General features: G+C 42.7%; 4 protein-coding genes, 1 non-coding gene and 1 pseudogene across 7 annotated transcripts; 2 read left to right on the top strand and 4 right to left on the bottom strand.

The window, feature by feature from the left end:
• Nucleotides 1–12,310: 12,310 nt before the first annotated feature.
• On the top strand, nucleotides 12,311–37,862 carry DOC2B (double C2 domain beta). The gene is made up of 9 exons (XM_032457500.1): nucleotides 12,311–13,036; nucleotides 20,560–20,639; nucleotides 23,496–23,570; nucleotides 26,115–26,224; nucleotides 26,378–26,504; nucleotides 29,195–29,352; nucleotides 33,353–33,434; nucleotides 34,031–34,127; nucleotides 34,596–37,862. Exons 1-9 carry the CDS (start codon nucleotides 12,658–12,660, stop codon nucleotides 34,730–34,732), a joined length of 1,245 nt encoding a protein of 414 aa, XP_032313391.1. The 5' UTR covers nucleotides 12,311–12,657; the 3' UTR covers nucleotides 34,733–37,862.
• Nucleotides 37,863–43,348: 5,486 nt separating this feature from the next.
• On the bottom strand, nucleotides 43,349–51,502 carry LOC102511006 (HIG1 domain family member 1A, mitochondrial-like). Its single transcript, XM_032498628.1, is given in 3 exon segments — nucleotides 43,349–43,996; nucleotides 43,999–44,188; nucleotides 51,452–51,502. Coding segments are annotated over 3 exon segments (345 nt in total). The 3' UTR covers nucleotides 43,349–43,892.
• A 1,451-nt stretch (nucleotides 51,503–52,953) lies between these two features.
• Nucleotides 52,954–89,796, bottom strand: YWHAE (tyrosine 3-monooxygenase/tryptophan 5-monooxygenase activation protein epsilon). Of its 2 annotated transcripts, XM_032457499.1 has the most exons (7): nucleotides 89,618–89,796; nucleotides 63,645–63,844; nucleotides 61,123–61,229; nucleotides 60,244–60,450; nucleotides 58,372–58,508; nucleotides 55,502–55,548; nucleotides 52,954–53,911 (listed from the first exon to the last, which is right to left on the bottom strand). In XM_032457499.1, the coding sequence occupies exons 1-6, from the start codon at nucleotides 89,679–89,681 to the stop codon at nucleotides 55,541–55,543; spliced, it is 723 nt and encodes a 240-aa protein (XP_032313390.1). In that variant the 5' UTR covers nucleotides 89,682–89,796; the 3' UTR covers nucleotides 52,954–53,911; nucleotides 55,502–55,540. The 2 variants fall into 2 exon arrangements, with proteins under 2 accessions (XP_032313390.1, XP_006185046.1); XM_006184984.3 differs by lacking the exon at nucleotides 55,502–55,548 and having other exon boundaries at nucleotides 89,618–89,795.
• Nucleotides 89,797–91,507: 1,711 nt separating this feature from the next.
• On the top strand, nucleotides 91,508–92,011 carry LOC102511226 (annotated as a pseudogene).
• A 10,805-nt stretch (nucleotides 92,012–102,816) lies between these two features.
• CRK (CRK proto-oncogene, adaptor protein) lies at nucleotides 102,817–131,256 on the bottom strand. Of its 2 annotated transcripts, none has more exons than XM_032457497.1 (3): nucleotides 130,856–131,256; nucleotides 121,994–122,529; nucleotides 102,817–112,260 (listed from the first exon to the last, which is right to left on the bottom strand). In XM_032457497.1, exons 1-3 carry the CDS (start codon nucleotides 131,094–131,096, stop codon nucleotides 112,123–112,125), a joined length of 915 nt encoding a protein of 304 aa, XP_032313388.1. In that variant the 5' UTR covers nucleotides 131,097–131,256; the 3' UTR covers nucleotides 102,817–112,122. The 2 variants fall into 2 exon arrangements, with proteins under 2 accessions (XP_032313388.1, XP_032313389.1); XM_032457498.1 differs by having other exon boundaries at nucleotides 122,164–122,529.
• LOC116656863 lies at nucleotides 120,058–120,163 on the bottom strand. Its single transcript, XR_004311870.1, has one exon. It is a non-coding gene; the product is annotated as a U6 spliceosomal RNA (small nuclear RNA).
• Nucleotides 131,257–136,202: the final 4,946 nt, after the last annotated feature.

Here is a 136,202-nt window from a genome sequence, read left to right as displayed (position 1 = left end):
CTTGCAGGTTTCTGTAGGTTCATGTGAGTCCCGGGACAGGAATGATCTTTAGGGACAGGAAGCATCTAGGCCAATGAGCAGAGACAGTGATTCAACTCCTGGCAACGCAGGAGTCGGGCTGGCCCTGTGGCTCCAGCAGCTCCGTGAAGTCCCTAGAGATCATGCCCAGCTCTGTTTCCCTGGAGCTGAGACTTTATTTAGCAAAGTCCCTCGCTGGCACCGGGACTGGAGGGGGATGGGGGAAAGCTGACCCAGCCCCCCTAGCAGGGAGGGGCCCCGCTCCTGATGGAGCATTTCCCAGGCCTGGACCCTGACAGAGGGGCCACCAAGGGACCCAGCAAGGCTGAACCCCCGACTCCCACCATACACACACACACACACACACACACACGCACACGCACACACGCACACAGCCATTCTCTTCATTCTTAGCACAAGGGACCCCTGAACAGTGACTCTGGTCAGGCGAGTGCGTGTGCCACTGAAAGAATTTAGAAGTTGGTTCTGACATCTCTCTCCCTTTCTGCCCAGCCTCCCCCTCCTTTCTCTCTCTCTTTTGCCCTTTTCTGTAATGAAGAGAAAAACAGCAGAGGGGACCAGAAAAGGGGGCCTGGGAGTCACACAGACCTGGGACGAAGACCCAGCTCTGCTGGTTCCCATCCCAGGGATGCCGAGCAAGTCGCTTGGCCCCTCTGAGCCACAGTGTCTCATCCATAGGATGAACGTGTTCTTGGGACATAGCTCGCAGCAGGCAAAATGCACGGATTCCGAGCAGCTGGGGAGCGGGACTGCTCTGCAGGCTCAGAGGTCAAGCGGCTGGGTTCCCGGTCTTCCATCCATTTCTAGCAGAGGGACCTTGGGCTGTTTCTCACCCTCTCTGAACTCACCTTACAGAGGTGCTCCAAGGGTTAAATGAGTGATGTGCATAAAGCTCTTAGAACCCATGGCACATAGTAGGGGCTTTATAGGGGGCAGTTGTCAAAATGTGTATCAAAAAAGCACTTAGAGAAACAGAGAAAACAACATTTAGACTTTTTTTGGAGGGATGTAAATGTTCTAAAAATTGGACTGTGCTGATGGTTGCAAAACTGTAAATTTTCTAAAAACCATTAAATCGTACACTTGAAACAGTTGAATTTTATGATGTATAAATTATACCTCAATAAAGATGTTTTTTGGGTAAAACATTTAGAGTCAGATGAAAAAGCAAGTTGCAGAATTATACATGCAGTATTGCTGCCTCTTGTGAAAAGTTTTAAACTAAATAAAACCGTATTTCTCTAATACAAGTACACATAGTAAAAATATCAAACAGAGCCTGGAATGGTATAGTGATGCCTGCTGGGTGGATGGGACTCAGGAAGGGAAATTTTTATCTGTAATTTTTTATTGTATTTATATACTTAAAGGACCAGGAAATCTAGACACTAGTCTAGGCAAAAAATCAAAGTATATAAAGGCAGGGGACACGTAGAATGAGAGAGACCCAGCATGGGTGGCTGAAGGATGGGGTGTGGTAACTTCCTATTTTGTGACCTCTGTGATGAAGTACTGGTGATTATGCTGGTGTTTGCTTTATAACTAGTCATTACACTGTGCATCTGCATTTTAGGCAATTTTCTATGTTAGAGTTCACATTTTTTTTAAGTTAAAACCTCTTTTTAAAAAAGATGAAAATTTTGGTGGATAGTGTTTTGGGGTTTGCTAAGTCAGCCTTTATACACTTGGGTATTGAAATTCAATATAATTAAAACAAAATAACCTGCCTTGCAGGATGGGGTGAAAGTTGTATAAGGTAATTGTCGCATACTGAAGTGCCTGGGGGACAGCCAGGGGGAGATGGCCCTAGGGTCCCCTTGACTGTCCCCAGTCCCCACAGGAGCAGCTGGGCTGAAGCGGCCCCTCCACCTGCCCACCAGGCTCCCAGACGTCTAGAGCACCAGGCAGACATTTGGTGGCAGAGCCTCAGACAAGCCCTCTGATTTACCAGGCTCTCCACGTCCCTGGCTGACAGATGACCCTCCGTTTCCCCCCCCTTCCCCCTCTAGATGCTGCTGTCTCCAAGGCCACAGCCTTCCCAGGGCGGGAGCTTGTGCGGGCAGGGAGGAGCCGGCCGGGCAGGCTGGCGAGGCCTCTGCGGGCCTTCCCTCCCTCCTTCCACCCAGCTGCCCTGCCTGTAACCCCAAGGTTCTCCCCAACAGCCTCAGCTGGTGCTGGTCGTCCCAGCTGCCAATATGCTCGATTCTCTCCTTCCACCATGGTGGATCAAGTGCTCGCCAGCCATGGGCTAGGCACTGTGCCAGGTTCCTGCCTCCAAGGAGCTGTCAGACAATAAACAAGAAACAGGACCTGAACACAGCTGCTTTGTTTGTGTTGTCAGGCCTCTTAGGAGATGGCTTTGAGCTGAGATCTAAAAGGTGAGAATAAGCCTCCATCAGATAATGTGGTGCAAGGATATTTTGGAGCAGTTACTGGTTAGTGCAAAGGCCCTGAGGCAGACCCAGGCTTATATCTGCTGGCCCGGACAGGGGAGGGTAGGATGAAGGAAAGGAAATGGATTCCTTTTCAGGACTAAGTACCTTCTGACAAAGCCCTGTGGGAAGAGGTCAAAGTACAATCACCACCAGCGCAACCAGGGCCCAGGACGCAGTCCCAGGAAAATCCCACTGACCTAACTGTCCTGAGCTGAAGCCTATGCCCAAAGGATCCCAAATGGCAGGAGAGGGTAGACCTACCCTCCTTGTCCCCCAGACAGATGCAGACACAGACCCACGAGCCCTAGCCCAGCCTCAGAGTTACTGAGCGACCTTGGGCAGGGCAGGTCACCTCTCTGGGCTTAGGTTTCCATGTTAACAAAGACTGGCCATGCTTGTGGAAGGCTGCCTGCTGTCCAGCTTCAGAACTCTAGGAGCAGGGGTGGTCCCCAGCCCCACTCTGGGCCTGCAGGCTGGGCTCCTGGCGGGGAATCCTGGGACTCTTCCCTGGGTGTTGGAGGCATACCAACTTTGAAAGCTACAAAGGCAGAGCAGTTCCTCCAGAAACTTGAACAAAATTCACAGAAAATGAGATAAGTGCTCTAACGTGGCCAGGGGGAAGGGGGGCGGGCATCGTGGGAGGAATGCCCAGCCTCAGCAAGGAACAACACCTGAGCAGGGGTCAAGGGCAGCACGGGTGTGTGCCTTTGGGTCAAGGGGAGGTAGGGGAGGTGAGGGCAGCAGGCAGAGGTGTAGCGGCCAGGCTGGGCCGATGGGTGTGTCTGTGCATCAGGCTGGCGTTGGGAGGGGAGGCTGGATGAGCTGTGAGGACCTGTCACTGTCCTGGAGTCTTGAACTCTAAATTCAGATGCAGTAAATCACTCCACACATTTGCCCAGAAGGCAGGGGGAGCCCATGGGTGGGAGCCTCCAGGGAGAGTGTGAGTGTCAGCAGGGCCGTCAGGCTTCCCTCCTTGCCCCAGAGGGCCCTGCTTCATACCCCGAGCTCAGCCAGGTCCACCACCAGCTGTCCTGCCTGGACCTCTTCCTCCCTCCTCCACCCCCTTTAATGACCTGACTCCCTCACCTCCACAATGCAGGACTGAGGCTGAGTCTCTGCCTCCTGTGCTGGCCAGCCAGTCTCTGAGGACCCAGAGCTGAGGACACAGACCCAGCCGTGGGGCAGGGGAGGGGGACTGCCATGGATTCGGACGCTGGGCTCTTCAAGGAGGGAGGGAGGTGAGCCCTAAGGCTTGGCCCTGAAGGAGTGTTGTCCCCTAGGCCACTGCCCGGTGAGGAAGGCGCTGGTCCAGAGCTGGCAGACGCTGTGAGAATGCTAGGCAAACCTCACCATGCTCGGCCCCCACCCCCAACACACCTGCCCAGAGCTGTGTTCTGTCACCCTCAGCTTCAGCGTGGGGCAAACTTGGCCTGGTGATGGGGGTTGGGGAAACAGTAATGTCACAGCCCTGGAGGTGACAGGGCTGAACACATCAGCATACAGATTCAGGAGCCAAACTGCCTGGGCTCAAGTGTTAGTTTTGCCTCTTTCCAGTTATGAGACCCCGGGCAATTGACTTAACCTCGTTTACTTAATGAAAACTATTTATTGTAATAATTATATGTTGATTTCAATGTATAATAGAGAAATATAACTAGCACATGAATTCCCTTCACAGATATTATGGGTAAGACAAAGCTAACTTGAGTATTTAAAGCATTCTTTAATGCAAGCTGATTTATAGTAAATAATAATGCCGGTCCCGGATGAGAAGCTGGTTTATGAGTGATGGAGGTTGGGGAATGCCAGGTTAGGGGGTCTCGCCTGCTTGGCAGTGCTTTGGGCTTTCGCTGGGGGCCTGGGACCACCCGAGGGCTTGGGCAGGTGGAGATGCAGGGACTAGCAGGCGGGAGAGTGGTCAGCAGCAAAGGGGAGCCTGAAGGATGCTGCTCTGCCCCCTGGACCAGTACCCCCTGCTCTGGCATCTGATCCCCCTGCCTGCACTGCAGACGTGATTTAGGAAGTAGCACGGCCACAGGGCACAGCAGGGCCCAGGGTGTGGCCATGGGAAGTGGTGGCTGAAATGAAGCCATTGGAAAGGCGGTTGCCAGTCGAGGAGTACTAGACCAGGGCTGTCGTGTTGGTGGGCAAAGGCGTCAGGGGCCATGAGAATGACGTGGAGGGGATGGTGGGTGTGTTGGTGGGGGCAGGAGCACAGCAGGTTGGTAAAGCCTCAAAGGGATATGGGGGAACTCCACCCGAAGGGATAGGGAGGGCCAGGGTGAGCAAGATGGTGGGAGAGGCCCAGGTCTTCGGATGTCTTATTTACATAGAAGCAGGGATCTGTCAGGCACAGGGACAGGGCTGAGAGGGAAGCAGCTGTGGAAGGAAGCATGGGGGTTGGGGAACCTCAGAGGTGCGTGGAGCACCCAGGCCACCACGTTGATGGGACCAGAGTCTTGGTGGGGAAGTAGGAAGTGCTTGGCCAAGGATGTGGCCTCAGGAGCTGGCACCTCTGCCTTCTGGGGGACTCTGGAAGTCACAGCTCCCCTATGGCAGAGATCCCTGCCTGCTGGACCCAGGTCCTGGCTCCCAGCTCCCACCAACCCCACTGTGGAGCCAGGATTAGGACTTGTCTCAGGGGCCAGAGATTCAGAGAGTGACAAATCATCATTATTTTTAAATGTTTTCATTGTAGAATAATCTTTTCCTTCTTTTTTGTTGTGGTTAGAAATCCACAACATAAAATTTACCATTTTAACCATTGCTAAGTACATGATTCAGTGGGTTAAGTACATCCACAGTGTTGCGCCCCCATCACCACCATCCATTCCCAGACCTTTCTCATCATCCCAGGGAGAAACTGTCCTCAGTAAATGATAAACCCCCATCCCTCCTCCCCAAGCCTCTGGTAATCTCTAATCTACTCTGTCTCTATGAATTTGCCTATTCTAGGCTTGGTTTTAATGGGTAATACATGTATGTAGTATAAGTACACAGAACAGAACAATTTCCCTATCCCCCAGTTCCTTTCACAGATGAAGCTTTATCAGTTTCCTATTTATTTTTCCAGAGGTATCTTATGCATACTTAAAAATATACATGTGTATATATCCTTTTATTTATATACAAAGGAAACACACTGTTTCATGCCTCTTCCTTTTTTATTAAACAGTGTATCTGCAATGAAAAGATTTTTAGTGCATCAGAATATCAGTGTACCTTCCATGTCAGTGCACTCAGAGCTGCCTTGTCCTTTTTAATGGCTACGTAATAATATTCCACTGTAAAGGTGAATCATAGGGTATTTAACCTATACCTTATTAATAGAAACGCTTCAATTTTCAATTTGCTACATTTATCCATTGCCAGTGTGTACCCACCCTTAGTGAGAAAAAAATGCAACAGCACCTTGTTAGCAAGAAGAACAAATTAAACACAGTGAGATGCCCTTTCATACAAATCAGACCAGCAAAAATTCAAAAGTCAGATGACACCAAGTGTTAATGGGGAAGTGGAGGAACTGGAACTCTCAGACATAGCTGGTGGGAATGGATGTAGTCATAACCACATAGAGGGAGAATTTTGAAATTATCTGGTCAAGCTAAAGATACATATGTCCTTCAGCCCAGCAATTCCCTGTCCAGGAAGTTGCAAAGAAACTCTCCCATGTGGACCAGGAGACAGGGCTATCCATGGCAACAGGTTTATAACCAAAGAGTGGGAATCGACCTAAATGGCCAACAATAGGGCAAAGGAGAAATAAATTGTGGTGTAGTCACAGAGTGGAATATTATACAGCAATGAAAACAAATGAACCATAGCTATGTGCATCAGCAGGAATAAATCTCATAAACAATGGTAAGTGGAAAAATCAGTTGAATGAGGGTATGTACAGTCTGATACCATTTATATGAAGTTTTAAAACATGCAAAACAGTACCATATATTGTTTATGAATGCATACATATTTAGTAATGTAAAAATGAATGCATGGAGTAATAATTAACAAATTCAAGGCAGTGATTGCCCCTGGGGGACAGCAGTACAATAGAGGAGGAATATCAGGGGATTTCAAATGCATCTGTAATTTTTTAAATTGTGCTGAAATATATATAACATAAAATTTGTCATTTTTAAAGTTTGCCATTTTAATCATTTTAATGTGTACCATTCAGTGGCATTAATTACATTCACAATATTGTGGAACTATCACCACTATCTATTTCTGAAATTTTTCATCACCCCAAGCAGAAACTCTGTACCCATTAAGCTCCTCACTCTCCTTGCCCCAGACCCTGGTAACTTCTTTTTTTTTTTTTTAGCTTTTAATTTAGTTTAATTTTTTAACATTTTTTGATTGAGTTATAGTCATTTTACAATGTTGTGTCAAATTCCAGTGTAGAGCACGATTTTTCAATTATACATGAACATACATATATTGTCACTTTTTTTTTTTCACTGTGACCTGGTAACTTCTAACCTAGTTTCTATCTCTATAAATTTGCCTATTCTAGACATTTCATATAAGGAAAGTCATCCAATATTTTGCATCTGTCTTATTTACTTAACATGTTTTCAAAATCCATCCAGGTTGTAGCATAGATCAGAACTGCATTCCTTTTTAGGACTGAGTAATTGTCCCACTGTATAAACATGCCACATATTTTTCTCCATTCATCTGTTGATGGACATATGGGTCTTTTCCCTTTTGGCTGTTGTGAATAATGCTGCAATGAACGTCAGTGTAGGGGTTCTGTTTGAGTCCCTGCTTTCAGTTCTTTGAGGTTTATACCTAAGAGTGGAATTGCTGGGTTGTATGGTAATTCCATGTTTAGCTTTTTGAGAAATCAGTACTGTTTTGCTTTTAGGCTGGCTGGTGGGTACGGGCAGTCTTTCTATTATATTCTAGACCTTTTCTGTATGGCTGAAATATTTTATACATTTAAAAAGTAGAGTGAGTTAAAATTGGAAGCCACCATTTGCATCATTACTATCTTCTGAATGGCACCATAATTCAAAGCTGTTTGAGGGAACATTTGTGGCTGTTGGCTCTGAGTTTCAAAATTGCCAGTTAGAGCTCCTGCCCATTCTAGCCCATTCATAATGCTGAAATGCTCACCCATTCTAGAAGACACTGGAGCAAAACCCTGGGCTCCAGCATTCCTCAGGCTGCTTGGGGTGGGAGGAGGGGGCACTGCCTCATCCATGCTGTCACCTAAGCCTCAGGCTACCCCCCATCCCCCACCCTACCCCTGTCCTCCTGCAGGTTATTTCTGGAGCCTCCCCTAAGGATTCAGCATTATCCCTCCCTGGCATCTGATCTCCCGCCAGAGGCAGCCTGATCCTGGGCTAAGCCCCTCTTGGCAGGTGAGCCTCTCACCTCGGCCTCTTTCCAATCTGGCAGCCCAGACCACAGCCTGGGTTGGGAGGGACAGAGCCGAAGTCCCTCCACACAGACCCGGGGTGTGACTCCTCCAGTGACCTGGGGCCAGGTCCTCCATCTCTCGGCCTCAGAAAGCAAGAAGGGTGGGTGAGGCTAGGCGCTCCCAGACCTGTGGTCTGCAGACCACTGGACACGTGTCCCAGGAGGGAAAGGAGACAAGCATCTCTTGGAACCACTTAGGCCATCACAGCATCTCCGAGAGCATTTGACATCTGCGAAATAACATCATTAGGTAAGTGTCAGTTTTCCCCCACTGGTAGGCCCAGTGCCAGTAAATGGACTGTGACGAGTAGAATGTGTTTATGAAATGTGCGTAATAAATTATCAGAAAGAGCTGCATTTTTAATATTGCTTAATACATCCAGTCTGCCTTGCAGCCACCACAGGCTATACAGCAAATGCCTACAGTGACTTGCTTGTGTTGGCTCCCCATGCCCTTCCCATGCAGAGGCCCTGGTGTGGGCTAAGGAAGTGGCAGGGGACCATCCCCCGTCCATTCCTGATCTGTCCTCCATCATCTGGAATCTAAAGAAAACTGGGTCTTTGTTTATCATCAGACCCCCTGCAGAATGCAGCCTGCAGCCTGTCATGGGGTAGGTGCTCAATAATTATTTGTTAGAGTGTGGATTCAGAAAGAAATGAACGGACAGGAGCCCCAGAAATGTCCCTCTCCATCAAACAGCAAGTGCTTGGAATTCCTCAATCAGCCACTCCTTTTTGTTAAAATTTCCTCTTAATACAGAGATGCAGCAGGCCAAGAGCTCCTCCAGTAATCAGGGAAGGGTGGAAACTGGGGGTACATGTTAGGCCAAGGCCAAGGCCAGGGAGGGGCCTTCCTCCCATGACACCAGCCAAAGAGACTGACCAAGGACATCCAACCAAGTGCAGGGTAGAGGTCATTTCCTCTAAACTGCCTGTTACCTCCTGGAAGGAAAGGCTGTAACTAGTCACTCTCAGCCAGGAAAGAAGTCATAATGCCCAGTGTGGGGTGAATCAGGCTCCCCATTGGGACTTTGTCAAAGCACTCTAGAATTTCCAACCCTCACCCCAAGTACTGCACATCAAACAGGGTGGGGGCAGCAAAACAAGTGAGAATATTAAACCATTTGCACCTTCTAACCCAGCGATTCTCATAAAAATAATTGTACATAAAAATAACCAAAGGGTGCCCGTTAAGATGCAGCCTGAGTCCACAGGCACGTATCTGAGTCAGTGGGTGTGAGGCAGGAGCCTGGAATCTGCATGATTAACAGGCATCCCAGTGATGCAGATGCCTGGGCCATCCTTCGAGGAACCCACTTCTACCTAATTGGACAAGGGCCTTTGTGTGCGTGTTGGGGGCATGGAGGGGGAACTCAGAAGCCTGTTGGGAGAAGGAGGTAGGGGAGAATGAAGAATACAGGGTTCCTGAGGGCTGTGACTCTGCACAGTTAACTTTTCCAAGGACAGGTCCAGCTGCCGAGCTGCCCACCCCAGTGTAGGGAATGGAAGGCAACATGATTGATGGTTCTGGATACAACCAGCTGCTTAAAGAGACACACACACACCAGACAGTGCTCCAACCTTGGCAAGTACATTCACTTCTCAACACCCTATCCCCAGTGTCCTCAGGTGGTCCTTGTAGCAGACAGGGAGAAGGCAGCCAACTGCATTTCACTGGTAGAGAAACTGAGGCAGGCACAGGGTGTATGACAATGGTTTGCACCAGGAAGGCAGGGGCACGAGAATGACAATTCCCTGAGTGCCTGTTACCTATGCGCCAGGTGCTTTAAATACATCTCCGCCTTCATTTCTCATGAGGTTGTTCGTGGCCGCCCTCCTTCCACAGGTGAGCCTAAGTGAAGCCACTTACCCCAAATCAGACACAGATAAGAATAGGGAGACACTGGCTTTTGAATCCAAGTCTGCCTGACTTCCCTGTCTATACTCTTTCTAGAAACTAGACTTTGGTCCAGATAACACCAACCCCACCCCTCCAGGGGGCCCTACCCCATCTCAGCGGGGCTCATGGCTGGATAAACTCAAACCTCAGAGTGGCTCTCGACTCTGCCACCTGCCGGAGGTTGGCCCCAAATACGCCACGTGTTTCTTCAGCATTCCCTGTCTTTCCCTGTCTCTGAGCCCTGGAGGCTGGACCCTCCCAGAGCCAGCACCTGCAGAGCCAAGAGCCAGGGGCCAATCCTCTAGAAAGCCAGACTCACTGAAGGTCAAGAGGCCAGGAGGAAGTGGTCAGCCCCCTTCCGTCCCCGTGAGCACAAGGGTAGAGTCTTGACATCAAAAGGGCACAGGGTCAGGGGTCAGGATATCCAGGCTGTCGTTCCCAGTCACTTGACTTCCTGAAGCCTACATTTCCCCATCTGTCAGGTGATGACAATGCTCTCATGCTCCTCAAGTGAAGGAATTACGAAATGATGGCTCAGTGGCTGTATTTTAATACCTTGTGTCATTACATAATCACTTTGTGATGCAGCCACCTCTGGCCCAGAATTCACCCTGCGCCTATTTAAGGACTAATCCCCTTAAGCATTCCCAGAAATGAGAAACCCACTCACTCTACTAGGCTTCCAGGCTCTCCTGTGCCTCCCTTGGCCTTTGACTCTTGGAAGGCTGAATTTTTCTTCTGCCAGGAGCCCAGGTTGTCCCTAGGGAGCCCTCAGGCTGGTTCATTCCCACCACAACCCCTAAGACTCTTGGCCCCCCTCTCTCTTGCCCTCCTCTTCCTCCTCAATTCAGGCTGTCCTTATCCAAGAAGCCTCAGGAAGCACTTTGGGGAGCAAGGTTTTCCTGTGTTCCCAGCTCTGTTCTTTAGGGGTGAGGAGGGAGAGGCAGGGGTGAGGGCAGTGGAAGCCTCCAAAAGGTCAGGACACCTGGGTTCTAACCCCAGCTCTACCACCAGCCAGCAGTCACCTGGGCAGGTAACTCCCTATGTCTGAGCTTTCATTTCCTCACCTGCAAAACGGGAACATTTTACCCTACCTACATCGTGGGGCAATATAAGGAATTATGAGATGACAGCCGTTAAGGCTTTTGACAGAGTACACCTAAGGTCTCAGGGGTGTGGGGGACCGTTACCACCCAGTTCAGAACTTGCCACGAAACAACATGTGGATCTCCATTACAAGTGTCTCACCAGTGAGGCTCATCTCCCAAGGGAAGGGTGAAGAGAAAACTGATGCTGATTAGCACCTCTTATCTGACATGCTCTGTGCTAGATGTGGCCTCCCCACGATGCTACGAGGTTGAAATTAGCCGCATTTCACAGCTGAAGAAACTGCGGTTCAGAGAGATCCAATGATCTGCCAGAATGACGCAGCTGGAAGTGATGCAGGGAGACCTCTTCTTTCTTCCCTCTGCTCCCCTCAGCTCCACAGGGGTTATGGTCGGGGAAGGGGCACAGGCTTGGGGCCCCTCATTCAGTCTCCCGGAAGGGACCCAGCCAAGAAGATAAGTATTTCTGATGTCAGTGAAAACCGGAGCGTAAACAAGATTCTGTCCATATCCAGGGCTTCCTGGGGACACACCTGTATAAGCAGCAGCCATTCACAACAGCGCCGTGTTCCCGGAAAGCAGGACAGCAGCCAGGGCCGGGCCGTCTGGGGTTTGTTTAGTTATCTGACCGTGTGTGAAGCCTGGGCCGGTGGGCTGGCCACACTCTGCCTCTCCACCTCTGCCTCGTTTGTCATTCCCTGGGAATGCCCAGGCCCTACCTGCCCCATCCTCCCCTGACCACATTTGTAGTCAAGGTCCTCACCCACCCTGTCCCCATGGTGGGTAGGGGGCTGGGTCCCTCAACCTACTCACTGACCAAGTGAGAGACTGACTCAAGGTTATAGAGAGTGTGTTTGTATGTGACCTGAGAGGAAGTGTGAACAAACTGTGCCAGTAGTGACCTTGGACGGGCTTGGACATGAGGATGGGCATGTCTTGCTAGTGTGTGAGCATCCTGTCCCGGCACTCCTAGGAGTGTGGCTGTGAGTCCTGCTAGATTGGGGGGAGCAGCGCCCTGAGTCCCCTGATCACTTTTGGGATGTGTTCCTGTGTTCTGTTAGGTGTGCTGCGGGCATGGGTGCACTGGGCCCCCTGACCACCTGGACCGGTGCTGTCTGTGTGCCCTGTCGGGGATGTGCGTGTATTGGGGGTGTAGGTGCCACAGTAGCCTCAACCAACTCTGTGTGGGTACGCGTGTGTCCTGCAGGTGTAGTAGTGGGTGCCTGCGCCTAGTTCTGCACACGTTTGTGTGTGCCTGGAGTGTCCTTGCACACCGGCGTGTGTCCTGTGAGAGCGAAGGAAGCCCAGAAGGTGCAGGCAGGCGCTGGAATGTGCGGGGCTCCCCGCTGGGCTCCCCGCCCGTCCTGCGGTGCGTAAGTAGAAGGCGCCCGGTGGCCCTGCCCGCCGAGTGTGCGCGCGCGGGGTCCCGGGCCGGCGTGCGCGCCGGTGTGAGTGCGAGTGAGTGCGGCGCCGCTCGGCTCGCTCCGCGCCGCCCGCGCCGCCCGCACACTCGCACTGCTCGGCGGCTGCCGGTGACGCGGGCTGGGCCCGCCCCCTGCCTGCCGGCCCCTGGCACTCACTCTCACCGGCCGCCGCGGAGCAGGCAGCAGCAGCGTCAGGGCCGTCCGGGGGCGCCGCCGGCGATGCCCGCAGCCCTCGCCAAGCCCCGCCGGGCCTGCTGAGCCCCCCCCCGGGCCGGGGCCGCGCCGGGTCGGGCCGGGCCGCGCCCGGGCGGGGCCGCGCTGCCTGCATGACCCTCCGGCGGCGCGGGGAGAAGGCGACCATCAGCATCCAGGAGCATATGGCCATCGACGTGTGCCCCGGCCCCATCCGGCCCATCAAACAGATCTCTGACTACTTCCCCCGCTTCCCGCGGGGCCTGCCCCCGGACGCCGGGCCCCGCGCCGCTGCGCCCCCGGACGCCCCCGCGCGCCCGGCCGCGGCCAGCGCGGGCCGCCGCAGCCCCTCCGACGGCGCCCGCGACGACGACGAGGATGTCGACCAGCTCTTCGGAGCCTATGGCGCCAGCCCAGGCTCCGGCCCCGGCCCCAGCCCCAGCCCGGCGCGGCCGCCGGCCAAGCCACCCGAGGACGAGCCGGACGCCGACGGCTACGAGTCCGACGACTGCAGTAAGTTTCCCACCCGCCGGCTCCTCGCCCCCTCCCCTGTGCAGCTGCTCGCTCTGCCGCCCTCGTCCACCCTCGTTCCCCCCGCGGTCTCGGTTCCCCCGGCACACCCCTCCCCGGTGGCGGCCGCTGGCCGCGCCATGCGCTCTCCGCGCGCCCCTCACACACAGCCCCGACAACTCCCTTGAGCGGATCTGAGAGGTGGGAAGTTTGGGGGCGCCCCCTGGGGGTGTCCCATTTCCGCGGCCCGGCTCTCCGGAGCCCGCCCCGCGCCCCTTCTCAGCCCACCCTTCGGGAGCCCCGGTGCAGGCGGCGGCTTTTGTTCCCGGGCAGGGCGGAGCTGCGCCCCGGGGAAACACCAGTTGCTGCCGACCGCGCTGTCGCTCCCCGCCCCAGAGCCCGTGGCGGACGGGCCCTGCGGCCGAGGGTCGGACTGGGCGGGAGGCCGAGGGCGCCCGGAGCCGGAGCCGGAGCCAGGCGGCTTCCTGGGTGGGCCCGGCGGCGGCAGAGCGCAGCGGCTTGCCTGGAGCGCGGGCCGAGGACCAGGAGACCACGGGGCCGCTTGTCCTTTGGAAAAACCTTGGCGATTCCTCCTCCCATGTCCATGGATCTCGCCGCTGCGCTCGACCCGGCCGCCGACCTTTGCCCACCTGTTACACCCGCTTTCCCGGCCAGGAAGGGCTCCCCCACTCCAGCTGGCGCCTCATCCTCCCGGGCTGAGCCCGGAGCCCCAGGGAGTAGGCAAGCGCCGGGGTCCCCAGGACCAAGGCCCGGTCGGCTGCCGCTCCTGACGCCTTTCCGGGCTCAGAGGGTGCCAGCCCTGCCCGCCCTGGGACTGGAGGGGAAACCTAGAACGAAGAGGTCGCCGCCCTGTCCAGTATGGGTGTGCGCGGGATGGGGATCGGGCAGCGGGGCTCGCCAGGCCCCCAGACCCGCTGTAGCCCCAGCCGCGTCACCCTGAGAGCTGGCAAACCCTCGTCAAACGCCAGCCCTGCCCAGGATGTGGCTCATTCCGGGCAGGGGTTGCTCGCCTGCTTCTCGCAGGCCTGCCGGGTTCCATCCCCCTTGCAGTACAAGGAGGGTGGCTGCGCCTGGCTTGGGTGCCCACATGGGCCTTGGGCCTGGGGTCTGGAGTTTCCCCCACCATAAAATGCCTCTGGAAGCTGATGGTGGGGGTTACCAGTACCACTGCGGGAAAAGATGGGGCCAGACCTCTCATCACCCTACCTAGGGAGGCCCAGGAAGAGCAAGTGGGAGGAAGCTTATCAGAGGAGTGGATGGCAGCCCCTGCCTGTGCTGGGAAGCTGCCTGTTCTGCACTTTCTTGGGCCTGGACCACTACCCTATGGCCAGAGCCTGGCATATTGAGGCCCTGCCCCCTACCCCCACATGGGGATGGGAGGCAAGCCTCTCCCTTCATTTCCCTGCCAGCTTGGGGAAATGGCTTTGAGAGTTTCTTGCCCTTAGGGCTGCACCCTGGATCTTCCCCACCTTCAGCTCCTGGCCCCTGGGTAGGGTATCCCCCTCACTTGCTGTGCCTCTGAGCAGGCCCTAACTAAGATCTAAATCACCCACTTTGCGTGCCCTGAGTCTACAGCCACCTCTAGAGGAAGGGGTGGGGAACTTAGTCCCTTTTCCAGCGCCTTTCCTGCTGCGCCAAGGGAGCAGGCAAGCAGGGCAGGGCTTCCACCTGAGCCTCAGGCCCTCCTGGTGCTACCCAGGGCCCTCTGATGACATACAGCTAAGGCGTGAGAAATCTGGTGGTTTCTTTTGGCTGTCCCTGAACCCACAGGCAAGGAGAGGGGTCAGAAAATTCAAAATTCACGCCAGCTGCCCCATCTTCAGGCCGTCAACTCAGCAGTCCTTCACCAAGCACTATGCCAGCAGCAGAGGGGGAACAGGGCTGGGGCCTCGGACCCAGAATGCTCACTGTCCTAGCAGGGGACAGATGCACTTGGGGTCGGCAGTACAAGGCAGTCTGGACACAGTCTTGCCAGCCTGAGCTGTGGGCTGGCCACACCCATGACACCAGGGCCCTCTGCTGAAAAGAGCAAAGGAAGAGGACGTGTGGCTGAGCCAGGGTCAGCTTGGGGCCCTGATTCCCTTCAAGGGGTGGCCACCCTGGGCTTGGATCCCATCAGAGGCTGAGCAAACATCCCATCCTGGGAGCACAGCAATCTTGGCTCTTGCTTGTGGCAGGACCAGGTTCTGAGCTGAAACCACTCTCCACGTAGTACCCCAGGCCGTCTGACAACCAGATCCCTACAATAAGCCTAAATGATTCAAGCCAGATGGTTCATTACGGCTTTAGCTGGGGTTATGCTATTTGCTGCCCTAATTATTGGATTATCTCTGTTCTAACAAAAAGAAATTAGGACGGTTGCTCTGTTTTTCAAGGCTGAGAGTGAAGTGCTACTTATTTATTCGGTCTTTTTTTCCTTCTCTTTAAAGCCCATCCTTTATTAAGTCATCTCAAGGTACAGGCACGAAATTGACAGGTTCCAAACTGATCTAATAGAGGAGTGATGACCAGGAGAAGATGCATGAATGTTGGAGTTAGAAATACCCTCCCCTCCCAGTGGTCCACAGTGTAGCCTGGCTGGGCTAGACTCCATTGCTTTCTGCCCTGATGGGACCTATGCCCCACCTTCCACATGTGCTGCTCCCCTGCCTGAGATGCTCTCCCACCCACTCTCCATCTGCAGAAACCCAGTCCACTCTTCCAAGCTGTAATGACTAGAATGCTGGGGGGTATAAGTACCAGAAAACTCAGAGCGCCTTAAGCAGTGAGGACTGTCGAGGTCACGTGGCACTGGGGTATATTCATGCAGCCTCTCAGCAGCAGCTTCCCTAGTAATGGTTCTGTCTTTGCACCTGGCCGTGCCCTTTTCCTCTTAGGCTGATCTCCCTCATGGTCCAAGGTGGCTGCAGCAGGTCCAGGCATCACATGTAACAGTAAGAGCCTAAATTTGATAAAGATCCATTTCCTCGCCCGTGTCTAAGTTTAAAATCAAGGAAGCCACTCCCAGAAGTCCTCGGGAGAACTGTCCTGTCATGATGGCCAGAATTGCATCTCATGCCCCCTGCTTACACCTGCCTCAGCATGATTTGTCCTCGGGTCAGGACTGATGCCCACAGAGGCCTGGAGCAAGGATGGAGAAGAGGAATTGCCGTTAGGCCTGCCCAGAAAGCCCTCAGCTGGAGGCATTTCCCTGTCCGCGCTGGCTGTGACTCCCTTTCCTTGGAGTTGTCATGTTCTACCTGGACCTTATTTTTATGCACTGAAGACCAGTTAGGTGTCAGGCACTGTGCTGGGCATGGAGACTTAGGAATGCCTGCGGTATAATCTCTGACATCAGGAAATTCATGCAGACTGAGACCCACAGGTAGCGCAGCGGTGAGGGCAGGAACCCAAATGTGAAACACTGGCTAGCGGAGTTCCCCCACAGAGTGCGTGCCCTGAGGCTGGGAGGAGGGAGGACACAGGCCGGCAGAGTGGAAGGAGGAAGAGTCCAGGGGCAGAAGCAAGGGGAAAAGACCGACGATGAGGCCAAAGTGGTCATATCCCAGAGGGCCTTGATTGCCATGCCAAGGAGGTTGAACTGAGTCCAGGAGGCAGTGGAAAACCTTTGAACAGTGTAAAGCAGGGGAGTGAACAGGTTTTCTAAAAGTCCAGACCCTCTGCCTCTGAGCTCCTGGAGGCAGGGATGTACAATGTGTGGCTCATTCCTCTTCGTACCCTCTGCAAGCCCCTGCTCAGTGCCTCAGTTTCCCCAACTATGAAATGCTTTCGACTCAGACTTGATCATTTTCTGTGGTTCTTGCCAGAGTTTCTTAAAAACTATTTGAGAGGCTGACATTTTTCTTAGAAAAAACAAAAACAAAAACAAAACACAGGACCGATTTCCTATTCCCAAGGGTGTACGGGTGAGGAAAGTCCAGGTGCAAACCAAGGTCAAAATGATGCTGTCAGTCTCCATCAGCAGAGGAAAGGCATGTTCTGCCCTAGAGGAACTGACAGGGGCTTAAGCTCGATTTTCTCTGAATTAGCCCCTTTAAAGCTCTATAATTATCGACAAAGCGGGTGACAACTCTCAAAGGCCCATTAGTGACCAACCCTCATTATTTTGCCAAGGATGTAAACCTTAGGCAGGACATGTGATTTGAGTCGCTCACACAGACAAGCACCTTCACCCGCCCTTAGGGCCCTCCTCATCTACACAAACCCAGGGTGCATTTCAACTCAGAGGCCCCTCCAGGGCGGCAGCCAAGCTCTCCCCACTCCCCAAGCCCCAAGAGCAATTCTGTTTTTCCCTCTTTTGTTTCTCCATTGCATCCTCTTAAGGTTTGAACTAACAAACTGGCAGACGAAAAAAATTTTGGAAGCCCCCAGGCTTTAAGGCGGGGCTATCAGGATGGAAGTGAAGAGGTCTGGGTTGTGTCCAGCCCTGCTGTGCCACCCTGACCAGATCACCTTCCCTCTCTGAGCTTCATTTCTCCAAATAGGAAATACAGGGAACTTTGGACTCTAAGCTCCATAAGAGAACTCCACCACCAGCAAGTGTCTGAAAATGGTGACTGAGCTTCTAATTATAAACTATTATTTCTTATAAAACTTGCATTGGAATGCAAAGAAATTCATCGGCAAGGGAGGGTATAGCTCAGTGGTAGAGTGTGTGCTTAGCATGCATGAGGTCTTGGGTTCAATCCCCAGTGCCTCCATTAAAAAAAGGAAGAAAGAAATTCAACAGTCCCATCCTGGAGCAGCACTGGGCTTGCTATGCCTTCCTGGGATACCAGGTGTCGGTTTCACTGAGCAGCACCTGGCCCCACCCTTAAACAGGGATGTCTGTAGAGCCAGTGGGAGGGGCTCCCCTCACGGCCTGGAGCTGAATTTCCCAGCAGGGACTCTGCTGGCTTGTCCTTCTCTGAGATGGAGAATCGGGCAGAGGTCGTGGACTGGGTGTTTTCCACGAGCATCACACCAAATCTCTGCTCCCGTGAGTGGCTGGGAAACCAATGGGTTTGGATGGACCAGCTGTGTCAACTGAACATCTGCTCTTTGGTGGTGTCACAAGGCGTGATGGAGGCATGGTCCCTGCCCTCAGGAGGAACAAGGAACAAGCCACACGTTAGGCCTGAACTGAACGGCAGATGGATGTACTGTTGTGCAAAGCCAAGAGCTTTGGAGAATATTTTTACAAAAGCCTGGGCCTGGAGCATCTTGGGCCCGTGGCTGTGTTAGTTGTTACAGGCGTGGTGATAGAGGCCTCGCTTACAGCACCCTCACCTGCCCACCTGCACCAAGGGCGGCTTGGATACAGGCAGCAAAGGGCCGGATACAGCTAGACCAAAAGCACACAGGCTCTCCTCAGGAGAAAGGACCTTAGGCTTCACTCAAGGCCTATTGACTTTTAGTTTAGACACAGTTTTAACAAGTATTCTCACCTGGTCTTATAGAGGAACCAAGTAACTATTGAATAGGAGGGAGAGCTGTTTGTAGTACCAGAGGCAAGTACTGTAACAGGCATTTCAAGCTGATGGCAAAGCAGGAGGCAGAAAGAGGAAGAAAACCTCAAAAAGAGTGGCCATCTGGGATCCATTGGTGGAGGAACCATCTCACATGCCCTTCTGTCTCTGGGCTGTGACTCTGACATGCAAAACGGTCGCCCTGTTCACAGCAATGACTCAGGTTATTCAGAAAAGTGTAAGTGACCATTTGTATATTCTGCTCATGAAGGCTGGGAGGGGAGTGATCCAGTTTGGAACGAGTTCATTCCGGAAGGCGTCTCAGAGGGGCAAGTACAGTTATCTAGAAAAAATCACCTAAATGGACCTGCTCCTTCTATAATTATCTACTGAGTACTTCCTGTACCCCAGGCTCGGTGTCAAAGCACAACGCTGTGAGGTGGAGACGGATGTGTCTCCATTTTGCAGATGAGGAAACTGCAGCACAGTGAGACTGGGTAAGCGGTCTAAGGCCACACAGCAAGGAGGTGCAGAGCTGGGATTACAACCCAGGGGCAGACGTCAGAGGGCGGGTCTCGCACCCCACATGTGTCCCTGCCGGGCAGTGATAGAGACACTGAGCTGTGTGCCTGACCCTGTGTTAGGATCTGGGGAGCAAGGTGAACATGACTCAGTGCCAGACTTCAGAATCAAGGACCGCTCCGCACACAGGGGCCTTAATTGCCTGTTTTTCCACAGACCCGAAACTTTGCCATGTCTGGACCCCTGCTCTAGCTTGGGGATCTGGGGACCACGTGGCCTCTGTGACATCTACTCAGCTCTTGCCGTTGTGGTGCCAAAGCAGCTATGAGCAAGATGTAAACAGATGAATGTGGCCAGACTTGGCCAGGTGGCTGTAGTTTGATCTAGACCACTGCTAGGCATGCCGGGCCTGAAGAATAGAGCACTGCCCTCCCCTCAGCATCACTCAGCCACCCACCCTTTCAGTTGGCCTGTGGTTCGAATGCCCCTTCCCCCAGCCCCCTGTGTATGGGCCAGCCCCTACTCATCTCTCATGGTGCAGGTGAAACGTCACTTCCTCCAGGAAGCCCTCCCTGATGGCCTCAGTTCACATCAAAGCCAGGCCTCCCCTTGGACCCCTCATCAATCCTGGCCCACCAGACTGTTGTGGCAAATCTATTTCATCTGTTCCTCCCATTAAGCTGTGCTTTCCTCAGGGCGGGAACCCTGCCTTATTGATACCTTCATTCCTAGGGCCTGGCATATTGTAAACACTTGGGAAAGAATGAATGAATGGGATGCCAGTTGACAGTCCAGCAGCCCACAGCAGGATCTGGACTTCTAAAGACATTCTGTGAATGTGCATCTTGCTGTTGGAGACTTGCCCCCAAAGCCTGCCCCCACTCTCAACCCCGCCCTCATACTGGGAGCCACATCCATGGGGAAGGCTGCCGTGTGTGATCGCCCCCGAGGGTAGCAGCTGCATCCAATGATTACTTAACCCTCTGCCCGCCCTTAGGAATCACTCGCTGCCTTTCAGATGTTAGGGGTAGCAGCCCGAGGGCCCAGCTGACTCCTTGCATCCTGCCTGGGGCCACCAAAGGACCGGAGAGACAGGGATCCCTAGCCCCAAGTATTGCTGGGGGGTGGCAAGTGACAGGGCAGTCAGCCCAGCCAGGGCCTGCAGCCTCATTTAGCCCAGACTGGCAGTTGTACCAGGAGGGCAGGAACCCCTTTAGCTGAGCACCCAGCACACGTGGCCCCTCCACTGGACCAGCCCCAGGCTGCGCTTCTCAGTGCGGGGGTCAGGGGCCCACTGCCCGGGTTTGACTCCTGGACCATCACCCTCGGTGGCTGGGGAGGACAGGCCTGACTCTCCTGAGCCTCAGCTCCTTGTCTGGAAACTGGGGGGAGTGTTCGTTTCCCAGGGTTGGGGGATCAGCACGCGGCAGGTGCTCAGTGGGTGGCAGTCACCGTGGCACCTTGTCCAGCCACACGGGGTGGGTGATGCTTCTCCACCACGCAGCCCCCACCTGACTGAGCCCTCCGTGTCTACAGCCGCCCTGGGCACGCTGGACTTCAGCCTGCTCTACGACCAGGAGAACAGCGCCCTCCACTGCACCATCAGCAAGGCCAAGGTAGGTGCCCCGGGGAAGGCGCTGGGGCCGAGGCCAGGCCACCCCTGTTTCCTGTCCTGGCTGGGTGGCGTCTCCTCTGCAGGTGCCGGGCCGGGAGGGAGTTCTTGCCTCAGTCATCTCAGCTGCCCCTAAAAAGCCCTGCACTTTGGGGGAAAGAGAACAGAGAAGCTGGAGAGAATGAGGTGGAGGCGGGGGCCTTCAGGGGACTGAGCTGGGGAGCTATGGAGAGAGACAGGGAAGGCGGGGAGGTGACAGGCCTGTCCTACAGGCCAAGAAGGGGGGTTGGACTCAGATGCCTCCCTCCCGAGGTTCCCAGCACCTGGGCCTCCCGGCTCTGGATGCTGATGCCCTCGGGCAGGGGGCTAGTCCTGGTACGGTGGGCCTGAGTTTGCTCTCTGGGTGGGGGTGGGTGTCCGTGAACCCTGCTGCGCCCCCGCCCCTGGGCTGGCAGCTGTGTGTTCTCAGCCACACTGTTCCCTTCGTCCCCCCACTGCATCGCTCCCTCTGGGAGGAAGGTACCAAAGTTGATGTTCTCCCGCAAGGTAAGGGTGGCCATGTGGCCTGCTAGACCCTCCCAGTAGAGCCGTGCAAGGGCCTGGGCCCAGCACCCCCACCAGCTCCCCCACCAGCCCCTCAACCCACAAGCTTCTCTGCCCCTCCTCCTATCCTGCCTGTGGCTCTGCCCACCCAGAGGGGCGGGCTGCCTGGTATAGCCCCGGCTGTGCCCTACCCAGCCCGAATGCGTGGCAGGGGTGAGTCGTGTCCTGCTGGGCCCGCGCCATCCCTGCCCCTGCTCTCTCTGGGAGCTGGGAGCTGCTTGGGCTGTGATGCAGGAGCTCCAGACCTGCCCTAGGACCCTCAGCTGTACTACGGGGAAGGGCAGGCTGCACAGCCCGGGCAGACCCCTTCCCGTCTCCCTCCACCCAGCTGTATAGAGGTTGTCCAGGCCTGGGGGCTGGGAATGGGTACTGGCTGCCAGGCCACTCTGGCCAGAGCCATGCCCTCTCCTCCCCTCCAGACACCAGGCCCCTCCTGTGCTGTGTGCCCTGCCTTCCCTACCTGGGCCCCAGAGTGTGGGTGTGGGTGTACTGGGGATGGGGGGGTGGTGTGCCCGCATATCCACTTGGGAGTGTGTCTTTCAAGGCATTGCGGGTGGGGGATGGGAGCACCCGACCATGGTGGCTCCCCATTCTCCAGTTCATCCTCTGCTTGGATCCGGTTCTGTAGGGAATGTGGTGGTGCAGGCATGGGAGGAGCTGGGGTGTGGGGAGGAGCCCCAGGCGGTGGGAAGGCTGAAGCTGACAGGTGGAACCCTTCGGGGGTCTCTGGGAGAAGGCCAGATGCCTCTGCTCTGGACCCTAGCTTGTTAACCCTCCCTCTTGGTGAGCAGAGCAGCCTCAGTTTGTTCATCTGTAAGACAGTTAATTGTCCCCACCTATGCGGCTGTTGTGAGCATTAAGTAAATGCTCAGGACCTGATGCTGCCCTGATGCAGACGCCCCACCCACTACACACACACACACGGGCACTCATATCCACAACGCAACTGGGAAAACTCTGACAGAACCACCAGTCCTGGGAAATTCCACCTTCTTGGGGAAGGGTGAGAGGCGGGATGACAGACTTGTGTTGGGAGGAGCCGCCCAGCTAGGGAGGGAAGCCGTCCCCACGGAGCAGGGCAGAGCTCAGATGCCTCACCACCCCCGCTCAGCTGCTTCTCTGGCATCTTCCAAGGGGCCTGCATGTCAGGGAAGGGGAGCAAATCCCCCAGCAGCCAGGCCCTGCGTCAGCATTGCCTCCTCACCTCTCTCCCCAGCCCTGGGAAGTGGGGACTGTTAACCCCTTTTACAGATGCAAAAGCTGAGGCTCAGGAGAACGCATTCACTTACCCGGCTAGTAAGTGCAGAAGCTGAGACCTAAACCCAGGCCAGCCTGGCTCTAAAACCTGTGTGCCCCTTCCCAGGAACAGAGCAGTGGTTGTTAGAAGTTGGAAGGACCCACCTGGGGGCTCCTCCAAACCAAGATGGGGAGGGAGAGAGAAGGACCTCGGCTGCCCTGGGAGGTGGCCTGGTCATGACTTGCAGTTCCTCTTTGAATGATGTCGTGGGGTTGCCCACTCAGCCCCACACAGGCCACAGCTGCCTCCCTACATCCCTGTGCGCCATCCCAGAAGGAAAATATAAACAGGAGCCCACGTGAGGTCCACTGAGCCCCATCTGTTGATGGTCCCATGGGGACCCTGGTTCTTCACGCTGATTGGTTGTTGGAAGTCACTGAGGGGTGCCATCTTGTGGAGGGACCCTCTGTGGCCAGCCAGCTTGTGTGGCCTCCATGGACACAGACTGGCTGAGAGCTGTGGCAAAGCCAGACAGAAACTGAGCCTGGTGTCCAAGATGTAGGACATTTTCCCATGGCCACAGGGGAACGCGTGTGGCTGAGTGGACAGAGGGTCATGTGGACTTGGGGTCAATGAGAGAAGTTGCCGAGCTGGGGGAGGGGGGACAGGAAGAGGAAAGGGCCCGAGTACAGCAGGGTAACGAGGCCCTTATTCAGAGAAAGGTGAGTCACCTGGCCTCCATGATAAGGAGAGAAAGAGAAAAGCTCATCTGACAAAGATGCCCCAAGTCGCCTGCCCAGGGCCAGACATTTGCGGGGAGGGGAGAGTGTACCAGCACCGAGCCATCCTCACCCCCCGTTCTGGGGGTGCGAGGCCGGGTTGCTTCTGTGAAGAGGGCCATGAACAGACCCAGCCAGTAGGCCCAGGAGCAAGGATGCCTGCTGACCCAGGTTCCTGGAGGCCCTGACTGCTCTGTGTCCCCAGCCCCCCAGTTACACCCTTTGCCTCTCCTCTGCTCAGGGCCTGAAGCCGATGGACCACAATGGGCTGGCGGACCCCTACGTCAAGCTGCACCTGCTGCCAGGAGCCAGTAAGGTGAGGGCCCTGCCTCAGGCCTGCTGACCAGCCCTGCAACTGGGGCCCAGGCTGGGCTTGGGACATCCGGGGAGGCCCACAGCTCCCACACCCACTCGGAGCCCAAGCAAGCTGATGGGTTCACTCCACCTCCACCCAGAGCACCCAGTCAGTCCACACGCTCCAGACCTCCCAGGGAACATGAGTTGGCACTACCTGCCTGCTAAGTTGAGGAAACTCCCCCGGAGAATTTCCCGGCCAGTGTTTTATAAAAAAACATCCTCAGCTGGAGGTTAATACTATATGCAAAGGGTTCTGTGGCCAAATAACATTGGAAAACGTTGTTAAACAGGTTTCTTTGCTGCGGGACTTATCAGAGCCTTTATTGATGGGCTGCTCTGTGATGCTTTACAAGGGGGATGGAGTGGTGGGCATCTGCCCTAATTATTTGACTACAGAATCCTCGTTCCCATGCCAGATGACCCAACACACAGGCCAGCCCAACAGGTGTATCTACAAAAAGAGAGGAAAAGACAGGAGACCTTTGGTGCTAGATCAGAACTTGAGTAGACTTCCTTTCGTACGTCTTATTGTTCAGTGTTTTATTTGTAATTTCATGGGAGGGAAAGTCACATCATCTTTTCAGGATTGGGTCCTGCCCTGGCCCTGGGACCCACACACATCCCAAGGGGTGGGTTGGGCAGACCCCACACCAGCAGGGACTCAACTGGAGTCCAGCAGCTTTGCTTCCGAGTAGAGACCAGGGCAGAGGCAGAGGGACATGGGACACAGGACACGGGAGTGTGAGCAGCAGAGCCCAGTGGCTGGTGTTCTAGTCCTGGCCTCTTTCTCAGAAGCCAAAGATGGGGACGTCCTTCCTGGCCCTGACCTGACAGAGAAGAAGAATCTGCAATGGGGCACCCTCCTGGGCAGAGGGCCTCCCCTGACACTGCTCAGGACAATTCCAGTCCTGCCCCCAAGTGGCCACCCCCAGGCTGAGCGCCCACAGGCTGCTGGGGCCTGAGTTAACTTTGGGGCCCAAACTCCCTGGATGAGTGTGTCGGGCTGGGACTCCCATTGATCCTGGGGGGCCTCCCCAAAAGGGGTGATTATTCCCTCTGTAGGGAGGGCAGGGCTGTGGGGGAAGCGGCAGTGGCCCTCCTCCCACTCCAGGCCCCAGCATCCTCATGCCACCCAGAGGACCCCAAGGCTGTGAGGGCCGAGGGCCAAGGCAGGTGCCCAGCCCTGGAGTTCAGTGACTGTGCGTCTCTAGAGTCCACAGTACCTGGCTGCTGAGTCCTAGGGGCCTCCCGTAGGGCTCCCCACAGAGCTCAGCCTCCTTAGAAAGAGGTCTGAAAACAGTGCTGAGAGAGAGGTGTTCTCATGCGCTTTTCACAGTGGGGAGCCCGACCCTCACAGAGGGCAGGTAACCCACAGGGCTCCACAGAACTTATGTAAGTGGTGATGCTGGATGTGAACCCAGGGCTGTCTAACTTCAAAGCCTAGATCACTGTGGCAGACATCAGAGGGACTCAGACACGGAGCTCAGAGTCTGCAGGGGGAACACAGGTAAGGAGTTTAAGAACCAGGATCTCCGGAAGCACCAGGGAAGGAGGGGAGGCCATAGGTGGCTTGGATGGGCCACTCCCTACCCTGCGCTTCCAGGCATTCTCTAGGAGAGGTGCGTTTCAGGCAGGGAACAGCCCTAGCGAAGGCAGAGAGGTGTGAGGGAGAGAATCCAGTCCCACAGGCAGGTTCCCAGCCCCACAGCCTCCTGTAGACACCATCCCCACCACACCACACCACACACACACACCCCACACACACACACACACACGCACCCCTAGGAGGCAGGAGCCCCCTATTTTCATTTCCTAAGGCTCCCTTAACAAATTACCACCGACTTTGTGGCTCACGGCACTACAAATTTCTTACCTTTCCAGTTCTTCAGGGTGCGATTCCGACACAGGTCCCACCATGCTAAAATCAGATGTCATCAGGGCTCCGTTCTGTTCTGGAGGCTCTAGGGGAGAAGCTATTTCCAGCCTATTTCCAGCTTCTAGAGGAACCCCCCTTTCCTTGGCTCATGGCCCCTCCCTCCATATTCAAAGCCAGTGTTGCCTCTGCCTTTCTTCCCTCGTCATGTCTGCCTCTGACTCTCCTGCCTCCCTCTTCTGCTTTGAAGGGCCCCGTAATGACGTGACCCACCCAGATCATCTTGACAATCTGCCTGGTTTTTTTGTTTTATTTTTTTTTGGGTGGGGGGGAGGGGGGTATTAAGTTTCTTTATGTATTTTTAAATTAATTTTTCATTTATTTTTTAGTAGAGGTACTGGGGATTGAACCCAGGACCTTGTGTATGCTAAGCACACACTCTACCGCTGAGCAATACCTTCCCCCGGCAATCCGCCTGTTTTAAAGTCAGCTGATTAACAACCATAACCCCCTTTGCCAGGGAAGGCCACACATGCACAGGTTCAGGAGGTTGGGATGTGGTCCTCTTTGGGGCCATTACCCTGCCCACCACACTTTTGATGCTCAGAAGATCATTTTTTCTCTCTCCAGGCAAATAAGCTGAGAACGAAAACTCTCCGAAACACTCTGAACCCCACATGGAACGAGACGCTTACTTACTATGGGATCACGGACGAAGACATGATCCGAAAGACCCTGCGGTAGGTGAGGCCCCTGGCCTCTGGCTCCCCCCACCCCACCCAGCCTGGTCCACGGGGCTGGCCCTGCCCACGCAACCCCAACCACCACCACCACCACTGCTTGCAAATCCCCACTGACTTTGGAAGCAAACTGAGAGGCCCCTTGCCCTCCAGGATCTCCGTGTGTGATGAGGACAAATTCCGCCACAACGAATTCATTGGGGAGACGCGGGTGCCCCTCAAGAAGCTGAAGCCCAACCACACCAAGACGTTCAGCATCTGCCTGGAGAAGCAGCTGCCGGTGAGTGGGCTGCTCGCTCCCTCCAGCCACGGGCTTTGCAGCTGTCTAGGGCCTGCCTGGCTGAGAGTGCAGGGCCAGGAGCACTAACTGAGCATCTACTATGTGCCTGGCATGGTTGCAGGTGCTGGGGAGACATAAATCTCCCTGTCCTCATGAAGCTTGGGCACCAAAAATGAGATAAAATAATCAAACAGGTCGTCTGTTAGGCAGGGATCAGGGCCAAGCAGGAAAGCACGAGCAGGACTAGTGAGTTGGATGGGTGCTCTGGGAGGCCTCGCCCGTCAAGCAGGGACTATTCCAGGCAGAGGGAACAGCAGGTGCAAAGCCCCATGTGGAAAAGTGCGAAGCTGGCCTGTGGGAGGCGCAGGCAAGAGACCAGCTGAGTGGGGCAGAGAGAACGAGGGGAGGGGGTCCTGGGAGCTGAGAGCAGAGGTCAGGGTAGGGACCGTGGGAGAACTTGGGCCTTATCCTGAGTGAGAAGGACCACGGGAGGGTGCTAGGCAGGTGCCAAGGCTTCTGAGCACATTTTAACAGGCTCCTAAGAATGGGAGGGAATGGAGGGCGAGGATGTGGAGAGGGAGAAGGAGGGAGGAGTAGGACCAGGCCTGGGGGGTGCAGCAGCGGAGAAGGGGAGAAGTGTGGGTAGATCAGTATCCTCAGGCGTGGGGCCCAAGCACTTGGGAGGATGGAGGGTCATTAATTGGGATGCAGAGGACCGTGGGAGAAGCAGCTGGGGGATGCTTGGAGCTCAACTGGAACATGTTAGGCGTGAGGTGCCTGTGAGATACCCAGAGGAGACAGAAAATAATTCTTTCCTAGAAATTGCAATTGTTTGTAAATGATGTCAAAACCGATTTTGCCCCCTGGCTGTGTGCAGCAGCTGAGCCCTCCCAGAGTCTCTCAGCAATCCCTCCCTCCCTCCCTCTCTCCACGCCCTACTCCCTCCCCTCTCTGAGGCCTGCCTTCACCCAGCTCAGAGGGGCTGGAAGGGGTTGGCCAGGAAGCCTCAGGGCCCCAGGATCTAAGAAACCTGGGCCTTCAGGGACTGCGTGGTTTCAGGGCACAGGCCTCTCCCCAGGACATTCCCCTCCCCACCCCCTTGGAAGGCCCAGGCAAGGGGAAAGCTCGAGAGGACAGAACCCAGCAGCCGTCCCCTGGCAGGGCCTGGGCCCTAGGACGCATGCTCAATGTACCCTGGCCTGATCAAGCCCTGAAATGAGTGACCTGAGGTCAGATTTCCTCCCAGAATCCCAGCTCTGCCTTTTTGCATATTGGATTCCCTTGTCACGTTCCCTCCCACTGAGACATTTGTGTGATGGAGATAACCTTTTTTATTATTAGTCACTAACCGCAGATGACCCAGTTTTTCCAAATGATCTATGTCACTTACAAAAGGCAACACCAATTCCTGCTGGAGTTGTGTTCCTGAGTTTTGGTCCCCGGCATAAACAAATACCTGTGGTGTGAGTGTGAATTGTATTAGCAGAGTGTGCATGTGTGTATCTGCATGCGAGAGTGTGGAATGCGAGTGTGAGCACGCTTTGTGCACGGAGGTGCGTGAGAGCGTGTGTGCCTGTGCACGGGCATGGTCAGGGCATTGCTGAACCTCGCTTGAGTTTGCTGGGAGTCCCTTTGGTTCAGGGGCCCACAGTGACAAGCGTGCAGCTGGGGATGATCGCTCAGCAGTGCAGGTTCATTCTGATGATCCCTTTTAGATTTTACATAGTCTTGTAAACCTTATTCATTCTTAGTAGACACTGAATGATGCCCAGTTCAATGGTCTTCATGAGAAACAATCCAAAGTATATCCTACCCTAGAAAAACAACTGGAAATATCCCTGCTCTTTTATACTGTTTAATTTTCCCACATCACATAGCAAGCACAAGAGCCATGGTTTAGTGAGGCCATCACACAGGAAGCCCTGGGCCTGAGTGGCAGATGGTTAAATCTCAGCTGCCTCGTCTGACCCCCAGGTCAAGGCTGCCTGAGCACTGTGTGAAGGTGCTGCGGCTGCGTTTGAGCTCAGGGCAAGTTCGGTGATCAGCCAGCCATGTCTGCGCTGGGTGTGGGAGTTGGGGTAGTGGTCCTTCCTTCACCCCACAGGAGCTCCGTTTCCAGAGGTGCAGGCACGGCCCCTGCCTACCAGGGGCCACATGAGGCACCACTTTAGTGCCAGGCAGAGGACAGTTGAGGGCAAAGGGACTGCGTGCGAGAGGAGCTTGGCAGAGAAGCCTAGGAGGAGCCCTCGGGGGTTGTGGGGCTCAGGCTGGGTGGACAGAGGGTAAAGGTGAGGGGCTCCAGGTGACTAGCAGCTGGAAGGTGGAAATGGGTGATCTCAGGAGGGCAATGAATGGAAAAGTGTGGGGTGGGCGGGAGTGGGAAGCCTAGAGTTGAGATCTGACCCCAGAAGGGGCACTGGGCAGCTAGCTACTGGGGCGGAGGGGCCTGGGCCACTCCCCACTTGCCTCCCAGCTGCCCCTGGGGTTGGCAATGTGCCAAGCTCTGTCTCCTGGGTTCTCCCCAGTGGGGCACCCCCTACACCCTGAGAGGCTCCAGGAGGCACCTTCCAGGGGGCTGGGGCGAGGGTGACTGCTCACCATCCTGCAGGCTTTGTTTGGCCTGGGTCTGTGGCTGTGAAAGTTGGGGGAGCAGGCAAGGACAGCCAAGTGACCGCCCACCCTCCCCGCAGGTGGACAAGTCGGAAGACAAGTCCCTGGAGGAGCGGGGCCGCATCCTCATCTCCCTCAAGTACAGCTCACAGAAGCAGGGCCTGCTGGTGGGCATCGTGCGCTGCGCACACCTGGCTGCCATGGACGCCAATGGCTACTCGGACCCCTACGTGAAAACGTGAGTGTGCGGCCCCGGCCGCCGCCTCCTCCCCTTCCTCTCCTCGAGGGACAGGAGGCCCGTGTGTTGGGATCAGCAGCTGGAGTGGCAAGTAGTTGTGTGAATGAAGCACTGGGGCGCCTCGCCCACAAGGTTGTGCTCCCCTCCGAGCTCCTTGTTGAGTCTGGCCAGGCCCATTGCTCAGAGGAGGAAACTGAGGCCTGGAGAAGTCAAGTGGCTCCCCAGCCACACAGATAGAGAGAGTTATCTCCTGATGGCCAGTTCAGGCCTCCCTGTGAGTTTGAGTCATGCTGGGAGGCCAGGGGTCCAGTGAAGGTGCTCTGCCAGGACTTAGCCCAGCCCCCGTGTGCCCAGCCTATGTGGTGCCACAGGAGCAGATAAGGCTCCACCCAGCCCTGCCAGGTGGGGCTCATGATGGTGCTGGGGACAGACACTAACTCAGGGGCCATGGCAGGTGACCTGGGCCCCAGGGCCAGGTGAACCTGTGCCAGGACAGGCTGTGATCCTAGCTGAGGGGCAGACAGGAGCTGGTGGCCATTTGGAGAGGCATGAAGCAGGTGTCCCGGTGGCCACCATCTGTGCCTTGGGCCCGTCCATGAACAAAAGATGGATCTTGGTCTGCGTTCGTGCTGAGACTGTCTTGAAGGGTGGGACTTGGGGAGGAATATGGCTTAGCGGAAAGGAGGTATTTCTGCTCATGAAAAGGGATGGGGAGTTAAGATACAGAGACAGGGATGGGCCTGGCCTCAGGGGATGGTGAGGAGGCCAGGTGACAAAGGCCGTAACAGGGACTACTGGTTTTCTACATAAAAAACAAATTGGGCCCCAACCTTAACTATTGTCAAAGCAGTGCTTTGGGGTGGATGAGAGACCACTTTGAGAGGAAATGCTGTGCAGACTCAGAAGACAATTAGTAGACTCTTAAAAGGATTGGCAGGAAAGTAAGTGATATTTGGTAACGTAGGAAGATGTGTGTGCTCTGTGGCCACCTCATCTATCTCCCTTCCAGATCTGTTTCCTAGAGATGCAGGCACGGTGGAAAGCTGCTTTTGCAGCGTTGCTTGTGATAGTGATAAGCTGGAAATAGCCCGGTGTTTGTCAGCAGAGGAATAGATTGATAAAATGTGGCATGTGCGTACAATGGAGTACTATGCAGTTGAAGTGAACACATCAGGCCCAGGTGAATTAACGTGGACAGCTATGACAAGCATGCTGAGCCCAAAGCAAACTGTAGCGGGGAGCACGCAGTGTGATACGGTAGTGATGGTCTCTGGGGAGAGAGGGAGGTGCCTCTACCTGTGTCTGTGATGCTAGAGTTTTCTTACAGAAGGAAATATGATCTGAATCAAAATGATGTGAGATTTTAAAATCAGGCTTAGTGCCCACCTGCCAAGTTGACAGGAATCCCAGGGTCCTGTGCTGGGTTACTCAGAAAGCAGGGCTTCACCTGGTACAACAGAGGATGCAGCCAACTCCCATCGGCAGGCAGGGGCAGGCGTGCAGGGCCAGTCCGCCACACCGGGGGCTCTCCTGCCACAGGGGCGGGAGTTGCTGGGCCCACTGCAGCCCTGCCCCACCCCGTAGCCACAGGCGGGGTCAGCATGGCCTTCCAAGGACAGGCAGCTCTGTGGGTGGCCCCCTGCATGAGAGGGAGGCTCCCAGTGGCCTAGCAACCCTACATCTGATTCCCTGGGGTGGGGTGCAGGGGCTGCTGCTCAGGCCTCTTCAGGGCTCCCTATTTCTGCAAGGCCCCTTCATGGACCATGGGTGCCCTCCTTGCTAAAAGCAGGGGAAACAAGGGCACAGGTTAGATTCTGAGCAGAGCACCTAGGACCCCCAAGAAAACTTCAGGGAAGTGCCAGGTGGAGGATGCTGAGGGGCTAACCTAGATGGCCTTTTGTTGGCACCCTTATTTTTATAAACTTCACCCCAGGTGACAGCTACCTGTTCCCCCAGGCTCTGACCCCAGATCCAGCTCTGCGGGGTAACCGGGTTGGTAACACTCATCACTAACAAGCACCGAGGGCTGTGCTAAGTCTCCCTGACCCCTGTGACAGCCCCGGGTGGCACTGCTATTACCATCTCCAGTTTACACCCAGAGGCACTGAGGAAACTCAAGCAACTTGCTGTTCTGCCCTGGGCAACCCCTTCCTTCTCCTACCCTGTGGTGTCTTCTGGGGGCCTCAGGTGAGCAGTAGTCACCGTGCAGAAGGGACCAGAGGTGGCACTGTCAGGAGGCTCCAGTGGCCAGGGCAGGAAGGGAGTCCCTGGGGCTTGGCCAGGGTACACCCCTCACCCACACAGGCCAGGAGACAGCACAGAGGCCTGGGGGCAGAACAGAGGACAACCTCTAGCTGGGGCTGCATGGGGGCCTGGTGGCCAGGTGAGGGTCACTAGATGGACACTGGCTGTGCAGTGCTGAGGGCATGGGGAGCCCAGCATAGCTTCCCTTCAGGGCTTCTGAAAGCAGGGCTGGGAGACACTGCCACTGTGCAGGGCCCCCGTCCCTCCTCCTTGCCCCCAAAGCAAAACAGGCAAAGATGAGTCAAGAAGTACATGGGAGCTTGTAAGGAACTGAAGAAACTCACCCTCTCTGGGTGGGGGTTTAAGGGAACCCCCAACTTGTTTTAAAAAGTCAGATTTATTGAGATAATTTACATACAGTAGGCTTCACCCCCTGAGTTGGGACTGATGTAGACAGTCTCATAACCACCATGGTCAAGATACAGATACTGTCGCCCCAGAAGGGTCCCCGGCCCCAGGCAACCATTGATTTATTTTCTGTCCCAATAGTTTTGCCTTTTCCAGATTTTCTATAAAGGCAACTGCGCAGTGTGGCTGTTGCCTTTTGACTCCAGCTTCTCCCACATAACCTAACACTTTGGAGAGCCGGTGGCGGGGTGTGTGCGCCTGGAGTTCGGTCTGTAGGTCTGTACTGCCAAGCAGTCGTCCGTCAGGTAGAGAATCTGAAAAGCTGTCAGCCAGGTCACTTCCTGTTGAAGAACACGCGGTGGTTTCCAATTGTTGATAGCTGTATAAAGCTGCTAAAGAACAGGTATTTGTGCGACCATGTCTTCATTTCTCTCCCCCACCCCCAACTTCTGTCAATACATATTTCCAATGTTTCTATAATGAACCCCTATGACTTATGTAGTAATAACACCACCACTTTCTGTGTTCACTGACCCACCTGGGCAGGGCACCAGGCAGCTGGTGGCAGGTAAGACAGATGAGGTCCACGCCCTCAGGAGGAGCAGGGCAACTGTCACTCTGGTGTCCATGCAGGGACAGGGTGAGCGGCTTTGCAAAGGAGAGGTCCTGACTTCTGAGCACCAGCTGTGTGACCCTGGGCAAGTCCCACCACCTCTCTCAGCCCCAGATGAAGACAGCTGTTCTGCATCAAAGTCTAAGGCACTGATGCCTGTGGAGGGGACAGGTCTGCAAGTAGGGCTTCCCTCTCCCTGTAGGAAACAGCACTGTTACTGCCCAAAAGGACTTTTTCCTTCCTCAGAGCTACAGTGAGGTAGCGGCGATGGTTGTACAACTCGGGGACTATACTAAAAACTGCTGCATTATACCCTGGAGAAGAATGAATTGTATAGCTTGCAAATTCTATCTCCATAATCTGCTATTTAAAAAAGAGAAGCTCTAACAAGGGACCAACTCTGCTAAAAATGTTCTTCTGGTGGGAAATGTGTTTGTGAAAATGAGACTTTCAGAAATAGGGAAATCCTCTTTCCTAGGAGGAGAGACGGAGGGGCTCTGTGGAAGCCTCAGGAAGCCGCTGTGAACAGGGGGTCCAGGTGATGAAGGAACCACTTGCTTCTGCCACTGCAGCTGACCACTCACCTTTTCCCACAGAGCAGTGCTGGGGACATCCAATGATTAGGACAAACAGGGGCCGGGGAATCTCTCTTAGGGACAAAGCTCTTCCAAGCCCCGCTGGCTCCATGTGTACCCAGAGCTTTGTCCCATCCTCTGCTTATCTGCTTAATTCCAGATACCTGAAACCAGATGTGGACAAGAAATCCAAACATAAGACAGCGGTAAAGAAGAAAACCCTAAACCCAGAGTTCAATGAGGTACAAGGGGCTGGGGGCCCTGGAGGAACTGGGTTTTCCAAAGGGCACTGTGGGAGCTGGAGGGTGGGAAGGGGCTGCAGGAGAGCCCCCCAGCCAGGGGATGTGGAAGTGGCGGAGTGAGGCCAGGCTGTGCAGGTGGAGGGGAAGGGGTTGTAGCCATGATGATGTGGAGGTGGAAAGGGGAACCCAGCAGCAGGAGGGGGAGGTGGGTACAGCTGGAGAAGGGGCCTCAGGCAGAGCCTGAGTGACTCAGGTGCCAGCAGAGAAGGCCGAGGAGATGCTGCCAGAGTGAGGGGGACACCAGATGTTGGAGGAAACTGGTGGCAGAGAGGGTTCCACAAAGAAGGGGAATGGTCACCAGAGTCAGACCCAAAAGAGGTCAAGCACGCCAAGGCCGCCAAGTGTGCTTTGGGCACTAAGCAGACTCTCGAAGTTCTTGAGAAAAGCAGCTTCAGTGACAGGTGGGTTGGAGAGAAGTGGACCCTAAGGACCCCAGCCGGGCTCTTAGACAGAAGTGGGTGAGGTGGGTGAGAGTCCACTATCATCCACTACTGTGCCCTGGCCACCCTCCCAGCCACTCCCCTTCTGGCCACCAGGAATTCTGTTATGAGATCAAGCACGGGGACCTGGCCAAGAAGACCCTGGAGATCACCGTTTGGGATTATGACATTGGAAAATCCAACGATTTCATTGGTGAGGAGACACCTATTTAGCAAAGGGCAGTGGCCCTGAATCAGGCCCCAATCCTGCCTTCCTGGCCACTGGTGAAAGCCAGGGCCATAAACATCTTGCCACCAGAGAGGCCTCAGACAAGTTCGAGCCTGACCCAGAGAGGGAAAGAGGCCTGGCCAGCTCACACAGCAGTCTGTGGTGGAGCAGTTGTGAGAGGTGATGGTGGTCAGCCCCTCGGGCTGGACTCCAGGCCTTTGTGGCCCCAAAGTCCTGGTGGTCTTAATGGCTGTGCACAGTGGAGCTGCCCTGGTCCTGGGCAGAGGAAGGGCAGGATCCCCGGGCCCTGATCCAGGGGAGCCGAGAGTGTGGCATAGCGGTCAGACCACTGTCCACCCTCAGAGCCAGGGGGCAGGCTAGAGAGTCTGGGAGGGGGGGTTGGGGGGCACTGGTTCCACAAGGACCCTGAGAGTCACTGTGGCCCTGCTGCAGGTGGTGTGGTTCTGGGCATCAACGCCAAGGGAGAGCGTCTGAAACACTGGTTTGACTGCCTGAAGAACAAGGACAAGCGGATCGAGCGCTGGCACACACTCACCAACGAGCTCCCGGGGGCTGTTCTCAGCGACTGACCTGCCCCACCCACTGCGCCCACCCCTGCCCAGTACCTGGCCTAGCACCGGCCAGGCCCTGGGCTTCCGCAGCTGCCACTAAGGGCCTCAACCCCCACATTGGGGGAGATCCAGGATGCCTGCTCGGACACAGAGCCACTGCAGCCCCCATTCGGAGGCTGTAGGAGGCCCAGCCTCTCCGAAGGGGCAGCAAGGGCAGAGGGCTGGGCCTGCTTTTGGCCCCTTAGGGCCCAAGAGGGCCAGAGGTGGGGGGAGAGGACCTTGGCCTCAGCACCCACCCAGAGGAAGGGGATGGGGCCGTCTAGGGGACAAGGACCTACTAGAGATCAGCAGGGAGTGAGCTGAGGAGACCCCAGGCTGAGAACAGGAGTGCGGGGCAACCATCAGGGAGAGGGGCGTTATGGGGAGGACAGGACTGTGAGGAAAGTTCATTCCCAAAAGGGTCTGACTACATCTCTTCATCTCTGGCTTGACTGGGAGGGGAAAAGTTGACCTGAGAGCCAGGAGTCCGGTGACGTTCTGGGAGCTCCCAGTGAATGTGGGCAAAGAGCAAGCACTTCACTTAGTGAGTCCTCAGGCCCCTGGGGATGAATGAGACCCAGGGCCTGCCCTCAGGGAGGTTGCCATCTAGTTAGGGAGCTGGAAACAAACCTTTACAACAGGGGTGTGAGGACTGCCTAGGCCAGTCTGACCCACCTGCACGTGCTGCAGATTCTGGACTGACTGCTGGAAGAGCAGGGAGGGCTTCCTGGAGGAAGTGATGCTTCAGCAAGTCCTTGAAGGGTGAGTGCAGCTTCTAGGCAGACAACGGGGGGAGGCCAGTGATGTCGGGGACCGGTCTCTCTGGGCGGGAAGCAGGGGAAAGGTTTGGTAGGAGTGGAACACAGGGGCCATGACACTCAGCCCTGCTCCCACCCCACCTCTAGCTGCCAGGCCAACCTGGATTTGTAGCCATGGGGGGAGGCTTACACAGGCCCAGCACTCCCACCTTTGGATCTCTTTCTCCTCCTGAGGAAGCTGGATCCTGCCTCTTGTTCCCAGAGGCATCAGGTCAGCTACAGTCAAGAAGAGAGTCCCTTTTTCTTTCCACAAAAAGAATAAAAAAGTCCTCCTGTTCTCACCCTCCACCAGGCCCTTCTGGGTTCAGAGTTGGGAAGTGCAGGACCCCAGGTGGTGACCTGCGCATCCTCACCCTACTGCTGTCCCTTTCAGGAGTATTTGGCAGCAGTCCAGGGCCTTGTTTCTGGGAAGGCCTGCAGGGCTGGCTCTGTCCTCCAGAAGTAGAAAGAGAGCCACCCTGCACCCCAGGTCAGGGTCTCCAGGAAGGGGTTGAGGGCATCAGAATCTTGGGCCCAGGCCTGAAGCCCCAAACTCTTCCTGCCAACCAAGGGGTCTTCAATACTGGATGAACAAATGCAGAACCCAGGAATTTTTGTGTTCAACCCATCACTGCAGTGATGGGAAACGGAGCCCAGAAAGGGAAAGCGACTCACCCAAGGCCTTCCAGCGCTACCACAGCTGGGGCAGACCGTGTTCATGGCCCCTGCCCCACCTCCTTCGTTTTTTTCCTAAGAAGTCTTTGTGCATGACAAGGGTTTTACATGCACTGTCTAAATGATTCTTCACAACCCTATGAGATGGGCTTAACTCTCATCCCCGTTTGATAGATGAGGAAACAGATTCAGAGAGGCTGAGTAGTTACCAGTGTCACACAGCTGCAAGGGAGTGAACCAGGACTGAAGCTCAGGTCTTCTGACTGCCATGTCCTCCGGTTGCCTGGGGGACAGTACTCCCCAGTCTCCTCCCTTTTGGGCTGTTAGGGCTCAGCAGAGATACTCAGGTGAAGACACGGTAAACTCCAGTGGGTGATGGAGGTGTGGGGACTCAGCCTGTGGTCCAGCTGCCTTGTCTTCTAGATGGCTTTGAAATCGTTTGTGCCACTTAGGGCTTCCTCAGCAGTCTACTGCCCAGTCCCAGAATTCAGCCACTGAGCCTCTGAACCTGTGAGCCAGGCCCTGGTTCCTTGAGGGGACTGAGACAAGGTCTTCACTTTTCTCCATACAGCTGGAATGGGGGAAACTCTGGGAGCCTAAAGTCAAAATAAGAGAGAGATGGTCTATTTTGAGGAGCCTTGTGTCTGGGTGAGGTCTGGGTATCTTCTTAGCTTTGCCTTTTTGGGGGTGGCCTCATTCAGAGAGGAGCCTCACAGGATCCCTGTGAACACGTGGAAATGCTGAATGGCAAAGTTAGAAGTACGCCTAGAGCCTTATCTAGGACAGCTTCCTTATCAGACACATGGAGAAGCTGAGGCCCAGCAAGCAGGTGCCTGTACAGGGCCCAGCTGGGACAAGAACTCAAGGCACCTGGTCTGAGGCTTTCTACTGCAGACTTAGGCCTGAAAAATGGTTCCAGTTGACCATAGGGACAGTCGGGCTGGGAGGTGGGTCTTCTGAACAGCCAACCCTAGAGGAGGAGGGGCAGGAGGCCCCCCAGGCAGTGACAGAACCTCCACTAGGACTCTGGCACTATTCTGGAACCCTTGCAGATTGTATCTCTATTAAAGAAAAATCGCTTTGAGAAGCTGCAGTATCAGCTCTGCCTTTGACCCCAAACTGGCATCTTTCCTCTGGCCCATCAGCCCTACACAGTCAAGGAATTTGAAGCAAAAAAAAGTCATTCCAAAGTCAGGTGTCAGTAACGAGGGGGTCGCCAGATGCTCGCTCGACATCCACCTGCACCCCTACCCTCTCCCTAGTCCCGTCCACCGCCACCACTAGCCAATACCCAGCGGGCCCGTCTTCCAATTCCGAAGCGGTAACCTCCTGACCTCTAGTGGCGAGAACGAGGAACTGCATCTCCTGGCCCGAGCATGTCCTCCCTTTGTTTCTTCTCCAACGGAGAGAACCTCCCGATGCATGGACTCTGGCTGTCTTCGACGCAGACTCGTGCACTGCTTACCACCGTTTTGCTATCATGTGACGGCTGCAGAAACCGTCCTTAAACTGCAGCCCCACACACAACTTTTGTACTTTCGTCTGACTTACCCAAAGGTGTCCTTTTTAAGTCTTATTTGTTAATATTTATAATGACATATAATCCAAAGTAAATGGAAACGTTCATTGAGATCCTATTGGCTTGGAAGTCTCATTTTAATAGATTTGAGTGGGTGGGCAGAAAAGAACGAGAGCCTGGCAACCGGGACTGGCTCCACCCAAACTGTCTTGTTTACTCTGAACCAAGACCCCGTTTGAGGTTACAGGTGGGGAAATGAAATCTCTGAGGGGTTAAAATATTTGTGCAGAATCACAAATGACAGATCCAGGACTCACCTCATGCCTCCCAAGACCTGTTACAGCAGGATCAGCACACCATGCAGTCATCTCTGCATTCACCCAGCAGCTGTGGGGTGTTAACTGTAAGGCCGGCCACTGGTCTAGGTACCTGGGGCAGATTCATCAGTGAGACGGTAAATAAATAGTAAATATAATAATGATATATTAAAAGATGACAGGGGGAAAAAAGGGTATAAAGGAATCATGTGGGCTGGGAAGGTTGGGCTTAAATAAGGAGGTCAGGTGGCCTCCAGAGAAGGTGACTTGGTGCTAAGACTTGGTGAAGGAGGGAGCTAGGGGGAGACTTGAGGAAAGTGTTCCGAATGGAGGGAAGAGCCAGTGCCCCAAGAGGTGGGGGTGGGCTTGGCGGGACAGGACTTGCAAGGAGACCCGCGTGGGCAGAGCAGGGAAGAGCAGTAGACAAGGACATAGGGGAACCGAGCACTGGCTCACGTAGGACTATAAAGACTGTGGCTTTCACTCTGCATGCGAGGGATGTGAACTCCTGCTCACCTGTGAACAAACCTGTGGTCTGGGGCAGGCCATCAGGCCCAGTTTGGAGGTCCCTCTGGTGGAGGCATGCCAGTGGGTCCAGGGTTCAAGGTCAGTATCCAGAGCAGTGGTGGCCGGGTCCTAACTAGAGTCCTCTGTGGCACGACTTTGGTCAGTCAGTGTTTTGGCCACCAGCCTCCTTTAGCAACCGCCTCTGTGGCCAGCCTAATCTTCCAGGCCTTCCGCCCATTCTCTGAGCTACCTGATACCCTTCCAGCATATTCCTTTTCTGCTTACGTTCACCAGAGTCAAAGCCTGTTATTTGCAACAAAGAATCCTGCCTGGTGTTGATGCAATCTGATCATCTAGGTCTCAAGTGTCACCCCTTTGTGAGGCCTGCCTTGACAGCCTGTCACTTTCTCCCCCAGCACCCTGCTTTCTTTCCCTCATGGCACGTATCACCGAAATCACCTTGTGTATTTTCTCATTCCTTTCTCCCCTTACTAACCTTCATGAGAGCAGAGGCCACATCTGTCTTATTCACCTCAGTAGCCCCAGACCAGGATGGAGCTTAGAGTAGGCCTCTAATGAGTATTTGTTAAACAAATGGATGAAAGCTGCCAACAGACACTCTTTGAAAGGTGCCAAATTATGATAATGCTGGGTCCAAGCCCAGATGAATGTGCACAAGACTCCTGCTCCTGGGGTAGATGAAAAAGAACCCCAGGAACCACAGGTTCTGTGAGTAGAGAAAGGGAGAAGTGGGGAGGGGAGAGAGGGAGGAAGGATCAAGATGGTAGGGTAAGCTCACTTCCCCCAACAAACACATCAAAAATACATCTACATGTGGAACAATTCTCAACAAAAACTACCTGGAAACTGGCAGAACTCCCATACAACCAAGGCTGCAAGAAAGATTCCGCATAAACCGATAGAATGGGAGGAAAAGCATCAGATCAGGACCTGTGTCCTGGGAGGGGATTAAGAGGGAGCTTGCAGGGGTAGGTCCTCACCCTGGGGAGTGAGCAGGTTAAGCGACAGTCCTGGGGTCCTATGTGGAGGAGACAAGACCCCTTGGCTGCTTGGAGAACAGTTGGGACAGACGGGAAGGGTGAAGCCTAGGCCCCACTTGTGAGGAATGCACAGATGCAGCTGCCACCTCACTGGGCTCCCCAGCCCAAGCTGAGTGAAAACCCTGGCTCCACTTACTCCCTACCACAGCTTGGCACTGGATCTAGGGCAGCTCCAGGTCCTGGGGAAAGACTTGATCTAGGGACACAGAGGTGGCCGGGGGGCCTGGGGTGTGGTATAAGTGGGGCGGCAGCAGCCATTGTTGACAGTTACTCAAACAGCACTACAGAAGCAGCCCCAACTTCTGACGGCAGCTTCACTTCCCGCAACCACAATGCCACGTTCCCTGGTCCCAGCTGAGCAAATGCTCTATCCTCGCCCAGTCCACACCAAAAGTTTGTACTACATCTGGGATGTCCACAACAGGAAGAAAGACACAAACTTGGGCTCCATCTGAGCAGAGCCACAGATGCCTACACAAGCAGCTCATTGAAGCTCTGTTAGCACACAAACCCTGCTTACTTCAGTGCTTCCCTCCTTCAGGGCAAAGTCCCCAGAGTAGAGAGAAGGAAAAACACACACTTGAAGGGAACAGAGCCAGCTCCAGCCCGACCCTCAGAGCTTCTGCTCCAGCAACTTGAGAGCAGACCCTGCCCAACAGGACGACTGCAGCCAGTGAGAAGAGAGGAAGTGTCACCTCACCTTGCACAGGCTTTACCTCCTCCAACACCAGCCATACCCTCTTATCAAGACGATAGTAGCCAGCACATCCTGTGGAAAGACATGGCTGGCATCCACATCAAATCCAATCTTCACACCAAAGACACTGGGCACACCCAGTCTACATAGGAATGCGCCCGCATAAAAACACCCCTTCAAGACCACAACAGATAACCGTTCCACTTAAATTCACAGAGACAGAGAAAGTTAAGTGAAATGAAAAGGCAGAGAAACTACTCTCAATTGAAAGACCAAGAGAAAACCCCTGAAGAAATAATGAAAAGGAGATGGTCTACAATGAATTCAAAAAGTTGGTAATAAATATGCTAACTGAATTAAGAAAGAGAATTGATCTAAGCACAGATCATTTAACAAGGAATTAGAAACTATAAAGAAGACTCAATCAAAAATTGGTAATTCAATCTCGGAGATAAAAAAGCACTCTATAAGCATTGATAGCAAACTAAATGACACAGAAGTGATCCGGAAGATAGAACAATGGAAATCATCCAATCAGAACGGCAGCCAGAAAGACAGAAAAATAAATAAATAAAGCATACAAGATCTACAGGATGATATAAAATGTGCCAATATTCACATTATACAGGTTCCAGAAGGAGAAGAAAGGGTTAAAAATGTATTTGAAGAAATAATGGCTGAAGACTTCCAAAACCTAAAGGAGGAAAACAGATATCTAGGTACAGAAAGCACAGAGGATCCCATACAAAATGAACCCCAAAAACCCACACAAAGACATCATAATTAAAATGGCAAAAGTTAAAGAGAGAATTCTAAAGACAGCAAGAGAAAAATAGTCATATGCAAAGGAATCCCCATAAGGCTATCAGCTGATTTCCTTGCAGAAACTTGGCAAGCCATAAGGGAGTGGCATGATATATCCAGAGGCCTAAAAGGGAAAAACCTGCAACCTAGGAGAATCTACCCAGCAAGATTATTATTTAGAATAGAAGAAGAGGCAAAGAACTTCTCATATAAGCAAAAACTAAAAGAATTCAGCAATACTAAACCTACCCTTAAAGAAATGTTGAAGGATCTTCTCTAAATGGAAAAGAAGTAAGAGCTGTGAAAAAGGGAAATCTCAATAGGAAAGGCAAATTTATTATAAGGACTGAAGGTCATTTAAATAAGCCACTATATATATAGATTTAAAAAAAAGTGAAAGCAACTATAAATACAATAAACAGCAGAGATAAGCATGAAGATGTAAAATATGACATCAAAAACACAAAATGTGGGAGAGGGGAGTAAAAAAGAAAATGTAGATCTTTTAGAATATGTTTGAACTTAAATGATTATCAGTTTAAACCAAGTAGATATAATTATGGGTCAACTTAGATGAATCCCATGGTAGCCACAAATCAAAAACTTACAATAGATACACAAAAACCAAAAAGAAAAGAACACAAGCATACTACAAAAGAAAATCATCAAATGACCAATGGAGGAAACAAAGAGAAGAAATGAACAGAGAAGAACCACAAAAATAATTGGAAAACAAGTACTAAAATGGCAATAAGTACACACCTATCAAAAATTACTTTAAATGTCAATGGACTAAATGCTCCAATCAAAAGATGTAGGGTGGCTGATAAAAGGTATCTGAACGGCAGGGAAGAGGCAAAACTGTCACTATTTGCTGATGACACAATACTCTATATAAAAGAACCCTTAAGTCTAAACCTAAAAACTATTAGAACTAATAAGTAAATTCAGCAATGTTGCAGGGTACAAGAGGAACATACAGAAATCTGTTGCATTTCTATACACTAATAATGAAATATCAGAAAGAAAAAGTAAAACCAAAAGCTCATTTAAAATTGCATGAAAAATAAATTAAATATCTAGGAATAAATTTAACCAAGGATGTGAAAAACCTGTAGTCTGAAAACTATAAAACACTGATGAAGGAAACTGAAGATGATTTAAAGAAATAGAAAGATAACCTATGCTCTTGACAGGAATAATTCATATTATTAAAATGGTCATATTACCCAAAGAAATCTACAGATTTAATGCAATCCCCAACCAAACACCCATTTTTCACAGAACAAGAACAAATAATCTTTTTTTTTAAGAACAAATAATCTTAAAATTTATGTGAAACCACAAAAGACCCCAAACTGCCAAAGCAATCATGAGGAAAAAGAACAATGCTGGAGGGGAGATGATACAGCTCAAGTGGTAGAGCGCATCTTAGCATACACAAGGTCCTGGGTTCAGTCCCCAGCATCTCCTCTAAAAATAAAACAAGTAAGTAAACCTAATTACTTCCCCTACTAAAAAATTTTTTTAATAAATTAAAAAAAAAAAAAGACCAAGGCTGGAGGAATAATCCTCCCAGACTTCAGACAATACTACAGAGCTACAGTAATCAGATTAAAAAGCATGGTATTGGTATAGAAACAGACATGGATCAATGGAACAGAATAGAGAGCCCAGAAATAAACCCATAGACCTATGGTCAGTTAATCTTCGACAAAGGAGGCAAGAATGTACAATGGAGAAAAGACAGTCTCTTCACCAAGTGGCACTGGGAAAACTGGACAGCAGCATATAAATCAATAAAGTTAGAACACTCCCTCACACCAAACAAAAATAAACTCAAAATGGCTTAAAGACTTAAATATAAGACAAGACACAATAAACCTAGAAGAAAACATAGACAAAACATTCCCTGACATACATCTTAGCAATGTTCTCGTAGGGTAGTCTACCCAGGCAATAGAAATAGAGCAAAAATAAACAAATGGGACCTAATTAAACTTACAAGCTTTTGCACAGCAAAGCGTAAGCAAAATAAACTGACAACCTATGGAAAGGGAGAAAATATTTGCAAATGATGCGACCGACAAAGGTTTAATTTCCAGAATACATAAACAGCTCATACAACTTAATAACAAGAAAACCTCTCAGCCTGAAGAGGCTCTTCAACATTTCCTGTTGTAAAATCTTCTCACAATAAATTTTTAGTTTTCTTTTATCTGAAAATGTATTTATTTCACTTTCATTCTTGAAGGATGTTTTCATTAGTATAGAATTCTGGGTTAGCTTTTTTCTTCTTTGAGCACTTTAATGTTGCTGTTTTTCTGGCTTCTGTTACTTCTAGTGAAAAGTCAATGACTTGAAATGTTATTCACTTGTATATAATCTGTTCATTTGTTGATATGTATATATTCTGTTTTCAGTATTTTTCCTTTGATTTTTCAGCAGTTTGATTACAATGTGCCCTAGTATTCATTTTCTTTGTATTTATTTTCTTTTCAGTGGACTTCTGTTGTATATTTGTCTTCCACAAAATGTGAGTTTTTCCCACCTCATTTTTTCCCTTCCCTCCCTCTGCATTTACACGTATGCTAGAACTTTTGACATTGATACTATCTCACAGTTTCCTCCAAGGCTGTGCTTTTTTTTTTTTTTTAAATTGACCCACTGAAGTGATTCATTTTCAACACAAACATAAAACCTCAGTATGACATAGCTAAAAAGCGAGCAACACCAACAGGACCAAAACAGCATCTCTTCTTCTAAGATTTATGTTTTGGCCAGAATTCCCAATACTTGGAATAGCTCAAAGCAAGAGTAATTGCTCCCACAACAAAGCTTCAGACTGCTACACGCATGTGCATTGATAAATGGACATTTTAGTATTTCCCCTGCACTTCCATTTATATAATCCACATGAAAAAATTGCTGCAAAACCCACCATTCCAGTGGGGACAAGTGGTGCCTCTTTAGCTTTTTGGGTAAGTTTAGATCCTCGATCTTTATCATATGAAGAAAGAGAAGCATCTGTGTCAGTTGACAGTGACTGAAGAATCTTCTAAGAACTTTCAAGCACCAACCAGCTTCTGGTGCTCATTGTTCAAAAAAAACCTTTTTCTCTCTTCCTCCTTCATATTGTATAATCTATTGAGCTAACTTCAGGTTCACTGATCCTTCTATTATTTTCATCCTTATTCTGCTGTTAAGACTATTCAGTGAATTTTTATTTCAGATATTGCACTTTTCAGTTCCAAAATGCTATTTTGCTAATTTTTTATAGTTTCAGTATTTCAGCTGAAATTTCCTCTTTTAATTTATCACAAACTTATTTTCTTTCCATCTTTGAACATAGGTTATCATAGAAGCTTTAAAGTCCTTGTCTGCTATGGTGAGAGGACAATAAAACTCTGCTAATTTACATATCTGGGTCACCTCAGGGATAATCTCCACTGATTGTCTCTTGAGTATGGGTCACATTTTCCTATTTTTTCATGTGCTGGATAGTTCTGGATTATATCTAGGTTATTGTAAACGATGAGACTCTAGATTCTGTCATGTTCCTCTGAAGACTTAAATTTTTATCAAGCAGTTACTCAGCTGAAATCAAAATGCAAATTGTCTCACCAGCAATTGGTGGCAGCTGAAATTTCAGTTCCGTCAGCAAAGAGATTTTTTTAATGAGAAAACTATTGAGCATATTTTTAAATGTTGGTTTCAATGTTTCAAAGCACAACATGGCATAATCTGCAGAACAATTCTGTGAATTCCTCAGAAGATTCATTTCCAAATGTCAATGCTGCTGAGAATTTTCCAGCCAAAAAAAAAAGCCAAGCAGAAGTTCTCAGCTCTCAAAATTAAGTCTTATTAAGCTTTCAACCTCTCTGTGAGATGATCTGTAAACACAAATGCTCTTGTCCTCTCCTGCCGCCTTCTGGATTAAATGATTTTTAGAATTTCATTTTAGTTGTCTATTGACTTTTAGCAACACCTCTTTGCATTATTCTTATATAGTGCTTGTCCTAAGTATTACCATATATCCTCAACCTCTCAAGGTCTTCTGAGAATTAATATTGTATCACTTCAAGTAAAATACAAGAAATTTACAATCAAATGTATCCATTTACCATCCCATGGCTGCCTTTTATGCTATCTGTAGTTGCCATATGTATGATGTGCCTACGTATATTATTAATCCCACAATATAATTATAATTTTTGCTTAACACTTTTTAGATTTGTAAAGAAATTAAAAGAGAAATAAGTCTTTTATATTTACCTTAATATTACCATTTCAGGTGTTCTTCCATTCCTTCTTGAAGATCTATCATGGATGCCAACTGTTCTATCTTGTCCTTAGTGCCACAGAGGAAAAAAAACTTTTGCTGCTATTAATATTTCATCAATCCAGAACTTTGAGGTATGAGCTCACAAACATAAATGCAAAATAATTTTAAATAAAATTTTAGCAATTAAAATCCAAAAATATTTTTAAAAGACAATACATAACAATTGGAGTTTATCCCAGGAATAGAGGGTTGGTTTAATATTTAAAATCATTGTAACTCTTATATTCATTAAATTCATTATATTAACAAACTAAAAAAGAAAACCGACATATAATCATCTCAATAGATGAAGAAAAGGCATCTGACAAATCTAACATCCATTCCTGACAAAAACTCTCAGCAAACTAGCAATAGAAGTGAACTCCTCAACCTGAGAAAGGTAATCTATGAAAAACTTGCAGCTAACATCATAGTTAATAGAGAAAGAATACTTTGCATAAGATCAGAAACAGTTCAAAGATGCCTGCTCTTACCATTTCTATTCAACATTGTGCTGGAGGTTCCAGCCAGTGAAATCAGGCAAGATGAACAAAATCAGGAGGGAAAAAGAAGTTAAAACTTTATAGTCAGTCAATATAATTATCTATGAAGAAAATCTGATGAGATCTATAAAACCAAAAACAAAACACCACTACTAGAACTAAGTAAGTTCTGCAAGGCTGCAAGATACAAGACCAATACACAAATATCAATTTTATTTCTATATACTAGCAACAAATGATCAAAAACTGATTTTTAAAGCATACAAAAACATTAAAAATTATGAAATACTTAGGGACAAATATGACAAAAGTGAGACCTGTACACCGAACAGTACAAAACATTGCTGAAATTTTAAAACACCCAAACTATTAGAGAGTTATGCCTTGTTCATGGATCAGAAGACTCAATATTGTTATTAGAACAGGTATCTCACTAAATAAGCACAAAAATAAGTACACAAAAAGATGGCAAATAAGCACACAAAAAGATGCTCAACATCATTAGTCATTAGGAAAATACAAATCAAAGACACAGTGAGATGCCACTATGCACCTATTAGAATGGAAAAATTAAAAAAGACTGACCAAGCCGGCTCTGCAGTGCAACGGGTAGTGCGCTGGACTTCTAAAAAGACTAATCACACCAAGTGCTGCAGGGAACATGGAAGGACAGGTGCTTTCAAGCCACTGCCAGTGGGAATGTAAAATGGTACAATTTGTAAAACAGTGTGACATTTTCTTAAAAAGCTAAGTATATACCTACCATACTATCCAACCATTCCACTCCTATTTAGCCATACAAAAAAAGAAAAAATATGCCCACATAAAGACTTGTCCACATTCACAGCAGCTTTATTAGTAACAGACAAAAACTGGAAACCCAAATGTCCATCAATAATAGGTGAATAGACAAAATTGTGGTATATCGTAACAATGGATACTTCTCAACAATAAGTGATACACAAAACATGGATGAATCTCAAAACAATTATGCTCAAAGAAGCCAGACCCCCTAAAAAAAAAAGAGAGAGAGTACATACTGTATGATTCTGATTATATAAAACTCTAGAAAATGCAGACTAATGTAAAATAACAGAAAGATCAGTGGTTGTGTGGGGAATGAAAGGAAGGGGAAACAGGAGGGAGACAATAACAAAGCAAAACAAGAAAACTTTTGGAGTTGAAGGCTATACGGACTATCTTGATTATGATGATGCTTTTACAAGTGTATACATATGCCAAAATTTATTAAACTAGTAACATTTATATACATGCCTGAATAAGTCAAAAAAAAGCTGTTTAAATGAAAAAAAGTTGTATCTTTCAGAAATTTTCTAAAGACAGCAAGCACACATATAGAATATTTTTGTTTTACACGTAGATGATGCACATTATGTATCTTACTTTTCTCACTTAACACTGTATGCAGACATCTTTCTATATTAGCAGAAATATTTTACCTCATTTTTTTTAAAAACAGCAACATAATATGCATAGTAAGGACGAATCACAATTGATGGGCATTTAGGTTATTTCTAATTTGCTAATATAACGCTGAAATGAACATATTTTGCATATACTTGTGAGCATACACACACAAGCAAAGGATGCATTTTTTTTAAGCTTTCATTTATACTGTCAAATAATGCTCTAAAAAGCCTGTCTCAGAATCTACATCAAACTGTTAGAATAAGTTAATTTAGCAAGGTCATGGAATACAAGGTGAATATATAACAACATTAATGTAAGTAGCAACAATTGGAAAATGAAAAAAATACTGTTGAAAATAACACTAAAAAAATTGCATGCCTAGAAGTAAGTACAGTAAAATGTACCTGATCTCTACATAGAAAGGCACAAAACATTACTGGAAAAAATTAAAGATCTAAATAAATGTAAGAATATACTGTGTTCACGGATTAAAGAACATAATTGTGTAAAGATGTTAATTCTTCCCAAATTTATTTATAAATTCAATAAAATCCTAACCAAAATCCCAGCAGGTTTTTGTTATTGTTCTATTACTGAAATTGACAAGCCAATTCTAAAGTGTATATGGAAGTTCAAAGAGCCAGGAGTAACCAATCTTGAACAACAACAAAAATAAACTGGAGGACTTACATTTACCACATATTGAATTCTTTTAAACCCACAGTGTTGCACTGGCACTAGGACAAACAGACCAATAGAACAATAAATAGTGCTGGATTGACTGAACATCCAATGTGAAAAATGTTTTTAACATCTCCCTATTAACATGCACAATTTAGATTCTAGATGATTCTAGATCTAGATATGATAGATAAGGGCAAACAATGTTTCTAGAAAAACAAAAGATAACAATCTTGGGGTAGGCAAATTATTTCTTAAATAGGACATATAAAGCACTTACCTTAAAGGCAAATATGGATATTTTGGACTATAGACACACTCTATTCTTAAATATATAAAAACCTCCTACAAATAAAATAGGAAAATGGCAATCCACAGAAAAATAGGTAAAAGTGAACATTTAACAAAAGATATCCAAATGTCCAGTAACTATAATAAAAAGTACACAGCCTCATTGTCAGAAAAATGCAAATTAAATTCCGAATGAGATACCACTACACACCCCCTAGAAGGCAACAAAAACAGTGACCACACCAAATGCCTGTTGAGGACGCAGAACAACTGGGATCCTCATACACTGCTGGTAGAACTGTAAAACAGCACAACCTCTCTGGAAAACTGTTTTGCAACATCTACTAAGCTGAACATAAAGATTTCCCTATGACCCGTAATTCCATTCTTAGATAAATATGCCAACATTAACTCATATACATATATGCCAAGACATGTACAAGAATGTCCACAGCAACATTTGTAACATCCGAAAATTGAAAATAAGCCAATGTCCATCCATAGAAGTGTTATACTAATGCAACAAAATACTACATACATAACCGTGAATATAACTATTAGTACAAGCGATATGAGCTAGTCCCACAAACCTAGTGTTGAGAGGGGTAAAATGCCATTTATGTATGACGACACATATCAAGTTCAGAGAGGCAAAACTAATCAATGGCAATGAACAAGACGCTGGTTGCAGGTGTATAAATTAATGAAGAGGGCATGAGGGAGCCCTCTAGGAATACATTGGCCTTGTTCTACTTCCTGATGTGAAGGGTGGTTTAATGGTATGTTCCCTTTGCGAAAATTCATTAAGATGTATATCTTTGATATATTTTTTCTTTACACTTGAATAAAAACTAAAAAAGTACCAATATTCTTATATACTTTCTACATCCTCACAACAAAGTATCCTAGAATCTAATCTATGCCAATTATAACCTTTGCCTAAGTGAAATTGGCATGTTTTGCTTTATTTCTACTTTATGATGAACAATATTGAGTGAAAAAAATTTTTGAAGGTTTATTCCTAGAATTCTGCGGAAAGCAAATTCTGAGGAAGCTGAGCAGTTATTGTAGTCTGTTATGGCTAAAAATGTACCATTAATTAATGGGAAAGAAGCCTTACGTGCTGAAATAAGCCCTATCCCATCTGTTTAGCACCAGAATTCTAAATGGAAAAGGGTCTTTGTGGAAGACCCAGAAACAAGCAACATGGGATGGATGCATGAAGACCAGGAATTTCAGCACAACTGAGAAAATGATCTTACCCTTTAGACAGGGGAAGAAAGCTCCTGGACAAGCTCCTGGGCATGATTCATACCGCTCGGATGGTGCAAGCACACATTCTTAACATCAATTATGTGAGAAACAAGGCACTTTTTAAGAAAAAATAAGATGTTGGTTATATGGAAAGCTCACTCACAGCACTGCAGCAACTTGACAATCTATAAATCATTGGTTATCTGTTTGGATTATGGTTCTACTTGTCCAAGCTGAACTAAACTGGAAGAATTGCTTCATGTGTAAACAACACTAATTTCTAAATTATTAAGCTCCAGATTAAGAAACAAATTGCTGAAAAATTAATATAGGGAGTAAGCCTTTCTCTTTTTAAGACAGTAGCCACCTAAGAGCCCTAAATATACTTATCACTTTATAATCTACTTCCACAATTCTAATGACTTATATTACAGCTTAATATATGTTAGTTTTTGAAGGTGTACTATCAATTGTAAAACATACACTGACCTCAGAAATATTAAAATATTTAAAATTTAAATGACCATTTTGGATAGAGAAAATGTCAATAAAACACTAACAGCCTAAAAGAATAAAAAGAATGCTTAATGGTGTCCTAACCATGGGCTCTTCAGTCATACAAACCTAACTCTGAATCCCGTTTGAATGCCACTAGTTGTGGCGCTTCGGGCAAGTCCTCAACTTCTCCCTATCCGAGTTTTCCTATCTGCAATATGCAGGTGGACAACTCACCTAATTACTGAGTACCTGTGTGCTAGATACTGCTTAGTGAGCACAGTACCTGGTACAAAGCTGATACTCAATGTTAGGTAAATATTAGTTGTTTCAACCCCAAGTCTAGAAACTCAAAAGAAAGGAGATTAAAAAACAAGGTAAGATTTAATTTTGCTGATCTGGGTTGGATCCAGTATCACCACTTTAAAAGCTCACAATTCCTTACCAGTGAGGGGGGAGTAAAGAAGGGAGGGGAAAAATAGGGTTTGGGGATTAAGAGGTACAAATTACTATGTATAAAACAAATAAGCCAAAGCCACAAGAATATATTGTACAGCAGAGAATACAGCCAGTATCTTGTAATAGAGTGCATAACCTTTAAAAATTGAGAATCTTTGTTGTACACTTGATCATGTAATACTGTAAACTAGCCATACCTCAACTTTTTAAAAAAAATAATGGAAGTTAAAAATCTTTATATCTAAACCAAACAAAAACTCAAAATTACCATCTTTGAATTTTACTAGGGATCCCCTGTGAACTCTTACTAAAAATTTCTAAACAAAGGTTCACCTTTATTGCTAATGTTTCAGCATGCTCACTCTTCTCCCTACTGTCGCAGACCAACAGCACAGCAGCTAACTCAGGATTTTTGTTTTTTAAACTCAAGTGGTATGCCCGGAATAGGAGTCATTACATGTCTACATTCATTCCATCAACTTGCCCTTATAATGATGTAACTCAAAATTCATTTTCATCTTCCTAGAAAGCAGCAAAATACCTTTAGAGATTTGCTTCTCTAGCCATCCATCCCAGAATACAAGCATGGCTATAAACCCACTTACTGGTGGCTCCTAGTATTTTATAAACCCACTTACCGGTGGCTCCTAGTATTTTATAAACCCACTTACCGGTGGCTCCTAATATTTAAGAAAACCTTTGGGTTTAAAATTTTTTCAAAGCAATTACCAAAAAAGTAAAAATTAAAACAACGGCATTCAAGTTAAAAAGGTAACTGGAGTTTCTATTGACATCAACTAATCCTCAAAGATGACTAAACTAAGAGCTGAAAAAGAGAAACTACCTTAGCAGACCAGATACAGGAAGTAGACACTGCCCTTACAAAGGCAGTCATCTTCTTGCAGTCTTCCCTGGTCCTTTCAATCTTTGACATGGATCTAAAAAAAGACTTGTCCCAATCACTGCTCTCCTTCATAAGTACCTTCATTGATTTCTTTGGAAGTTTCTTCTCCATACCAAGATTGCTACATCATTGAAAATGTTCATGGCATCCTGAGATTGCTGAATAATAAGACAATGAAGTCTACACAGCCAACTATGGAAACTTTTCACCAAACTCAAGTGACAAACAAACTTGACAATCGCCTCCATAAACCAGACTATTTTATAAAACCATTAACTATGTGTTTATTTGAACTCTTCAAGCCAGGCATTCACGTCTCAGTGTTTAGTGTGGGAGAAGCCTGCAAACCCCTGAATCCCATTAGTGATTTCTTTAAAAATCTGTAATAGAACTTATGAAAATCTCTTGGAGGTGGCTCCAAATAGTTTATATACAATCATCTCCAAATATCTGGCGGAAAAGCAATTCACAAAAACGTTTATCCTAACTTACTGGCACACTTATTTTAGTAAGATAAGAACTACTAAGACATCATTCACCTGTTAATTTTCCAAGTTTTCACTACAAAGAACTTAACCCAAGGTATACTTTTGGTGTCAACATTTCATTTAACAATGCGCCAACTGTGGTGAAGCTAGTTCTCATACATCGTTGACAGGGCTATAATGTCAAACAGCCCTTTTGCAGGGAACCTGGACAGTATTTACCAATTGAAAAGTATGTTTTCTGACACAGGAAATCTACGAATGTACTGAACAGATATATACGAAATTATTGTAGTAGACCATTACAAGGACATTCACTGCAGCACCATTTACATTTGCAAGGCTGGAAACAATCTGAATGTCCAAAAGCAACCAACTTTTTTTCCATAAATCATGAGTACAATGTGATGCAGTCATTCGAATGAGGTATCTCAATGCCTGATATACAATGACCCATTTAAACTAAGTATCTAATACACAATGATGTGTAAAATCTCTCTGGAATATACTTACAGTGAGCATTCCCAGTAAAGGGGACCGCTAATGGTTCACTATGTGACATGTACTACTGACAATGCATTTAATTATTCTTCTCCACTCCTGCCACTGACCTGGGGGGATGGGGGGATGTTTTACCTCAGCCTAAGGATTATTCTGACACATTCGGCCTTATTTGGTCATACAACCCAAAAACCTGCATGCTAGAGGATGATCCATAATTAGACCTTGTATTAAATATACTGGTGCTTTAATAATTAAAGTACTATGTTGCTACCTGGTTTAGAAGACAGGATACTTGGACTACTTATACTTTCTGTTCTTCACAACCAGGTTATAGGTACATTTTCTCCCCCTAGAAACATACATCATTCTTGGGAAACAGACGAGTTATGGAAGAAAAAAAAGGGGGGGATCTTTTCACATTCAGGCAAACAATATCGTCAATGTGTTTAGACTAGAGATTTTATTTTAGAAGGATAAAGGATGGAGGCGCAATAATATTTGGCATTTTTAATTTAGGTTTGTTTTATTTAAGTTTAATGTTAATCCATGCTGTGTTTCAGTAAGAACAATACAGATTCTGTATCTGTGGCTCCAGTCAGATATCCAGTAGTACAAATTAGCTTCAAGTTACACATACTGAACAAAAGAGGTTGAGCGAGCGAAGGAGGGGAGGAGGGGCCTGGGGGGAGAGGGAAGAAGAAGAAACAAAGAATTGAACACGCATGCAGGCTTTTCCATACCACCTTCAATGCTACCTGCTTCAGAGGGACAGTAAAAGTAGGCAAGAATGAGCAGCCACGGATTGTTGAACTGTTACCAGCACCACGCTTTTCAGCAACACTTCAGCAGAGTTTGAAACACTTTTTACAGCAAAATCATTATAACAAACTCCCCAAACAACCTTTTTTAACCACCTCAAGCTAACACCCAATTAATTTTAAACATTGGTATAAAATTCAATTTAAACAATTAGAAAAAGGAAAAATGATACCATATACGCCTCTATAGTGTGATTAATCTTTCTCTTAGATGCTTGCCATCACCTAGAAGTCTAATGGTTTCGAATGTAATCCATTTCTAATGGTGATCTTGCCACATTTGGCAGGAGACAATACAGTAATGCTGAAAAAGCCTCTATGCAGTCCTGTTAGTGTCTTAAAGAACCTAAAAGCTGGGACCAGTAAAATCCACAGAAATTCACTCTTGCCTTTAAGAACTTTTGAAAACTGTTTAAAAAAAAAAAAAAAAAAAACCAACAGGGCAGGAACCTAAATTCTGAGACCAAATGTAAAAGTCAGATTTTGTGGTTCTCAGTGACAATGGGGGAATTTCCAAGAGGGGTGGGATGGGAAGGTGTAGGGTGGTCAGAGATGGTTTCTCTTGTTGGCTTTTATGTCTCACTGATTTTCATCTTCCACATCCTGCAGCGCTTCTTTATTCTGCTCTTCACCTGCAAATAAAAATGACAGTAAATTATTTCATAACAATTAAATTAGGCTGCTGTGGTCACTAAGGTATCATTCCAAGCATAAAGATTCCTTAACACTTGCTACAATTGGTTTAAACACAGACAAGCAAAGGATTTCTACCACCCTTGACATCTGAGATGCCTAAACCAAGAGGTGCTGCTGGATCAAGGTCCTGAATAATCAACAGGATTGGGAGGAAAAAAAAAAAAAAAAAACTCAATGTTTTTATGCTAAATAAGCTCTTAAACAGCCAAGGTAACCATATTATTTAAATGATTTTCAAGCTTTCATGTATATCTTGAGTCAAAATACTCTTTCTCAATAACCTCTTCAAGAACCAAGAGTAATTTTTTGCAAAACCTAATTTATCCACAGGCTCTATATTAGAAAGGTTTCAGTAAGAGAAATGAGCAGCAAAATGCTTCAAAGGAATTCTATAGTTTTGGAATGAGGGTTCTGGTTTTGTAAATGAGTATTTTATATGTTGTATTATGGACAGTCACACCAAACCATAAACCAGATTTCACTCCAGAGTGACACAGCATGCTCAAAGTAAACCAGACCACTGAGGTTATTAAAGAAGGGCATTTGGACCAGTTCTCTCATGCCATTTTTCTTTTCCCTTTGAACATGATGATTAGCCTGAGGAGTTTCAACTGCACTATGACATGCAACAGAAAGCCAGCCTATTCACTGGAGAGTCATCTACCTATTAAAAGCATTAAATAAGTCAGCCATAATAAAGAAGCATGCAGGCTTTTGCTAAAAACAGTAGAAGTTACATTCTTTTGTGCTTTAACAAACCACTTATAATTCTTATGTACAGGTTTGATCAAAAATAAAAAATTAACTAACCCAATAATCATGACAGTTCAGACAACCCATCCATTCATACTGCTTGTTAAATTACTTAATTAGAATGGACAAATGACACTAAGACCGGCTGCCTAGAGACATAAAGCATTTACTGAGGAATGCTGTTAAAACAGTCTTAAAGACCTTGATATTATCTGATAAATGCTGTCACCGCAACAATGGTTAAGATAGTTTTAGTCATTATAACACTTCTTTGGTGATAAAAATATTTAACATTAATTATGTGACTCTAAAAAAGTACTTAAAATAAAGATCTTGGATTCATATTTAGAAAAAGACATGCAAAGAAAGACAAAAATAACCATTTACGAGGGAAGAAATGATAGACCACCGAATTGTTCCCCCAAAGAACAATAATGTATTCAAACTTAGGAAATGATAGCAACATTCACTCATTTTTTACAGCAATACACTGCCAAAACACGGTTAACATACAACAAAAGAGCACACTCTAATTTACTCATAAGCAACTATTAGATTTGCCAAAAGTTCCAAATAACTTTGGCATAAAAATAGTCAGATAAGTCACACCCAACCAGAGGTAGAAAGGGTAGTAGATCATAAATTTCTTAGAAGGTTTCCCATCCTGGAATGAACAGGCAGTTTTTTTAAGCAACAGGATGATGATATGCAGGCATGATTAGTGAAGAACCAAAACTAAAAGCAGAATTCACTGTGCCATGATAATGACTTACAAAGTAGAGTTTTTAGGAAAGGAAGAGTTGGATTTTCCTTTAGGAATCTATATTGCAAGGAGAAAGGGAGGGAGAACAATCATATGAAAGCAACATTACAAGAAAAATAAACCAAGAGCAGGACAGAGGAAAAACATCAATGACCTAGGGAAGTCAAGATTTTGGTCTTTTTATTTTGTATAAACTTCACTCTAAGAAATAATCTGTTCCTTTTTAAGAGGACAAAATAATATCCTCTTAAAAGATACACAGAAAGGGGGGGAGTTTCCTCAGATATGTACTTCTTTGCCCACTGTTTCTAGATTTTGGAGGGGAAGGGACAGAGAGAACACACTTCTTCTCAAAGGACTTGTGTTTTAAACAGCCCTCTGATCACGGGTTAAGAAGGGCAGGCTGAAATCGTTTGACAAGAAAAAGCACTGGTCCTCTTAAAGAATTATGCTCCAACACACCCAGACAGACATTAACATATCCTGCAGTTTAAAAAAGCGAACTTGTGTAAGTAAAACTTGTGAACTACATACTCTTCTTCCTTTAGAAACCCTCAATTCAAATGTTTTTGCACACCATTTTTCATATGAAGTAAATAAAAAGGGAGAAAACCATCTAAATCCTTAAAAACTAAACCCAAGCTACATCTTAGCCAATTTCATGAGCAAAATTCTTCCACATTAAGCATTGATTCTAAGTCACAAAACCAATTTAATAAAACATAATACTCTACGTTTTAGTAAAACTGGCAATTTCCTAATACCCACAACATTTTATAAATACAGTGTTTGTTATTTTACTAAAATCTCAATAGACTACTTGCATTTTTCATGTTAAACTATGTTTCATAATTCCAAATATTTTGTGACAGCTCTCAAATCAGTCTATTTCAACCAAATTAAATTAGCTGGTCAATTTACAAAGTAATAAGAAATTGATATTTGATACAACATTGTAAGATGATTATAAATCAATAAAAAATGTTAAAAAAAATTGATGCAAGTAAATTTCACTAAATTTTTAAAAAATGTTTTAGGATTAAAGAGAAATCTACCCTAAAATGTAATAAAACATCTTTGTACAAAGAACCGTTCCAACTATGAAAACACAGGCAGTTTAAAGACATCCAATTTTTAAATGATCCATTAACTAAGAAAAAGAGTATCTGGTTTCTGTACAAAATTGGAGTGACAAGTATTATAAGGCTACTTCAATTAATCAATTCTTGATTATGAGTGATAATAAAAAATAAACTTTATTTTTATTTTAATTTTATAATCTAGAAAGTTAGGTATCTAAGAACGGGCTTTTCAACCGACCACCTTTTTGTTATTTTTACCCTCCAAAAAAAAAAACGTCCCCAGAAGTCAGAGGGGTATATAGCTAGGTCAATATCGCTTACCAAACTCTCCACATGATTTCCTTTTATCCCCTCAAACAGGCAGAGAGATAATAGTCTTCTCTGAACTGGGGGTGACTATGAAGAGTCCATAGCCGTTTAGATAGTCTTCTTAGTAGTTATTGTTAGAAAACAACAGAATTTAAAGCTGGAAGGAACCTTAAGTCATTAGTTCAGAGATAGTTAAATTGGTTTTGAGTTCCACAGACTGGTCATGGCTGCCTGAAGCTCTGTACTGAAAAGTAATCTGTGGCTCCGATTGGCTTTGTTGAAAGTGTACAAGGTCACATGTGCCACATATTTCAAGCCAATCCTAGTCAAGTACCTAGAAAGTTCACAGAGCTAGCGTGCTTTAGAAGCTGAGTCACCTAATTCTCACTCGAGCACCATAAACCAACTAAGTCTAAAATCTGATTCTATCCTTCAAATGACAACCTACATTCTGATACCTATTTTCAGAGGCACTTTCAAAAAGTATAACGCTTCCAGAGACAGTACAACATGTTGGTCTGACCAACAGAAACCTCAAGTAATGCAACATATGCTTCAGTTTGGGTAATATTCTTCAAAGATCTACACCTAATAGTGACAACAATCTTTGCTTCTACTACCCATATCACCACCACCAATTAAAAACTCAGTCTCATAATACTCTGTCACACCGGTTGGTGTCCATCTCCCTGTTCCTCCCCTCTTCAATGATCTATCATGGATAAAAAAAGAATCTTTGGAAATGGGCAAAATAAAATCTCTCTTAAAATCAAGAAATGTGACAAATTTGGCCTGGAATAAATTTTAAGCAACGACCCCACCCTCATTCACAAGATTAAATTCTGTAAAACAGTAACTATTTACAATTGAAACTCCAGAAAAACAAAGAGAGGCACTTTCAAAAAGTATAATGCTTCCAAAGACAGTACAACATATACCAAATCTCTTAAATAAGGACCTATGGGCAGGACATTCCATTTGTTGTATAGAATACAGAGGGAAACTAGTTCCTTTATAAAGATTTTCACACACAGAAAAGATGCTTCTTAAATATCTACTGGTACTATCTAGTTTTAACCTGAGGATTACCACTAGCCAAAGCAGTCATCATGACATTCAAATACAATTAATTTTACACCTCTAAAATTGAATCTGAGAAAGATAATATGAACTGCTCTAAGACTTTCAAAACAGTGTGAGAGAAGAGGTAAACTAAGTTTAGCAATCATTATTAGAGGCAAAACCTCAGATCTGATTATTAACAAAAGATTCCCTTTCCCAAACAAATCTTTTTCATCTTCTCGCCCAAAATCGAAGACTGTACTTTATTATTTCCTATAAAGGCAGTAATTTAATTGTTAGTTTGGAGGATAGGATACTTTGGAGGTTAAGTCTAAATTGCAGCTTAATGTAAAGAAATACCAAGGAATTTCGAAGAGTAAACACATCTGACAACTGAAAAAGACACATTTAACTTCAGTTCCCTTACCATCACCCTGCATGTCTGAAGTCCATAGTGTCAGGTTATCACGTAACAACTGCATGATAAGTGTAGAGTCCTTATAGCTTTCTTCACTCAGCGTATCCAGTTCTGCAATTGCATCATCAAAAGCTGCTTTTGCCAACCTACAAGTATTTACATAAATGTATTACAAAAATAAACTAAACAAGTCCAAACACAGAATTAGAAATGACTTAAGTTAAATTTCAGTCTTTTCTTCAGTTATCACACAGAATTTTAACAGTGACCCTTGAATGCTTGCATTTAAGAACTGAAATAAAGGAAAAGCTGATGTAACTGATGAAAATTAACTTTCTTCTAAAATTTTGTAATCTAGAAACCTTGGAACTAGTGCAATTTCTGAAGCACCACTTACATCCTTTCCACAGGCAGACCAATTTGCATCCTAAATCCACCACCAAAATATATGCATAATAAAGGTATTTCCAAGTTCTAGTCAACAGATCACTTATTCAATAAAGTTTTAATGTAAAAAGAGAAAACTGTGAGACAGGATCTCACAGTTTAATTCAACAGAACTTAACAGCAAGTAAGAAAAAAAGTAATATAGAACCCATGGAAATGTAATCATACAAGCTATTTACTAAATTAAAAGAAACAAAATCCATACTCATTCATCTACACCAAGTGAGGCTGGACAAAGGTGGGGAAACGAAAGAGACACAATCTGAGTCCACAATGAACTTTTAAAACATCTAATAGAAGGACTGCCACACAAAAAACTAATATAAAAGAAGGATGACATGCTATTCTTGAGAAAGTGCTTTGGGGACTCAAGAGGAGGAGCAAATGGAGACGTCATATTTGAACTAATTAAAGTAAAAGCATGGAAGTGACTTGAGGTGAAGCTACGCGTGGGACAGCCAGACTAGAGAATGGCAATGAAAGATTCAACCAATACATCAACTGAATAGCTACAGCTTCTTTAGTTAAGACATTACCTGTCTGGACAAATTCAACTAGTCATTTAGAATGTTTTTAGATAATACTAGTTTCCACTCAAATGAATATACCTCACATCATAAAAATCTCTCCTTTCATAGAATATCTGATTCCTACATATTCAATACTGAAGTTACAAAGAACAAATATATTATTCCTAACATACAAGGTACCCAAAAACAGGCAATTCATAAGACAGAAAGTGGAGACTGCCAAGGACTGAGGCAGAGGGGAATGGAATATGGAGTTACTATTTAGTAGCTGGTTTGTTTCAGCTGATGAAAGTGTTTTAGAAATAGTAGTGAGAGTTGCACAATATTGTGGGTATACCTAATGCCTCTGAATTGCACATTAAAAAACGGTTAGAATGATAAACTTCATGTTACATGTATTTAAAAAGTAAAAAGCTACGTACATAAAAGATATATCTTATATATCTGTATCAAAAATTGGGAACAATCTGAAGTATAAAAATGGAATATTTTTACATAAGTCAAGGATGGAAAACTTTATAATAGAAAATAAAAAATGATAATGTACACTAAAAGCATAACTATATTAAAAACATGCCTACAAAGACTAAAAGCTGATATACAAAACTGAAGATAATTCTATTATGAAAATTCCTCTCATTCCTTTCTCCTACTCTAACAAGATTCTTTTCAATCTACCAATCAAATTTTCCCCCATCAACCTACTTATCCTAACTGCTATCCTAATGATCTGAGATATGTCTGTCTATGATCCAAAACAGTTTCATTAAGAGCCAAAATAAATTCTTTATCACATAACCGAGACAAGGCAGTCTCAGGGAACAAGACAGACAAACAAGTAGTTATTCTCTTTTGTAACCTCTTTCACTTCCAGTGAGAGCTTTTGTTCTCTTCTATGACTTACCTGCAGGCACGGTCAGGGGAATTAAGAATTTCATAGTAGAATACAGAAAAATTGAGAGCAAGACCTAAGCGAATGGGATGTGTTGGTGGAAGTTCTGTCATAGCAATATCACTAGCAGCTTTATAAGCCACCAGGCTGTTCTCCGCAGCCTCCTTCCTGTCGTTTCCTGTGGCAAATTCAGCCAGATACCTGTGGTAGTCCCCTTTCCTAAAACAAAACAAGACAAAACAAAAATAGAATTAGGAATGTTTCTTAAACTGTTACATTTTTCTATATTATATAAAATCAAATATGCAACAAAAACACATAAATTAACTTTTTTTCAATATTTCAATTATTTCCCAATAATTTCAAAAAGTCTCTTTCAGGAATGACTGACATCTAGTTAGTTTTCCTCCTTAGAGATTTCACATTGCCAAATATAAGCAAAATCCTCAAGTAATTAACTTAGATGCTCAAAAATCAGTAAATTTATTACTTGATAGACCAGAATTAAACATGAAAGTGGTTCCAAAGAATGGCACAACAGTTTGTTAATCATGAAATAAAAACTTTTTCTATATAAAATATTAAGACTGAACTGTGTAAAGCACTGCTTGTAGCTAGGGGGGCAGCGCCTCACAAGCAAATGAATTTAAGTAAGTAAAGTAAAACCTAGCACACTTTTACAGTAATAGTCTGACCACCTTAAAAGCAGTAACATTGATTCTTCTCATGCAGTGAATTTGCAAATGATTATTCAAAAGTTAATTTTAGTTTTGAGAATGACTCCTCCCATGTATCCATTAAATAAAATACTGAAAACCTACATAGAAAAAGCAGTGATTCTAAGAGGGCCAACATTTAATCTGACATTTTCCCTTCTAGTATAGAACCTACATTTTATAATAGAAAACCTTGGACTCGCCAGTGTTAGCTGCTGGAATGAGGTGTTTGTCCAGTACATCCAGAATGTCACAACAGATTAACTTTAGCTCAGTCTCAACCTATAAAGAAAAGTCGAAAACTGTTTAAATCTAAGAAATTATACAAACTTTCAAACATTCTATTTCCAGTTAGGGGGAAGAGAACCATATTAAACAGAACATACACATTTCTCTCCAAACCCCCATTCCCCACTCTTGATACAAAAGAAAAATTGTCTCCAGGTTATAAAAATTATTTTTCTATGTGACATTACCTAAGTGCTTTAAAAAGGAAGGGTGCATGCGGCCCATGATTTAAAAAACAACACAGCCAACAGGACATTCAAAACATGTATGTTCTATTGTATGGAATTAGATCTCAATAAAGTTAATTAGAGAACTGTCAGAGAAAAAGAGGGCAACAGGAAGATACTATTTTAAAAGAATCAGGCAAATATGAAAATAAACGTTTTAAAAGGTTATTTTTGAAAGAGGAAATCATTAAAATTTTAAAATATAGGCTAAAGAGAAAAAGGGAGGGTGCGGGGAAGGTGTAGAGCTTAGTGGTTTTTAGCATGCACAAGGTCCTGGGTTCAATCCCCAGTACCTCCATTAAAAACAAAAATAAGAATAATTAATTATAATTATAAATAATAAATAAACCTAATTACCCCTGCTTCACCCTGCCCCCTAAAATCTCATAGGTCAGCTACAAAACACCAATTACTACTAAGTTTTAGTTTCTTTAATGAAGTAGCAACTGTTGCCTCCATTTACATGGGAGAGCAAAGATTACTATATTGGCCCAAAGATCACTAACTTAAAGAACTTAGAGGCAGACTAAGGACTTGAATCCAGGAAGGTTGCATCGCTAGGGTCAGAGTTTGTAAGGGATGGAATAAAAATTCAAACCCAGGTTGTTTGCCTCCAAAGCTCACATTCCTAACCACTACTATGCTCAACAGCCAATCACTTTAAAGGCAGAGCTCTATAGCCAGTTATGGCACCCAAAATCTGTAGACTAAAGTATCACCACTCATCTCAATTTATCATGCCAAAAATATATACCACCGCTAAACACACATACACATTCTGCTCTCCATTTTATATTAATTCAATGACACTGTTCGACCTTTCTAAATTCTTTCCATGCCCTCTGGAACCTCCTTGCCACAGTAAATAATTCTCCCACTCTTTCATCTCTTAAAATCTTGTCCTGATTCTAAGTAAAACTAGCTCTCTCCTGCATGAACTATCTTCCGTGTGACTTTTCAAGTAGAGACAGACTGTTCTAAGGGAAGGACAATTTCTGAACTCTTAACTCCTCACTGACTCAGTATGAGTGCTAATACTCCAAAACCCTTCCTCCCTGGAAGCTCAGCCTCTACACTTTCTCAATTTCTGTCATAAACAGATCTCTGTAGGCCCTTTCACTACATTCACGAGTAGCTACAGCCTGTCTCTCCAATTCCTGGTAACATCCCAAGGTATAATAAAATTCCTTTCAACAAAGTTCCTTGATCTCAACTCCATGACCCTTACTTGTCAATACTCCTGTGCTACTGGAAGTCCTAAATTCTAGTATTTAACTACTAAATTATAACTTCCTTTTTGTGCCTGCTTCTGTAATTTCCTTCACTGTATTTTTTTTTAACTTCATTTACAATGTTGTTTCCCTTACTGTACTGTGTTTACATGAGATGTATATATCTCTGTTCCACTAGGATCAGTTTCTCAACAGAAGCCCTAATGACATTTTGGGCAACATACTTGTTATTGAGCAGCACTATTCAATGCATAAGATGTTTAGCAGTATCCTTGTCTCTACCTACTAAATACCAAATAGCACCCTCAAGTTGTGACAAATCAAAAATGTCTCCAGACACTGCCAAATGTCCTCTGAGGAGCAGTATCACCTCTGGTTGAAAACCACTGCATTAGATCAAATTTTTTTGACTAAAACCCACAATAGGAAAGACAACATAGACACATATTTTGTCTGAAACAATCTTATGAAATAATGTTCAATGCCTTCTGCTTTTTTTCTGTCCTATTCATTAAACAATGACTAGACTAACCCTCCATAAAGATAGTAACTTTACCTGTCCCATCTTTGCACTCACAGTATTTATCAAGTTGTGTGATACAAAAGAGGCACACAAATATTTGCTAAATTGTTCTGAATGGTATAATTTCAAGTCACTCAAGGAAGTATTTTGCAGTTACCACAATAAAAACAAAGATTAAATTAGTTCTCTGTTTGTCCAGTGCCCAAAGTTGAACACTGCTCTCTGTAGCTTCTAAGGAAGAAAGTTGATCTCCTCTGTCCTGAAATACTGTATAGCTTCTAATTCCTAATCCAGGTGAGTAAAAGATGCAAATCCATTAAAATATAAATACATGTTACACAGGTATACAACACGTGTACTAGGCTATAATCTAAATAGCCAACACATAAGACTCCATTCTTTGTTGTCTAGAATATGACAATCTCACCATTTGCCGATATTCCCGAATCATTTTTAGTTTGTCTTCTCCTCCCTTGTTTTCTTCTTTCTGTTCAATGCTGCTGATTATTCTCCAGGAAGCTCTTCTAGCTCCAATCACATTTTTATATGCAACAGATAGAAGGTTCCTTTCTTCAACTGTCAACTCCACATCCATCCCTGCTACTTTCTTCATTGATTCCACCATTTCTATAAGGGAAAAGTAAAATGAGACCTTACAAACTAAGTTTTGTTAAGACATCCCTATCATAGTAGGTCTTTTTTCAGACAAGCTAATGTAAAAAAAAGACAAAAAAATTTTTTAAGCAAAAATAACTTTACAATCATCAAAACTAATGTGAATCAAAAACTAAAAACATGGAAAATAAAGTTTAAGAGCCTAGAACAAGAGGATCTGGAATGTAAGTTGTATGGAACCAGAATGACTACATAGTACCAAGTATAATTTAGTATAGCTTGGAGATATCTGTCATATTAAGTACGAGAAACAGGAACGCACATCTACCCATTTCCCAGTAAAATAATTGAGCTGGCAGTTTAACACAAAAATTTTAAACTTACAGGCTCTAAAATGTATTTTCTTACAAATAAATTATTCCCCAAATAAATACAAATAAACTGAATTTCCTCAAAACAAAAACAAAAACAGGGAGGAAAGGGGATTCACCCATACAGCAAACATATACTGAGCATTTCGTTAGTCAAACACACACCAAACTTAGAAGCACAAACCTCCTTTAGAAGGCACTGTCCACCTATGAATTCATTCACTGGCAAAACTGCATGTTTCTATTTGTTACCACCAGATGGCGAGCAAAGAAAGGGGCCCAGATAAATCTTGGGAGATACCAAGTATAGGAAATGTAGGCAATACATGTGAATGCAAAGAACCAAAAACAGCTCAATAAACACTAACTAAATAAATAATGAAAACTATGCTTTCAGAAAAGACTAATGCCATATTACTATGTAGCTCTCCAACTTTACTGAGTCAGAATCTTTAGTGATGAGACCCAAGGATCTGTGTTTTAACAATCATGCTTAGCAAACATTAACACTAAGCATAAACATACTTTAAGGTATGACTTTATGAACCACTGCTTAAAGACATGCTAAATTATGTATAATTCCAGGAAAACACATTTCAAAAAAGTATCCTCATATAAATAAATGAGTATCCTTATATAAATAAATGAGTAAATAAACCTAATTAACTCCTCTCACTTAAAAAAAACAAAACATAAAGAAGTACGGGGGGAGGTATAGCTCAGTGGTAGCATGCCTAGCATGCACAAGGTCCTGGGTTCAATTCCTAGTACTCCCTGTTAAACAAACCAACCAACCTAAGTAACTCCCCTCATTTAAAAAAAATTATCCTTTCAGCAATCCTTTCAGGAATATCAGGAAGTTAATGTAAACATTAAGATGGTATGGTCTTGAGAAAACAGTTCAGTAGTTTTTTATAGAGTTGAACACCCAAAGATTCAGCAAGCCCACTACTAGGGATATTCAGGACATTTGGGGAAAGGGTGTAACAGAAGTGTTCTACTGTGGTGGCAACACAGCTGAAATGTAGTTACCGAAACAATGAACTGTATGTGAAAAGTGGTGTACTTTATATACTTTACCCCAATACAGCTGATTTTTAAAAATACAATTCTGAAGCATTTAAAAAAAGAAATATTAAGGCATATGGTACTAAGACTATTAATTGACTGGTGGAAGCCTGAAAACATTCATTTGAAACATCCAATTTTTTTTTTAACCATTGCCATGAAAAAAGGCTAAACTTAGTGGCAGAGGAGTAAGAGGATATTATTTCATACTCACTGCCATACTAGTTCTCAAAAACTAACAGCAAATTAAACATGCCTCAGAAGTGAAGTATTTCACTTTTATAAGCTGGTCCCAACAAAACAATTTAAAAAGTAACCTAGCTACACAAAAAAAAGACCATTAATTCTTCTAAATCATAGGGCTTTGCAACATTATATATGGAAAAACTATACCCAAATATTTAATAACATTAAGATTCAACAACATGCCTCTGGCTAGTACCCCAGGTGATTTAGATTTTCTTCACTTTTCTATGCTTTAGAAATTTTCAACAATGAACATGTAATAATTTTATAATGTAAGGGGGGATATATTTAAAACATTAAATGACATTCTACTATCCCAGACTCAATTAAGTATACGTAAGTATATAATTCCCTTCATTAAGAAAGCCACAAAACAATGCACAAAAAATTACAGTACTACAGCAGCAGTTATTATTAAATACCATACAACTCACCCATTTAAAAGTGTACAATTCAATGATTTTTAGTATATTCACAGAATTGTGCAACCATTACCATAATGCACTTTAGAACATTTTCCATCATTTGAAAAAATCTCAAGGGGAGGGTACAGCTCAAGTGGTAAAGTGCATGCTTAGCATGCACGGGGTGGTCCTGAGTTCAATCTCCAGTACCTCCTCTAAAAGTAAATAAACCTAATTACCTCCCTCCCCACCTCCAAAAAAAAATTAAAAGAAAAAGAAAATCTCCATATATCCATTAGCAGTCATTCCCCATTTAACCACAAATCCCTCAGCCCTAGGCAATCACCAATCTACTTTCCAATTCTATGGATTTACCTATTCTGGACATTTCATATAATATATTGCCCTTTTGTGACTCCTTTCATTTAGCATGTTTCAAAGTTCAGCCTTAGTGCAGCATCTATCAATACCCCACTTACTATAATGGACATACCATTTTATTTGTCCATCCATCAGTCAATGGACATTTGAGTTGACTCTCCAATTTTTGGCTGTTATGAATAATGCTGCTGTGAACATTCATGTAAGTATGCATTCAAGTCTCTTGAATATAAACTTAAGGAGTAGAACTGTAGGGTTAGGCCATGTAACTTTGTCTTTTTTTTTTTTTTTTTTTTTGAGGAGGGGTAATTAGGTTTATTTATTTTGACAGAGGTACTGGGGATTGAACCCAAGGACCTTGTGCATGCTAAGCACACTCTACCACTAAGCTATACTGTCCCCCTAAGGTCATGTAACTTTTTCGGAAGGAACTGCTAAACTTTTTCACAGGGGCTGCACCATTTTTATATTCCACCAGCAATGGAGAATTCTAATTTCTCCATACCTTCACTAACACTTACTAGTTTCTTTTTTTTAAAGTCATCCCAGTGAGTATGAAGTGGTATCTTATGATTTTGATTTGCATTTCCTTGACAGCTAATGATGTTGAGCATCTTTTCATGTGCTAATTGGCCATTTGTGTATGCTCTTAGGAAAGTATCTATTCAGATGCGTTGCCAGTTTTTAAGCTGGATCATTTGCCTCTTTATTACTGGAGTTTTAGGAGTTACTTTTTTTTTTTTTTTTTTTTTTTTGGTAGGAGGTAATAAGGTTTTTAATTATTTTAATGGAGGTGCTGGGGATTGAGCCCAGAACCTTGTGTACGTTAGTAGGCATGTACTCTACCACTGAGCTATATCCCCCCACCCCAGGAGTTAGTTACTTTTAAAACCCCATCTACTCCTCACAGCCCTTCATCTTCAGAATTTCTCCATTCCTAAAGGTAACAGATTAAGGGATAGTAATAAAAGCATTAATGAGAAGAGGGAAAGAGCTTCATACTGTCCCAAAAGTTCTACAACCAGTGCGTGGTATCAGTTTGTACAAATTATGACTATAATGAAACTCTTACGATAACATTGGTGTCATCCTTATCCTTTTAACACCAGCAACAGGAACATCATTCTATAACGTACCCCAAAACTATGTGAAGGCTCTAATTTATTAAAAAAAACAAAACAAAACAAAACTCTAGACTGGCCACATCCTTAAAACCTCCATCAGCAGAAGGTTAACACCAATTACAGTCATATAAACTTCTCAAACATAACTAGTATTTCATGAAATCATCTCTGCAGCATTTTATCAATGTGATCTCAGCACTTCTGGGATGGGGAAGGTTGTCAAATCTGTTTGCAGCAGATATGGTCACAATTTATGAACTAGAGAACTGCAACTCACGGTCAAATCACTATTTGTGGATGTACAGGCAGTTTGGTACATGAGGTTTAGGCAATAAAATATAATTTTAGGGATTTCTGATAGTTTGGGGACCAAGGGTAGCTGAATGAAAACCACTACTATTACAGAAACTCTGAAATATATAATCCTCACAACTCAAAGGTCATCTTAACCAAATGCTAATAAGCCTGTTTCATCCCAGGTCATTTCTCCTTCATTGTATTAATAGTCTAGTTAGACATCCATTACATTAAATCAGCTTGCCTCTATTTGTTAGTGACTATCCTGACAGAAGAAGAGTCAAATGTTTTTTCACCCCAACTTTAATTTAGCTTTGGTTCTTAGTTTTGCTCTTTGAACTATTTATACATTCATTCAATAAACTCAATTATAAATAAAACACCTCACGGCAGGCATTGCTCCAAATATCCTGCATGTATTAATGCATTTAATCTTCTAAATAGACCTCTGACATAGGTACCAGCCCCATTTTATACAAGGAAACCAAAAACTGTGGAGGTGAAACTTGCTCAAAATCACAAATTCAGTGGATTACAATAGGTACCGACTCCAGAATTGCGTGTTGATTTAATCATATTACATTAGATTTGAAGTCGCCTGTAGGGGATCTTTTTGTTTGTTTTTACAAGAACAGATGCAAGATAAATGGCTTCAATGACAACAGAGACACAAGCTTAAAATATTAAAATGTGGTTCATTCCTGCTTAAAACACATCTTTTTCCACCTACAAGTTAACCCCTCAGATCTCCAAAAAACTTACTGCCAATGCCCAGTGGAGAGCAGATATTCCCACGCCACTAATAGCTCTATAACATCCCAGTAAACTTTTTCTCCCAAAGCTATCCCTACCAGCTGGTTAAACAGGTCTCTGCTGAGTTTCAACAGTCTTAAAAAAATCTAAAGGGGTGCCATGTCTCCACCTATCAGACTGACTACAGGTTACCACAAGGCCCATTCCACAGTTCCTAATTAATGAGATCCAAGGTCAGGATGGAAGCACACTGTTCAGAATCAGTCAAGAGAAAATAAGCAGACTCTGCACTTACTGATAGGATTAACGAACTTCCTACCAAGGTATACAGGGTCGGAGTGGAGTGGCCAAAAAAAAAAAAAAAAAAAGTACAGGGTCATAACCATAACTTTTAACACCTTCTAACATGGAAAAAAATGTCTGCCAGCTGTTACAACCCATAATCCCAACTTTAAAGACAAAAAACTGAAACTCAAAGTAACTTGCTTAAGGTCATACAGCTATTCAGTGGTAAAACCAGAATTCAAACCAATGTAACTTAAGTGCCTTAATTCCTTCTAAACTACCATATTCAACTAACTTTCCAAGTGGTGTGCTCACAGAAACAAATCCTTAAGTCCAAAAATACTGAAGGCAATCACCCCAAGGAAAGAGAAAGGTTACAGCATCAGACACTGCCTTCAAAAGGTCTGTCACTCAAGGTTCTGGCGAGATCTTGGCTTTGCCTTATGTAAAGGGTGATCAGTTGACCAATGATGACCTTTCCTCTTTGCCTAACTAGTCATCCCTCTGGATCAAACTCAAACATCTTACTCTGTGAAACTTTCCTGTGCTCTCCAACCCATGTGCATATTTCTCTGTATTGATCAGTGTTTTTCTTCCCATCAAATATTACCTTCCTAAAATGGCATAAACTGTGTCTTTTTCTATTCCCCAAAAAGGACAGTATCTAATGACATAAATGGCACACAAACATTTGATAAAAGAATGAAGAAAATAAGACAAAGTTAAATACAGAGATTGAAAAATATATTCTGCACTTGACTAAGTACATCACAAATAAATGAAATCTATTTAAGGATCCCCTCTAGATAGAACTAGAGATTCTAGTCTATTCTCAGCAATTTCAACAGGGCCTTTTTCTGCAGCCCATTCTATTTAGAAGAATATTTAGTTATATCCATAAAGAAGTCTGAGACCCAAAGAATCATCCTGAAGATCTGAGGTCTGTTTATTAAATATATAAAGGGGAATTCAGCATAGGTGTCCTATGTTATCAAACTTCAGCAAAGTGTCTATAGTACACTCTAATATTTCCAATTAACAAGACTATGGTATCTTAGGGACTTAATAGTATTAGGTCATCTAGTACTATATGATCTGATCTTGAATCCTGTATATGAAATGACTAATGGAGATCAATACCCTTTCATAATACAAAAGTCAAGGCACTTGGGGATATTCTGAGAACTTGGTACACTGTTGTCTAGAATTCTTACCAATTCACCTGCTTTAGATTATCAAAAAAAGACAAAGGGAATGCGAATGTGAAGGGTTATAATTTGTCTTTTATATGGAAATGTGATGATCGGTGTTTTAAAAAAAAAAAGGATGGGGTGAAAAAAAAGCCCATCAAGCCAATCTATAACAAAGCAAAGCAAAGTGCTGTTTTTTAAAACTGTAGTATAGTTACTGAACAATATTATTAGTTACAGGTGAACAATATACTGATTCATATTTTTAAAGGTTACATTCCATTATTACTACAAAATATTGGCTATATTCCCCATGCTGTACAATACATCCTCGTAGCTGATTTTATACCTAATAGTTTATACCTCTTACTCCCCAACTCTTACATTGCCCCTTTCTCTGGTAACCACCAGTTTGTTCTGTCAGTCTGCTTCTTTATGTTCACTAGTTTGTTGTATTTTTTTAGATTTCACATGTGGTATCGTAACAGAATTTGTCTAAAACAAAGTGCCATTTTATACAATAACCAGATTTGATTCAAAATCAAAAGCCCCTTGGGACTCATTTAGAGCAAAGCAGTTAAGAAAATAACCCAGCTCTTTATCTATTTAAAAGACTAAGATGATCTACCACTTCACATCCATTAGGATGACCACTATCAAGAAATAAGAATACAGGTGTTAGCAAGGATGTGGAGTAACTAGACCCTGTGCCCTATGGGTGGGCATATAAAATGGTACAGCTGCTGTGTAAAACAGTATGGAGGTTCCTTGAAAAAATTATTTTAAACAGAATTTCCATATGACCCAACAATTCCACTTCTGAGTATATGTCAAAAAGAACTGAAAGCAGGGTCTTGAAGAGAGATATCTGGATACCTTCATAGCACACTAGTCACAACAGCTAAAACATGGACGCAACCAAGTGTCCATCGATGGATGAATGGATAAGCAAAATGTAGCGTATACATGCAGTGGAATATATTATTGGCTATAAAAAGTAAGGAAATTCTGAATAAAGTCCTACTGTATAGCCCAGGGAACTTTATTCAGTATCCTGTTAATAACCTACAATGAACAAGAATATATATGTGTAACTGAGTCACTATGCTGTACACCAAAAACTAACACAACGTTGTAAATCAACTATACTTCAACTAAAAATAAAATTTTTAATGGAGGTACTGGGGATTGAACCCAGCACCCTACACATGCTAAGCATGTGCTCTACAACTGAGCTATACCCACTCCCCCACCGAAAAAAATGTTTAATGAGGAAATTCTGCAATATGCTACAACATGGATGAATCAGTCACAAAAAGACAATACTTTACAATTTCACTTATATGATATCCTTATATTCGTCAAGCTCATAAAGAAAGTATAACAGTTTCCAGGGGCTGAGAGGAGAATGAGATGTTACTGTTTAATGGGACAGAGCTTCTGTGTTACAAGATGAAAAGAATTATAGAGATGGACAGGAGGAGTTGCAAAAAAAAATTGTGAACATACTTAACACCAGTGAAATATACTTTAAAATGGCCAAGATAGTAAATTTTGTTATGTGTATTTTAACACACACACACAAGACTGAGATGAACTAAGTAGCTGTCCAAACTCTGTCTCCTTCACAATGAAAAGTAATCCAGATGACAGACATGATGATAATCTTCAGTTCCCTGGGGATTGTTGAAAAGACCTCCTCCAAAGACCCAACATGAGAAGAAACTGAAGACAATAAATTTATTTCTGGCATGCATAAAAGGCCAGCTTCCCAAATCACTATGTCAAATGGAAAGAATGCAAAGTTATCTCAGGGGTGACGCAGAACTATCACAGGAAAAGCGAAGGGGGGAGAGAAAGGTACCTCTGTAAATTGTAAAACTCTGTAAAATCCATCTGTTGTAATTATAAAAATTACCTTGGTAAAAATCTCTCTGGGCCAATTATTAGTTGTCAGACATGGTTTTTTTTTTTTTAAACTGTTAGTTTGTGATCTATCAGAATATATTTTAAATGCATACATTTGGACTGACATATAGGGAAGTCTTCCCCCAAGATATAGTATTTCTACTAAATGAGAGCACTTTTTCAAAAGAGGAAGATCTATTGTTAAATTAGAAGTAGCAGTGAAAAGCTGTGCTTTTCATTAAAATGCCACTAGTTCCCTCACATTGAGTTTACTTTTTTTACCACATGACTATCTTATACTTTACAAAATAACTAAAAAGCTTGAAACAAAGATAAATACAATGAAAAGAATCACCACAGAAAGTCATTCTGTACTAGAAGAGAACAGCAAGAGGAAGAAACCAAATATCTTGAAATATTTTCCCAGCTGCTGAGGAAAAATGTATTTTATCCCTTCATAACAAAGGGAAGGCAAACTAAGAAGAGTGTCAGCATCCATTGTTTAAATTATAAGAACATTCACACCTTATGATTATCAGAGAAACTTAACACTGAAAGCTGGGATGTATGAAGATGAATGGTTCTTGCATCATATGTAGGAAAAATACTGGTGCCTTCTGGGCTAAAAGGGGGAAGAGAAGTACAGCAGGAAGGGAAAACCTGATGTCTGCATTTTCAGGGGAGAGAGAGTGGCTCCCAAATGAATAAAAGGCAAAAAACCAGACCGGTGCCAGAGTACTGAGAGAGGAACTAGGCTGAAGGAGAACTCAAAGACCTAAGATGAAAGAGCTTAGACTGGCCAGAGAACTTAATGTGATGAATGTCTCCCTTAAAATCTCAATGCTTAGTTCCGCTTAGTTCCAAAAAGAACTGGTTTAGAAATAAAGGAATGAAAAGAACTCCACCACTTAGTCTGCACAGTGGGTAAGTGCTGTATACCTCTGTATGATTCATTCATATTGAGGCATGCCATGAAAGCATAATGTCCTTCATATAGCAAGCACATATTTAACATACCAGCCAAAGGATGATTTTATTCATCTTTAGAGAAGCTGGCATATATAATTTTGAAACAGCTCTGCCTCTCCTAAGATTCTGAAAAGCAGGGAGGCCTGGATAAAAGCTACTTAACATCTCAAAATTGAAAGCACAGAAGAAACAGTAAATATGTTTTCAAACTTTTCTGAACTGTGACTGATAATTCTGTATTCCCAAAGGATAAGACAGATGTGCTTGGGAACCAAATTATTCCCCAAATCTGAGAGGCTTGACACAACAAAGGTTTCTTTCTCAACTGTGAGAGTCCACCATCTTGGGGCTGTAACCATTTGGTACTTGAGGCTTCCCTAGTCAAAGAAGCAAGAGGAGAAACAGAAGAATCAGGAAAGTGTTTTTCATTGCCTCTACACACACTTACAGATGTAATTTCTGCTCACATTTCACTGGCCAAAATAGCTCACATAACCCTACTGCCCAAGTACAGATGCTGGCAAAAGAGGGGGAGGGTGCACTACAGTGTCTAAACGTATCTTTAAAAAAAGCCAATGAAACCACATTAAGATAAAAAAAAAAAAAAGCTGTCAAGTCAAATCAAGACATTACTTATAAGGGCAGAGATAATTAAGGGCATAGGAATTATGGACAATTAATTAATACAGACCACAACTTTTTGTCTACAGTTAATAACAATCAAAGCAACGACTTAAAATGTCCCAAGTTAAACTGTTTTTACTGTAGTCAATAAGAAATATGCAAGTTTGTTGGGGAAAAAAAATTCCAAGGTACTAAAATCAAAGAGGCATTTACCATACAAATTTTTATGTAAAAGAAGTCACAGAAAATGTTTGACTAGATTTACACAAGAGAAGCAGTCTTCACTCAGATACTTCTATCTCATGAAATCTGTGAGGGCATTTCTGTTAAAAGTTACCTATGTCAATGTCCAGGTGTTATGCTGCTTTCAGATGATCTGATGGATTTAGATAACCTCCAAGGAATGAAATTACCAGCTAACCAAAATTTGGACAAACACTAAACAATCAATTCATATAGATAATTCAATGAGAACACCTTGTCTTAAGAGGTTTTTTAAAGATTCGAGTATATTGGTAGCAATGACTGCTGTAATTAATTTAGGAATACACAGACAGGAGCCAAATTTTTTCTAAAACCATTCATTTTCTGTATTACACTGACAAATACTCTCGGCACCAACAGCTCTGTATCATAAAGCATGGGAAAGAAATTTGATTTGGACAATTTTAAGGGCAAGTATTATCAGTTAACCACAGAAACTAAGAAATTCAGTATGAACCCTATGGTACATGATGTTTTTTTCTTTTGGGGGTGGTATTGGATTTATTTATTTATTTACTTTTATTGACTCAGATACCAGAGACTGAACCCAAGACCTGGACCTCATGCATCCTAAGCACACACTCTACCACTGAGCTATACCCTCCCTCCTAGAACAAGATTTTTGACAGACCTATCCTCTAATAAGCGTATCAGATTACTGATTACAAAATATTCTCAGAAAGCTAAACTTATATTGGTTGTTAAATGTTAAATTCCTGCCAAATTTGACAATTTTAGTTTTATCACTAATAATTCAGCAGCTTAAGTCTGCAGAAAGTTTGTGATGCCATCACTTTAAAAGGTTTTCTGCACTTGTATGAGTGTGTTTCCAGAGTTCTATGAGGTACCAAAATCAACTTAAGATTTTATATTACTCAAAATCATAATTCCATCTATTAAAAATTCTTAACTACTTTAATTCCAATAGTAAATAATGTGGAAAGGATCTAAGGATGCAATAAAAACCTGATGTTTGTAGCCTCAGGAGTCTTATACCACTTATATTTCCTAGGTATATAAAATGCTATATAGTAATAATCACTAGTTCTGTTTTGTAAAAACCAGTAAAATATTATGAAATGTAGTTTAAGTGTGTTAAGAAGAGTTATAAAAGAGGGAATAATCTTAGTAAACAGATTTGGAAGCCACCTCTGAGATCTTTCCTTAAGCAAAGGTTTAAATGGCTTAAAGTGGACCGAATAAATTTGACATCTAAGTACACTTTTGTTAAGTACTGTGAAAGAAACAAACAGGATACTGAAACAAAACAGGTCTGGGAAACCTCTCTCAAGAGGTCTTTTTTTGTGGGGGTTTTTTTGGGGGGGTTGGAGGTAATTAGGTTTTTACTTAATTTATTTTAATCGAGGTACTGAGGCTTGAACCCAGGACCTCGTGCATGCTAAGCATGCACTCTACCACTGAACTATATCTTATTTTATCCAGTAACATTTTCACTATTGTCATATCTACGTATCATTCATACTCTCACTAGGTGGATCAAAAGACACGTACACTTTGGGAAACAGTATGGTAGAAAAACAACACATTTATAGACAGAAAGATTCAGATGAGATTTTCCTTCTGGCTTAGGTATTTATTTACATGCTATTTGATGTATGTCACTTAACCTCTATGAACTTGTTTCCTTACCTACAACTTGGAAGAAACCCACCGTTCATGGGGTTATGAGAGTTAAAATGAGACTGCATCATATATTCTCTGGCACATAACAGGAACTCAATACATGAAAATCCTTTTCTTTGCTAAGCAAGATGAAAATCACTAAGAGGTCAAAGATCAACTCTTTCATGAAAATTTATATTATAATTGCCTCATGCCCACAAGGTACTCTGTGGACATCCCCTTGGACAAAACTGCTGTCAACAAGGATGTCTTCAGAGACCCTGCTCTCAAACGCAATGCCTGACAACACGCTACAGTCAAGTTCAAGGAGAGATACAAGACCAGCAAGAACAAATCGTTCTTCCAGAAGCTGCGGTTTTAGACCTGTCTTGTTTCAGTCATTAAAAATACTCCCCCCTCAAACCCTTTTCTTTGGTTGCATCTTAATGAGATTTAAAAACAAACAGGAATCCAGGATGATGTAAGCATTTAAAGGAATGTTAATGTGCTTGAAGCAGTAATGAGCTAAATAAAGAACACAGAACTTAGAATCTAAACCTAATAAAGCTTTTTGTATTATCTGGCTCCATTTTTTCTTTCTAGCCCTGATATTCCATTCTTAGGCCTCATATGCTTAATCTCTTATCTGTACCTTTGATTATATACCCGAAAGAACTTGCCACCATCCAAATCTTATCCACCCCAGTGACTATATCATCCATTGCTCAAATTTTCCCTGACAACTACAGCCTTTGTTTCCCCCTTCTCTAAAATTTCTATATCACAGAAGTTGGCAATAATCATCCCTGTCTTTAGCCCCAGTTTTCCTTAAAGCTGAACTCCTAGTAAATTCCTCTATATTAGGTATCATTTTACCATTCACAAGGGGAAACATTTCCAAAATCTACTTATTAAAAAGTCCAAGGATGGATTTAAAGAGGTCTTTAGGAATGCTTGTGAAAAGGGAAGAAGAGTATTCCTAATTATATCAACTGATCAAAATGTAACATAAAAATACAGAGGCAGATAAACGGAAAAGTGACATCATCAAGCTACAGTAAATGAAGAGAAGACAGTAAAAGGTCCATCCATAAGGTATGCACTGCCACTCAAAAAACCAACAGTTAACTGACAATATTTTAAAATGAGATTAAACTTACTAGCACTTATAGACAAATTTAAACCTAAAGTTATATTCGGTATCTCATCTGTAAAGCAGTAGTAATCTTCTAATACTGTACTTAGGCAAATACATCCATATAACTATTACCATTGTCTGTTAAAAGTTTAACAAAAATCAAACTAAAAACTATGCAGTACTGACATAGAATTTCCCATATTCTCAAACACTGGGTCTCTGGCAATTACTTACCTGCTGAACAGCTGAGAAAGCCTCTGAAGGGAGCTCTATAAAGTTATCTAGTCAAACCCAGCTGTATACCTGGAGATATGTATTAAATTTGGAGTACAAATCAAATGCTTAAATTTTTAATAAGCACTCAGTGACTCTATATTCACAATGTTTTGTTGAGGGAAAAAGGCTTGTTGCTGAATAACATATAGTGTTATTTCTATGAAAGAATACAGTATATAATGTGTATATATTCTATGTATTTTAGAAAACATCTTTTACATTAACGTCTCTGAAATCCAGATTTTTCTTAGTCAATGACCTATCATAAAAGGCAGTTAGCACTTTTATTAATGTATGTAAAATAATGAGGCATGTTATGCTTATATGTTAGAGTCAATAAAACAAGATATGTTTGTGTTAAAATATGCAAGAGCACTTGAGCAAAGAGAAAATTCTAAAAGTATATTCAAACTAACAATAGTTACTTCCAGCATGCTGAAATAGCTGTCAATATTTACTTGATAAGGCTTTACTATTTAACTTTTGTACATTTAATTTTAACTTTTATAATTTAAAAAATGTAAGAAGTGGGGAAAACTACATTTCACATCTTAACTAAAGTTTAAAAATTTTAAATACATGAGTTTTTGTAGTCAAAAAAAGTAATGTACTGTGTGCATTCAAAAGTTGGTAGCAAGGCAAAACATCATCTGACATACATTTAAAAAATTTTCTCCTAGAAGAAATAAAAGCAAGAATAAACAAATGGGACCTAATGAAACTTACAAGCTTCTGCACAGCAAAGGAAACCAGAAATAAAACAAGAAGAAAACCTACGGAATGGGAGAAAATTTTTGCAAGTGAAACCGACAAAGGCTTGATCTCCAGAATATATAAGCAGCTCATACGACTCAATAAGAAAAAAATAAACAACCCAATCCAAAAATGGGCAGAAGACCTAAACAAGCAATTCTCCAAGGAAGACATACAAATGATCAAAAAGCACATGAAAAAATGCTCAATATCACTAATTATCAGAGAAATGCAAATCAAAACTACAATGAGGTATCACCTCACACCAGTCAGAATGGCCGTCATTCAAAAATCCACAAATGACAAATGCTGGAGAGGCTGTGGAGAAAGGGGAACCCTCCTACACTGCTGGTGGGAATGCAGTTTGGTGCAGCCACTATGAAAAACAGTGTGGAGATTCCTCAAAAGACTAGGAATAGACTTACCATATGACCCAGGAATCCCACTCCTGGGCTTGTATCCAGAAGGAAATCTACTTCAGGATGACACCTGCACCCCAATGTTCATAGCAGCACTATTTACAATAGCCAAAACATGGAAACAGCCTAAATGTCCATCAACAGGTGACTGGATAAAGAAGATGTGGTATATTTATACAATGGAATACTACTCAGCCATAAAAACCGACAACATAATGCCATTTGCAGCAACATGGATGCTCCTGGAGAATGTCATTCTAAGTGAAGTAAGCCAGAAAGAGAAAGAAAAATACCATATGAGATCGCTCATATGTGGAATCTAAAAAACAAAAACAAAAACAAACAAAGAAACAAAAACAAAGCGTAAATAAAGGACAGAAATAGACTCACAGACAGAGAATACAGACTTGTGGTTACCAGGGGGGTGGAGGGTGGGAAGGGATAGACTGGGATTTCAAAATTGTAGAACAGACTACACTGTATAGCACAGGGAAATATACACAAAATGTTATGATAACTCACAGAGAAAAAAATGTGACAATGAGTGTGTATATGTCCATGAATAACTGAAAAATTGTGCTGAACACTGGAATTTGACACAACATTGTAAAATGATTATAAATCAATAAAAAATGTTAAAAAAAAAAAAGTTGGTAGCACTATAAACTAAAAAAAAAGCCTTTCCAAGAGAACAATAGGGGCACACAAGTCAAATGCTTTAGATTCATTTATTTTGACCAGTAAATTCCATTTCTTAGAATCTCTCCTAGTCAAATAACATAAATTACAGAAAATTATATTTTAGATGTATTTCACTGCGGTGTTACTAGCAATATACTAACCAAAAATACATAATAGTTTGTTACTGGACATGTTATACAGCAATAAAAAGTTTATAAGAAAAATGTCCATGATACAAAACTATGTAAAATCAGATATATAGAGTTCTATACATAAAAAGAAACCTCAAAAAATATATATAATATAATGAAATAATGAAACAAAAAACTTCTGCATAGAAAATTACAGGTAATACAAATTTTCTTTCCACCTGATTTTTCAGATTTTCCATATATAAATTTGTATAAACTGGAAAGAAAATACAGAAAATACACTGAATAGATAGTTTACCTGGAAAATATCCGAGATGCCCAAGTCAATTTTAACGCAACGTAACCAACTACTATTTTTAGTATTAACTGTCCTCCTAAATTCCTCTCTGCTTCACTAGTGTCAGTAAATTTTAAAAAAATCAGATTTCTCAAGCTCAAAAAGCCTGAATGATGGCAAGTAAAAATGAGAGAAAAGAGTACATTTTAATACTTTAAATCACATCTTGATTAATGAAACAAATCTACTTGGTAATCTATCCAGACTTCACTGAAGGCCTCTAAGATAGGCATAAATCTAACATTCTCTGAATCTAATTATCTTCAAAGCCATACAGAAATAAAACAGACTGCTAAACAGAATTCTAGTGTTCCAAAGTTCTTTTAGCTTTTAAAAGTGGAGGAAAGAAAATTGGGAAAATACTAATGCAGTGTGACAAAGGTAAAGACAAAATGACCAAAGAAATGTTGGCAGTAACATTCTGAAATGAAGGTAAAGGCAAAGAAAGTCATACAAAATGTACAGCAGTAAAGGATTTAAAAAAAGGGGGGGGGCCTCTAAGGACCACGTTGATGGTATATATTAATTGTTGGGAAGAGGAAAAACTGATTTTTCCAGCAACCAGTCTAAAGGAAAAAGCCTAGGTCAAAATACACGCCCCAAAAGTCAACTACTGAAAAGGTACAGGAAGAAAATGCCATACTGCTGTATCACTGAATTCCTAGTTTCTTTCTTATCCAGCCCTTTATAAAGCTTTAGTCTCATATCAAGAAGTTACGAGATAAGCAAGTTTAAACTGTATAGCACAGGGAAATATATTCAATTATCGTGTAGCTTACAGTGAAAATATGAAAATGAATATATGTGTATTCATGTATGACTGAAGCAGTGTGCTGTACACCAGAAATTGATGTAACACTGTAAAATGACTATACCTCAATAAAAGTTATGAACAATGTATTTTTCTTATGCTTAACACTGTTTAATTCCTCTATTCCTTGATTAAATAACTAACACTTGACCATATTAAAATGGCCATCTGAAAAAGCTAGGGGGTTGAGGAATAAAGACTAGTTAATTTCAAAGCCAAAAAGAAACAAAGTCTGTCACAATGAGCAAGGGGAAAGGAGAAAGTTAACAGTTCTTTAAATGTCAAACAGTAAGAAAAATCCCACATTAATAAATGAAGTTCTACTGTTTCAGTTAAGGAACCATGCTACTACTGCATAATCTAATAAATTCAAACATTTTCCTACAACTGCATTTTACCAACTGTGAATTACACCACACAAATCCGTCCTGAAAAGAACAATGAAGGCAGTAGCCTTTTACATTCTCTTTATCCTGACAACCAGCAAAAAAGGATTAAATTCCACTCACGTTATCTGGGGGGTGGGGGTACCAGTATTTTATGTACCACCTTTTCTCCAAAATGATCAAAATATCTGGGGTCCCCATGTTTCACAGTTCAAAAAGAAGCTGTACAGGCCACAATGACCCTAAAAGTCCTGCATTAAAAGAATCACACAGAGCAAATTTGAATCCATTATTCTAAGAGATAGAAAAAAAAATAGAGAACAAACCTAGAAAGTGAAAATAGGTAAAAATCAATTTAGATAACTAAAAAAACAAAACCATCCTCTGGGGGAAAGTATTCATGTACAATCCCTCAATCCGGGTGCTTCCTTAAAAAAAAAAGTCTGTTGCCTTTTGAGGGATACTGAGGCCTCACCTTTTCAGGTCTTCCAACCACAATGTTACATTGGACCATATAAAATGACCATTTTTGTAGGTCAAAAATGGCTGAACTTGGCAATTTCATTTGGCTCAACTTTGTAATTCATTGAACACAAGTAGGAATATAAACACAAATTTGGAGAATGGGAGTTCCTCTAGTAAATGAACCAGTGGCTTAGCTAACTGGAGTAGGACCCAAAGTTGTAGAAACAACCTACAGCTGAATTTAGACTTGTTTTTATAGCCCTTCACTCTGTTGGTCACAAGGCAAATATTTAAAAAAAAAAAAAAAAGTTTCAGCCTGCAAATTCATTGTATAAAATAGTTTTCAGAAATCTGTTATGCAGATAAGAAAAAAAGACCCTGTAACTTAGCAAAATAACTGAAGGGACAGTCAAGAGAGAAAACACAGACGTGACAGACATCCCCTAAATTTAATGACTTCTGGTCCAGTGCACATTCTACTATTTCTTGTTGCCTTTTCACTGGAAAATATACTCAAACCTACATACCCTTCTGTCTTCTTCATATAAGAAAGTTAAACACTGAATGGAAATTAAGACAGTGACTATTTAAAGCAAACTTTAAGCTATAAAACTAAAATATAAGGAACAGAAATAGAGCTTCAAGTGGTTTGGACTAATAATTTATATACAAGTATGGAAGTGGATGGAGTATCAGCTTGGGAGTGAAGATCACTGGCTTAATTGCAGTGATGTTACCTACTGTTGTCAACTTTCCTAAGGTTCTTGTAATCCTTATCTGTAAAATGGGTGGTACCTACTTTGCAGGGTTGTTTTTGAGGATTGGGAGAATGGTAAGCACCTGGAATAGCCGTCAGTAAATAGTAGATGGTATTGTTACAGTTTTATTATCAGAGAGTCAAGAAAAATAATTTTTTAGGAAACTTTTCAGTTTGTTAATACCACTTAACACTGGTAGTCAATGAAGAAAGAACATAGCTTTCTACAGTCTTTGATATGAGACAGGGGCAAACACCCCTGTGTTATATCAAACATCATTGTTATTAACTAATTCAAATTAACTCTTAATTACACACGCTAACAAGAATAATCCTAAAAGCATTTATACATTCCCTGCAATACAAGCTCCTTGAAGAGATCCTTTGTCTTATTTTGTTTTCTGATGAATCCCAAGTGTCTAGAACAGTTCTTGGTACATAGTTGGCATTCAATGTGTATTTGTGCCTTTGGAACTTACTTTTAATACTTTGCATACTAAGGCTTTTCAAAATACAATAATCTTGACACTCAAATATGTACCATTTTTCTCCATCTATCAGCCTAAACAGAGGAGCCTCTCACTCTAAAATTAACTTTTATCTTCCCTAAAAAAGGAGGGGGGAATCATTTAGCCTTAAAGGTCTTTTAAATGTCCCCAATTAGCTTCTGCGAGGTAGAAAAACAAGACATCCTTTTACCCAGATTCTACAATTTTGACTGCACAAAGGTATCTTTCCTATTAGTTTCAATATGGGGGGGGGAGATCCCTCTATTAAAACAGATTTCTCCTCAGAATTGCCCTCTCAAGCAGGCAAATGTGTTCAGCTGCAGAAGAACCAAAAAGACAAGGTGCAGAGGAAGTAGAGGTAGAAAGTAAAAGGTTGGGGAGATAAATGACTTAATGTATGGGGGGGATGAAAAAGAGCTCGAAGTCTAAATCTTCTCTCAATTTTTGAAGAATTAGATGCTGAAACAAAAAAATCTTAAAATTTTGCTTTGGAATACATCAGGAAAAAAGTGACCAGAAATAGGGCTTGTACTGATACAGGAGAAGAATTATTCTATTTATTCTGATTTATTACTTTGATATATTTTCCTAAGTCTTTGAACACTCAAGAAACCCTCATCAAAATTTCAGCACTTTTATAATAATGTATTTTATAATAATGTGGAGGGGGCCTACTCTGCACAGAAAAATATTTTGTAATAATGAATACCACTTGAAAATTTACAAAAGCAAAATCATAACTGTCCTAGGTGATGCAAAGGACACACGTTTTGAAATTTTTATGGTAATCCTATTACAAATTTGTACTACTTAATTTATAATTTAGCCCATTATGATCAATAAAATCAATCACAAACTCTTAAGCAGGGCATAACATTTCTACAACACAAAGGTAGTCACAACAACCATTCCAAGGTCCTATATGTATGTCTTCAAATAACTAACCACCAAGGATTAAGTAGTATTAATTGGTAGTTTTCTTTAATCAGAACCCATTCACTGCCCAAGGCTTACACTAAGCCTTTAGAATCACATTTCACGAAATTGGCTATATGTAGTATTTTTTCCTAGTCAGTAATCTGAGACTGCTAAAACATGCAAATATTTTAACACTGATTTACTTTTACATCTTTGTACTATGGAATCTTTCATCCCAAATTCATAGACAACAGATGTTATATTTGCTAAGGGGATAAATAAGTATATCCTCCTGAATGTTAACCTGGAATTAACATCAATAGATCTATGTTAGCAGTTCAACATGGTCAAAGTATACATTATATTGCTTGGGAATAAATTTGAACAACCTTCATTGAGTAGATACGCAGTTTTTCAGGTGAGTTAAGATTAAGAGTTTTGTTTTGAGAACTAATCTTTCTTTACGCAAATGTAACTTGGAGACTAAACCCATGAGTATGCTTGCTAACAATAACTCAAAAAAGGCAGACTATCTTCTAATATGAATACAGATCAGCAAAAATATTTACTTCATCTCTGACAATGAGTAATAGAATTTTTTCACGATACTATCTGACAATTACACTCTGCAGTTTACAAAATCCCACATATTCATAACTGTAAATTTTTGCAAGCAAGGTAAACATTATTTATCCCCATTCTACAGATAAGGAAACAAGATGATACCAAGGGCTCTGCACTACACCCTATCTGTCAAAGTATGAAGTAGTCACAATTCTTACTCATAGCGTAACATGTGTCCTCCAAATTTTATATATAAGTGAAGAAAACAGTTAAATTTCACACTGCTTTGGCTAGATAAAATCCTGACCTGATCACACATCAAGCATACCAGTAACATATCCACCTACCTACTGTGATGGGTCTTTGGAAGGGCAGTAAATTCAAGATTTAACTTCAAAAAAGATAAACCAGGATCATGGTTATGTGGGTCATATGCTTTCTAAACTATAACAGGATTTGGTGTTCTAAACATAATGGTCATAACGAAGCTTGGGTGATACCTCAAAATGTATTTAAGGAAAGAAGTTCTGAGCTTAAGACAGATACTGCTAATAACACCTAAATCAAGTATTTTTAAACACAGCTCAAGGTAGACAAACACAAAACCAGCACACTTGTCTTTGACACTATCAGTCAGATTGACTAGTTAGTATGCTAGCAAGCTCTATTTTCAGCAACCACCATATCCTTGACTTTTCCAGCTTCCATTTGAGGAGAGAGGAGACTCAGAGGAGGAAAGCTTTCATTGTCTTCTTAATTTGTCTTATGTCCTACCAAATGTTAACTTAATCTGAAAGAAGAAAACCAATATTCTGAGGACTCAGATCTAAGATATCTCTGTGGTGCAGTGATGACAAAAATTAGGAAACTTTCATACGAACCTAAATGAGACAACTAGTAGCAACAAATGATCTTAAGGAGGATGACCACAGGGCAAGATTGCAGCTCAGGATACTTCCAGTTTATGCTGACTGTCCCAGCACAATTGTGAATTGGCACCCCTCATGTTAAAGTATTCTGATTTGGATAAATTATGATGGCTCTTTTATTATTATGGCAAGTAGTACATTTTAGTAAACTTAAGTGAGCTTCTGAGCTTATAATTTTGTTCCTGTTTCCCACTACCCTTAAACGGATTCTGTCTGACAGCTGTCTAGGCTACTATTTGGAACACATTTGTGAATCATCTGCCAACCTTCCCCATCTCCTGAAAGTTTTATGACTACATCATTAATTTAAGGGCTGCATCCATTAAGACAAAGGTGACAGGGAGAAACTTTCAGAAGTACTTTACAGAAATGTACGGTATTAGTCATATCCCAATACACTGTAACAAACCAAAAAACTAAATGCAAACACAAAATCCCTCACTCTCAATTAATGAACTGTGCCTTGTTTTGAAAGAAAGTTTCTTTAGAAAAGCATGAAAATACAAGGGCAGAGTATAGTTCAGTGGTACAGTATGTGCTTTGCATGCACAAGGTCCTGGGTTCAATCCCCAGTCCCTCCATTAAAATAAACCTGTTTACCTCCCCTCCCAAATAAATAAAATTAAAATTAGAAAAAAAAATCATGAAGATACTTTTATCTATTTACAATGGATACCAGTCAAGTCATAAATACCAAGACATATTATGAAGCAATTGCTAAAAAATAAGCCCCCCCTGCCCCCGGAGTCAACACCAGATTTAGTTACACATAGGTCTTTGTGAGTGGCTCAGAAGAAACAGATTACTGGTCTAAAGGTCAGCAGACATTTGTTCTGGCTCTGCCATATACTCGCCGACTAGTCATGTGATACAGGGAGAAGAAAAAAAAAATCACTAAATCTTCTCAAATTCATTTTCCTGAACCATAAAATGGAAGTAACATTACCTACTTCAGTGTTACATAAAGTAAGTAAAAAATTCTGTGAAAGTTGTCTGTGAAAAGTTAAGTTCTATATAAACATGCCATTATACAAAGTTCAAAAATTTAACATTTACCCTACACCTGTAATTACTGTTTAAATACACACATTTTAAATGTAAAGTTAAAAAACCCCTGCAAAATCAGCCTCATGGCCCTTTAAAAAAATTCATGCTTTCAGATCAGCTTTTTGAAGTATTTGAAACTTATCTGTAAAATTAGATACACTAATTTCCTATGCTGAAAGTTCACTTGCTATATATACCAGGTTAAAATCAAGAAAGTCTTTAAATATCTCATGTTACCATGATGAAGCTATAAAACAATTATGAAAAGCCTGCTTGTTTGTATGAACTTTCAACAGGTTTGCTTGTACTCACTGAATCCAAAATTTGCTGTTTAACTCTTGCTGTAAAGCGTTCTTCCCTATACTAGAATTCAAATGAGACCTTTTCATACATAGGTGAAAAGGCTGCCTAGAAATGTTCACAGTGAGTTTACCCCATCGTCACCTCAAGCTGCAATGATTATTTCATTACATTCTACAAATCTGTAAGAGAATAGAATAGACTGAAATAATGCCCAATATGCAAAATACTGTACAAAAGTCTAAAGTATACACAACAGAGCATCTACTTTAAATACAAAGACCAAAAACTACCTGTTAGAAACAATTTTTTTAAATTGCATTATCCAAGGAGGGTATAGCTCAGTGGCAGATTGCATGCTTGACATGTGTGAGGTCCTGAGTTCAATCCCCAGGACCTCTGTTAAAATAAATAAACCTAACTACACCCCCCACAAAAAGACACTGTATTAGGGAAAAAAACTGCATTATGCAATTCTGCTTACGTTTAGGCAGGAGGAAAAATATGTATTCAATAAAGTTAACTCCACTAACAGAAATAGCAATAATAGAAATTATTACTGGCCCATAGTCAAAAGAGTTGATAAATGCTTTCAAATTCATTACTAAAGTTAATCTACTCTTACCCGTTTTTCCCCCCTAGTAAGACGTGTATGAAGGAGTTAATTCAAAACATGCCCCTCACCCTTCACTGACTACCAGAATAAACTAGAGGTGAAGCTATGGTGCTTTAAAAGGACAGCTCTCAAGTGGCTCAGAACCGATGCATTCCTGGTGTGCATTCACAGTGAATCAAACGTGACTGTCAAAATTTTACCCCTACTTCATATGGAGCCAATAATCACAGGGAGAAGAAACGTGAGGAAAGGACAACACAAGCACCTACTCTGCAACTCAAATGTTGTTTCTGCTGACCTTCTACTCTCAAAAAATGCAAAAAGTACTCATTTTTCTCCCTCTATATTCTCCACTTTTCTGTACTAACACGGTTCACGCAGCATGGGAAGTTAAGACTTAGTTCCGGAATGCTAAAAGGTGATGGGCTTGCTTAACATGGCTATGAATGATATAAAAACTATTCCTTAGACTACTTTTTTGTTACATGATCAGATATTGGGTTTAACTTCCAAGTGAACAGTCCTAGCCCCAAACTTCAGTATTTCCTATTTGCAACCTCAGATTGTCCTTTTCCCCAACACAGCTTAGCTGTTCCTCCAATACCATTAAATAATCCTTATCAATTGATTCCAATTCCCCAGGACAGAGTTAAATGATGCAACAAAAAAGCTTAAATATTAGGTTCAACACAGCATGCAAAAGAGAAGACAAAGGTACAGCAGGAACAAAGAGAAAAGCCAGTATTTATATCCAAACACCCCAAACCAAATTCAAATGCACTCTTCACCTTCTTTCACTCCCCACACCTGATAAATTATTTGGTAACTAAATATGGAATCATCTTTTGTCACCACAAACAAAACTGAATTACAGCACCCAATAAAAGAGTGAACACTCCTACAGAGGCTGATTCCCAATGACTGCCTTCCTCTTCCTCCTTTCCAATGAATCTCTCCCTATCTTGTGCCAACAGTCACAGGAGTTCCTCCCCACCTGGCAGATCCCTTTGAAAGAGACACCTAATGTTTAAACAATATTAAGGGTGTAGCTCTGTTTAGAGTCCTGAGTTGAATAACCAAAAAGGCCTTTGGTCAAAAATCCTCAACATTGAATTCCAAAATATGGTTACCGCTGAACTGTCATTTATTTGGAAGCTACAATCATTAGCTTCCAAATCAGTTGTTTTAAAACAAGTTCTTTAAAAAAAAAAAAAAAAAACCTTCCTCCACGTCCTTTTTGGTGATCACAGCAGGTTTACTCAGAGCCTAAATCCCTACAGAAGAGAAGGCACTCAAATATAATTTCGAGTTTCACGCCAAGGGCACTGGTAGATTGAGGGTAACCTATTTGGAGCATGAGGGGAAAGAAGAAAAAAACTTCATTACAAAAACTTCATTACACCTACATTGTTTGACTTCTAAACACTGAAATAAAGACATATCTGACCTTGAGCTGTACTTCTCCATCTTACTCCTTTCTCCCTCCCAGCAAGAACCTATCAACACAAATACTGAATACAATTAACAATTAAAGGATTTACAAAACGAAATTTAGTGATCTTTCCTAAATTTGAGTTTGAGATCTTTTCTCCCAATTTTCAAATTCCTGGATCTTAATTTATGATGAGACACTGGGACTAGCCCTGAGGCTATTCACATGACCAAACTGGCATTCAAGGAAAGCAAGGTCCCCACATGGAATTTTGAAAAATTAGTGGCTTAATTAAGAAAAAGTCTAAAGATCACTGAAACTTGATTCCCCACCACAGTGTTAAAACCACAAAAACCATATATATGATTTTTTGTTTTGATAATACTAGTTTAACGGATGTAGGAGTAATTCAAGCACCTAGGTCCAAAATGGGGGACAGGGGAGAGGACCCGGGACGGGAGGGGCAATTTAAAAAAGCAGCAGCCTGGGACTGACTAAACAGACAATGGTCATTTCGATAAAGTTCTGAAAAATGACTAAGGAACCTTTGGGGCAAGGGAGCAATGAACAAAGAACAATTGTTCAAATCTGTACATAAGGCCATTTATTTAATATGGAGAAAAGAAAATAGGATCCGCTGGGATCCCCATGTAAGTAATCCAAAAACCCAAACCTCTCCTGAGTGCTCGGGGGTAGGTTAAGATCCCCAATGAAGTACGAACACGCATTCCAAGCCACGGAAGTCAACCAAAATACAGTTACTGTACATTATTTGAAAAAACTTTATTTTTCAACAGGTCTTTCCATCCGTCATAATGCTGAATGTAAATAAGAAAGTCATCGCTTAAAAGAAAAACGGTAGACTGAGGCACAGGCATGGGAAAGGGACGATGGGTCATGATCTCCTTGTTTCCTGTTCACTGTTTCAGTGTTCCATCCACCAGAACCCACAGCTTATGTAGACAGAAAATGACTACAGAACTTCAGGCTCTCTGGGATAAGTCCGAAGAAAGGGAGCGTAAGGGACGTTTTTCTAGACACCCCCCAAAAAAGGCGACGTTGAACGGAGAGCCTAAAAAACCCCGCTACAAGGTGTGCCTTCCTACGGAAGGAAATCCGATCGTAGCATCTCAGCTGGCCTCCGCCCAAGGATGAACTGCAGTGATTCCCATTCTCTCCCCTTCCCCCACCCTTCCCCCAGACTGCCCCCCACCACAAGCCCAAAGAAGCCCTCCGCCTGCAAGGGTTCTCCTTTGTGAGACTCCACAGCCGCCGCCCCACATTGGGCCTCCGGGGAAAAGCCACCGCCCCCACCCGCCATATTTCCCTGAAAGGCGCCCGCGCTACAGCTCTCTGTCGCCACTCTCCCCCATGTGGCGGGTGTTTCTTCCCCCACCACCTCACCCAATTGTTCACCATGTCCCAAGACCGGCCCAGAGGCTCCCCTGGGGATTGCTCACCCGGAGACAGCACCCGCCATCTCCTCCCCCTCCCCCGCCCCGGGACTCGCCCTCCCCCCAGCCGCCATTTTACAACCAATCCCTCCACCCTATCGCCTCAGACTCCTAGCTCGCGAGTGTCTGCAGCCGAGGACGCCGAAGGGGTCAAATTCCTAGGCCTGCAGCCTCCCACCAGTCCGGGAGCCCACAGGCCATTTCCTGCTTCCCAAATCCACGTCCCTGGGCCAGGCTCGGAGACGATGCCGCCATTTTGTCTCCTGCTCCCGGCCTCTGTGGGCGGTGGCAGAGGGTCCGAGAATTCCAGCCCCCCACTGCCCCCCCAACTCACCGTCGTATCGCTCAGCCTGCTCGGCCAGCTTCGCCTGGTACACCAGATCCTCCCGATCATCCATAGCGGCAGCGGCTCCGGCAGGGTCTGCGCGACGGATGGAAGCGGATAGCGTCTCCGACGGTCTCAGCCTCTTGCTCCGCGTCCGGGCAGCAAAAATGGCGGCGCCTCAATCCGGGACTTCCGCCTGCGCACGCGGACAACTGCTCAGCTCTATGGCAACCGCTCCCTGGCAACTGGCGCGGGGGGCGGGTCCCGGAGCTCGGCGCCAGAAGAGGCTGGAACCGGCTGGACGCCCCTCCTCCGTGAGCTCAGCAGCGGCTGAGGCGGGAACTGCGACTGCGGGGAGAGAGGACGCCCCGAGGGAGGCCAGGCGAGGCCAGCCTGGACGGCTCCTGAGGAGAGTGACCGGGAAGGCCTGGACTGTGGCCAGAGAAACGAGTGGCTTGTAACGGTTTTTGTAATGGGAGGCGCTCCTCTCTGAAACCCGTTTCTCTCCTATTGGCCCTGTTTTCTCAGCCAAGCCCAGTCCTGGGCCTTATTTAGACCCTTTTAACTCCGGGGTAAAGAGCTGGGCCCAGTTGTAGCTGACAGGGGAAGGAGGACTCTGGTTTTAACACCTCAGCTTCACCTTCACACTTTGCAGTCTTCTCCCCTTTAACCTTTTTTTCCCACTTAGCCTCACCATGGGTAGGAACAGGAAATTTGTTAGCGCAGCCTGGTCTGGAGTGCAAGGTGCAGAAGAGTGGGACCAGGATCGGACTGAGATCCAGGAGGCAGGAATGGGAAAGGACCTGGTCTGCTTTGCTTCCCAGTGGATTCCCAGCACTTTGTACTCAATATAGTATATGTTGCAAGACTGAAGCTCGAGTAGTTAGAACACAAGCTGTGTGGTAGGGTCTGCAATAAACGTGGAATAAAAACGTTGGAACCAAATTATGCAGATCCTTGAGTAGCAAGCTGAGAAGTTTGCACCTTATTCAGTGAGCACAAGGAAGCTATTTTTTTATGATTTTTGTCATGGAGGATGACACCATCATAGCTACACTTTTAAAAGGTTATTAAGTATTGTATTGCAGTGACTAAAGAGCAAGATAAATTATCAGGCTATTACAATAATATAGACAAAACGTAATAAATGATAGCAGTGAAAATAGGAAGGAAAGGACAAGTAGGAATAATACTGCAGAGAGAAACCACAGGAGTTCATAGCCAATCAGATGTGGAGATCTTGTGAAGGGAAAAAAAAAATTAAAATTGACCTTCCATCTTCCCAACCTGCATAACTGGGATAATGACTGGCAGTACCATTAACAAAAAATTGGAGTGCTAGGAAAATTTGCTGATGGAATGCAGAGAAAGACATGAGTTTCTTTTATCACGTGTTGGTTCTAAGCTTCTCAAAAATCACCCAGGTAGAAATAACAGACATGGAATTGGAAAAGGGGACTGGCATTCCAAACTGAAGGGAGGCTGCAATGGAAGCAGCGAGAGAATGTGTCGGGGTAGAAGGGGACAAACACAAAACCTTGGAGAATACTTCCTTTTAAGTGATATGAGGAAGCAGAAGAGCTGGCAGAAGAGACTGGGTGTCTGCTTATGGCATTCCAAATTCAGCCCCTTCACACTTTAATATATATTATCAGATTTCAACGGTAAATGACTGAGAATCAAACGACCTGGGTTCTAGTCCTAATTCTATAACCAAACAAATGTGTGACCTTCAGAAAGTCATTTCACCTGAGCTTCTGAGCTTCATGTTCATCTGTAAAGTTAACTGGAGACCATATGTTAGGCCACAAAACAAATCTTAATAAATTTCTAAAGATTGAAATCATAGAGTATCTTTTCCGGTCACATGGAATGAGCTAGAAATCAATGAGAAGGAAAATGGAAAATTTGCAGGTATGTGGAAATTAAATCACACACTTAAGTAGAACTGATAGGTTAAAGAAGAAACCACAAGAGAAATTAGAAAATACCTTGAAATGAATAAAAAAGTAAACAAAATAACAAAATTATGAAATGCAGCAAAAATCATGCTAAGAGGGAAATTTATAGTTGTAAAGGCAAACACTAAAAAAAAAAAAAAAAGGCTCTCACAGTTTGGGGCGCCCTGAGTCATTGGTCTTATACCCAGATTCTTCAGAGCCTTATTTAAAATATTTGGATCCCCATGAAGCCCTACTATACCCAAGTTTACCTGGAGATGTGGGTGGGAATGGGGTTGATGGGCTTTATCACTTATAAAATCAGGAGTGCTAATTAAAGAAGTAAAGCTTTGAAAGTTTCACATCCTGCGCCTGCTCATGGTCATCATTAACCAGCTTTACCTGGAGTTTGCATCAAAGGGAAAGTCAGTCTGGCTATAGATTTCAGCAACTGGCGTTAAATGGGAACCTGGAAAAGAATAAATGTGAGATCCACACGTCCTGCACCGGTGTTCCTCCCTCAGCCCCTGTGCCCATCGGGCTCTGAGTAGATCTCTATGGCACAGCAAGTGCAGACAGTATTACTGAGCAGTCTCATCCTTAGGAAACCTGAGGGACAGAGGAGTAAATACCTCGAATAGCATGTAGGATTTAAGGATCAGATCTAGGCACTCACACTTCTGATGTTCAATAAATATTTGTTAAACAGATTTTTTTAAAGGATCTCAAAAACTAATAACCTAATTTTTTGAAGGGTCTCAAATTAATAGTCTAATTTTTTTAAAGGATCTCAAATTAACAACCTAACTGTACACTTTAAGGAACTACAAAAAGAACAAACTAAACCCAAAGCTAACAGAAGGAAATAGGTAATAAAGATTAAAGTGGAGATAAAGAAAGTAGAAAACAGAAAATAAAGAAAGAAAATCAATAAATCGAGTTGATTCTTTGAAAAAAAATTTGAAAAACCGGTAGTTAGATTGACTAGAAAAAAAAGAATTCTCAAATTACTAAAATCAGAAGTGAAAATGGGTACTGTATAGCAAAGGGAATTATATTTAGTATTTTGTGATAACCTGTGATGGAATATAATCTGAAAAATAACTGAATCACTTTGCTGTACACCTGAAACTAACAAGATATTGTATTTTTTGCACTTTTTAAAACACAATATTGTAAATCAACTATACTTCAATGTAAAAAATGTTAATGACAGAATTAAAGTTTCAGGTAAAAAAAAGAAAAGAAAGAAATGAAAGCAGGAACATTGCCACCAACCTTACCGAAATAAGGATTGTAAGAGTCTTATAAATTGGGTAACAGATGAGATGGACAAATTCCTAGAAACACACTGTGATATCATGATATAATAAGAAATATAGACTTGGTTTTTGTCCTTGGTTCCTGGCACAGAGCTCCTGAAACTCTCGTACAGGCAGACTTCATCTTACTGCATTTCTCATTATTGACCTTTGCAGATAACTGTGCTTTTCACAAGTTGAAGATTGTGGCAACACTGCATCAAGCAAGTCTTTCCAGCAGCGCTTTTTTTTTGGGGGGGGGTGTAATTTGAAGATCTAATTGGTTTTATTAAATGATTCATAACTTGAGCAGCATCCCATCTAGCAACTAGAAGGGTGCTCCCTAATACCTTTACTTTTTAATTAAGGTATGTTCATTTTTTTTAAGACATAAGGCTATTGCACACTTAATAGACTATAGTATAGTGTAAACAAAACTTTTATATGCACTGGGAAAACAAAAAATTCATATGACTTGTTTTAGTGCAATCTTCACTTTATTGTGCTGGTCTGGAACCGGCAATACCTACAAGGTGTGCCTGTAACTTCTCCAGTGATGGAGGTGAGGAGCTGGTTTTGTTATTTTTAATAAGCCCCTTTCAACCTGAGTTTACGCTAATGAGGTGAGTCTTGGTGGTCCCCTAGTCAGCTTCAAGAGGAACCAACCCTGTGATTAGAGGATTGGAACTTTTCAACCCCACTACTCACCTCCAAGGATGGGAGAGTACCTGGAGATTACGGTAATCACCAGTGACCAATAACTTAATCATGCCTAGGTAATGGAACCTCCATAAAACTACTAAACAACGGGGTTCAGAGCTTCCAGGTTAGTGAATACATCCACTATGGCAGGAGGGTGGTGCACTCCAAACCACACAGGACAGAAGCTTCTGAGCTTGGGACCCTTCTAGACCTTGCATTAAGGGCTTCCTCATTTGGCTGTTCATTTGTATGCTTTATAATAAACAGGTAAGAGTAGATAGTGTTTCTCTGAGTTCTGTGAGCCATTATAGCAAATAATCAAACCTGAGGAAGAGGTCATGGGAACTCTTGATTTGTAGTCACATGGGACAGAAGTCTGCCTAACCTGGGACTGGCATTTGCAGTGGGAATCAGTCTTGTGGGAATGAGTCCTTAGCTACAGTCTTATGGGTTTGCGTTAACTCCTGGTAATGTCAGAATTGAATTAAATTGTAGGACACCCAGTTGGTGTCCACAGATAATTGGAAAACTGCTTGATGTGGAAACACACACATTTGGTATCAGAAATTGCTGTATGTAAAAATAGATAACTATACACAGAAACTACCAAGACTGACTTAAGAAGAAACAGAAAATCTGAATAGATTTATAATAAGTAAGGAGACCGAATCAGCAATCAAAAACTTCCCAACAGTACAACAATGGAATGTATGTACTTAGACCACTAAACTGTACACAAAAAAAAATGGTTAAACTGGTAAATGTTATGTTCTGCACATTTTACCACTCTTTTAAAAATCTAATAAAATCCCAGGATAAGATGGCTTTACTGGTGAATTCTACAGAACACTTTATTTTTTTAATTTAACTGCAGTTGATTTACAACATTGTGTTAGTTTCAGGTATACAGCTTCGGATTCTCTTTCATTATAGATTATTACAAGATGTTGAATATAGTTCCCTGTGCTATACAGTAAATCCTTGTTATCTATTTTAAGTATCATGTGTATCTGTTAATCCTATACTCCTAATTTATCCCTTCCCTCCCCTTTCCCCTTTGGTACCCATAAATTTGTTTTCTTTGTCTGTGAGTCTGTTTCTGTTTTAATTCTACAAAACACTTTAATAGAGAATTAACACCTATCCTTCTTAAACTCTTCCAAAAAATAGAACAATTCCTAACTCATTCTGTTAGACTAGCATTACTTGGTCTCTATTACCAAAGTCAAGACAAAGACACTACAAGAAAAGAAATCTATAGGCCAATACCCTTTAAAAAGGTAGATGCAAAAATCTGCAACAAAATAATAGCAAATGAAATTCAGCAGCATTATTAAAAAGATTATACACCATGATTAAGTGGGATTTAACCCAGGAGTTCAAGGATGTTTCAAGAAAATCAATCTATGTAATTGATAGCCTGTATTAACAGAATGAAGGGATGGGGGGAACATGATCCGCTCAACTGATGCAAAAAAAAAAAAAAATTTGATAAAATCCAACCCCCTTTCATGATAAAAATAATAAGCCAAGAATAGAAGGGAACTTCCTCAACACAATAAAAGCCACATATAAAAAACTCAGTTGACATCATATTCAATGGTGAAAGGCTAAAAGCTTTCCCCCTAAAATCATTAACACAATAAAGATGCCCTGTTTTGACACTTCTATTCAGCATAATACTAGAAATTCTAGTCAGAACAATTAGGCAATAAAAATAAATAGAAGGCATCCAAATTGTAAAGGAAGAAGTAATCTCTGTTCACAGACATGGCCTTGTATGTAGAAAACCTGAAACATTCCACAAAAAAAAAAAAAAAAAACCTATTAGAACTAATAAATTCAGCAAAGTTGGAGGATACAAAGTTAATACACAAAGTCAGTTGTATTTTATACAGTAGCAAACAAACAATATAAAAAGGAAGTTAAGGAAAATAATTCTATTCCTAACAGCATCAAAAAGATTAAAATACTTGGAAATAAACTAACCAAGAAGGTGAAAGTATGCTTGAAAAACTACAAAACATTGCTGAAAGAAAGTAGAGACCTAGGTAAACGGAAAGACACTCTGTTCTTGGATCAGAGATTCAGTACTGTTAGGATAACAACATTACTACACAAAGTGATCTACAGATTCAATGCAATCTCTATCAAAATTTCAGTGGTGTTTTTTGTAGAGTTGAAGTGAAACAGCTGAATTTACTGACCTCTAGAAATCCCTTCCAGACACATCACAGCAGCTAAGGTGGTGGGCTCTGCTCTCAGACTCCTTGGGTTCAATAGCTCCTTATCACCTGTGCAGTGAGAGCCAATTACTCAACTACTTTAAGGCTCAGTTTCTCACCTATAAAATGGGAATGATATTTTCCTCATACAAATGAGAATTAAGTGGGAGATTGCAAGAAAGGAACTTGAAACTCAATGAATGTTAGCTATATTTACTAATGTTAATTTATTAATGTTTCTGTGGTTCAAGCTTGAAGTTAGTGTCATAAAATACAAGCAAGGAGAGTTCAAAAATAAGGAGGTGGTCAAATTAAATTCTACAGAGACATTAAGATCAGCACTGAGGAAAAGCCATTGGATATAGCAATTAGGTCATCAGTGACCTTCAGGAGCAGTTCAAAAGGGTTTTGGAAGCCAGACTGTATTTGGTTGAAGCATAAAGAAAGTGAGAAAGTGGAAGTGGTAAGTGTAGGGTTCTCTTGAGAAGAATAGCAGTGAAGAGGTAGAGGGTGATCATTTAAGAGAAATGAGTGGCCAATAGGGGTGCCCAAACAATAGCATTGGTCCACATGTTTGCAAAACCCACCCGAGCCTACAAAGCCGGCTCTGCTGCCAGGTTGACCACAGGACAGGCAGAGATTATGGGTAACATCTTTTTAACCACCGGGTCTTCTCTTCTGAACAGTGTCTCCCAAGACTGGCTGAAGTCTATCTGAAGGTGCCTCTTCCTAAGAAACTGCTGAAAAGGCAGAAATCTTAAACCTAGATTGATTCTCTGACTGTACTGCCTGTTCTCTAAACAAACAGAACTAAAAGGCACAGAAATCTTGACAAGGCAACAAAAATACAAACAGAAACATTTTTGATATAGCATCTAGGATTATAAACAGTTATTTAAAAAAAATCATGGTGCTGTGCTGAGGTGGCTCCCACAGTCAGGTAGTGCACTTCTCACGCGGCTGTGTTAATAGATACTTCACACTCTGCTGAAAAGCCTTTAAAACAGTCACCAAGTCAACAGGTCACACCATTAAATAGGAATCTCCCAACTTTATTGAAGAATTTGCTTTAATAGAAATAACTCTTCTCACCTGTCTTGAGTACTGCTGACACATGGCAGTGTACTAAGCACCACAAGAAGGAAATAAGACGTTAAAAAATGATTAGTCACTGCCTCCAGGAGCTTGCAGTTTAGCGCTTATTAAGAAAAGTTATTACATTTTTTATTTGTAAAAGTAGGCTATTTGTATTTTATACTTTTTTGAATTTGTTTTTTACCACACACATATATATATAACCTTTACATTTTAATGTAGTATAACAATTTAAATGTGTTTGAAGAGATGCAGTCACATGAAAAGTTCTCACAATGTATGATTAAGTGTAAAAGCCAAGAAATCACATATTCAATAGTATTGCATTGTTAAAAATACAATCACACTAAGGAAAAAGATCAGGAAAATACATTAAAGGAATGTTAAAATAAGTTTTGTTTAGGGATTATACGTGATTTACTTTCAGCTTTTTTACTTTCATAAGTTCTTTGATTATTACTACTTTTAGAGAAGAAAAAGATGAACTAAAAAAGTAAAAATAACTTAGTTACAATATTGTTATGCAGATTGCTTTTTCCACTTAATATATCATGACTATCTTTCCAAAAGTATCTATAAAGCTATCTTATTTTCTTTTTAACAACTGTATATTGTCTTGAATTGGTGTTATATCATTTAATCAATCCTCTATTGATAAACATTTAAGCTCTTTCAAATGTTTTGCTATTACAAATAATACAACAAACCCCTTTATATCTTTACACATACAAGGGTATTTCTAGAAGGGAAAATAATTTTCTAGCAGGGAAATAATTAAGTCAAAGAGTATGCACCCTTTTTTGGTAAATTTAACCTTGAATTGTAATACACAAACAGAAAAGTGCACAAATATTAAGTGCACAGCTGAATGACTTTTCACCAAATGAAAAGTGACTCATGTAAACTGCATGCAATTCCAGAAACAGAACATTACTCAAGCCGCAGAAGCCTCCTGTGTATGCACACTTTATAATTTTTATGATCACTGTGGAATTGCTTTTCAAAAGCATTAAACCAATTTACATATAATCCGATATTATTTTAGGCTGCCGGGTTCCCACATCCTCTCCAACATAGGGTATTACATTTTTAATTTTTGACAATTTGGTTGGTAAGGTGAGAATTATGCCCCATTAATTTGCATTTTGGGGGTTTTAATGAGGCTGAGGATTTTATTGCTTGTGTTTTTCTGTAACTTGTCTATTAATATCCCTATTCATTTTTCTACTGAATTGTCTTTCCTATTTATAGGAATCCTTTGTTTTATGGATGCTACCTGTTTGCTGTATATGATGCGAATATTTTCTCCTTTATCATTTGCGTGTTAAATTTATGCCAACTTTTAAATTGGAGAAGTTTCAAATATTTTTGTTGTCAGATGCTTCAGTCTTTTCCTTTAGGGCCTCTCAATTTTGTGTCATGCTTTGAAAGTCTTCCAGACATTCCGCAACACAAAAATATCTGCCTATTCTTTCTTCTTGTTCTATTATAGTTTTGCTTTTAAAATTCACATTTTTTTATATATTTGAAATTGTGTGTGTTGGAAAGGTAGAGACCTTTTAAAAAATCAATAGGCCTAATGCTGTTAAAATTTTTTTCATTATTTCTAAAATTGATTTGAAATGCCATCTTTATAATATACCAAACTTTCTTATACCTCATTCTAGAATCAATTTAGATCCATTTATCTATTCTTATTTCAATATGATATTATTTATTACAAATAAACAAATTAATAGTACATTTTCATATCTGGTGGGATAAGGTTTTTCTTCAAGATTTCACTCATTTTGTACAGTTATTCTTCTAGATGAACTACAGAGAATCAATTTGAAAAGTTCACTCAAGATTCACTTTGATTGGAGTGGCTTTTAATTTATAGATTAGTTAGGGGAGAATTGGAAATCTTTTCAACGAGTCTTTCCACTCAAAAATACATTTCTCCCATTTTTTCAAGGCTCTTTTATATGATCTTAATTATATTCATACACTTAGATTTATAGAAGTCTTACTATTTCTACTTAATTTTATTTCCAAGTATTTAGGAGCCCATTGAGATTATAAATGGGATCTCCCTCTGCTATTTTTTTAAAAAGAGATACTGGGGATTGAACCCAGGACCCCGTGCACGCTAAGCATGTGCTCTACCACCGACGTATAACTGTCCTCCCCTCTGCTTTTTATTTCTGATTGCTACTGCTGGTACATATGAGAATTAATTATTTTTGAATAGTTATCTTGCATCCAATTGCCTTACTGAACTTTCTTGTTAGTTCTAATAGCTTTTCAGTTAATTGGCCCAGCTTTTTAGAGTGAACTACTAAAAATTTTGCCTCTTCCTTTGTAATAGGTGTTGTTCTTTACTTTTCATTTCTTATTGTATAGATGTGGCGCTTCAGAGAAATACTGAATAAGAGAGATAAAAACCAGCATTATTGCAGAATTCCTGATTTTAATGGGATTGTCTCTACTATTTTACCATTAAGAGTAGTCTTTACTACTGGTTTCTGATAGTTTTTTTTTTTTTTAATCAAGCTAAAGAGATCCTTCTGTTTCTAATTTGGCAAGACTTTATTAAAAATGAATGTTGAGGGGTGCACAGCTCAGTGGTAGAGTGTATGTTCAGCATGCATGAGGTCCTGGTTCAATCCCCAATAACTCCGTTAGAAAAATAATACATAAGATTTAAAAAATTTTTTTAAAAACGAGTGTTGACTGTCACCAGATGCTTTTTCAGGCTCCACTTTTATGAACTATGTTTTTTTTCTTTAATTAGTAAGTATAGTTAACTATATTAATAGATTTCCTAACATGGAACCATATTTGCATTGCTAGAATAACTTCTCCTTAGTTGTATGTATATCAGGCAGCCAGTAACTGGCTACCCTGGGGACATCTGTGTGAGTTCTTTGCAGGAGTTACAAGCAAGCTTCATCAGCCCAGCAACTTACTGTGTCCATTTGATCCTCAGGAAAACAGCCACATTCTTATTGTGCCGAAACATGAGAGTACGTGTGGCTCCCCTGGCACCTCCTCTCAGTCCTGCGTCTCTCTTCAATCCTCCTTTCCGGGGCCCAGAGAGGCGTGGGAACATGAGCTGTCCACTACATCTGCATCCTTCTACTTTTGTAGCTGATTCAGATCAAGATTCTGCTATTCTCCAGAACACTGGGTTGTAAAACCCCTTGCTTCCAAACCTCTCAAGATTCCAGGACATAGGACTAGAAAGGATTATCCAATAAGTGTCTTGAAGACACAAAGAAATTAAAAAGAAAGGGGGGGGGGCAGGGTATAGCTCAGTGGGAAAGTGCATGCCTAGCATGCACAAGCTCTTGGGTTCAATCCCCAGTATCTCCATTAAAATAAATAAATAAATAAACCTAATTACCTACCGCACCCCCCCCAAAAAAAGTTAGGTCTACACTTTATGCCATTCACCAATTATTTTTGAAATGTAATGAGGTAAGTTCAAGAACCAACTTATGGAAATACTAGTATAAAACTGAATCAAATATCTGTCAGATCTGCAGAAGAATGCTCTTTCAGCATTGAGAGTAAAAATCAACTATTTGAATAAACAGTAAATCCAATAAATAAAATATGCACAGAATATAATCTGATAATTCATACATGAGGAAATTCAAAGCATAAATAAGAAGAAATAGATTCATTCTCACTGGTAATAAAAATATACAAATAAAGTGACTAAGATACATTTTTAAAGTTTTTACTTAAATTATTTTTTAAAGTAAAAAAATTTAATTACAATAAAATACACATAAAATGTATCATCTTAACCATTTTTAAGTATACAGTTCAGTAGTGTTAAGTACACTCACATTGCTATGGGAGACATACTTTTAAGCATACTAAATTATAGTTTAAAAGTTCAATGGTGGTCCACGCTTTCCAGGTTATTCTGTTGGCAGTGTTGACAACCGGTAAACATCCTTTGGAAAGCAATATAATCATGGTGGTAATAGCCATGATCCAGTAGTCCTACTCCTGGTAATTTGTGCTAAAAATAATTCAGTTGAGCCCAAAGGCTATATTCATGAAGATACTTGTAATATTTTCCTATTACTACTATAGCAAATTACCACAAGCTTTGTGGCTTACAACACAAATTTATTATTTTATGGTTCTGATGGATAAGAAGTCCTAAAATCAAAGTGTCAGCAGGACTGTGTTCCTTCTGGAGGCTCTAAGAGGGAATCCATTTCCTTGCCATTTCTAGCTTCTGTAGTCTGCCTGAATTCCTTGCCTCACCTGAAAATCACTTGCTGAATTCCCTTCCTCCATCTTTAAAGTACCTCATTACAACCTCTGGTTCCATTGTCACATCTCCTTTTTCTGACTTTGACTTTTCTTGCATCCCTCTTATAAAGACACTTGTGATTACACTGGGCCCACCAAGATAATCCAGGATAATTTCCCCACATCAAGATCTTTAACTTAATCACAACCGCAAAATCCCTTTTGCCATGTAAGGTATTATACTCCTAAATTCCAGTTATTAGGATGTAGACATCTTTGGGGGACTCTTATTTTGTCTCCCACAGTATCACTAACAGATTTTGTTAATATAACCACAGTATCATTGTTACACCCAACAAGATTAACATTTCTTATGCAAATCAAAACTACAATGAAGTATCACCTCACACTAGTCAGAATGGCCATCACTAAAAAGTCCATAAACGATAAATGCTGGAGAGGGTGTGGAGAAAAGAGAACCTTCTTACACTGCTGGTGGGAATATAGTTTGGTGCAGCCATGATGGAAAAAGTTTGGTGCAGCCAGCATGGAGATAACTCAAAAAACTAAAAATAGACTTACCATATGATCCAGCAATCCCACTCCTGTGCATATATCTGGACGGAACTCTAATTCAAAAAGATACATGCACTCCAATGTTCATAGAAGCACTATATACAATAGCCAAGACATGGAAGCAACCTAAATGTCCATCGACAGATGACTGGATAAAGAAGTTGTGGTATAGTTAAACCATGGAATACTACTCATTGATAAAAAAAAAATAATAAAATAATGCCATTTGCAGCAACATGGATGGACCTGGAGATCGTCATTCTAAGTGAAGTAAGCCAGAAACAGAAAGAAAAATACCATTTGATATCACTCATATGTGGACTCTAAAAGAAAAAAAAGAGGATTCTAATGAACTCATCTACAAAACAGACTTGCAGACTTAGTAAACAATCTTATGGTTACCGAGGGAAAGGTGTATGGGAAGGAATAAATTTGGGAGTTTGAGATTTGCAAATGTTAACCATTATATATAAAAATAGATAAAAGACAGATTTCTTCTGTATAGCACAGGGAACTATAGTCACTATCGTGTAATAACCTTTAATGAAAAAGAATATGAAAACAAATACATGTGTATATATATGCATGACTGGGACATTATGCTGTACACTAGGAATTGATAATTATAACTGACTATACTTCAGTCATAAAAATTAAGATTAACATTTCTTAACATCATCTAATTATCCAATCCATGTTTACTTTCCCATGTTTGGTGTCTTTTTCCAATGGGTTTACTTGAATCAGGATACAAACTAAGTTCACACAGAGCATCAGTTGATGGATAGGTCTCTTAAGTCTCTTTTTATCCATAACAGATCTCCTTTTCCTGTCCTTTTTCATGTCACTGATTTGAGAAGAAACTGGGCCATTTGTTTTGTAGAATATCTCACATCCTGGATGTTTCCACAGTTCCTCATGGTGTTATTTAACTTGTTCCTCTATTTCTCATACTTCTTGTAAACTTATTAGTTTACAGGATCAAAGTCAGGTTCAATTTTGGGGGATTTGAATGCCTTAGAAATGGTGCTTGCTATGAGCTTCCTATTGTATCACATCAGAGACATATAATGTCTTATTCACTTTTAGAGATGCTAAGACTGACAAGACAATGTTTTTAAGTGGCTTTATTGAGATATAACTTACATACCATACAATCCACCCATTTTAAGCATACAATTCAATGAATTTTTGTATATTTACAGAGTTGTAAAATCATTGCCACAATCTAATTTTAGAACATTTCCATCACATTAAAATGAAACTGAACCCATTTACAGTCAATCTCCATTCCTACTCTCAGCCCCAGGCAACCATTAATCTATTTTCTGTCTCTATAGATTTGCCTTTTATAGAAACAAATCATATTTTGTGTGCTTCACTGTTCTGGTCTGTTAACTCTCAGTTGGTTTCTGAATTCAGTTCAGATGTATTAAGCTAAGTTTTTGTTTTCTTCTTGCTCCTGTTTCTCTCAATCTCTCATTCATTTATCCTGATCCATTTATAGGAACAGTATTTTGCGCTTTCTTTACTTTCTTGCTTTGTGCATTTTGTGCCATCTCATATGCCTCAGTAACCAGTCTTCTGCTACCGTATTGAGTATCAGGGCCCTGCTCACCCACAGGGAACTTTTGTGAGACTTGTAAAATAGGTGCCCTTTCCACACAGATGCAGCCCTAGGGGCTCAGTGCTTAGCAAGCAAAATGTGTCTTTGAATTTAAAATGATGCACCCTGCAGGCAAAGCCGGGGACCAACGCTGCTTCTTGGATAGCACAGTGCAGGTTGGATTTCAGCTTCACTCGGAAAGGGCATAACCTGCACATCCACATGCAGCAACACGGCTAGTAAGAAAAGGCATTCAGCTCTCCTTTACAACAGAAAATGGAGATTTACCATCATTCCTTTGACAGATATTTGCTGTGTCTTCCATGTGCTAATCATGTGAGATGCTATAGATAAAAGTTAGTAAAGTGGACACAACCCTTTCCCTTATGAAGCTTACTGTCAGTCTTCATTCTCAGTGATATTTTTCCAAGTGCCTTTCTTCTTAAACAGTCCTTGTGGCCCAGTTCCAAACACCTACTTTGTCAGGTACTAAAAATCATGATTACACATGCAAATTGTTCAAGTTACAAAATAAAATGAAGAAAAATTATGAACATTTGGATATTGACTCATCATGATGCTTCCTAGTAATCTGTGCCTCTTCACACATTTTAGTCAGTTTTTTTGCTTATTATGGAGTAGTTGTATAGATCGCAAAAATGGCCACCATCCTTCACTCTTCCTATATCCACATCCCTTTGGTATGACTTTACAGCATCTCCCATCAAGAGGTAGAGTCTATTTCTTCACTCCTTGCATCTGAGCTGGCCTTGAGACTCACTTTGAGCAAAACAGAATGCAGTGGAATTGACACTGTCATTTCTAAGGCCAGGCCTTAAGAGGCCTTGTCCAGGAACCCTGTCAATAGCCGAGAACCAGTCCAGGCTACCCTGCTGGAGGATGAAAGATCACACGAAACAGAGAAAAACTCTGTCATCTGAGGGACATCCAAGACCAGCCAATCCCCAGCCAACCAGAAGCTGACCTCAGACACGTGAGACCAGCCCAGACCAGAAAAACCACCCAGCAGAATCCAACGCAAATTGCTGAGCTGTAGAATTATAAGATAAATGATTGTTTTAAGCTACTAAGTATGTGATTTATTTTACAGCAAAAGCTAACCGATACTATAACTTTCTTAAGTCCCTAGGATTATTACTACCCACCACTCCCACCTGGCTTTTGATGACCTCTAGCCCAGCTATTCTGTTTTTCATTCTTTCGTTCAAAATACACACCCTGGGTATCTGCTGTGTGTCAAGCAGGGCTAGGTGCTGGAAATACAACAAGCAGTCTTAGTCTTGTGACCAACACATGCACAGGCAATTTCAGTTCAGTGTGACAAATAGAAGCACTTATTGCCAGGAGAGGACATGGAACAGATACCTAACCCAAATTAGAGTGTTAGATAAGAAGGTGAGGGAGAAGGTGAGTCAGATAGAGGTAAAGACTGTTCAAAACCCTGGAGGGGTGATCAGGTAGGGTCAGGTAAAGAAAGGACAAGAAATTCCATATGGCTACAGCCCAGAGTACAGCAGGGAAAGTAAGGAGAGGTGAGGCTGGAGGGAGGAGCAGGAATTGGAACACAAGGAGCTGTTTCCCTTTGCAAGGAGTTTAGATACCTGCTGAAGGAGAATACAATCAAATATGAGTCACAGAAAGCTCACTAGGGCTGCAACATGACAGAGGGATTGGAGAGGCTAAAACTAGACCTGAGAGAGCAGCTAGGTGGCTGTTGAGGTCATCCAGTTGAGAGACATTGGCACTATGAACTAAGGCAAAAGCAGTGGGGATGGAGATAAGTGGACAGATTTCTGATGTTCAGGAGTTAGGACTTGGTACATGACTAGAAATGGGATGATGAATGAGAGGAAGGAATGAAGGATGGTCCCCAGATTTTAGGCTTGGCCAAATGGTGATAGAATCTGAGACAGGGAGTGTAGATAAGGGGCAGATGGGGGAAGGGATGATGAATTCAGTTTAGAATCTATTGAGTTTGAGGTGCCTTCGGGACATCCAAATGGAGCTGATCAGAGGCAGTTGGGTCTATCTAAGACCTGATAATATATTATGTATTTATTCATTATCTAACTTGGAGAAAAAAAGGATAGTAGATGGCTGATAGTTGAGGAATTTAGGGACTAGAAGGAGCTCTGAAATGGAAGAACAAGGGCTTTGGGAAAACAGTGAGAGAACTGGAAGGCTAGAAGGCAGTGGTCAAAGAGTAAGATGTTTAAGATGTTGGGGATGTACCAGTATAAGACAATGGATTTGAGGTGGTCAAAAAAATGAGAAGCCAAGGTGATGAATGGGTAACCCCTGATGACAGCAGACTTGGCAAGAAGAAATACTGTGAACCAAGTGTCAAAAGTCTTCACTAAATGAGAAGCAATTTGGTTGGTGATAGTAAGAGGGTAGGGAGTGTAACAAGATGGCAAAAGTTTCAAAGATGGAGTAAAGTCCAAAAATGGGTGATGTGTGGTCAAAGAAGACCCAGTACAGCTTAAGTAGGCCAGTAACAAAATGATAGGTGACTAAGGGGACTGACACTTGGGGGCAATTAGCAAAGATGAGAAGCATGTGAGCTATGGAATGAGCTGGTTGGCGCTAGCTGTCCTGGTATGGACTGTTTTTGCTGCAGAATTCAGTTCCCCTGGAGGAAAGAGCAGCAGCCCTGCAGCAGTGTTTCTCTAAAAGGGAAACCAGGGATAGAGAGTTGCCAGATTTAGCAAATAAAAATACAGGATGCCCAGTTAAATTTCAATTTCAGGTATTACACAGGACATACACTGAAAATTATTTGTTGGTTATCTGAAGTGCCTGAAGAATCTTATTGACTTCTACAAAACTTTGGCATCATATAGTCATAATAACCTGCCAGGTGGTCAACCTCTCACATATCCAAATCAAATCCCTTGTATTAGAGTAGGCTAACTACTATTAGACCTTAAAAACGTACAGTTGAGGGGGGAGAGTATAGCTCAGTGCTGGAGTGCCTGCTTAGCATGCACGAGGTCCTGGATTCAATCCCCCAGTACCTCCATTAATTAAATAAATACATAAACCTAATTACCTTTCCACAAGCAAAAAACACATATGGCTGAACAAGTTTATATTTCTTACTAGTTAAGCTGGTCACCAAGCCGAAGAGGCCCTTCTCCACGTAGTCACTTTGGGTTCAGGTGGATGAAGGCTCTGCCCTGGGTGTCATCATCATTCCAGCCTGATGGAAAGGAAAAGCATGGAGCAGCACCTGTGGGATGTTTCTATAAGCCGGGCCTGAAAGTGGTGCAGGCACTTCTGCACACAGTCCATTGGCTGAACTCAGATACATGGTCATATGTAATGAAAGGGAGTCTGGGAAACCTTGTGTGTGCAGGAAGAAATGAACATGGATTTGAGTAAGCAATCTCTGTCACACTCCTTGAGTTTATCTGTGGATCCCCTAGGGATCAAGATTCTGGACAATCTCTGCTTTAGAAGAACAGGCACCCACATATATACTATATCCTAATTGCTACTGAAAATGTGATTAAGGAGAGAACTAAGGATCATTACATTTTTTAGATAGCCAAATGTGGTACCTATCAAATAGATCTCACTAAAAGGAATAGGAAAAGTCCATTCTGTTGTTTCAAATTCTAGCTGCTAGCCCACCAAGTTGGTACTTTATCTTTTCATTACAATGAAATTTACCACAAATTCTTCCAAACAAGTGTTTTCTCCCAGTTCTTGCTTATGTAAATCTATTGCCATGACAACAAAAAAAGACTGCCCTTTATCATAAGGCTAAGCTTGCTAAGGAACAAGAAGCAACTACCTGGTGGTTCAGCCATAAACCTAATCCCACAGGCATGCCTAAGAAGGGAAATAAGAAACTGGGACAATTTCTTTTTCAAAAGAAAAAGTGAAAGTAGATAAAGAGCTTGATTCTAGTGGGAGAAAAGATGTGGCCAAAGAATTTAAATAAGACACTTCCTCTTGTTACTCTTTTTTGGGGATGGGATCTGGCTATCTCCTTTTTTCTCGTTGTATCACAAGGCTCAGAAAAGGATTAGGGCCCCAGACTCAGGTCGATTTCCTCTTTACTTTCAAACTATTTTGACATCAGAATGGGGTCATATCCTTTACCATAAATGCAAAGAGAGAATTCATGAAGACCCTTCCCCTTTGAGGTGCTTCCTTGAGTTGCTGCCTCTGAGGTCTGTTATTGAAAAACCTAAATAATAACAGATAAGGAAAAATTACTTTGAATATTGTTTAGGATATATTAAGCTACTTCCATTACAACTGGTATTTTAGAACAAAATAATTTGGACATAATCTTGACATTTTTGTTAATGGAATTCAGCTTTTTTGAAAATATTGCTAAAACTAGAAATTTAGATACAACCAGTGGATAAACTTCATTGTATGGATATAGCTCCCCTCTAAGTGACTGTTACCTCCCCTTCTATGGAAAAGGCAAAGTACAGGAAAGCATCCAAACCCTTGAGACCGGGCTTTGTCAAGCATGTCACGTTTCCACAACAGAAAGACCTCTGGAAATGGGTTTTACTCTGACCAATATTAAAATGAACCTACAGTCTTTGAGCATACACAAGATCAGAGATGCTGGGAACAGCTGAGAGGTAACCAGTTGGGTTCCTATTCCCCAGACTCAAACCCTGCTAAGGAAAACATTCAAACAAAAAAATGTATTGCCTGCTATGAACCAGGCTCTGGAGACAGAATGATGAACAAATGAGATGTGGCTCCTGCCCTGATGGAACTGATCTATAGTCTTAACAGAGCAAGTGGAACGAAATCATCACAGAAATAGATAATTACAATCTGCTAATTACAATTTGTGAAGGTGAATATGATGATTATAAACTGCATTTAGGGGTTTAGAGAAAGTATCTCTGAGAAAGTGACATTTAAGCTGGAACCAAGAATAAACTGGAGTTAAGGAGAAGCCAAGTTAAGCTTGCTTTCAACCTGTATCCCTAGAGAATCCTTAAACCCCTGCTCCTTTCAAACCTCACTTCTTAATGGCTAGCTCTTCTTGTTCCCTGCCGCCAACTTTACCTCCCCGTTTCTTTTTCTTCACGTTATGCGTGGCAGCAGAGTTCCAAATTCTTAGCCTCCTCCTTCCAAACTTTGGAGGGCTATTTTCATATTTTAAGCTATGGATGGAGCCACTTCTTTCTTCATATCTTTAAAAGGAACAGAACTTAATCTGAAGATCAGGGCATAAAATGTAAGAGCTGGTGTGAGCACTCCAGGCTATGTAAAGCAACCCAACACTCAAATTATCTCAAGATTTTGGGAGTTTATCTCTTACTGATAAAAAGTGGAAACATACTTTAATCACCTGGCTGTTAAGTGTGTGTATGCCGAAGCTGGCTCCCTTTGCAGTAGTTTCCCTTATTTAACTCTGGGTTGATATTCTGCTATGTCTACAGCAGTAACTAAATGTTTTGTTTTGGGTCCAAGGCAGAATACTGTATAAATGACTAGCAAAACTTGTCCTTTTCGTTTTAAAACTTCATCACCCACAGGACATAAGACTATGGAGTATAATGTCAACATTTTAGGTGTATATATTCACACACTGTGTGGCTGTATCTAAACATACATATGCTTTAAGAAAAGATGGGAAGAACATAATGTTTAACCTTTTTAAAATTTCCTAAATTATCTATCCTAAAAAAGTGCTACTTATAAAAAAAAAAAAAAAGGAGGAATTACACTGAGTATCTGTACTAACATTGTAAAAACCTATAACATCCACATTCCTTATTTGCTTTACAAAGCCCCCTACCATATTCATTCATATTTTTTTTTAACTTTATTTATTTATTTGGGGGGGAGGTAATTAGGTTTATTTATTTATGTTTTTAGAGGGAGTACTGGGGATTGAACCTAGGACCTTGTGCATGCTAAGCATGTACTCTACCACTTAAGCTATATGCCCTCCCCCCTCATTCATATTTTCTTTACATCTATATATAACCATTTCTGGGCGAGTATGACATTCTCTGTTCACATCATTCCAGCTTCCCAATCATCATACAATCACTCTTCTTATAGTCCCCTCAAATTAATATTTTATGACTTCTGGAGACCCTTCAAAATATCATCAATGATTAATCCCATCTTTAATGAGTACCCACAGAGTGTGTATCACTGCTTCTTTATCTGATAATCTGACTGACTACAAGCTGTTGAGTACACACAACTCTTATTCCCTAGGCGTAAAACATTTAGCTCTTTTGTGAAAAATATTCAAAGATTACTTTCTTCAAAAGATCACCAAGCCAAACATTTGGCCATATTTTTATTTACTACATATACTATAAACATATACAATACATGCTACAAAAAAACCATTTTTTTTTCTTAAATTTAACTGTCAAGAAAGTGTATAGTGTTATAATACAATGGCACATGTTCATATTTTATTTCAAATTGGTTTGCTTATCACCCATTTCAAACCATTAATAGTGAAATGTTACTTAAGGATAATTAAAAATTATCTATTTGCATTATTAACAATAAACAATTCCAACAAATTAATAAGAATTAACCATGTCAAATATTAGTATCCAAAAAAATGGGCTTTTGCAGAAATTATTATATAAAATATAGCAGCCAATTTCAGTTTACTTTGCTCTGTGACAATGTACATATGCACTTGAATAGAATTCTAGCATCTGCTTTTGGAAGATATTTATAAGAAGTCCTCTGATTTCTTAAGGTCCAACAACTGCCACACTCAGCCAAATCCAACCCAACAGTTCCTGTAACGGCTTTAGACAACAGATCATTGAAAAATTCTTATGATTTGGGTAGAGCTGCATGTTCCACCAATATTACACATGATGAAAAGAGACATTACAAGCCAATATCAAAGTCAAAGGCAAAAGAAAATACAAACATTCAAATCAGTTGTGACAAAGCTTTTCTACAAATATTTTAGATGTCATACTTTCAGGAAAACGAGATTTAATGTGTATTTGGATTTTACAGTATCTATGTCCTAACTGAAAATTTAACAGACTAGTCAGATGGAATTAAGTCTAGTATTACAAATCTGTCCATTCAACATTATCGAGCACCCACTGTATGCATAGCACTGTGCTAACATTTTAAAAGTCGAGTATTAATGTCTTTATCAAGCATTACTTTAGTGTGAGGTAAAAATATATTAAATTAGCGTCAACTCATTAGTTTGCTTGTGGTAATGTATGTAATCCTGTGCCAGCTGGCTTCCCTGTGCCATATAATGAACTTCTGCATACCCCTCATTCACTCACTAAAACACCTGTACTCTGACTGTGCCAGACATTGTGCTAGTCACTGGGATACCATGATTTGGCGTATGTTCAAAGAATGCAAATTAATCTTAACCTATGCAAAATAATTAGAAAGACACATTACTTTTCTAAAATGAGGCCCAAAGCAAAAAACAAGGTGTTTCTATTGGTCATATCACACCAGAGACCAGCAAGTGCCTCTAGACTAGGAACTAATTTTGAAAGTTTCATATTGTAGTCTAAATAGCCTAGGTCATTTTTGGTCTCAGAAGTCTATTCTTTGGAGCACCTGATCCATATGAATCATTCCATACTTAAATAGGTTTGTAAACTAAACTTGAACATAAAGAGTCCAAAATGAAGGCAGTTTATAATGTGATGTACTTCGAGCACTATTCTGGCCATATGAAATGAATAATATATAAGTAATTCATGATTGGTTCATTTTTCAAACAGCTAACCTTATCCCAAAACTCAGGTAATTTTAACTTGACTTTTATACAAGTTGTACATGAAGCAAAGGGCAGAATTTGGCCCCCAACCTTCTATGGAATATTCTAAGTGATTGGTCCTTCCAATCCAAGTAGAAGCTAAGAATTCCACAGAGTCCCCTAATAGGATACTGGCACTCAGGCACTCAGGAGGAATGGCCTGGCTGGATCCCATTAGCCAGGAGTCTATTTAGCTGCAGTAGCAATGTGAACCTACTATGACCCCTTGAGGGAAGGCAGAGAGCTGGGAGTTTGGCTGTCCACGCAGTGAATCCAATACTGGCGTAAAGCTATGCACTGAATAAAGTGCTCTGCACATCCTGCTTATCATCTGGAATGAAAACAAACACTTATCTTGAGAATTAACATATTTTCAGGTTTTTGGGGAAAAGAATGACAAGGCTTGAAAAAAAAAAAATCCCAAGAAAAAGTATGAAGCATTGACTGGGAAGGAAGACAAATGCCTCTAGTAGTGTCCTCAGAATTCTCAGGATTTGAACTGTCAGAATGAGTCATACAATGGTCACGGTCTATAAATGAAAAAGCAGTCCCACTGGGTACTATTCACACGGTGCATGATTACTTCATGGGGGTGGGAGGGAACAGTCTATTGCCATTTGATAGCATGGTTTTGGAATGAACACAAAACCACTGAATGAATCAGGGTAAGCAGTGTGCAACACTCCCCTCCTGTCCATCAGTTTTCCACAGGTTGATTTGTACTGCCTGAGACAAAGAAGGCAAGATACTATCCCTTCAGATATACTCAGGCAAGGCTGCTACCATCTAAAATTGCCAATTCAGAAGTTAACACACAAGCCCTCCAGTTTCGTACCCTGAATACGGTAAATGAGACTTGGGATGGAGTAGTTCAGTCTAAAAAAGATCACAGGCAACAGAATGCTTATATAAACTAGACTGCTTTGACATCTGTAAGAAAATTGTATAGATGGCAATTGAAAAAAGAAAAAAAAAAAAGATTGTTCCCATCTGTCAGCAAAACTGTTTGTTGAGCTATACTCAGCTGAAGTCCTCATCGGGATTCTGTTGATCCAGCAGACGGACATGTGTGAATGGGAAGTGACCTCGTTTGCCATTACACTCCCCTTCCCACTGACCACTCACATTAATCTTCGTAACCTTTACCAGCTCACCGACCTGCAGGAGGAGAATAAGGACAGCACTTTATTTCCAGTCATGAATGCAAGATAAAAAACTCCATTCTCTGGTTAGCCATACCCTGCCCACGTGATTGCTCTAGGGCTGATATTACAGAAATGGCTATTTGCTGCTTCCCAAGCCCCAGCCACCAGACTGATTACTTGTGGTTAATGCAGGCAGGAGGAAGGAGTGATTTTAGCATTGCAGAAAGGAGTGCAGAAAACAGAAAGGATCCTAGAAAATGATACCTTTTGGAAATCTCAAGTGTCTCTGGAGGAGCAATGTTATCTAGTATTCCTGGTCTTGATCTAGTATTCCACTACCCTTAGCTTCCCGCCTGGCCTAGGGGAAGAAGCTCCCTCCCCTCACTAGCATACAGCAGCACAATCCCCTGCTCACTCTTGTACATATATCCTGGCTTGCTAGTGTTTGTAGAGCAGAAGGCAATCATAGGAAGCATACTTCATTTGGTCCCAGGAAATGAAGTGTTCCCATTACCTTCCTACCATGGCAAGGCTTTTCCCACTAGTACAGGTGTAAGCCAAAACTCCAAATTCCATCAGCTCCCTGAAAGCCCTCACCTTCTTCAGTAAGTTCTACCTGGCAGGCTACTGCCTGCCAGTCCTCCCACCCCCACCGCACCATGTACTGACAGACCTTACTGCTCCCTCAACGCCACTTAGTACCTGTTCGTTAATAATAAGGGGACATAGTATTTTTCCTGTTATAAAAAGCTTCCTGTTGTAATATCAAATATTTTCGACAATCTAGGATATACCTTCATCTTACTGTGAAACTTAAGACAAGGTCAGCCTGATGAAAGGATTCACCCTCTAGCAAAATATTTAACAATAGTGAGACAAGGCCCCACATGTCACTGGAACAAAAACTTTATGACTATCCTTTAATTATCAACATCTGAGTTCTAAGCATGCAAGTGGTTTCTAAGCATTACTATTTATTTGGTTTTATTAAGTTACTAACTACTATATATTAAACTTTCATCAAGTATTATAGAACATGTTTTATATAAATTATCTTCTAATAATAATAACCCTGTAATATCAGAATTGTTTTCATTTTACAAATAAGAAAACTCAGGTTCAGAACAATTACAAGTTCTGAGGTGTCACAGCCAGTGACAGGGCTGGGATTTGAGCCCCAGAAGTATCTGGCTCCAAAGCCCATTTATGCTCTTTACCAGGACTTTCAAATTATACTCTTATGGCCCTAGGGATTTCTTCCCTAAGAATGTCTGTAGGTCAACTACTGGCCAAAGGCAACTCAAGTCTAGGCCAGGGCCTTCCCTAAAGCCATACTGATCCCATTCACAGAGGAAACAGCTTGCCTACTGGCCTGTCTGCAATTTCCTAAAGAATTATCTGAACACCACAGAGGCCTAAAGTGGTGGTGGGAGTCAGGATGCTGAGAAAAAGAAGACAGAAACCATGGACTATTAGAGCGACAAGGGATAAGATACAAAGATGAGAAAAAAGCAGCAGCTCAGTCCAATGATATGTGAAGATTAAGGATGATGGTGTAAGGGGAGGAGAGAGAAAAGTGATATTGCATGCCCATCCTCGCAGACAGATTCAGTTCCTATAGGCTGCTAACAGCAGTGTTCTGTTTATTCCCAGCATTCTTTCAATTCAATTCCTGATATCCGAGCACAGCAACTATGACAAACAAAAATTTTCAGTCTTTAAAGAGAAGACCAGAACATCAAGTGAAAATTTCCTTGTAGTAAAAACAGTTTAAGAGTTCTCCCTATCTCCCTAATTTTAGTTCTCAGACTATCTCACTTGTTTCTTTCTTTTAAAAATTCCTGCAGTGTTTTGAGAAGCTAGGCTCTACATAAGCTTCAAAACATAACTATTCCTTAGTGAATTTTACTTGTTTCTGGCTCCCCACTCTTTACACATACACACACAACACAGTACTGGAATTATTGCCCCTGCACTGCTAGCTCCTCACTATGCTATGGTGAATGATAACAAGCGTAGAACACCCCCCCCATTTTAATTACTTATTTTACTGTAGGTTAAAACATTCATGTCATACTAAAGTGCTATTCAGGTAGCTGGACTCAGAATAATTTAAGTCCCTGACCATAAGAAATAAAAGCAAAAACAAAACAAAACTGAAAAGGAAAAAAAAAATTGCCACTCATGTTAGATTCCCCTCCAGATGGGGACAAAGGGGCCAGTTTCTTTTAAGAAGCTGATTTGACGACAGCCCAACTAGCATCCCTAATAGTTGTTATATTGGAATCCACTATTTTGCTGACATTAAAAACACACCCAAGGGACATGAGGGAACATTCTAGAGTGCTGGAAATGTGCTATACTTTAGTCTGGATGGTTATCACATAGGTGTATATGCATGTAAACTCACTGGGCTGTATATTTAGGATTAGTAGATTCTACCGAATGATTTCATATCTAAATAAAAAGGTGGAAAGAAAAGAATGTTATGTTTTACCCAGCTTTTCTAGGTGTTTTGTAAAAGATGGTTCTTCAGGATACATCTTTAAGTCCACCATATTACTTGATACCAAAATCTAGGTTTAAACACCTCTCTTTTCATATAATACCGTCATTATTCTTAAGCATTCAAAGTAACATTTCAAAAACACATCCTAAAGAGCTCTAAGTGGAGGGTAGATTGAAATGTGGACCACCTACCCCATTTCTGTTACCAGTACCACAAAACCACACTAGTTCTCCACAAGCAGGGAAACTACCTGTTAATCTGCCCTCAGACCTTTCTTCCTCAGAGTTCAAAGGCAGAAATGAGTAGGGGCTCCCATAAGGCAAGGTGTTACTAGTAGGGAGGAAGTATGTGCAAAGTAGACCTTTGAACAACAGAGCCATCTCTGATATGCACATCTCCTGGTTCTACCCTACAGAGAAAGGCTTGGGAAAACCACACCATCCTTTGGAATCCAAAATCCTCTTTTTAACAGTGTATTAGGTTCTTGGCAGAGAAGTCCAAACGTCAAGGGGTGAAAGAAAGGCTATGTCATGGCTCTAAAATGATTCTGGTTTTTAAAAGGATAAAAGAGAAAAGTTGTAAGCAGTTAATAGGCTAATTAACCTGCCCAAAGTGGCCCTGGAGTGCAAATACTTCAAGGCAGATCTTATTAAAATTAAATACCCTATGTATAATACCCTATTGGAGTCTTTCTCCTGAAATATTCAAAGTACATGGGGACTCCTGGGGTCAAGAACAGACAAGTCCTAAAGGCAATATAACTATCCTTGAGAACACACAAGGCCCTCCCACTCCAGCAGTTTGGAAGAAAGGGTGGCTGTCAAGCCCAGGGGTGAGATGGGGGCAGTGCAGAAGATGGGGCAGTCTAGGAATATGGTGCTCCACTATGCGCAGTTCCTCCTCCAAGTCAGAAATGACACCATAATTTGTGCTCCTCCTCCGATTAAGCAACAACTCACTAAAGCACAATTCCTGAAGGCCCAACCACAGAGGGAAAGGGATAGATCTGAAGCTTGGCGTACTACTTCAAAGACAAAGGAAGCAAATCTGAACACTAGCCCCAGAAATGTTACAATCTTATGATACAAAAGAATGTACTAATCACTGAGTGCAGTAATAACAGTAGTTCTAAACTACTGATTTCAAACTTCAAGTTACAGATGGGAAAAAAATCCTCATCTGCATACCAAGAAAGAAAGAACTTATAAAGGAGCTGAAGCACTACAAGGCAGTTAACCCTGCTTTTTATGAGGCAGCTCCTTATAAAGGAGAGACAGTGATGATTCTTTCACTACCAAGGTACTATTTTAGTGTCCAGTCAGTTCCTCGCTTCTCAATCCTATACCACATCCTTAGCAGCAAGTCTGCAAGTAAATCGTGGCATCATCTGTAAAGAGGGCTGAATGTGGATACTTCAGCTTCTTTACTCCCTGGGAACTTGATGAACACTGTTTTCCTCCCTAGCTCTGTGTAGTTTCCAAGGTCAATCATGACCTTAGTACAGATTAGACAAACTTAGAATTGATCTAGGAGCAAAAGATTACACAAGTTCCAGTGATAATGAGAAAGAAACTGGAACCCAAATGGCATTAATTTTTGGTATTCACTACACAGGAGTCATAAGGGACTGTGTGACCTCCTCTGCTGGTGTAACCCCAGGTGATTGCTTTTCTAGTTTTTGTCCCTACTACCTAACAGGAAAGGCATCAACAGTCGCCAGTGTTTCTTTGATCCAGATTTGCTGCAGGATTCCAGTGAGCTCAGGGCAGGAAACACACACAATTTCATATAAACAAAGCCACGGAAAATACAGAGTACAAGGGCTTTGTCTTCAAACACTTTCAAACACATCAAGAACACATTTAGTAAATATTTCACGATTTGACTGAAGGAGGAAAAATGTTAAGAAAAAACTGCATATAGCAACCTAAGATAGGGGTCAATAAACCATGGCCCATGAGCCATATCCAGCTTGCTGCCTGTTTTTGTAGTTTTATTGGAACACAGTAAGCTCATCTGTTTTGTCTATAGCTTTCCTGCTACAATGGCAGAGCTGAGTAACAGAGGCCAAATGGCCTGTAAAGTTCCTTTACAGGAAAAGTTTGCAGACTCCTTATCTAAGGAATAGCTAATATTTAGTCCCCATCTACAACCTTCCAAATCAGTGGAAACAAGTGAGGACCATTCGGCCTTAATGATTCACTTGCCTCAGAGATGGACTGAAATGGGCATGGCTTGTACTGGTGGAGAGTTGCACGTCTTTGAGATTTAACTGGTAGGTAGGCTTCTTATTCTAGAGGAAAAGCATTCCACCGCATCCTGAAGATAGGTCTTACCCTGATTCTAGTCCAAGTCAGAAAAGATCTTCTGTAGCTCAATAATTGATAATGACTGAAACTAAGTTCCCAATTCCCTTGGTGAGAGATGGGGAGGTGACCATATATAGGAGGTACATTTTAGTTCAACATAAAGAATCTTCTAAGAACTAGTACAGTGAACTAGACCTGAAGTTCCCAAACTGTACATGTCAGAGGCATGCAGCAAATTCAGAGGGATGCCACAAAGTATTTTAAATTTCTGAGGGAAACACAGCAATATTTAACATCTGTTATGCCATGTGAACTACTAGCTCAAGGCAGTTGACAATTTCAACATCAGATCATACTATATGGCTTTCAAAGATGTCATATCTTTGCAAACCCAAGCTTTGGTAGTTACTATGATAAAAATCCAGTACCTCATAAAAATAAGTGTGGAACAGGAAATGAAGATGGCAATGTTTCATATAATCGCAAGGTTTGAGAAACTGTGCAATGTCTAACAGGTGTACACATCACATTAGTTAAGTAATTGAAATTATTTTATTAAAATAAAAACATTGTTTTCTTTCAATTATGTTTATTATTTTTTCAAAAGAGTTTTAAGTGATTAGGATATAAATAAGCTATTTGAACCTACTTACTTAATAAATGGAACTGCTAAGTATTTCATTTGGCTTCAAACATTGTAAAATATTACTGAAACACTATGGGTTCTATGAATCAAGAAAGTTTGGAACCTCTAGACTGCATTGTTGTAGTTGATGGCGAGTCCCCCAAAAGCAGAGATATTCAAACACATGTTTAAAAATCACCTGGAGGGAAGGGGTAAGATAGGTGTAGGGATTTAAGAGGTACAAACTATTATGTAAAAAATAAGCTACAAGGACATATTGTACAACAAAGGAAACATACCCAATATTTTACAATAACTATACATGGAGTATAATCTTTAACAATTAGAAATCACTATTTGTACACCTGTAACATATAATATTGTACCTCAACTATACTTCAATTAAAAAAACTTTTTAACATTCATCTGTGCAGGTACCAGTGGCCTGCCTTCAATGTCTGAGAGGCTAGATTAGTTACTTCCAAAGTCTCTCCCCATTGAGATACTGTGATTTGAAATGAAGGAGATGTCCAAAAAAGCTGGAAGGAGAGGGAAAATAGACACCTGTCTCAATCAACAGTACAGAAATTAGCTACAATTCCAGAAAAAGATAAATTGGACACAGCAAGAATTTGTCATCACTCATATTCTTATACTTTCCAATCTCATTTTTCCCCTGTGGAATAAAGGGAAAATTGGGGTCTTTACTCCAATTTTCCATATATATAGGCCAAAAGGCCTAAAAAAACCTAGGTTTCACAGAGTTCCACATGGGGAGATATGGAGTTGATGTAGTCAGTGCTGCATATAATCAGGGACCCAAAGCACTTTACACCTTCCCTATCCGTGCCCTGAAGAATAGGTCCAAGCCAAAGAATACCCAAGGAGCTCTTTGGTTACTCTGAAGTCTTATCTAATCAAAGGCAAAATGACACGTTGAATCAGAAAATGGAAGTTACATGATTAGTAACTTAAAGATAGTGAAATTATTTTGGACAGTCTAAAGAAGCATAAAATAAATTTTAACACCTGCAATTCATAAGATAAGATTCATCACTATTCCAGTTCCCAAGGAGCCATCAAACAAAAATTAAAGATCAAAATCTTAGATCAAATCTAAAATTAAAAAAATTAAACGTGCCTGCGCACTATTCTTGTGTTATTTCCAGTATTTCTTCTTCAAAACACTCAGCCTATCTGCATTTGTTTAAAACCTCTCTTCATTAGGAGCTCCAGGATGGAACAGATAGTGTCTTCCTGGTTCAGTTATAGCCCCTCAGAACTACAGAGGGCAGAGGAATACCCCTACTTTGGCTGTTACCTAGAATTAATCCCTTCTTTCCACAGCTTTCATCCCTACTAGAGAAATTTGGTGGGTGGGAAAAAAGGAAATAGCCAGTAACTTACACTCTACTGGAAGACTCTGGTCACAACAAATATACCATGTTGGAAACATCCACCTGTAAGGTGAGGGCAGGTGCTCTTGAACTATTTTTTAAATTTATTTTTCTAAAGTACAGAAACCGTTGAAAGGAAGGGAAAGGAAGGGAGGGGAAGGGGAAGGGAAAAGAAAAATCTCTGAGAGACACCAATATATAACAGACAAAAACAGACTTGCTTTGATTGAAGCATGAGTGGGAACCCAGAGCCCTGCATCCTCAGCTATCTCCTAGGAACTATTATGATACTTGCTGCTGTTGTTCTAACATGTGTCTAGAGTCCTGCCCAATTCTGAAATGTAATGACTCCAATTTATCAATTTCAAGTTAACTATAAAAATCCACTAAAATGAGCCTAGCTCAACTACAGGTTTAAATTTATAGCTGGGTCAAATACAGCAATGAATGTTTTTCTTATCAGAATGCTAAGGTCAGAAAGCCAGAGTCTCAATCTTATCTTCCAGCCCTATCTCAATAAGGACTATGAATCATCTCCTATGAAAAATCAGATGGGAAAGGAAAACTGCCTCCCTGCACAGACAGTACAACTGAGGGTATGCTGTCAGTGAAACCACCCAAAACTTGCATTGAGGAGGGCAACATCACTGGAACAAGACGAAAAGAATCAGTTTGAATCTGAGTATGCTAGAAAAGGCAGCCAGGTAGATGTGGGTTCATCATACTTCCACTTCCTACTATTTAAAGCACACATTTTTGGCTTGTATTGTTCGTTTTATGAGGGGGAGGTAATTAGGTTTCTTCATTGATTTCTGCTTAGAGAGGGTACTGGGGTTTGAACCCTTGACTTCTTGGTTGCTGAGCATGTGCTCTACCACTTCCCCCCTTCTATACCCTTCCCCCCATCTCCCACTATTTTAAGCAACCCATTCAATCTGTCTTAATATCAGCTTTTTTCTTTCTTTCTTTTTTTAAATAGGAACGCTTCACGAATTTGCATGTCATCCTTGCGAAGGGCCATGCTAACGTTCCCTGTATCGTTCCCATTTTAGTGTACGTGCTGCCGAAGCAAGCACAATATCAGCTTTTTTCATACAGCGAATAAGGATACCTAAGGACTTTTCCAGCTCTAAAAGTCTATGATGCTAAACTAATACCATGTTTTTTTAAATACATGAGGTGTTTCAAAGCTATTATTTGGGATATCTGTTCGAACTTGAAAGGAGCTATCTTCAGCAATCACCATATGTGGCTCAAAACTAATATCCAACCAAAAAAGAAAACTTACCGAAATCATGAACTAGTTTTCTACTTAAGTCTTTATTTCACAAGATTTATGTTTCACAGCCAGAGAGCAGCTGAACTATTTTTGAGCACTAAAGCCTTTAATCAAGTCAGGCATCATTAAAAACAATTCTCTTGGAGAAAGGAATTGCAAACGGAAGCAAAATTAATGTGATAACCATTCTTTCGGGGTGTTAGCTGGCTTGTTCCATGAATGCTATTTTCACACTCCAGCCCAGTGCTAACAAGGTCTGCAGTAAATGTCAAGAGTCACACAACTGTCACATGCACAGCACCGTGTTGGATGCTGCCATCACCTGAACTTAAAGGAAAATATGAGGCTAGGAACTCTTTAAGTGGGAAAAAGTGGTGTGACCTAGACAACATACATTTTATTTCTCATCAAAGCCGGGGCACAATACTTTTAAGTCATGATCTCAAACAAAATACGCTTTAGAAACACATTTTTCAGTAAAACCTGTAAGATCCAACTAACTCTCCTCCTCTACATCTGCTATCCAGAACACAGAAGAAAAATTTCAAATCCAGTAGTATCAGACTAGTTCAAATAAGTTCTAGCTCATTCTGTAGGTTAATACTCCCACTTAGACAGAGGGCAGCTCCCACTCCTTGGTGTATAAACATGACCCAAAGAAAACAAAATTTAGAGAAGATTTCACTTTATAAGAATACACTTTGCCCCTGTCTGTGCTAATCTATGCTCACATAACTTCAGCCTGTGCTTATGAAAGTTAGCTACTTGCTTACATTCAAGTTACCATATCCATAGGCTCTAAAAGATGACACTTAGCTGCCACTTCGGTACTAGCTCTTAAGCTGAACCACTAGCTCTGCATAATTCAGAAAGGAAGAAAGGAAGAGGGGGTGGGGAGGAAGGAGTAAGAGACAAAGCTGTGAATGCTAAAGACAGGAATAAACACAATGCAATGGTTGGCCAGAGGAGATGGGCTACCAAGGATAGCAATTCACCACTAAAAGGCAAAAATGTATTCCTCAGCTTTCTTGCCTATAAAATGCATTGAACAAAGACCAAATAAATCTGTTGCTCCCTGGAATTAATACTCTTGGGTATGTACTCCTTCGTACCTATATGCTTTACTGTTCTTCCTGAATTACTTGACGAATACAATCAATCAACAGTAAGAAACCCCATACCCCCTAAGTAAAAAAAATTTGTGTAAGAAAATTCCATTTAACTGTTTTGATAGAGACACCTTATTATACTCAAATCTACAAGCGCCCCCCCCCATTTTAGATAACGATAAATAAAAAGAAAGAAACAGATTAGAACATAGATGAGAAAAACTACTTTAGGTTAATTCCTGTGAATTCAGGTGGTGTTATTAAAGTAGTCAGAGTATGTTTAGTAGATCAATCAGAACATTCAGTTATACATTTTAAGCTTACTCATTCCAAAATAGGTTTTCTACAAAAAAAGAGAAAACCCAACATTAAATGCCAAAATCAGTACTTAATGGTTCAACATCTATAACAACATCACAATGCTGGTGCTCGTATCAGCATTCCTACAAAGCTCTAAGAGGTCTGAAAGGGAGACCCTGTAGCAGATCTCTTCTTTCTACATTTTACACATTATGTACCTCCAAAGCCAAGGCTGTCTTGTCGTAGGCATTAGGGACTCGCTTCTGGATTACCCTGGCATAAATGGGCCCATTCTGGAGGTTAGGGAGCGGAGTGTTGACGCTGGGTTGGGCATAGGGCCCGGGCTCCGGCCCACCCAGTGGCTGTGGGTGGGAACCCTCCTGGTTACCTCCAATCAGAGCCGATACTGAGGCGGAGGCAGGTCTATACTTCTCGACGTAAGGGACTGGAATCATCCCCCTCTTGCCTTCGCTGTCCTCCGCATTCCACCACTGCTCTTCAGGCTTATCCCGGATTCTCAGGATGTCTCCTTTCTTAAAGGGAAGATCTTCTTCATCATTCCCATTAAAGTCAAAGAGGGCTCGTACATACTCTGCCTCCTCCTGCCTGAGAATCACGCCACTACCCTGCCTGGATCTGGAAACTGGTTCTATCAACGTCGTAGTGTCCAAATAGTGTATTTTGTAGAATTCCAGTAAAGCAGGCAATGAATCAAATTCTTGATCTCCTATTCGGAGTCTGGAGGGGCTCACCCCTGGAAAAAAACAGAGCAGGGTATTATTTAAAGCTACATTATACTGGAGGTGGGTGAGGGTATAGCTCAGTGGTAAAGTGCATGCTTAGCATGCGTGAGGTCCTGGGCTCAATTTCCAGTACTGCCATTTAAAAAAATTAAATCTTAAAAAAAAAAAAGATACATTATATGAAATGCAGATTTTATGCATTTCCCACACACATTTAGTCAATATTGAATCAGGATTAAAAAAGCTTGTTTAGAATAAATAACTCCTTTTCCTCACAGTAAACTCAAATCATACTTTGTAGCTCAAACACTCCCTGGGAAGAAAGATGCTCATAACCACCAGCAGCAGAAAAGGAACAGAAGGCTATGAAAGACCAACTGCTCCAGTCAGGACCAGCTCTCATCCTGGATCAAAGACAGAGCAACATGGAGACTTTCTGTGCATATTCCCAAACTATTGTTGCTATCCCATTTAGAGTACAAAGGGTTCAAGGTTGTGTTGCAATCTTCCTTTCATCCTCAGGAAATGTAGCAAGCTCTCCTTTTTCACAGGTCCCCAGCAGCTTTCCCAGGAAGAGGTGGGGAGAAATTGGTATCTATACTAGGTTCACACATTTGTTTCTTCATATTTAGAACATAAATTCCTAGTAAGAAAAAGGTTTTAGACTATCTTTTTTAATCTACAGTTAACTGATCTCAATTTCATTTCTGACAGCTAAAAAAAGCTAAAAAGAGAAACTAAGAAGCTAACTGCTTAAAAATTAATTCCTAAGGTCTTTGCTTAAATAAAGCATGGAAACTGGATTGTTCCCTTAGAAACAAACAAACATTGAAAAAGGTATAGAAGGATGCTCAGGAAAATATATAGGTATTAAAACCCTCAATCTCTGAGGGTCCAAGAGAAAGGACATCTTAGAAAGGCTTAAAATTCTCATGACGCAAAGATGTGTGTGGTCCTAGACACGGCATATTTGAAAAATGTATTTTCTCTCTCCAATTTCTCTCTCTCCAATTATAGAATTGAAAAATGAATGTATTTCATTTCATATAAGAAACAAAGTTTCTAATGGGGAATACAACCTTTAACTTGTACTCTGCTAAGCACCCAAAATATCAAATCGTCTTAATTGAATTTTTTTACTATTTGGTTTCCTGATAAAGTAATACATAGCTGTACAGAACTTTTATTTTTTAATCAGCCTTAACTCTGCCACAGGACATTATCACTCACTTGAGCTATAACCTCCCAGATTTTTTTATATATTATACACGTATGTGTATGTATATACAGTATGTCATAAATAAAATTTTTATTAGATTACTATAGTTTTATACTTTGCTTTTCTTATTATGAAGTAAAAAATTTTAGGTAATAAAAATTGCTGTGTTCTTCGAGATGATTTTTTTTAATGAGGTACAGTCAGTTTACAATATGTCAAAGGAAGATGACTTAATGGCCATAAAATATTCCCAACTTTTCACTGTTGCAAATAATATTCTTATGAGTATTTTTGTTTTGGTGTATTAATGAACATTTTTTATTATTTCCTTACAATAAACTCCTTGAAATGTGATTGCTACTAACTTGCCCTCCAAAAAGTTTGTACAATTTTACACACCCACCAGTGGTTTGAGGCCCCATTTCCTCATATTCTTGCCAAAATAGCATTTTGAAAATCAGTGCAACTCACTGCAAATTTAATGAGAAATATTATCTTTTCTTAAATATCATCTTTGATTTTTTCATGTTTATTGATTATCTGTACTTTTGTGAAATAGTTGTTCAACTCCTTTGTTAAGGGAGAATGGCCAACCTACCCTCTCCACTCCTATTAACATCAGCCCACCCACCCATCTAAAGCCATAGCTATTAATGCTGTGAAACAGGAACACTGTGGTAGCCCAGATGCCTAAATTACTTCGCCACTCTAAAACATATGAGACCTAACTGTTTTGTTCAATGTTAGAAAAGCACTTCTTCCAGAAAGACAAGAAAAAGTACTTTTAAAATTCTTTACCAGGGAGAGGTAAAAAGATAAACTTTGGAAGTCAATCAAAATTCCTCAATGCAGAATGAGTACTGATGAATGCCTTCTCTTTTCACCCAAATGAAAGAAAACTGAGACACAATTTAGAGGACAGATGTACATTTCTTACATTGCAAAAGTCCATCTGTGGAATTCATGGCTGTAAACTAAAACAAGTTAATAGCCTACATTCAGTAATGTTGGCTGTCTCTCTAATGCAAGATGTTGAAATAGACAATCCTGGGTTTGGGCATCTATGGCAAACACTCATCAGACAACAGCAGAATGCAGCCCCATTAGTTCCAAGTGCAAGACTGGAGAGCTGACTCTGGTTATGACCATACCAGAACATGGCAGTGCTATATTGTGGAATTTCTCTTCACTAAAGCGGATCACTGATGGGCAGTTATTCCTATTCAAGTCTGGTAAATAAGGAGATGCATGTCCACCTCACCTATCACCTGAAGACTAACTCAGTGATCCTTCAGGCCTATCAAACTATGTTAAGGACAGGGTCAGCATGAGCTCCAACGAGACCTACTTTGCACTGCCCGGTCAAGAAAGACTCCAGGGCAGAATGGTAGAGAGAACCTTCATACCAGCAGAGCACCCCTGGATTAGAAAATGATCCTGATGACACCTGGGAAGAAAAGCTCCCTTGCTAGCATTTACCCAACTACTTGTCAACAGCCAAAATAGTTTTCACTAGTCACCCAAGTTGGCAGACTATAATCGCTCAGTAAGTGTTAAATATTATTCTTAATGAACGTAACTCTGAAGTGAGGAGAAGTTAAATGAAAATCTGTTCCCAGCCTTGGAAACTCAGTGTAGCTAAGGATATAAAGGCATACACAGTGTGGCTGGTGAGCAAGGAGCAAAGCATCATGTCTTAGAAGACATTATTTTAGACCCCTAGCTTTCACTTTCCACTGGAGATGTGTTCTTACAAAACAAAAACAAAAACAAAAACAAAAACCAGTAGCAGCAACAATGCTCTAAGATACAACAAAATAATGATAAAAGAGCAGCTCTTCCCATTCCTGAATGTTACCAATGTACTCTTTTCCATCTAAGAAGGCAACCATTTCCTTTCATCCATTATGGGTCCTCCAATTCCTGTACTACCATAAGTGATTCGTGTTTTTTATGGAGGGGGGGGAGGTGGGAGACGGGGTTTAGAACAAATACCACTAAGCCAAGTCCCTTAGAAAGATCAGTGTGAGAAACCTGAAAAGAAAAACTGTCAGCTCATGTGCCAGAAAGGTAGGAAGTTGGTTCAATTCATTTCTTGTTCAAATACTTTACAATGTGAACTGGATCCACTATGTTTTTTTGCTTTTTGCTTGGCAATCCAGACAGACACATAAATACACAGAAAACACCAACAGAAAATCTACTTTACCTACAATTCTTTTTCTATTCTAATAGCACTATAATTATTTAATAGAGGAATACTTATTTTTTTGTACTGCTGCAACAGTCAGAGTTAGATACATGGGGCAATCAAGCTTCATTGATCCAGAAGAAGGGAAGGGAGGGGAACAGAACACCCGAAAGTCCCAGATAAGCCCAAACCTCACCACAGCTATGTATGTCCGGCTTCTTTTCCCTAGTTCATCTCCTTCCAACCACAAACAGCCAAAGGCAGGAAATAGAAGGGCGGGAAAGGAAAGAGATACAGTCAGTCTAGAGAAGAGAACCAACGACGGAGTTCTCATAGCTGGGACTTGGAAAACCTCACTGACTGTTCTACATCAAACCTGTGCTGGATTCTGAATGTGCAGTTATGAACAGTCAGAATCAGTGCAGTCAGATGTATCTGTACAAGCTCAACTCACTGCTTCTAAGCATTTTGGCCCTCAGATTACAACAGTTTTTACACCACTCCCTGAGGGTTTTACGAAGAGCACCCAAGAGCTCTGTGCGCTAAACAGGCCAGGTCACTTCTCTCATGGGTACCACCTCAGTGGCTCCATCATTAGCCTCTCCTTAATCTCACAGCACTTCCTTTTTCTCCCTTTCCTCTTTCCTTAATTCCCATTCCCTCTTCTGCCTATGGTCTTTTTTAAAATAAAGTATTTAATTTTATTATTCATTTTTCATTATATCTTTTTTAAAATTTGTTTCGTAGGGGGAGGTAATTAGGCTTATTATTTATTTTTCTTTTTTAGTGGAGATACTGGGGATTGAACCCAGGACCTCATGTATGCTAAGCATGCACTCTACCACTTGAGCTATACCCTATCCCCTCGTGCCTATGGTCTTTGTAGAGGTTACATAAACACACTCACCATCTCTCCAATAAAAAGGGCTAAAAAGGCCAATGACTTCCATTTGAGAAGGCACCCAAAGAGGTATTAAGATGTATGGTCTCCTAAGCAAACAGAACTTTCTAAAAATGGGGGATAGCAGTTTGACTAAGTTTGATGAACTTTGGCTCTGCTACTTACTAGCTATATGAGCTGTTATTTAACTTCTTATGGGGACTAACATCTATCTAATAAAGTTCCTGAAAGTAGCTGGTATATTATAAGTGCCCAGTGAAAAAGCAATTAAGCTTAATACACACCCCAAACCTCCAAATTCCGTTAGAAATCTTCTATTCATCCCTAAATCCAGAGTCTGCTGTTCTGTTTCCCAGAGAAGAGTCCACAGAATCTCAAGACACTTCTCAAAAAGTTCTGTGGTCAAATTGGTTTGAAATACCCAGTATCCAATACTTGCCTCTCTTAGGGAATCATAATTTCACATGAGCATAGTAATAGCTTGGAAAGTTAGCCATAAATAAACCCAATTCCTTTCACCATGGATTTTTGGGGGGGGGGGGTGCTAAAACCTTTAAGTAACTCACCAGAACCAGTGGATGGAGAACTATTTTGATATTAAAGAGTAAAACATGTGGACCAGGTTTGAGAACTACAAAGACGAGGTAAACAAATGAAACAGATGCTGAGGGTACAAAAAGGTGGCAGCAGGTAATCAGCAGTCCCCTAGGATCTCTAGAGGTGGCTTGGCCCAGCAACACCTTGAAGCAGCAGCACAAATAATTATTACCCTAGCTTCTGCCCCCACACCCAAAATGAGGCAAGCTTTTATGCTCCCCTCACCCACTAGGGCAACAGGTGGGAGGCTCTGGGTTGAGCAGGTAACAGCAGGTGCCATCCTATTCCCATGTACTGAATCCAAGGTCCTTTCACACATCTTGATGCACCCCCACCTGCTCCACCCCAGCACTTACTCCTTCAGATGTCCTGTGAGCCTCTCAAAGCTGAGAACAGTTCTCCATTTTGCTTCAACTTTTCCCCTTCAACCAGAGACTGATGTATCTAATGCTTATTGAGTACTTACTATATACCAGCACCATTCTTAAGCATTTAATATACTAAAGCTCTTTTAATCCTCACAACTACCCTGTAAGGTCAGTATTACTAATTCTCCTCTTTCACAGATGAGGAAACTGAGGCAGAGAGAAGTTAAAGAACTTGCCCAAAGTCACATAAGTAGTAAGAGGTAGGGAAGGAATGTTCAAATTCAGGCTTCAGAATGCAAGCTTGTAACTACTCTCTTAATTCATACTTAGTTTTGTCGACTGTCTACCGGACAAGATCTAATAAAACCTAATGTTCCAAGAGGAAGAAATTAGTGGATCAATGATTGCAAGGCCTTCCCAAGAGGTATACCTGACAGAGTATGACCAGAAAACTTGACCAAGCCCTGCCCTATGGCTCTGGGCACAGTTAGGACACTCCCCGGCTATGACATCATTAGTAGCCTGTGGGAGTGAAACACTTAAGTTAAAAAACAGGGTCACTGGAAAAGGTTGAGAATACCTCGTCTGTTCTGTCCCTATGCCTCTAAAATCTGTATCTAAGTCATACAAATTCAACCTATACATTATGTTCACAAAATACACTATATAATTCTAAGCAAAAAGCTCATTTCCCATATTCAGTTTGCCAAATAAGATTATTAAAGCCTCTTCATGACTGACTTTGAGTGGCAGATGTGTACTGTCTGAACGTTAAAGCCAGGTTCTTCTTGTTATCCTTTCCTTTTAATCTTTAAACAGAATCTGAGACCCAGGACAGAGACAAAAGTGTTGAGTCCTCAAAGTGCACTGCTGGGATCTCAAAAGGAAACTGGCTTTGACAGAAAGGAGTACGGTGTAATAGTAACAGCTCTCAGGTCACAATTCGTAGGTTTAAATTCTGGCTCAGTCATTTACTAGCTGTGTGACCTTGGGCAAGTTACTTTCAGTTTCCTCATTTATAAGGTAGAAATATTTTAATAAATGGAGATCACAGTAATTTCCTCACTAGATTGTTATAGACAGTAAGTGAGCCAAGGCACATGAAGTACCTGGCATGGAATAACCAATCAATAAATGTTAGCTATGAATATTGTATATGCCTTTCTAAAATCCAAGAAATTGTATTGTGTGGTTTCAAAAGAAAAAGAGCTTGACAGAGGAGAGGGAGAACAAAGATTAAGTAATCCTTACAAAAACAGCAACTGAATCAATTTTCCTATGTGGAAAATAGGGTACATGGCAGAAAGAATTACCATGCCCATGAACTTTCCACACCCCATGCACAAACTCTGGCAACCTGCACTTTCTCTCTTGGGCCAAGGATCTGAACTCATATCTGTTATGAAAAGGTGGAGCTCCATATTAATGTAAGAGCTGAGATTAAGTCGTAACGCCAAGATGTGGGGAAAGTTCAAATAAAAATGCCTGCCACCATTTCCAAATTTTGCAACCAACAAAACACATACACAAACAAAAGGTTGAAAATTGAGTTTCAGTGACTGACTGCCATCATGCCACTGCACAGTAATGCAAAACTCTAGACACTATGAAGGTGGTGAAAAATAGAACATACTCGGTTTAGGGTAAATACATATTACATAAATGTCCCAGTCTCATGTTATAACCCTATTTAACCAACCAGACTGAGAAAGACCTAGGATAATCTGTGGGCTTAAAGATTTCATATTCTTTTAAAAATTGGAATGTGTTAACAACAAAGACACTATTCCATCTCCCTATTTCTGGCCGGAGTGAATAAAGCTAAATTACGACTATCCTAAAAGGGTAAGTCTGCAAAGGCTGGTTCAGGAGCCTCCTAATTCACGTGAGACTGACCTGGATCTAGTCTCAGCTGGTCAGGAGGAAACTGCTTCAACTTGGGAACAGTGAGAAGGCACTAAGACTCTTGGTGCTGTTCACAGATAATGGTAACCTCAGAATTACTCTGTACCTCACAAATCTCAAGTACCAAGTGCATAAATTTCCTCAACACTCCCCAGACAACTCCAATAGCATGGGTAAGACAGTCATATCTCCATCTTTGGCCAGGAAGATCCAGTGCAGATAATTTAAATTCTCAGAGAATCAGTTCAGCCAGGTCTGTTCCCAACATTTTGGAAGACTCAGGCCACAGTCCCCCACTTACTGAGCAAGGAGAGGCCCTGAAGTACCAAACTGACAATGTTTAAGTCCAAGGAAAAATGGAGTTCCATTCACTTTCAGGGGAAGGATTGTTTCCATTGGCTTATTTCTAGTTTATTTCCTGGAAAAAAAAAATCTTTCCTCCACTAATCGCTTTGAAAACTAGAACTCCGTAATTGTGGAGGGCAGTCTCTGGACACTAACATCTCTTGGACAGTCCGCCAAGCATCAGTTTATTTTAGGCTGGTCACAAAGGCCTTTCTTCTATAACCAAGGCACTTAGCTCACCACCTTCGTCCTGCGTGGGGGAAGAGGACGGTAAAAGTATTTTGGAAAAATGCCCAAGAAAGGAAAAAGCTGACCGGTTTCCTGAGGGTGTCTCCATCCCTCCCGGCTAGTATGTGGTGACTTCCTACCAAAGGCCACCAGGGGAGTATGGCCAAACCCGGCTCTCCAACACTGCAGGAAATGTTTCAAGCCTAAAAAGCCACTTGTAGGGTTATAGGATTCATTCCAGGCAACGCTGCCAAGTGATGCCCCCGCAGTGCCAACAGCCCCCTCAGCTCTTTGTCCCCACGTTGCCCGGCCCTGCTCAGGCACTAGCCCCACCCTGGGGCCGAAGCAGTTCCCCTTCCCCTGGGCTGTCCTCCCAAGTCACACCCAGAGGCCTGGGTCAGCGGCTCCTCCTCCCCCACACACTCCCGCTCATCCGTGGGAGCGAATGCTCCCCAGCCACGGTCACTTCAGCCCTCTGCCCACGTCCCTCGTGGAGGTCAGCTCTCGAAGAGCAGCCGGCCAGGCTGGGGTGTTCCGCGGCCCTCACCCCCGCCCGGGGCCTCCCGTCCCGTCCGTCCCTCACCGGGCGGAGGCTGGGCGGGCGACGGTGGCACCGGCGGGCGCGGGCCGCTGCTGTTGATGATGTAGTGGGAGACGCGCGAGTTCTCGGAGACGCTGAGCACATAGTCCCCGGGGCTGGTGCTCGAGTCCCGCACCAGGAACACCCCGTGCCGCTGGCCCTGCAACAGCGCCACCGCCTCCTGCCGGCTCAGCCGCCCCCAGTACCAGCTACTCCGCTCCTCCGAGTCGAAGTTGCCCGCCATGGCCGCCTCCGCGCCTACACGCTGGGCCGCCGCCGCCGCGCGCGCCCCTCCAACCCCGGCGCCCGCCGCCCAGCGGACCGGCTCGGGTCTCAGCCTCACAGCAGCGCCCGAAATGGCGGCGGCGGCCGCGGGCCTTCCCCACCGGAAATGACGCGCTCCCTCTCCCCTGGAGAATGCCGGGAAGGGGACCGCCGCCCGCCATTGGGAGAAGGGCAAGGGACAGCTCGCCCGTTCACTGCGCATGCGACCTCTTGGGCGTCGCCGCCTGGCGGGGACCGGGACTGCAGAAGGTGCAGAGGCGGAGTCTACGGCTGAGGGGCGGGGCCTCAGCTCTCTGTCCGCAGAGGTTTGGATTTGCGCTTTTGGCCGCGCGCCATTCTACGCTCCTCCAGGCTTCAGGTTCCTGTAAGAGCCAGGGCTTCTAGGCAGCGATTAGGAGACAGAACTGGCGTAGAAAAAGGTCATATGGTCCCACATCCTGAGTGCCTTGAGACAGTCTTTTTCTGATGGTTCCTCCAGCTTCTCCCCAGGCCTGCTAAAGTTCTTGTTTTCATTGATTCATTCAGCAAACATTTGACACCACACTTACACTGCGGGTGCAAAGGTCTTCAAGGCTGGGCCCTTCCCTCACCGAATTCTCAGACCAGTGGGAGGAACCAGGAAACAGTCAATGACGAAGGAATGCTAAGTGGTATGATGGGAAAGGGACAAGGGGCTCTAGGAACGCAGAATAGGCCCCCTAATTCACTGTAGAGGGATCCAAGAGGGCTTCCCAGCAGAGGTGGCTTGAGCTGAATATCGAATAGCAAGTGGGGGAAGAGCATTCAAGACAAAGGGAACAGAGTGTGCCAAGCCAGTTGGAAGTATGGAGATCTTTCTGTTGAGGCTCTCAAGTTATCTTCCCAGATTCTCTAAACCCTAATTGTAGCTATGGGTTACCCTCTACTCTCCCTGCCGTCACAATCATTTTTATCTCTATATTCCATGTCTATATCTGTATTCCTGTGACAGCCTGCACACAGTGTTCTATAGTCTTGCTGCCCCTAATTGCACAACACACATCTGCCAGTTTGTGCTTTCCAAATTATAGCTCTGAATCTGCTGCTACCCTGTGTAAAACTTTTAACAGTCTCCAGGTGTTAGAACTCACAGTTTATCTCACACTATAAAACTGGGCCACAGTCTCATCTTCATTGTTCCTACATGAATCTTGTGTTTCTCCTTCCTGGGGTCTTTTTGGCATCTCAAACTCAAATGCCTCCCCTTTCCTGACATCACATCACTCCCTCTCTTCATCTACACCACTATGTCCATATTATCTCCATTACAGTTCTTACTCGTTGTACTGTAATCTTTCATTTACATGTCTGTCTGCTCCATGCTAGATTTCCTCAAAAGCCAGGCATCTAGTGTAGGAGGCATGCCATAAACATTTCATAATGATGGCTAACATTTATTCAGGGACTACTACCTTCCAGGCATAGGACTAACTGCCCTTATAAGGATCATTTCATGTAATCCTCTCAACAACCTTATGGGCTGATATTTTACAATGATTCTCACTTTGCAGATGAAGCTCAGAGAGGTTAGGTAACTTGTCCAGTGACACACAGCTGTTGAGTTGGAAGCTGGGATTCAACTCCTAGAAGGAGAAGAGAGCTGTGGTCACTCTGCTGTATCCCCAGACTTCTGAGATAGGACTAGCGGGCAGATAGGGAGTAGGAGAAGACTGCAGAAATAGACATTTAAAGAAAATCAGTCAGCCCTGGGTTTTAGTCTTCCATGAATAACACATCTCTTCCGTACCCACTTCACACATCCCTGGGCCTGCTCTGGGAAGGGGTGGGGAGCAAGGGCACCTTCCCTGCTGTGAGTGACTCATCATGACCCTGGCTTAGTCACAGCATGTCACCACAAGCCAGCAATAGAAGCCAGCCCAGGATGAATTCTGGTCCTTTGGGAAAGAGAAGCGCCTGCTCTTCATTTCCCCAGGATACCTGGGCTTCAAGGTCAGACCTTACCAGGGACTGCCTGTGGGGCTCTGAAGCTGTGCCTCTAAGTCCCCTCTCTAGGGCACATGGACATACCTTAAAAGAAGAAGAGAAGGAAAGGAAGGAAGGAGGGAAGGAAGAAAGGGAGGAAGGGAAGAATAAAAGAAAAGGAAAGAAAAGAAGAAAGAAAGGGGAGGGAGGGGAGAACAAGTCTTAGCTGAGCTGGAAAATAAGGAAGGAGATTGGTGAGGAGGGGATACTCAGCACCAAGCAGCTACTCAATGGTGTTCTTCCTTGGAGCACAGAGAACCTACAAATTCAGAGGTCAACAAGCTTGGAACAAGAGTGACCTCAGGACAAGAAGAAAGCAAGCCCCCCGCCCTCCTCCTTTCTCTTCTCCTCTCTCCCCTTCATACATCTTACATTGTACATCGGGATTTACAGCACTAATGGTAGCTTTTGCCCCTGATAAGCCTGACATCTGCTCTACAAGAATGTAAAGCATGTGACCTTTTAGTTTGGGAAGATGCTCCTGGATATGCCTGAAGGAGAAGCAAAGATGAAAGAGGAAAAGAAAAGGAAGGCTACCCGGTTCAAAAGAAAAACATGTCAAAGTCATCCATCTCCTCCCCTCTAGCCAAAGAAAGGCATTCTTTGTTGTAGCAGTGGACCAGGAGCAGGGAGTCAGGGACCTTTTTGCCTGCCTGCTCTGTGTCTCTTAAAGTGATGAGAGTTGCTTCATACGGCTGTGCATGTTGTGCACTGCACAACTCCAGGGTCCTATGTAAATGGAACCCTCTAGAGTTGGGCTACTAACACTCACTTTTCCTTAAAAAAAAAAAAAAAAAAAAAAAAAAAGGAAGACAAAAATAGCTATTTAGAGAGAAAACTGACAGTATCACCTTCCAACACCTTCCAAAGTGTGCATGAGAGAGAAAGAGAAAAGGCGATGGGTGTATAGGCACCATTTGTGTTAGTAGGAAAATACAATTCTGCCCAGTTCTCATCCATGTATGGAAATGAGGAAAGAGAGAGGAGACAGAGAAATTTCCAGATTTCTGTTGGAGTTTCTGGATGATGAAGAGGAGAGATGCCCCACCCCCCAGTGGGTAGTCCTTAGTTTTGTAGAAACAATGACCTGTCTTAAGATGTGATGGGGGTGGGGGTATAGCTCACTTGGTGCTGAGCATGCACAAGATACTTGGTTCAATTCCCAGTACCTCCACAGGAAAAAAAAAAGGTGGCGGGGGACAGGTGCGGTCTGGAAGCAGACACTAGGGGAAAGCTCTGGGGAGAAATGTGAGGGAACTGCAAGGAGGGAGGAAGGGAGGAGAGCATGCTGGGAACCAAGGCAGAGGTGGGACCTTGCCAGAAAGGTCAGGGAGATGTTCCCAGGGGCAACATGCTGCAGGGCTTTTGAGAATCAGTCATCTGCTTTGCTGCAATGTAAACCCCCCTCATTGCCCCCATCCCTTAGAAAAGCTGCTCCCACAGATGCCTTCTGCAGGGAGAAATCAAGGAGAAGGTGCCAACTTCCTTGTCTCTGTCCTCATGGAGCTAAGGAAAATTGAGAACATGTGAAGGAGGTGAATGCAGATGTACCTGTCTTCTCACCTCTTCTCCTCCGGCCCACCCGTCTCCAGCCCCACTGACCTTCTTCCTCTTCCTCCAAGCCCCATGCTTTGCATTTGTTGTGCCCTCTGCCTGGATATCCACTGTCACTCCTCACCTCCTTCCAGTCTCTGCTCCAATGCTGCATCTTCAGGGAGACAATCCCTCACCAGCCCATCTGACGCTGCAAACCTCGTATTCATCTCTCCTGCTCCCCTTCTCTGCTGGGTTTTCCTTGCACTTCTCTCCTTCTAAAATATATTTCATATATTTGTTTTATGTATGGTCCTCTCTTCCCCTCTAGAGCATAAACTCCATTCAAGCAAGGATTTTGGTCCTTTTGTTCCTGCTGTATCCCAAGTGCCTGTCAGAGAGCCTGACTTAGCAGCACTGAGTATTGGTTGAATGATGGAATGAACGAATGCAGCGTCCAATCGGGGCTCCATTCCAGGGCCAAAATGAGCTTCTTGCGATGGGAGAGCCTTGGACATCCCATAGGATGTGAGCTGGATGCGCAAACCATTCTTGGTTACCTCTCAAAAGGACAGTTCCTCGGGCTGCATCTGGGCTATATCTGTGACATCACTGTCACATGCACTGCACTGCACTAGAGAAAGGCATGTTGTTACAGTTGTAAAGCTGGTAATTGCACCTATCCTGGCAATGCTTATATTATCTGTCAGCTACTTGGTGTCAGCTTCTTGGAGCAGAGATTACTGCTGATACCGTGGACAAATTATTGTGGTGCTTTCATTTTCCTGTAACTTAATTTGTGAGGAGGTGTCAGAATCTAGGGGTGTTCACAGGATTGTGTCAAACCCAAGATAGTCATATATTAGGCAGTATCTGTTCTTGGGGAACTTCTGTCCTAGGTGACGAATTTAAACTGCTCAGCAGTTAGCCTGACTCCAGTCTAAACCTTTCCTTGCTTTTAAGCCCTGCACATGCCAATTTCTTCTACCCACAACCACCTTCCCGCTTGCGAAAACTACCGAGGGGCTCTGTGGTTGCAGCTTACGATACTCATTCCCTTTCTTCTGGAGGCAGCACTCTGATCTCCCGGGATGTCATCTGTCCCCACTCGGTCCTTGCAGTCCTGTCTGGGGGCAGCAGTCACATGAGCCAGGCCCAGGAGACCCATATTGGAATATGCTCAACTCCATAATGATGATGGTTGGGTTGGGGAGGAGCACCTCTTTCAAGTGGGTCCACTGAGAATCAGCTCTTTGAACTACTGGGCAAGAGGCACCTTCTCTTTCTGCTTCCAATGCTGAGTTACAGAACGCAAGCTTGGAGCCGCTGGTGGCAGCTGCTGCCACCACACCACGAGGGGAGAACCTGCCTGAGGACGAAGCTACCACCCAAGAAGGCTGAGCCAAGAGATGTTTCCAGACACATTCCTGACAGTGTTGTGTGAGCGCCTGAAAGCAGCCCTACCCTGGACCTGTTAGGCTGCTAACGCCAATAGATACCGCTTCCTGCCCCAGCCAGTTTGAACTGGATT

Source organism: Camelus ferus, chromosome 16 (assembly GCF_009834535.1).
Source record: "Camelus ferus isolate YT-003-E chromosome 16, BCGSAC_Cfer_1.0, whole genome shotgun sequence".
Taxonomy (NCBI): Eukaryota; Metazoa; Chordata; class Mammalia; order Artiodactyla; family Camelidae; genus Camelus; species Camelus ferus.
The sequence above is the reverse complement of the archived record's forward strand: the minus strand, read 5'-3'. Positions and strand labels throughout refer to the sequence as shown.

Coding starts and splice junctions, on each gene's coding strand:
- YWHAE (XM_006184984.3), bottom strand. CDS start 89,681: ATGGATGATCGGGAGGATCTGGTGTACCAGGCGAAGCTGGCCGAGCAG. Junction 61,230..63,644: donor TTCGGGAATATCGGCAAATG/GTGAGATTGTCA, acceptor TTTTCTTTATAG/GTTGAGACTGAGCTAAAGTT. Junction 58,509..60,243: donor TCCCCTGACCGTGCCTGCAG/GTAAGTCATAGA, acceptor AAATACTTGTAG/GTTGGCAAAAGCAGCTTTTG.
- DOC2B (XM_032457500.1), top strand. CDS start 12,658: ATGACCCTCCGGCGGCGCGGGGAGAAGGCGACCATCAGCATCCAGGAG. Junction 13,037..20,559: donor CTACGAGTCCGACGACTGCA/GTAAGTTTCCCA, acceptor CCGTGTCTACAG/CCGCCCTGGGCACGCTGGAC. Junction 29,353..33,352: donor TCGGACCCCTACGTGAAAAC/GTGAGTGTGCGG, acceptor GCTTAATTCCAG/ATACCTGAAACCAGATGTGG.
- CRK (XM_032457497.1), bottom strand. CDS start 131,096: ATGGCGGGCAACTTCGACTCGGAGGAGCGGAGTAGCTGGTACTGGGGG. Junction 122,530..130,855: donor GCCCGCCCAGCCTCCGCCCG/GTGAGGGACGGA, acceptor GTTTTTTTCCAG/GGGTGAGCCCCTCCAGACTC. Junction 112,261..121,993: donor AGACAGCCTTGGCTTTGGAG/GTACATAATGTG, acceptor CTCCTCCTGCAG/GTCGGTGAGCTGGTAAAGGT.